The following is a 144,179-nucleotide window of genomic DNA, read 5'->3' on the forward strand; positions in this document are numbered from 1 at the left end:
CTTACAACACTACTACTATCTGACTGCTAGTGTATGCTACGGCTACCCCGCAGACTTACAACACTCTACTACTATTTGACTGCTAGTGAATGCTACGACTACCCCTGCAGACTTACAACACTACTACTATCTGACTGCTGCTAGAAAAATGTTGCGGCTTTCCTCCCGCTATACCATGCTCTGCATGCTGTCTCTGCTACTGACTACTAACACAGAAGCATCTCTTGCTAACCGTTCTCAAGATCCTCATCCCGACTCACTAGAGTCCTACAGGCGGTCCTCCAACCTGGATTCCCAACCAGCTACTAACCATCTCGATTACATGAACTAACTGTTGGGAAGTTCCTCAAACTCCCAATCCTGAACTCCTCAATCCATCCATCGTTGTGCTACTATCTTTTCTTCTCAGTGGCCGCATACTCATTCTGGGTCTGCGTGATCTTATCCTTGTATACTCGGAGGGTTCTCCCCCATTTGGATCCGGCTAACTCCTTACTGATCACTGGTCGAAAGGATTCCCCAACCTTCCTTCCATTAATAGGGCGATCTGCCGTCCACCAATGTTTACCTCTGTTGGCACTCCAACTAACTTTTACCAGATCCGAACCATTCTTGCTAACTAACCGAGCACCCTTTAATCCTTAACGACACTTGTTTTAATGACTGCATCCCGAAAGCCTGCATTTAGGGTGAACATCTCTAACCCACTTCCTTACAGACCGCTAGCTACTCCACTAGAAGCTCTGGATTGTCACTACTGAGAGTATAACTGATCATTACCCGACTAACACCTTCCGCAAGTAGTGAGGCACTACTGAATCTTACACATACATGCTACAGTTACTGTATCCGAAGTAACTTGCTCTAGAGGGGACGACCTCCAGCTATCATTCTAACATCCAAGGTATGCAAATGGCATATAACTTAACCATAGGCAGGTAATATAATACCCCAAAACATATGCTTATTGATATCAATGCAGCAACATAACAATAATATCATGAATAATAATTGACAGGAAGGTTAAAGATACATACCCCCATCACTCAGTGCTGCTCGAATCCTTGTTGAAATCAAACGGAATACTCGGCTCCGAGCCGTGGGCGCCCTTGCCCAACCCTGATGTCCGCTGGTGGTTCTCGAAGTCCGAGGGGCAGGAGCTGGCACTTGCTGTTGGATAAGGTGTCTAAGTCCATAACTATTTCTGGTATGTACTTGACCCGACTCGACATGGTCCATTTGGGTTGCATGGCACCATGCAATTGGATAGACTAAATGAGAGAAATAACACATATGGTTTATTAATATGTTATAAGCTCTAATATATTAATAATATTATTTAATTAGTTTAGTCAAGAATTAATTTAGAATTAATTAAGTGATCAAAAGATAACTAATTAAATATACGGGTTGATTATGTAAATCATCCATAACTTATATAGTGGGCTAAGAGGCTCCATGGATAATCAAGTTGGGTTAAACCCATTGGATGCTCCATGGAGGCTCCCATGGGTCATGGAAATGAAGAGTCATGACACATTAGGGTTTACATGGTGTAACCCTAGATGTGTCAACACTATATAAAGCTCATGTGTTCTCCCAAAATCGGCTACACTAGTGAAACAAGAGGGCTTGGCCGATTTTAGTGTGTTATACTTTCTCTTCAAGTTTACTCCATAACATTTCGTGTTGTGTGAAGAATTTGAGGCATCACACTTGGGGTGCTAGGCTCACAAGGTTTCAAGGAACATAAGCAACAACAAGGTAAGTTATTCTATCTATTATTTAAGTTAAAATTGTTCCCCATGTATGCTAGATAGGATCATAGCCTTGGAAATCAACTTTGCATGATAATTAGACAAACATAGATCCAAGGTTATTAGGGTTGCATGTACACTTAGGAAGTGTTAGAATGCTCAAAACCCATCAGTGGTATCAGAGACTAGGCTTGTTTGTTTGTTATTTGTGCTAAAAAGTTGAAAGAAGTCGAAAAACTTGTTGTCTGCCCGATGAACTCGCCGAGTCCATGGGGGGACTCGCCGAGTTCATGCGTATCTTCAACCTACTCGCCGAGTAGGTTCGTGCACTCGGCAAGTATGAGCCACATAATGCAGATTTTTGACTGTTGTCACTGGAAATGGACTAGAAACATTACCCTAAAATGTTTTGGTGTCATAAAACTTGTTTTAGATGGTGTAATGTTTGTTCTAATCCATTTACAATGGCTAATATCAATTTTTCATGATTATATGTGTTCATATGGTCTTGAAACTTTGATATGGATATTCATGTTCTTGATCTTATGAATTTAGATGATCATAGGAATTACTTGTAACCTACTTGGTAGTTTAATTCTTGATCATAATGTGTTTTAATGGAGTTCATAACTTGTCCTCAAGTTATGGAAATCCAAGAGTCACACTTGAATTAAAACCATTAAAAGAACACAAGAGTTAGAAAAATGAAGTCTTCATTTTTAATACTCTAATTAACTCATAAGTTACAAGAAATGAAAAGTTTTGAAAGTTTACAAAACTTGCCCTCAAGTTTTGGAACAAGTAAAGTCTTGATTAAAACTTTAGTTCCAACCCTTAGATTTTTAAAAGTTAAAATTCTACCCATATACTTATAGTATTATGATTTAATATATATATATATATATATATATATATATATATATATATATATATATATATATATGTATAAGATCAAAGTCATCTTACCGCTAGTACGCCTTATTCACGAAGCCGGTCTATAAGGTGGGTATAAGGTTGTTGCCTATAAAATAACAACTTAATGGGTGTCCACTCTCACCCACCGCTTGCTTGACCGGTGGAGGGTCGTTAGCCGAACGGGTAAGACAAGGACTTATAAATTCTCATTAAAAGTATAATGATTATTATAAAGTAACTAAATGTTTTATAAATTCCCAATCTTAGTTACTTTAGGAAAAATGTGAATAAGGTGCTAATCCATGAAATTACACTTTGCACCTTGCTTAAGTCGTTGGTGGAGCGTGTGTGGTTTACCGGCACACTAGCTTGGACTTAACAAGGAAGGCAAAGGGTGACTTAAGGTTTTTCATGAGGTCGGAAGGAGCGCGTGTGGTTTACCGGCACAACGATTAAGTGAAAAACATTAAGGGTACCAAGTAATTTACATGGTTACTTCATACCTTGTTTTGTGATCCTCGGTATCCCAGTCACAAAACATGAAGGGCACACTCGAGATTGAAACATGACATTGAAAAGTTCAATGAATCTCAAAGAATCTAGGAATTTCTAAAAGCCAAATAAAACCTAATAATTTATATTTCCTTTTCATGGTGGAAATTGGTGAATTGTCATTCACCTACCTTTCAAATATGTTATAACTTGGATTACGGCATCCCTCTTCTAGGTTATAATATATTGTGATTGGATCCTAGCCTTAATATTACATTTGGGTGTTTTATTAGGGACTATCCCTATATCTAAACTAAACCTTTTCCTTCTATTTCAGATGTCTTCCAACAATGCTGCTCCTGGCTCAAACCCTACAGGCTCCTTCTCTCTCATGAATCTTTGTGGGAGAGTCATCTTTGATGGATCCAATTTTACTGATTGGATCAGAAACATCAGGATGGTCACTCGTTACGAGAACAAGGAATGTGTTCTTGACAAGGAGCTCAAGGTGCCTGAGCCAACTGCTACTCCTAAGGAGATTTGCTGAATATGAGGCACATAAAAGAGATGCTACCAAAGTGGCATGCATCATGATGGCCACCATGACAGCCGAACTCCAAAAGTCCTATGAGGACTACTATCCTTTTGAGATGCACCGGGATTTGATGGACCGCTACCATCAGAGTGCTCGTCAAGAGCGATATGAAATCATCTCCTCTATGATCACAAACCGAATGAAATATGGCAAACCCATCACAAGCCACATGCAGAAAATGCAAAGGTATGTGGATCGATTGATGAAGTTGAATGTGAACTTCCCTGAGGAGTTAGCAATAGATATTATGTTGCACTCCTTACCTTCGTGTTATGATCAATTCCGCATGACATACCACATGAATAAGGAGGAAGTTACACTTAGGAAACTTCAGGGACTCCTAAAGACCGCAGAATCAGGTCTTAAAGGTAAGTCGGTTGTGACCACTCCTGCTACTACTCCAAACTCAGCACCTATCCTGGCAATCAGGAAAGGTAGAGGGAAGAAGAGAAAGAACCCTTTGAAGGGTACCAAGGGTAAGACTCTTGATGGCTCCTCTTCTAGCGGAACCAAGAAAGGTTTCGTTACACCTTCTTCTGATCCCAAAGAGGCTGAATGCTTCTACTGCCACGAAAAGGCGCACTGGAAGCATAACTGTCCAAAATACCAACGAGATTTGAAGGATGGGAAAGTTAAACCCAACCATGCAGGTATTTACACTATCTCATCTAATAATTCACTCTATTCGAACTCTTGGGTCCTTGATACCGGTTGTGGTATTCATATTTGTTCTGAAATGCAGGGACTAAGAAGAAGTGAGAATGTGGAGCATGGAAAGATAAACTTGATCATGGCGAATAGGAAAGTTTCACCTGTCACCAAGATTGGAGTTTATACTTTGTTGCTTAGTAGTGGATTTACTTTAGATTTGAATAAATGTTGTTATTCGCCAGAAATGGCAAGAAATGTTATTTCCTTTCATGCTTTGTATAAACAAGGATTTACCTTTTCTTTTGATAATGAAACTGGTGGAATAAATGCTTTCTATAATAATGTGTTTTATTTTAAAGCATTACCTTGTGATGGTGTGTATGAAGCTGTGTCTGTTGTAGATAACTTAGGAAATAATTTAATGTGTATTGATTCTACTAATGATAATAACTTGGATAAAGCATCATTATGGCATTGTCGTCTTGGACATATAAGCAAGAAACACATATGCCAACTCCAAAAAGATGGAGTCTTGGAGTCGTTTGACCTAAAGTCGGATGATAGTTGCGAATCATGCTTACTTGGAAAAATGACAAAGTCACCCTTCACTGGTTCATGTGAGAGGGGTGAAGGTTTGTTGGATCTTGTACACACGGATGTGTGTAGACCCTTCAAACATGCCACAGGGGATGAAAATCGTTATTATGTGACTTTCACGGATGATTACAGTAGATATGGATATGTCTACTTAATCAAGCATAAATCAGAGACTTTTGAAAGGTTTAAAGACTTTAAACAGGAAGTCGAGAATCAATTGGGTAGGAACATTAAGATGCTTTGATCCGATCGTGGTGGTGAGTATCTTAGTACTGAGTTCCTCGATTATCTAAGGGAATGTGGGATTGTCTCACAATAGACACCTCCCAGGACACCACAGTTGAATGGTGTAGCTGAGAGGTGTAATCGAACCTTGTTGGACATGGTTCGTTCCATGACGAGTCGAGCTACGCTACCAATCTCATTTTGGGGGTATGCCTTAGAGACTGCCACTCATATCCTTAATCTGGTCCCTACAAAGAAGGTTGCCAAAACACCTCACGAGATGTGGAATGGAAAAGTGCCTAGTCTAGCCCACATCAAGATTTGGGGTTGTGAAGCTTTCGTGAGACACGAGACTCATGACAAGCTCGAACCTCGAAGCGAGAAGTGTATTTTCATCAGTTACCCACAAAAATCCTTTGGTTACCTCTTCTACAGACCTAGTGAGAATGTGGTCTTTATTGCAAGGAGGGCTGTCTTTCGAGAGAGAGAGTTTATAAGCCAAGGAGACAGTGGGAGGCCAATTGACCTTGAAGAAATTCAAGAGTCAATTGGTGAAGGAACCTCAAACCCTAGCAGTCAACTTGAGGAGGAACCTCCTGTTGATCCAATTATACCTCCAGTTGTACCTCTGAGGCGTTCCACAAGGGTTAGGAATGTACCTGAGCATTACTATGGTTTCCATATTACTACGGAAGGTGAGACACTTATTAGTGATGAGACACTAGTAGGTCTAGATGAACCTAACAGCTATACGGAAGACATGGCAGGCCTTGGGTCTGCTAAATGGAAAGAGGCAATGGAAAGCGAGATACAATCCATGTATGACAATCAAGTTTGGAACTTGGTTGACAATGTCCAGGTCATAAGACAGTTGGGTGCAAATGGATCTTCAAGAAGAAGACCGGCATGGATGGTAATGTACACACTTATAAGGCTCGACTGGTAGCAAAGGGCTTCTCTCAAACTCTTGGAGTGGATTATGATGAAACCATTTCTCCATTAGCCAAGATTAAGTCTATTAGGGTATTGTTAGCCATAACTTCATTTCATGACTATGAAATATGGCAAATGGATGTCAAAACCGCTTTCCTTAATGGAAAGTTGGCTGAGGATGTTTACATGAATCAGCCAGAGGGTTTTGTCAGCACAGAGTACCCTAATAGAGTGTGTAAGCTTGAGAAATCCATCTATGGATTAAAGCAAGCACCTCGCAGATGGAATCTTTTCTTTGATGAGAAAGTCAAGTAATTTGGCTTTTCTAGAAGTGAAGATGAATCTTGTGTATATGTCAAAGCTAGTGGGAGTATAGTTAGCTTTTTGGTACTGTATGTGGATGACATACTACTCATAGGAAATGACATCCCAACTCTGCAGGAAGTTAAGTCCTGGCTTGGGAAGTGTTTTGCTATGAAGGACCTAGGAGAAGCTGCCTATATTCTAGGGATAAGGATCTTGAGAAACCGGAGTAAAAGACTAATTGGACTTAGTCAGAGTACATACTTGGACAAGGTGTTGAAGAGATTCAACATGAAAGATTCCAAGAAAAGAGAGTTAACCATCCAGAGTAACACTAAACTGAGTAAGACTCAGAGCCCGAGTACTGAGGATGAGATAGCAGAAATGAGTCGGATACCATATGCTTCGGAAGTAGGCTCGATCATGTATGCTATGACATGTACTCGTCCTGATGTAGCCTTTGCTTTAAGCATGGTTAGCAGGTATCAGGGGAATCCTAGTAAGGCTCACTGGACAGCGGTAAAGAACATTCTCAAGTACCTGCGAAGGACTAAGGGCTGGGTTCTTACCCTCGGTGGGAGTGATGACTTGAGAGTTGTAGGGTATAGTGATGCTAGCTTCTAGACAGATAGGGATAATTTCCGCTCTCAGTCGGGCTGGGTCTTTACCTTAAACGGAGGAGCAATCTCTTGGAAAAGTTCCAAGCAGGAGACAGTGGCTGATTCAACTTGCGAATCAGAGTATATAGCGGTAATCGAAGCGGCAAAAGAGGCTATGTGGCTAAAGAACTTCATTGGAGACCTTGGAGTTGTACCAGCTATATCGGAGCCTACAGAGATTTTCTGTGATAGTGAAAGTGCAGTTGCCTTAGCAAAGGAACCAAGGGATCATGGGAGATCCAGACACATTGACATAAAATATCATTTCATCAGACATCGTATTGAAGAAGGACTCCTCGTGGCAAAGAAAGTATCATCGGATGAGAACCCGGCAGATCCCCTCACGAAGGGACTGGGTAGGGTTAAGCATCTCCAGCATGCTAGGAGCATAGGGCTGAAGGATGATATTTGTTTTAGTAGTTAGATAATATTGAAATTTGTAAAATGTAATTGACATTTGATGATGAATAAAAGTTGTATTTATTTATGAGTAAAGTGTTACTATCTTTTGTCAATCGTTTACTATTATTTCTTTTGCATGTTTTGACTTCCAGAATATTTATGTTGTTTCACATATTATTCAAAATTATCCACAGTCAGTCATATGTTGGAAGTAGATATGAAGTAAGACTATCATGAGTTGGTTGTAGAGGTCTAAGATGTTGGACATGGCCTCATCACTCATGAGTGCTCATAAGTTCTGAGTATTGGATTCAACCCACACTCGCTAGTATCACTTCATGGAATTTATCTCGAGTGATCGTGAGACGGTAATATCATATAAGTCTTCAAACCTAGAGATATGACTTGTTAACTATGAGTTAGTTATGCATTGAACGTGCGAAACCGCATTGGTAACTCGATGTTATAAAACGTGCGCTTGTGTGTAATTTTAACAAGTAGTAGAACAAGCATATGAGTCGAAGTTTATCTGTTCCTTCTTGGATTAGAAGCTGATATTTGGGCCCCTCGATGATTTTGTTTTGACCTATGTACCGGGCCCGGTCAGAACTAAGTTGATGTGTTCAATTAAGTTCTTTGTCAAACAAATCGGAAATTGGGAAACAAACTGCTGAACAATAAGCAAGACTATGTTCCATGTGTTTGTCCGGCTGATATCTAGAACAAAGGATTATATGATCCCTTATCTGAAATGGCGTACCATCATCTTCTCAGTTCCGAGAATCCTTCTAAAGAGCTACGATTGCCGATCGGTTCCTGAAGTCATACTTGCAGTTATAATTATTAGACTTATCCAAGTGGGAGACTGTTAGATAAGGTGTCTAAGTCCATAACTATTTCTGGTATGTACTTGACCCGACCCGGCATGGTCCATTTGGGTTGCATGGCACCATGCAATTGGATAGACTAAATGAGAGAAATAACACATATGGTTTATTAATATGTTATAAGCTCTAATATATTAATAATATTATTTAATTAGTTTGGTCAAGAATTAATTTAGAATTAATTAAGTGATCAAAAGATAACTAATTAAATATATGGGTTGATTATGTAAATCATCCATAACTTATATAGTGGGCTAAGAGGCTCCATAGATAATCAAGTTGGGTTAAACCCATTGGATGCTCCATGGAGGCTCCATGGGAGTTACAAACCCATGGGTCATGGAAATGAAGAGTCATGACACATTAGGGTTTACATGGTGTAACCCTAGATGTGTCAACACTATATAAAGCTCATGTGTTCTCCCAAAATCGGCTACACTAGTGAAACAAGAGGGCTTGGCCGATTTTAGTGTGTTATACTTTCTCTTCAAGTTTACTCCATAGCATTTGGTGTTGTGTGAAGCATTTGAGGCATCACACTTGGGGTGCTAGGCTCACAAGGTTTCAAGGAACATAAGCAACCATAAGGTAAGTTATTCTATCTATTATTTAAGTTAAAATTGTTCCCCATGTATGCTAGATAGGATCATAGCCTTGGAAATCAACTTTGCATGATAATTAGACAAACATAGATCCAAGGTTATTAGGGTTTCATGTACACTTAGGAAGTGTTAGAATGCTCAAAACCCATCACTTGCACTGTTGCATACAAACTCGTATAGTGGGCCTTCTTGTGGCCCCTCTGACTGCGATGGAAACATATCAGGTCAAGTCCCTGGGCGATGGTAACAATACAATATCTGCTAAAATGGCCAATCCGGCCGCACTTGAAACATCCAACATCGCCACCACTTCTACGCCTGCACGCCCCTCGTGCTTCCTACCACACTTCCCGCATCGACTGCGACTCTGGTAATCCCTGGATCTCGAATCCGACCCCTTGGGCCTCTTGCCCGAACCTGTGTCTACCTGAGTCTCATCCGTTTTCCTCTTCCTTTCCGAATCCCTGCCCGTCTCTCGCTCATGCGTTACCTCGTCGACCCCATCCATCGTCTGAACAACCGTTGTCCGATCCTGGAGCTTCACGGTCAACCTATCAGTGACCCTCACGACAATGTCGGGCAGCTCCTCGCGAATGGCTCACGAAACCTCCCTGACTATCCAATCATGCAGAGGTCCTTCCTTGAGACAGGGTGCCCCACTCACACCTATCCCCTGATGGTAAGAGTTAAAAATGGGAACTGCCTCCCTGATGGATCCCTGAACTCCATAAGCATCGGGCTCTAGACGAGACCCAAACTGTCCTGAAACTATCCCGACCCTAAAGGCCTCCAGATGACTGTCCATAAGCTCCACGATGGCCTCTCTAACCGAGCTGAAAATCACTGGAGTCTGATCAATGATGTTGCGCATAATCTTTGCGGAAATGAAATCCCTCATCTAATCATCAAACTGTCCGGCTCTAGAGCCTGAGCCAAATCCCTCCCCGACACTTGAATTGCCAACTGATATCTCGCGCAACGTCACCATGCTGAAAACATAACACATTACTGATCAATACACACCGCTGCTGAGGGACTTCTCACACCCTCCACTAGTTCCCTGGTTTTGCCTCGGCCCCTCTTGAATCGAGTACGGATCCTCTGCTTTCAGTAGTACGGGCCCATACTACCTTCCACATCTATCCGTACTTTCCTCAAGAGTTACCTCAACTCCACCAAGTTCCTTTTACCTACTGCTAATCTTTGCTACTCTCATCCTAGGCTTGCCCTAGGGAACCTCTGACTCCACCCAAACAGTCCTCAGTTGCTGAAGGCCTCCTCGTAATGCCAATTAGCCACCACCTGAATACCATCACATGTGACGAGGCTCAGATAATCCTTCGAGTAAAAGAATCGTCCCTACAACGGTTAGACTCAGACGAGAGCTGCGTAATAGGGCCAAATCCAACACTCTGAGATTATTCAACCCTGATCACATGTGATGTGACGTATTCTCCTAATGGCTAACTCCCATCACTCAGAGTCCCACTAAGCACAGAGCAAGAAACATTCGGATAAAGGAAACATACTCTTGCAGACTATTCTCATAATCAAGAAACTGTACTAGCATACAATGTTGAACTCATACTATCAGGCATAACCTAAACAAACTATCCTACTACTGTCTACTCACTACTAGCATGCAATTCTCATAAGGCTGAAACACATAAGCAGGCACATAAGGCATCCTCCTAGATCCTTAGTCCTATACTAGCATGCTGTTCTACTAAAACTAAAACTTAACTGAAACTGGAACTAAAACTGAACCTGAAACTGATAATCATAAACTTGTATGGGTAATTTGGGAGTACTTACTTGAGCTCGGCTGATTGCATGCACCACACCCTTTTTCTCTTTTCATGTTATTTTCTTTCTAAATATTCTTTTCGCTTTTTCTAAAACTCTTTTCTTTTCTCAAACTCCTTTTTACCAAAAATTCCATTCGAAAATGTTTTTCTTTTGAAAACCTTTTACTGTTTCCTTAGTTTGAGTCCAGACACTCTCAAGTATGCCCGAATCCCTCAAACGAAGGCTCTGATACCAACTTGAAACGACCCAAAAATCACGACTAAAAATTTATTTTAAAACATTACTAAAACCACATTTATAAAAACCGTATCATAAGTCATAACATAATTTTTAGTATTAATTCAAAAAATAATCTCATTATCAGAGTGAAACATTCCCAGGCTAACTGACTATGGTGTGTGCACTGCAACCTCTCTGAGCTCCTCTTTTGAAAACTGAGTACCTGAAACCAAAAACTGAAAACCGTAAGCACAAAGCTTAGTGAGCTCCCCCAAACAACCACATACCATACAATAACATATAAAGCACATACTGGGCCTTGCCCACTGCATCGGACCGAGGTCCGGACTAACTGGGTCCTTGCCCCCTGCATCGGACCGAAGTCCAAAAACTGACCGGGACCTTGTCCCCTGCATCGGACCGAAGTCCGGACTAACTGAACAAAGAAAAACATAAACATATCAACTAGCATGAAAACCCATATACTGCATACTGCATCGGGCCGTAGCCCGGAACACATATCACATAAATCATGTTCGAGCCGCGAAGGCATCAAACATAATAACTACTGCATTGGACCGAAGTCCATAAACTAACTGCTAGCTAAACGGGCCGACATTGTGGCCTTAGACCCGTTCCTACTGGAAGGAAACTCACCTCGGAATGCTGACCGCTGAAAACTCGAGTGAAAGATCCCCGACTGCTGTCCCGGATGCTCTCCGGCTATCATGACAAGTCAAACAGTAAATCAAAAGGAGAATCTTTTGATGGGTAAAATGACTATTTTACCCATACTATGGTGTGGGTCATAACCAAGGCCCAAAACCTTAATTCTTCTAAGTCCATCAATGGCCCATTAAAGGCCCACTAATGGCCCAATTATACTAAATTGGGCCTACTTCACATATGGCCCTTCCTGAGCCCCAAACTGCCCTTGGCCCATAATCTGACTTTTGCTAGTCCACTAAGGCCCAAGGACCTATAGTCCAAACCACAGCCCACACCGAGGCCCAAATGCTCAAAACCCAACTCTGCTTAGTACGCTGGGCGTACTCCCTTGTACGCTAAGCGTACTGGCCTGCTAGCGAGTACGCGGGGCGTACCTTCACTTATGCTCGGCGTAACCATCCTGTTAAGGCACTTTTCCATTAAGTGCTTAATACCCCACTCCAGAGGCTACTAACTTAGATCCAGGTCCTTACTGATGTCTTAGTCCATAAAGTCACTATCTTGGTGACTTGCAATCCACCAAATACACTCAAACTCAAAAAGGTGACCATACACTTCTAAAACCAAGGCTAGATCTCATGCATGAGCTCATTGGGACCATAAAGATCGGAACTTTACTGCTTATGGGACTCATATGGCTCTAAGGGAGGCAACCCTGGTCTTAGAAACGAGCTTAAGTCATAAAGTCCCAATCTTGGGACCAAAAAGGTCCATAAACTTGTACTAAGGAGATCTAAGAGGTTAATCATCAAGCTCAAGACTTTTTGCCTTGTAGAGGTCCGAAACGAAGCACTTATCCCAGATCTACAAGCTCTAGCTTCAAAGGTTCCTCCTTGCCAACCTTCTTCTCTTTGCTTCCAAGCTTTAATCCACCAAAATGGGTTCTCCAAGGTCAAGATCTCATAAAATGAAGGTAGGGACGTTCTAGGGTTTCTTCTGAGGTTGGGGAGGCTAATATGGGGGCTAGGGTTGGAACCATATTGTCCTTTATATAGTGCTTAACCCAAAATTAGGGTTTTGAGACTCTGAGCGTACGTTGGGCGTACTTCTCGTACGCCGGGCGTACGCTTGCCCGGACCCGCGATCACTTGCTCTTCTACGTTGGGCGTACACCAGCCTTATGATGCGCGTACCCAGCTAAACACACGTGCACTACATGCGTGCAAAGGGGCTGCCTTGCCAATTTTTCCATTAAGGGCAACTATTGTCAATATCTTCAAAATATTGTAGCTTCTTTATTCTTGATCCGTTTCCGGTGAACTTTATGTCCACGGAAAGGTGACGAGAAACCCTACGTTTCTAACAAAACAACCTGGCCCGAAAACTTCTCGAATAATAACTCCAAATTTAATAAAGGACTAAAACGCCCCTGGCCTTGGCCTCTGAAATTATATAAACGAATATTTTAGAACAGGGCGTTACAACTGAAAAGAAAATATTGCAGTTAGTTCTTGGGGATATATTGTTTCAATTTGCAAACAAGTTTCATCCATTGTCTGTATTCATGAAATATGATTATGTTTATATTTTCTTCATATTCAGGTAACTCTGGGCAGTTTGCAGCATATATCTTTTTTATTATATATTTTGGATTCTTTTCTAAATTTCCCTTTAATATACTATCTTTATGTTAAACGCTTGATAGTTAATTATTTGATTATTGCGTCATCTGTTAGATGTGGCCACCACCTGAGAATGAAGAGAACCCGACAACCCATTCAGGAATGATAAACAAAACGGAAAAAAGAAAGGTTCTACAAAACCAAACGGTCAGTAAAAAATGATTTATGCAGGTTTTGTTATTTAATTTTAATATTTGGTTGTAGGTTAGATACAAAGCAACAGATTATTAGTAGATTGTTGACTGTCACCATTACAAAATTGTGAACACGCAATCAGAAGTTTTTTCCAAAAAAAAAAGTTACATCAAATTAATCAGGTTAATTTTATTAATATAAAAAGTGTATAGGTAATATGGTCCTAAGAATGTAAAAATCGTTTTTTTAACATTAAAACAATATTCAGGGGAATATACTCCTAAAACTATAAAAATTGATTTTTATTTATATAAAAATACTAAAATTTTGCCATTTTTCTGACCTTTGTTGATATTGATACATTCAAATTTGTTAGTTGGGTTTTGCATATCATAATTTCATACGAAGGTCACTCCCTTATTTCATTAAGATGGAAACCAGAAGGAATTCAAATTTTGAAGTTGAAATCCGCATACACCAGATTGATGTATGGTGATTTTTTGTTGTACTATTATGCAATTTTTTGAAATTGTTGTCATTTATGTTTTTTTTAGGTACTGATCATTTCTAATGTTATTTTAAAACACGCCGTCTCAACATTTTGTAAGCATGAAATACTTTTTGAAATAACTAAAAGTTTTCCTAACTATAGCATTGTACTTCAAAAAGTATAATGCTATAACAGAAAACCGACACCTTCTGTCCCGCGCAATGCGCGGGTAACTATCTAGTTATATATAACATTTTTATTTAGTGTTATATATATATATATATATATATATATATATATATATATATATATATAGAGAGAGAGAGAGAGAGAGAGAGAGAGAGGTAGGTTCAATTGAGAAAATAAAAAAGGTTGAGAATAAGGGAATCATTCTCAGCCAATCATTTATCTAACATGTTCAAATTAAAAAAAATACGCGTGTCCATTTTCATTAAGGGTATCTTTGTAAATTAGCAACTTTTTTACATAGAACTTACCTGTTCGTGTTATCAGGTTCCAATTTGATGATATCTTTATATCGTTTGAATCGGATATGAGGAATTCATTATCAAGATTATTTTCTTTATATAACTCGTTAGCAATTATACGTTTTCATTCCATTAATCGTGAAGTTTTGCATCTGTGTTTCAGTTTTCTACTTCTTTTTCAACTTCCGATTTGATCAGGTATGTATATCGTTTGAATCGAATAGATCGGAGTTATTTATATAACTCGTTAGCAATTATACGTTTCCATTCAATTAATCGTTGAGTTTCGCATATGTGTTTCAGTTTTCTACTTCGTTTTGAGTTTCCGATTTGATTAGGTATGTATATCGTTTGAATCGGATAGAACGGAGTTCATTATCAAGATTATTGCTTTTTATAATTTATTTGAAATTACGCTTATTATATTCCTTTTGGAGTTGTTTCATCGGAGTTCATTATCAAGATTATCAAGTTTCGAATATGTATTGGAGTTATTTCATCGGATTTTTGTTAAGTAGCTTGAGATATTTATTTCATCAGTTATATCGTTGTAGTTTTTACGTTCTGTACTGAGAGAGATTGCTTAATTACACCATATGATCATATATGATTTAAGTTTCTTTCAGATATTTTGTACGTTGAGGTGAGATATATTTGAAATTAACCAGGTTTTCATCTTTACGACTTTTTTTGTGAGATATATTCGATATATTCGATATTAAGATTGTTTTTGTTTATTTATATAGATCATTTGGTGTATTATGTCGAATTCTAGTGTTATTGATGGTGATTTGTATTCTTCTATGAGTGAGAGTGAAGAAGAAGATGTTGAGAACTCATTTTTTGAAGGTATCAGTTATTGAATTATTTTGTTGTGTTTAATTTTGTTGATTATCATTTATTTACATATGAATATGTTAATATGAATAAACTGTTGTCTTATTCATATATGAATAAACGTGTGATAATTGTAATTCCGAATTTATTATTTTTTTCGTTTTATTCATATATGAATAAGTTATGTTTTATTTACATATGAATATGTTAAAATGAATAAATTGTTGTCTTACTCATATATGAATAAACGTGTATTAATTGTAATTTCGAATTTATTATTTTTTTCGTTTTATTCATATATGAATAAGTTATGTTTTATTTTATATATTTTGAATCCTCATGAATTTTATGTATTCATATATGAATGTTTTTTGTTTTATTTATATGAGTTTTATGTATTCATATATATTATTGTTTTATTCATGCATTATTATTTTAGGTGGTGAATCTTCAAGTTCAGTACATGATGCACAATATTTTGATGATATAATTGGAGAACATGTCTATAAGCCAGATGTACCTGTTCAACTTATTCCTTTTAAGGGTTTAATCTTCAAATCACTAAAGTTGGCTATCAAAATGTATTCTGAGTATGCTGAAATTGGTGGTTTTGATGTTAGACTGAGCACACAGTCAAGGTTTGATAACAAGATTATAAAGAAGAAACATGTTATATGTAATCGTGGTGGTAAACAGAAAAAGAAATCTTGTGACACATTAGGTACAAGTGGTGTTAGGAGGAAACGAAATTCAAATTCAAGAGCTATTGGTTATCAAGCAAAGATTATATTTGAATCTGTGTATGGAACTCCAGATTATAAAGTTTTTCAGTTTGATGAACTTCACAACCATCCACTTGAGAAGAGAAGCGATTTAAAAAAGGCGAGACAAATGTCATATTCAGAAAAAGAGTTTATTGTGCGTGCTTCCACATCAAAAATAGGTCCAACTATGGCTCATAAGTTGAGGGCAAGTCTGAGAGGTGGGTATGAGTTTGTAAAACCCAAAGTAGTTGACTATAAAAATTTAAGGAGAGATATCAACAGGGTTATTGGTTATAAAGATGCCCAAATGATAGTAAACACAATGAATGACCGTCGAGCTCACTACCCAAATTACACATTTGAGTTTAATTGTCAAGATGATGTTTTGGACTGTATGTTTTGGGCTGATGAAATTGAGAAGGCATATTATGTTGAATTTGGTGATGTTGTCTCGTTTGATGCGACTTTCCGAACAAACAAGTAAGCTATTTTATCTACTTTTGTTTATAGCTTATTCATATATGAATATTTTTATATTCACTTATTAATACATCAAAAATTGACTCTAATGAACATTTTTTTTGTGTGCTAGGTATCGAATGGTTTTTGTTCCGTTTACTGCTATTGACCATCATAAAAAAATCGGTTACTGTTGTATCTGGGTTGCTAAGCAATGAAAGCATTGAGTCTTACTCTTGGTTGCTTAAAGCATTTCTTAAAACTCATAGGAAAGAACCAACACTTGTTTTAACTGATCAACATGCTGCAATAAAACAAGCTGTTGAGAATGTGTTTCGTAATTCAAAGCACCGATTATGTATGTGGCATATAATGAAAAAGTTGAAAAAAAAGGTATTATTTTAATATATTTCAAATATATTACTTATTAGTATATTCATTTATGAATATTGATTGTTATTTTACTTATTATATTTATTCATTTATGAATATTTTTGTTTTAATACAAATATCAGATGATTTATTTACAAACACAGACTTTAGAAAAAGGTTTTCGAAGCTTGTTTGGGACATTAATATGAAACCTGATGTTTTTGAGGTGAAGTGGGGTTTGCTTATGAAGGAATTCAATCTTGAAGACACAAGATGGTTTAAAGACATGTTTACAATACGTGATTCATGGATACGTGGATATTTTAGTGATATTCCAATGTGTGGTTTGATGAAGACTACATCGAGGTCAGAGAGTATGAATTCATTCTTTAATACATATTCAGAAAGTGGGAACTTACTTTTGAATTTCATGATGAATTACGACACTGCCATTCAAAAGCAAAGGAATACTCAACGAGAGCTTGATAGGGCATCAAAGAAAGCATCATATAAAATGCAAACACCTCAAGAAATAGAACTGCAAGCATCAAAGGTTTATACAAGTACATTATTTTTTGAGGTGCAAAAAGAAATATATAAAGCATGTTTTTTCTGTACGTAGTCATATGTTGGTATTGAAGATGGTTGGGAAGTTTACATTGTGCAGCACAACAATAATAAAAGTGATTTTAAAAATGAATTTAAGGTAATTTTACTTCTTTTTTATGAAAAATGTAATAATATTCATATATGAATATGATAATATTCATATATGAATATCAATATTCATATATGAATATTATATGAATATATATGAGTGTTGATATGAGTATTCTTATATGAATGTAAATGTGTAAATTTTGTTTTTGTATCAGGTTGAAATAAAAGCTGAAGAGAAAGAAATAAATTGCAGTTGTGAACATTTTAAGTGTATGGGTGTTTTATGCAGACATGCTTTTACAATAATGATGAGATGTGGTGTTAAAGAAATTCCTGAAAGGTACATTTTGAAGAGATGGAGAAAGGATGTGATATTAAGAAATTATCGTTTTAGTTCTGTTCAATCCGATTCAGGTGATTGTGAGAATGTAAAGCTAGTCAATGATTCATATTATAGTTTTGAATCATGTTTGGATCTTGTAAGAGATGACAAAAGAGATTGACTTTGTTTGCTGAGAAACAACAAATGTTGTTGAAGGAATTTGAGAGTGATTATATTTCTCCTGGATTGAAAAGTAAGACAGATGGTGAAGTCGTATGCAAGCTTTTGGGTGTTACTATTCCTATTCCAGAAGAGATTAATATTCATGTTCCTGAAGTTCAAAGCAATAAAGGTTCTGGAATCAAGAAAAGAATTCCAAGTGCAGGTGAAGTAGCATATGAAAATTCTAAAAAAGAACATAGAATGTGTTCAGGATGTGGAAAGCGAGTTCCACACAATTTACGTACTTGTCCAGAAAGAGTTGGAGCTGCTAAATCAGCAAAAGACAGTTAGGGATTTTTTTTATTCATTTATGAATATATGCAGATAAAAACAATAAACAATAATATTCATGTATGAATAATACACATTTATATTGATATGGTAAATTGATATGTTGATATTTGTTTTTTAAATTACTATAAAATAAGTTATATTGATATTGTAAATTATTTACAAATGAATATAAATATGTGAAGTTTGTTATACTAATAAATAAGTAATATTCATATCTGAACTTTTTTATGTTAATATCTGAACTTTGTTATACTAACATATTACTTTGAACTTATTCATAAATGAATATATCATATTCGTATTCATTTATGAATAAATAAAAATTAATTTTGAAAATATTTGAATATAAAAAAATGACATAAATAAGCAAAGTTGTTTCTACTAATAAGTTAGTTATATTCATATATGAAATTTGTTATATTCATATATGAACTTTGTTATACTGACATATTACTCCTAATTTAATCATAAATGAAGATATCATATTCGTATTCATTTATGAATAAACATAAATAAACTTTGAAAATATTTAAATATAAAAAACTGACAGAAATAAGCGAAGTTGTTTCTATTACATAATCATTCAACACAAGATAATAAAAGTTGTTCATAATCATTTCACAAAATATTAAAACGATGTTCAACAATATTTAACAAACCATTTAAAACTTGTTTCGCAGAATCATCTTACATGTACTTCAAATCCATTCATCTTCAACACAAACTGTTCTATAGCATCACACTTCAACATTCTTTCATCTTCACAAGCAATCATTAATATTCTTTTAACATTTTTTGAATTGTTTGCATAGCCTTGTATGCATGATAAATACGCACTTTGAATTCAACTTTTTGATATTTTTCAGCAAGATCCAACACCTTAGCCTTCAACATGTTAATTTCAGAAGTTAGCATTATGTGTGCATAGCTTTGCTTGAGCTTCTCTAAAGTAGTTTGCTGAACTGCACTTTCTTTATGAAGACCTGGTTTCCACTTTGAGAGTGGGTGTCCCATATAAGTCTCCATATGTCTCATTGCAAAGACCCCACAATCAACTTTGTTTTTAACTGTTCTCCATGACATTTCAAGTCGTTGGGGTTTGATACTTTCTTTTGAGATTGCATTTGCTCTTGGATGGTTTATTTCTTTAAAGTATCTCACAAACAAAATTTTCTAATCATTAAATAAAAAAAAAGTTAGATATGTAATAAATTGGTTCTTTTATGTTGTTGTGAATTGGGTACATACCAAAGGTTTCATTATTACTCCGTATTTCCCTTCATAATCCCCCTCAACTGCACTATTGTCTAGAATTTCAATTGACAGTTTCTTTAAGTTGAAGACAATCACAAAAATGTGAGCACTTCTAACAATTGGAAAGAATACCTGTTTTTATGTATATAATGGTAAGTATTTTGTTGATAAAAAATATATAAAAAAACAACTTTAATTAACATACCATGTCAATATCTTTTATGTTCAAGATTTTTTTGTACCCATTGGTACTGTCATGAAAGTTCTCCTTGAATTTTTCATACTTTCTTTCATCAGACAATGTTGAAGTTAGATAAGCAGTCTGTAACCAATATAATCATATGTGAATTTCGGTTGAATATATATATATATATATATATATATATATATATATATATATATATATATATATATATAATTATGTTAAAGAATACATCATATTTGTATAATCATATGTGAATTTAAGTTGTAAAAAAATATAATATTCATAAATGAATACATCATATTGGTGTATTCATTTATGAATAAGGAAGGAATTAAGGTTAGAACATAAACTTATAGAAACTCCAACTTTCAAGAAGAGTCTGTATGGTGAATTTCCAAAATCCCTTTCCAGTTCTTGGTGGTTAAGTAAATCATACCAAGTGTCTAAAACTTCTCCAAAAATCTCTGTGTTTGCATATAGACTTTCCATAACTGCTCTTTCTGCTATCTGACCATATTTTGTCTGGACAACCACATCTCTGCAAATATATAATCAAAATGTCCTAGATTATTATCTATATAATAATCATATATGAATGTATATAAAATAAAGTTACTTACGATGTATTGCCTTGTAAGTTGAACAACCATTCACAGACAATACTCTCCTGATGTGTCAGTTTGGGTTTTGTGTCTGTTATTCTGCATTTGAAAGGTGATTTGAAAGCATCAACAAGCTTCTTCTCTCTTGGTTGATCCAGATCATGCTTTGATGGTCCTACTTCAGAAGGAATTGATACAGAGATTGGATTTGGATTAAGAACATTTTTCTTTGCTAATCTGATAACAACCTTCTGATGGTCGCCTTTGATTTGTTTCTTTGTAAGTGCTTTTTTTGGTGAAGATTCATTAGATTTTTTACTTGAAGTTTGATCTGAATCTTGACTAAGACCTAGACTAAAGTTTGGATGAGTATCTGCATGCCAGGAGATTTATCATATAAATAGTTGTAAGTTAATTATAATATTTGAGTTTATATTTTGAAATGTTTATCCAAATTGTTACCTCCTTTATTTCCTTTTGTCTTGTCAGCTTTTTCTCCTTTCTTGTTTTGATTTTCTGACTTTTTCTTTCTTGAAAGATAAAGAACTGTGATTAAGTAATTCATATGCGAATAAGTAATGTATTCATTTATGAATAAGTAATACATATCATTATTTATGAATAAGTAATACTATATTTTTTATTTATTCATATATTGTGTTATTCATTTATGAATAATAAAACTTACTATATTCATTTATTAGTGAATCAACTATTTACCTCTATCTTCTGCATTTCCTTTTTCAATTTATGTTTGTTTTTCTTCACCTCCATCTTTCGTGTTCTTAGCTTCCGTTCCTCCTTCATTTCTATCTTCAGAGTTTTCCTTTCCTGAAACATATACATCATATATGAATATTTTTTATTTTTATTCATTTATATAGTATATTATTCATTTATGAATAAACAATGTTATTAAAAAAATCAATATAAATATTGTAATATATTTTAAATCATTCATTTACCTGTATCATCTCCCTTTGTTTTTTCAACTTTTGTTCCTTGTTCATGTACACCTTCTGATTTTTCCTTTTCTGCAAGAGTATTAGTTTTACCTGTACTCATTGGTGACCCTGGTCAAAATTTAACAAACAAAATTGTTATTGTGTATTGATATTTTTATATATTTTTTTAAAATAAAATTAAGACAAAATTTACCTATATCAATATTATCGAAAATAGTTTTCATTTCAGGGTGATTCCAGATTTCATCTTCTTGACTATTTAAACTTGAAACTCCAATTCCAAGGACATTGTCCACAATGTTGTCAACAACTTTATCCAACAAATTTTGATTTTCAATTTGTTGAATAGTCTCTTCATGATTATTTGTTTCCTCAGCATGATCATCTTTTTCTTCTTCATCATTCTGATTTTCATTCCTCTTTGCATCTTTCTCTTTTACTCTAATTTCACCTTCTTTTTGATTCTTATCTGCATCATTCTTTATTCCTTCATTATCTGCTTCATTTGAATCAAGCAAATAATCTACTTCTGGTTGACTTGCACCAGTATCACTGTCTTCTTCACCATTTCCCTCTTTATCTTCATTTTCTATTTGATCATTTGTTTTTTTGACCCATTATTGGTGTCAAATTGATTCCTTCAACTCCAATTTCATTAATTGGAAAATTAAAAAGTGTTGTGCTTTCAGTTTTTTCTTCAACAATCATATTTTTCATCTTTTCTTTGAAAATTCTAAAACTTTCCTTTTCAGGGAACTTTGTCATTGCATCATTAAGCTTTGAATTTAGCTTTTCCTTCATCCTCTCAAAACTATTAATCATTTTTTATATTTTTGATTCATATGCCTATGTAACAAAAAGAAGTATATGATTAGAATTTAATATAATAATTTAATGTAATCATATATTATTAACATGTTAAAACTAATTACCTCAACAGAATGATCTTCATCTTTATCAGAATCACTGTCTTCGAGATCTGTATCTCCTTCATATTGTTCATTAACAAATTCTTCGTTTAATTCTCCAACTCCAAATCTACCTTTTTCTTGTTTAAATGTCTCTCGATATCTAATCTTCTCTGAACTCCAATAACAAATTGTTGGACGTTTGCGTGTTACTGTTAAAGCTTCTGAGTAGATGTTATCAGCATAGAACAACTGCACATAAATGATAACTAATTGATATTCATATATGAACAAGTAATATTATTTTTTACTTATTCATAAATGAATAAGTAATGTAAAGCATTACCTGTGAACAAATATATTTTTCTTATTTAGATTATGAATAATCAATATTATTAAAAATTGAGTATAAACATTATAATAACTTACCACTAAGAAAGCTGAAGGTCCAACAAAGAAGCTGTTATCTGAGTATGGTATGTATGAGTTTTTTGTTATGACAAGACAGTCCAAAACATAGCTGCACTAGTCTATGTTGCTGATATCTATTTTTCTTGAAATATAACTCAAGGGAAACAGGTTGCATCTTCCCACTGATGTTGACTCGCAAAAAGTGTTGACAAAAAGAACTAAGAAGTTCAATTTGAAATTGAAATCAGCTTGTGTGGTAGAAACAATAACATTTTTGATTGCACTCAGTCGGATGATTGAATCTTTTTTAAATTGTTGCTTCCATTTATCATCCTTAGGCCATTGATCCAGTTGTGTAAGTTTGGTTCCACCAATTGGTATGCCCAACATGTCATGAACAGACTCTGTTGTTACTTTCAATTCCTTTCCTTCAATATCTATCACCATTCTCTCAGAATCAAATTTTTGAAGAACATAAAATCCCAGCTTCAGTGGTATATCCGTGATTTTCATTTTTAACAAAGCTCCAAAACCCATAGATCTTACAGATTCTTTTTGTTCTTTGCTCATCCCAAGGATTATAGATAGTAATGCCTCTGGTGAACATCAGTTTTTCATTGAGTAAAATTCTTTTACCATTGGTTTTTTTGTCTTTTTTGATTGGTGACTCCTTTTTTTTGCCTTCTTCGATGGATGACTATTTTCAAAATCAGAGTCTGAATCTTGTAGTTGTTGTTTTTCAGGAGTTTTCCTTTTTGATGGACTTTTCCTGCTTTGATGCTTCATTTTCTTTGGTACTTTTGTTTCTTTTTTATCTGGGAAATGAAAACATATAATATTTGAATAAGTTACTGATATATGAATATGATATATGCTCGTTGATTTATTAATATTTATTTATTTCAAAAATATAACTAATATATACAATTTTATTATATATGAATATATTAGATATGATAGGAATTTTGTACCTTTCGCATTTTTCCTCTTCTGCATTGATCTTGTTTCTCTCATTGTTGGTGAATCTTTATCAGAAATGTTAGTGTTCTTACCTTCATTCAATAGTAAGTAGAAGATAAATGAGTTTGATATTTACGAATGAATATTCGAATAAAAGATATGTATTCATATTTTTTTATTCACATATGAATATGTTTTGTTATATTCATATGTAAATAGAACATATGTAAGTGATTCTTTTTGTATTCACATTTGAATAATGTATGTATGGCAGCAAGCTATGTTCTATTCATATGTGAATATAACATACATATTCACGAATGAATATTTGAATAAAACATATGTATTCATATTTTTTTTATTCATGTATGAATATGTTTTGTTATATTCATATGTGAATAGAACATATGTGTAACACCTAAAGTTTTAAAGGCCAAGAAAGGAAAGAAAACCCTAACTTTAGGGGGGGACTCGGCGAGTCCAAGCGGGATCCGGGTCGAGGAGTAAGTGACCGACTCGGCGAGTCGGCCAAGGAGACTCGGCGAGTCAGGTCTGTTCTAGGAAAACCCTAAATTCGGGACTTTGGGCGCTATTTAAGCTCCTTATTCTCTCCATTAGGGTTCCTTAGAGCCTCCCTCATACATAAAACGAACCCTAAGCCTCCATTGTTGTGCATTCAGGCTTCAAAGCCATTTTTTGGGTGATTTGAAGGAAGAAGAAAGAGGGGAATCAGTGAAGCTTCAAGGATTGGCTTCAGATCTGGAGTTTGTGGAGCCTTTCTGAGGTATTGAAGGTATTAAGTCATTTCCTTCCTTTAGATATTCTATGGTTGTGAGATTTGGGGCTTTTAAGCCATGATTAGTAGTCCATTTGAGTTAGAAGTCGGATCTGGAGTTGCTACTTCAGATCTAAGCCGATTTTGGTCTTGGGAAGCATAAAGTTTCAGCCCTTGAGTTGATTGTGGAGCCTCCTTGCCTTAAACCCTAGTTTATGGTGTATTTTGCCTAGATCTCCTTCTCTACACGTAAAGTTTGCAACTTTACGTGAGGAATGGGCTTGGGAAGGGTAGATCTACAGTTTGAAGTCCATGCATGACTCAAAAGTCCTCTGCATGTATAGAGATCTGAATGGACTCGGCGAGTCCTTTGAGTGGACTCGGCGAGTAACATGAAGATGAGGAGGAACTCGACGAGTGGGATGAACAACTCGTCGAGTCAGATGAAGTTGGGGGAACTCGGCGAGTTGGATGAACAACTCGGCGAGTCTGTTGAAGGTTGTCTTGGACTCGGCAAGTCTGTTCTTGGACTCGGTGAGTTAGGTCGTGAAACCCCAAACCCTTCGAGTTGAGACTCGAATCAGTGAGTCGAATGGAGACTCGGTGAGTTGGACAGGTCAGGACTCGGAAATCGGTAAACTCGGCGAGTCATGGACTGACTCGGCGAGTCGAGTCGCGAATAGAAGGACTCTGAACATATGAACTCGGCGAGTCAATAGGGTGACTCGGCGAGTAGGGTTGACCTGGCAGGTTGACTTTGATCAGGACTTTGACTTTGACCAGAGTTGACTCGGTTGTCTTCTGGGGGTCAGTTAGACTCAGTGTTGCATTGATATTGGTAGCTCGGGGAGCGAGTGGAGCAGGAGTTCAGAGAGTGTCGGGCAGCAGCTAGGGGGTTCATCAGCCAGTTCAGCCAATGCAGGTGAGTTTCCCTTTGTATGAATGGGTCTACGGCCACAATGCCGGCCCATGTAGTTATGAGTAGAAGACCCGGGGGTTAGCCCTAGGCACAGTATGCTAGTATGATATTTGGGACGAGGTCCAATGACAGAGGGAGGGTGCCCAAGGAATGGTTTATGTGATAGTTTATACTTGTTGTCTGTGTGATACTTGTATGTGCCTGGTAGGGAGGTGAGTGTGGGCGAGGTCTCGTATCTCACCAATAGCAGAGTGTGGATGGTGTTCCACATCTCAGTAGCAGCAGATCAGGGGCGAGGCCCAAGTTAGGGAAGGAGTGAGGGTGGGCTGGGATCGTACCTCACTATCAGTAGGAGTATGGACGGGGTTCCATGACTCATCAGCAGCAGGACAAGGGCGGGGCCCAGAGATAGGCGAGGCCTTAGGACAAGACTCGTTAGTATGTGTTTAGCTTATGTGATGAGATGTGATATGTTTATGTGCTATTATATGTTAGTGGGCGAGGCCCTGTGACAGGCGACGCCTAAGTGAAACAGATCTGTATCTGAGCGGGGCTCGAAGCCAGGCGGGCCTAGAGCGGCGGGGCCGTTGTAGCGGGCGAGGCCCAAGATAGAGGGTGTGGCCCAGTATGTGCCGTATGTAGTTATGCATGGTATGTGGAAGATGAGGAACTCACTAAGCTTCGTGCTTACAGTTTTCAGTTTTGGTTTCAGGTACTTCCGGTAGCGGAGGTAAGAGCTCGGGGTGATCGCATGGCACACACCATAGATTAGACAGCCTGGGAATGTTTACTCTGATAACGAACATGTATTTTGGAAACTAATACTCTGCTTATGTTTTGAAATGATGAAATTGCTTTAAGTAATGTTTTATTAAAAGAAATTTTTAGTCTTAAATTTTGGGACGTTACAATATGTAAGTCATTCTTGTTGTATTCACATTTGAATAATGTATGTACGACAACAAGCTATGTTCTATTCATATGTGAATATAACATACATATTCACGAATTAATATTTGAATAAAACATATGTATTCATATTTTTTTATTCACATATGAATATGTTTTGTTATATTCATATGTGAATAGAACATATGTAAGTAATTCTTGTTGTATTCACATATGAATAATGTATGTATGGCAGCAAGTTATGTTCTATGTGAATATAACATACATATTTACGAATGAATATTTGAATAAAACATATGTATTCATATTTTCTTTATTCACATATGAATATGTTTTGTTATATTCATATGTGAATAGAACATATGTAAGTGATTCTTGTTGTATTCACATTTGAATAATGTATGTATGGCAGCAAGTTATGTTCTATGTGAATATAACATACATATTCATGAATGAATATTTGAATAAAACATATGTATTCATATTTTCTGTATTCACATATGAATATGTTTTGTTATATTCATATGTGAATAGAACATACGTAAGTAATTCTTGTTGTATTCACATATTAATAATGTATGTATGTATATTTGAGGCTAGAAAACAATCAAAAACACCAAACTTTGGGTGTTCATGGCCCAATAACTTCTTGGACCGTGAACTCCAAATTCAAGGGCCAAAAAGGTGCCCTAATTACTCCTAAGGCCTTGGACTTTAACCCCCATTTGATCCAAACTAATTTGTGGACTTTAAAATATCAAAGACACCTTCAAAAGGGAGTTTACGGCCCTATTATTGTGCTTGGGCCGTGAACATAAATCAAGGGCACAAAAGTGTGCCTAGGACCTTCATTAGCTTAAAACAATTACCTAGAACATATCCTATGTGAGTATGGGACTTGAAAGCACAAAAATACCCATCCCTTGAGAGTTTACGGTTGTAAACTCCAAAAGAAATGGTCTTTGGGCCGAAAACTCCTAAAAGGAGTGTATTAAGACCCAAAACTACCCAACGGATTAAACCACCAAGTAAGACTTATTCTAGAAATCAAATAACACTTCAAAACACCAAGTACCACCAAGTTGGGAGTTCACGGCCGTAAACTCAAGGGTTTACGACCGTAACCTCCTTGTGTGGAGTTTATTGAGTGGTAAACACATATATCAGGCCCTTTGGAACTTTAAACCCCTTTAGCTTTGTCCCACAACAACTTAGATGCAACCATTAGGACTTATAACACTTATACAAAGTGTTTACATGTTCTAGAGTGTCCCACCAAATTTTATTAGTTATTATTTGGCTAATTAGTTATATATATGCTCATTATATGATAACTAGGCTCGTACGGGTGAACAAGTCTCCGTTTGCCACCTAGTACAGTATCCGGCACTTCAATCCAATCCACTCACCACAAGTGAGTTCATACCCCTTTAATTAACCTTTGAAATACTTTTAAATGTTTTAAATTCTTTTATGGGGGGGGAATACAAGTTAAATACTTATAGTTATTACATCAATCACATGTGATTAATAACTATAAAACCAATGATTTTATCACTGTTCAAACTGTTTATCAAACTGCTTTACTTCAAAATGTTTTACAAACTCTTTTCTTAACAAATACTTTTATTTAAACTTTGTTATACTTCTTATAAATTGCATGCCCATATATGTATAGATATATAAGAAATGTTTAAAGGGCTTAGGAAGGCCATCCGCCCTATTTCCTTTTTCTCAATTTGGATGTGGTCTGGTGGGATGTCGGTTAGCCGTCCGAGGGTCGTTTCAATATTAATTATATATCATATGTACATATATAAACATAAAAGTACTCCTTTATTCATGCGTATCAGTACATCATTAGTAAGTTACCATCGGGGTAACACGGAATCACGCTTATACTATTGCTAGATCAATGAGTCAGTTCATTCATGACTCAATACTTATTACTATGAGAACATATACATTACATTACTAAATACAACTATACTAGAAAGAGAACATATACAACTATACTAGGAAGAGAACATATACAACGATACTAGAACAAGTAACATTACATTACATTACATGAATACGTTAACAATTGTGATCCACTGTATCGGAGCATGCCTTAAATGTCATGGCTCGAGTTGTAGCCAGAGTCTCTTAAAGGGAGAGGGTGAGTTTGTGTATAGATCTATACTGGATTGACTATCCTACACCATGCTGCTAGCTACAGCCGGACCTGCAGGTCTGCGGGTGCCAAACGTCATTCCATTTTACGACCATTCATTTGTTATTGTTTATCCAGTCGATAGTATGGTACAATTAATCACATGATACCTTAATATAAATCCAGTTTAAGGTAGTTAGTACAGCAGTAGTTCCTATAATACAACACTACAGTACTACAATAATTTACCCATTTCATATATTTAGTGATTATTTCACTTAAACATTAAGGTACAAACTATATTTCGTTAATGATAGTTATACTTGGGAAATTACACACTTTTACAACAAACGAACATACAAAACAGTTAAGCCTTGGTAGAAGGCTACTTTAATAGAAAATATAGGTTTTTCTGAGAGATTCAAACTTTTACAAACATTTACATACATTTTACAAACTCACACTTGCGACATGTTCAAACGTTTTGATAACAAACATTGACACTAAAATACTTATGAACTCACCAGCTTAATGCTGATAAACTCTTTCAAAATAACTTGTATTCTCAGGTCATCAGTAGACAGGTACCGAGGCCAGTTTTTGAGAAGATGGAGCGCATCCAAGACTCATCTTATTATTTTGATTTACATTATATTTTTGGTGTCTGTAACTGTACAGAACACACTTGTATTAAAATTATATATTTAATGCAATGGATGATGTTGTTTGCTTGTTTACTTTTACTGTGTTGTGATACTCTACATGACGTCCTCCGCCCCAGAACGTTTCCTCCGTTCTCGGTTTTGGGGTGTGACAGATTGGTATCAGAGCATTGTTTATAGTGAATTAAGTATATCAACCCATAAAAGATATACTAAACTATAAACCCATTTGGGATTAAAACACTCTGACCAAGAGTCTATACTTAAAATACTAAAATATTTAATTAAGTATACTAGTCTGCATTCATACAAAAATCAGTGTCACAATGACAAGAACAAAAGTATTGCGATTGTTAAACATGACAGGTGAGCTCGGGGATGTATGGTCAGTCCTGGGAATGGCATAGCCTGATCAACTATGTTGGTCCAAGGAGTGATTAGCATATGCCCTAGAATGGTTGTGATATGTTAACAAGTCTAAAAACTTACCAACAATACCACAAGAAGATCAATAGAACCTAAACTTAAAATACTATAGGTGTATTTTGTACTACTAGCTACATATATACTATATTCTTGTACCCCTCTTCTCGCGTAGATTTAAATGGCTGGATTCCATCACGGCGACCCGTACTTTCCAAATGAAGGCAATGCAGGGTGGATCGAAGAAGAGCCCGAAGATGAGCATCCAATCCCTTTGGATGATCACCTCGCAGAAGGCTTTTCTGATGGATCCAACTCCGAGCCTGAAGTCAACAACCTACCGCTAGTAGGTCAAGCCCCGAACAACAACCCCCGACCAGCTTTTCCAGGTCCTACACCCTTGTGGGAAACCAACTTGAATCGCTGGAGTGACGAACAGGGTCAACCATTACCATACTTTGGGGACCGAAGCTTTTACAACGTCAATGAAGGTGGTTCTGCTGACCGAGCTCTGCCTGTCATTATCCGCAGAATAGGTCGTAATGTTGAACAGGGTCGAGCAGCCATCGACCGGGTCATGGAGATTGATGCCAACTCTGGTGTCAACACAGTCCGCATCCGCCATCTTGAAGAAGACATGGAACGGACCCGAAGAACCAATGAAACCCTACAGCAGCAGCTGGCTGCCTCCCGAGCTGAAGTCTTGGAACTTCGAGCCCGTCAGAGAGCTCAGGAGCGACACCTTCAGGAGGTGTTTCGTCAAGTAGCAGACCTCAGGGTTCGCCCGAGGATTTCCCATCGCCGTTAGAAGATGTCTAGTACATCTCTTTCTTTTGGTTAAGGAATAGCCTTTAACATCTGTGCTCTAAGTAGCACTTGTCTGTAAAATATTCCTATTTCAGTACTCTAATTAGGAATCTAAGGACTGTCAAACTTGTCCATATGGTATGATGTAAGACCTACTGTTAGGTCGATTTTCCCTGAACTTATTACATCGGTAATACCAGTATTATTGACGTCTATCTAATCTATGGGAAAAATCTGTACACTTGTGTTTTCCTACTAATATTCTTTGTTGTGATCTCAAACACTCATTCAATTGTTGGGCTATGGTTAGTTAGTCCATGTGTCACTCTCACCCTACTTACAAATTGATTCTTACCACTTTGCTTATCTTTATAAACTTATAGTTGAAAGATGCCTCCTCGCAAATCTACCCGGAATAACCCTGCACCTCCATCGCCTCCTTCGCCTCCGGTCATCGATACTGCAGCCCTGAATGCTGCCGTAGCTGCAGCAGTGGCAACTGCCATGGCTCAGTATCACTCCTCCGATGCCAGCAGAGGTGGAACCCCTGTTGAATCAACTCCGGTTGAAACCCCTGTGCGCTCGAGAGAGTGCTCCTACAAGGATTTCACCAACTGTAAGCCGAAGTCCTTTCATGGGACCGACAGAGTCATTGCCCTCTCGCAATGGTTCGAGAAGACTGAATCGGTCTTCAAAATCTGTTCATGCCCTGCTGCGAGAAAAGTCAAATATCCGGTCAACTTAACGAACTGCTCAGCAAGGGCTTCATAAGACCAAGCTTTTCACCTTGGGGAGCACCAGTCTTGTTTGTTAAGAAGAAAGACAGATCATTCCGTATGTGTATCGACTACAAAGAACTCAACAAATTGACGGTCAAAAATCGTTACCCTCTGCCTCGCATAGACGATCTATTTGACCAACTGCAAGGGGCGAACTACTTCTCCAAAATTGATCTAAGATCCAGATATCACCAGTTACGAGTGCTAGAGGAGGATGTCCCGAAGACAGCCTTCCGAACTCGTTACGGACACTACGAGTTCGTGGTGATGCCATTTGGATTGACCAATGCGCCCGTAGTTTTCATGGATTTGATGAATAGAGTATGCCGACCTTACTTAGATCAGTTCGTCATCGTTTTTATTGACGAATTCCTGATCTACTCCCGAAGTAAGGAAGAGCATGGGGATCACCTGCGACAAGTTCTAGGAACTTTACGAACGGAAAAACTCTATGCGAAGTTCTCGAAATGTGAATTTTGGATCCGAAGAGTCGAATTCTTAGGACACGTGGTAAGCGAAGAGGGAATCCACGTGGACCCATCCAAAATTAAAGCCATTGAGAACTGGTCAGCACTGAAGACGCCCACAGAAATTCGTCAATTTCTAGGTCTCGCTGGCTACTACCGCAGGTTCATATAGAACTTCTCCCGAATAGCGAAACCTCTGACAACCCTGACCTAGAAAGGTGTGGCCTTTGACTAGGAAGAGAAACAGGAAAGAGCGTTCCAAACACTCAAGCGAGCCTTGTGCACCGCACCAATACTATCCCTTCCCGAAGTGATAGAAGAATTCGTAGTCTATTGCGATGCATCGAATCAAGGGCTCGGATGTGTTCTGATGCAGCGAGGTAAGGTCATCGCCTACGCCTCGAGACAGCTGAAAACGCACGAAGTTAATTACACGACCCACGATCTTGAACTAGGAGCAGTTGTGTTTGCCCTAAAGATCTGGAGACATTACTTGTACAGAACGAAAAAGCACTATCTTTACCGACCACAAGATTTTACAACACATATTCGACCAGAAAGAGCTGAACATGATGCAACGACGGTGGGTCGAGCTACTCAGTGACCACGAATGCGAAATTCGTTATCACCCGGGTAAAGCCAACGTAGTAGCAGACGCCCTAAGTCGGAAGGAATATTCTGGTCAAAGAGACAAGTCGTTGACAATGACTATCCATTCCCTCTTGTCTACGCAAATTCGGGCTGCCCAGCTTGAAGCTATGAAACCTGAAAACGTGGCGAGTGAATCCCTAAGAGGAATTGATAAGAATTTAGAAGCCAAGGTTGGCGGAGCTCTATACTTCATGGACCGGATTTAGACCCCGAAACACGGTGGTTTCCGAGAATTGGTCATGATCGAGGCGCACAACACTCGGTATTCCGTCCACCCAGGTTCGGATAAGATGTATCTGGATCTTAAAAAGCTATACTGGTGGCCTAATATGAAAGCAGAAATTGCTACCTTCGTAAGTAAATGCCTTACTTGCGCAAAGGTCAAGATGTATCTGGATCTTAAAAAGCTATACTGGTGGCCTAATATGAAAGCAGAAATTGCTACCTTTTGTTCGAGTGTTTAGATTCTGGATGTTATTATACTTTGGTAAAATATGGTTATATTTTAAAGTATAATTCTTGGTCAGAGTGTTTTATCCCTTTGTGTTTATAGGTTGTATATCTTTTATGAATTGATATACTTAGCTCACTATAAACAATGCTCTGATACCAATCTGTCACACCCCAAAACCGGAACGGCGGAAACGTTCTGGGGTGGATGACGTCATGTCAAGTATCACTACACATGAATTATAGTAATCAAGTACAACAAAACATTTCATTAATAGTAATAATTTTACATGGTTACATTACAACAATTCAAAGTAATACAAGTAATAGAATAAATACAGCGTGGTACTAAGTTATCTTCATCAACAGCTCCGGGGGTGTACCTGTCTAATGCTAACCTGAGAATACAAGTTATTTGAAAAGCGAGTATCAGCATTTTTACAAATGCTGGTGAGTTCATAAGCATTTAGTGACGTTTCAATCAAATAACTTTAATAAGTAGTAGTTTAAGTGTTTTCTGTGTATTAGAGTTCTTTCCAGAAAATCCTATATTTTCTTTAAAAAAAGCAGCCTTCTACCAAGACTGGTCAGTGTTATGTGGTAAAAAGTAGTTTTCCCTTAATTGCTATCATTATCAAAATACTGAATTTGATTATTAAGGAAGCAAGAGACATCAGGGAAATACATATGCCTCAGCAGTGAGGACTGCTGACTAAGGCAAAGGAATCATAGACTCCAGGAGAGTATCGAACTAACGACACGCCTGGTTCAGTCTAACATGTAGAGACTCAGACCCCAGAAGGTACCAAATGAAAGGTACAGCTGGTAAGGTCTAAAACAGTGAAAAACAGACCCCAGACAGTATCAAATGAAAGATACGTCTTGTAAGGTCAAAACAGAGAAAACAGACCCCAGATAGTATCATATGAAAGATACGTCTTGTAAGGTCAAAACAGAGAAAACAGACCCCAAACAGTATCAAATGAAAGATACGTCTTGCAAGGTCAAAACAGTGTGACTCTGAAAATGAATTACCAGCATACAGTGTAAATTGCCGGTGAAATACCGTTACCTTAAAACCAATGAATTATAAGGTAACCCGAGATACTCGTAACCATACTGACTAGAGTACCAGACGCCCTACAAGCGTCTAAAATATGAGATTTTTCACCCGTTGGCTTGGTAGGCCGGGACTGTAGCTAGCAGTCTGGGTGCGGGGTTGTCAATACCGTATAGATCTATACACACAATGTCCGCTCTCCCTACAGGAGATTCTGGTTACCAACTAGACGACGGAGAAGGCCGTGTCTTGAAGATGCATCCCAAATAGTGGGTAGATACTTCCAAATAGTGGGTAGTGTGTAAGTGTTGAACTAGAGGTAGAGACTTCCAAATAGTGGGTAGTGTGTTTCTAATGTAAGTGTAGACTAGAGGTAGAGACTCTTAACTGAACTGACTAGAGAATTTCCTGTATGGCTATGCTCGTATACATAATATATAACTAATGAATCAAACGACCTTCGGACGGCCATCCAATCCCACCAGACCACATCTCAACGAAGAAAAGGAAATAGGGCGGACAAGCCTTCCTAAGTCCTTCAATCATTACTTATATGCATCTAGACAAGCACAAACATACATCTACTACGCTTAAGTGTGTAACAAATGGATTCTTATCGTGAAGTATAAGTGTGCCAAAAGTAAGTGTATCACAAAGTAGAAGCGATAACAAGTGAAGTAGGAGCGGTCGCAAGTGAAGTAGGAGTGTCGAACAAGTATAAGCATATCACGAAGTAGAGACAACAATAAGTGAAGTAAGAGCGTCTATCAGGTATAAGCGACTACAAGTGTAAGTGAAATAGAGACAATAACAGGTATAAGCGCTTCAAGAAGTGAAGGCATTACTAAGTAGGAGTATAAAATAAGTATAAGCGAAGCAGCAGTAACTAACAAGTAAATGTATTCTACGTGAAAGAGAAATTTGATGAAAACCTTGGAAAACCTTTATATTTAGGAAAATCGCATTTTGTATTCTTTGGTAAAATAAGTGTGAAAACCTTTAGAAATCTTTGGAACCTTTATAAATCGTTTTGAAATGATTTTGAATAAAACAGTATAAGTAAGAGTTTGAAACAGTTTGAAAACCTTTTTGAAAGTCATTATAGTGTCCTACTCGGTAAAACAGTGTACAGTGTGGTAAAATCTTGTGCATGCGGGTTATCAATCACATGTGATTGATATGATAACTGGCATGTTTAACTTGTATTCCCCCCTATAAAACATGTAAAAACATTTAAAAGGTTCATTCAGGGGTATGAACTCACCTGGTGTAAGTAGGTCCGACGAAGGTGCCGTTTGGGCGTTCGGTGTCACGTAAGTACTCGAACACACACAATGACCTATTTAACATATGATAACATATGTTCACATACAATTAGTATATTTAATACTAATTAAACAAATATACGCACTCAAAGGAGCGGAAAACACTTTGGTTAAGTGTTTGGGGTGTCCCGGGTAGCGTCTAAAGGTGTGTATGGCTTAGGAATGGAGTTTACTCTCCGAGAGTAAACTCCCAACACCATGTTTACGGCCTAGGGACTACTCACCATGATTTTACGGCCATAAACTCATGATGATGGGTTGTAGGGTGTTTTAAGGCTTCAATCTTGATAGTGGGATTTTTCTAGGTCCAATCCCAAAAGGCATGAGTGAGTTTAAGGTCTTTAAGGGCATCATAATGGAGTTTACGAACCAGGGACAACTCCTAAGGGAGTTTACGGCCGTAAACTCTTATTCTTTGAGTTTTGTGAAGTTTCAAGACCCTAATACCTTGCTAGTAATTTATAATGAAGTGTGAGGCCATTTGGGGGGATTAAAACTATCATTTGGGCATGTTTAGGGGTGTTTACGGCCTTGACACATGTATGGGCCGTAAACTCCTTTTGTCCCTCCATTTTGATGTGATTAAATGGTTTAAACCCGAAATGATAAGCCCCTAATTTATGTATGAAGTTCAAGGGTGTTTTGGGGGTGTTTTTGGGGCTTTTTAATCATTTTAAGAGGTGTTTACGGCCTTGGCATATGACTGGGCCGTAAACTCTCTTTTACCCCCTAAAATCTTGTGATTTAATGTTTAAACACTCCTAGGCAAATCCCTTAATTTATTTCCAAGCCTTTAGGGACATTTTTGGTTCTTTTTGGCCTCAAATAAGGTGTTTACGGCCTAAGGAGGAGCTTAGGCCGTAAACTCCTTTTCAACAGCTTCTAAGTCCGATTTCTAAGCTATAAACATGAATCAATATGTTTAGAACAAGCTAGGGTAAGCGGACTTACGATTTGGAAGCGTTTGGTTGCGGATTCGGGGTGAAAATGAGTCTAGAGAGAGAGAGAGGGTGGAAAAGCTCCAAATGGAGTTTACTCCCCCTTATATATGGGTGGGAGTTGGAGCTCAGTGGAATTCTACCCAATACTGCCGTTAAACGGGGCTTTTGGTCGCGCCCGATTTAGTGGTCGTAATAATAAAAACTAACTTTTTCCAAATAAATGGAAACGTGTGTTATGTGTTTTTATTTTCTTTTATCACGGCTTAACGACATAAATAAATGAAACAAAAGGAATGTTTATTAAATTGACGACCTCTAATTAACAGAACTTTTATAAACTGGAATATTCCGTTAACGATAACGGGGAAATGTAACGGGACAACTTGGGTTGTCACATCAAGGTCGAATACCAGAAGCCTTCCTGTCTATTGCAACAACCAGAGATCCCAGAATGGAAGTGGGAGCGGATCACTATGGATTTCATAACCAAGTTGCCCAAGAAAACGGGTGGACTTGATACCATATGGGTCATCGTCGATAGATTGACCAAGTCTGCACACTTCCTACCAATCAAAGAAACTGACAAGATGGAGAAGCTTACGAGGACATACATTAGGGAGATTGTACGACTACATGGTGTACCTATATCCATTATCTCCAATAGAGATAGTAGGTTCACCTCCAGATTCTGGCAATCGCTACAACACTCCCTAGGAACAAGGCTGGACATGAGCACAACCTACCATCCACAGACCGACGGACAAAGTGAGAGAACAATCCAGACCTTAGAAGATATGTTGCGTGCTTGTGTAATCGACTTTGGAAAAGCTTGGGATACCCATTTACCCCTCGTCGAATTTTCCTACAACAACAGTTATCACACGAGCATAAAGGCAGCACCGTTTGAGGCCGTCTATGGCCGAAAGTGCAGATCCCCTCTGTGCTGGGCTGAGGTGGGTGATACCCAGTTAGCTAAGGGACGAGTTCCCAAAAGCACTCTCACGGGTCCGAAGATCATTCGGGAAACGACAGAGAAGATCTTTCAAATTCGTGAACGATTGAAAGCCTCTAGAGACCGACAGAAGAGCTACGTTGACAAGCGAAGGAAACCTTTGGAATTCCAGGTGGGAGACCGAGTCCTTCTCAAAGTCTCACCCTGGAAGGGCTTAATACGCTTCGGTAAACGTGGAAAGCTTAATCCGAGACATATAGGACCCTTCGAGATCCTCGCAAGGATCGGCCCCGTGGTTTACAAACTCAACCTACCCGACGAACTTCGTAACGTACATTCTACATTCCACGTGTCTAACTTGAAAAAGTGTCTGTCCGACGAGACTCTTGTAATCCCACTCGACGAAATCGAGATCAACGAGAGCCTCAACTTCGTGGAAGAACCAGTAGAGATCATGGACCATGAGGTCAAGCAAACGAAGCAAAGTCGTATCCCGATCGTGAAGGTTCGCTGGAACGCCAAGCGAGGACCGGAATTCACTTGGGAACGCGAGGATCAGATGAAACTGAAATACCCTCATCTTTTCGCTTAGTTATTTGTAACTTCTTAATTGCTTAAATTCAAATTTCGGGACGAAATTCCTTCTAACGGGGGGATGACGTGACAACCCGAAATTCTCATTCTGTACAAACAATATCACTTTAATAGAAGTTATAACAGTCATAGTCAATTTTCAGACTTTTCGTATAAGTTTGAGTATTTCAGGGTTTACATTTAAGGAGATATCAGGAGAGTGGATGCACTAGAGTTTTGTGCAACACTGTTATTCCAATGCTCTGTTACATTAGAAATCATTTCGAGAATAAAAATATTTTCTGCCAAAAATATCTCAGGACTATAAATAGAATTCTGAACCAAATTCATTCATTATTCGCATTTCCAACTAGAGAAAAGCCATTTTCTCTCTCTCTCTCACGGATCTTCGGGTTTTTATCCCAAATCGTGAGTACACTTCTCTAGTTGTTTTATAATGCTTATTATATGCTTAATAACATAGATTACATAACAAATCTGTGAGATTCGGGAGTTTACCGCCCAAGAACGTTCTTGGAGAGTAAACTCCAAAATGAGGCTTAAATGCTACCTAGTCCCATTTCCTTGTTAAGTAACTATCTTAGGCTTATATGTAAGTATATTTGAGGCTAGAAAACAATCAAAAACACCAATCTTTGGGTGTTCACGTCCCAAGAACTTCTTGGACCGTGAACTCCAAATTCAAGGGCCAAAAAGGTGCCCTAATTACTCCTAAGGCCTTGGACTTTAACCCCCATTTGATCCAAACTAATTTGTGGACTTTAAAACATCAAAGACACCTTCAAAAGGGAGTTTATGGCCCTATTATTGTGCTTGGGCCGTGAACATAAATCAAGGGCACAAAAGTGTGCCTAGGACCTTCATTAGCTTAAAACTCCTAGAACATATCCTATGTGAGTATGGGACTTGAAAGCACAAAAATACCCATCCCTTGAGAGTTTACGGTTGTAAACTCCAAAAGAAATGGTCTTTGGGCCGAAAACTCCTAAAAGGAGTGTATTAAGACCCTAAACTACCCAAAGGATTAAACCACCAAGTAAGACTTATTCTAGAAATCAAATAACACTTCAAAACACCAAGTACCACCAAGTTGGGAGTTCACGGCCGTAAACTCAAGGGTTTACGACCGTAAACTCCTTGTGTGGAGTTTATTGAGTGGTAAACACATATATAAGGCCCTTTGGAACTTTAAACCCCTTTAGCTTTGTCCCACAACAACTTAAATGCAAGCATTAGGACTTATAACACTTATACAAAGTGTTTACATGTTCTAGAGTGTCCCACCAAATTTTATTAGTTATTATTTGGCTAATTAGTTATATATATGCTCATTATATGATAACTAGGCTCGTGCGGGTGAACAAGTCTCCGTTTGCCACCTAGTACAGTATCCGACACTTCAATCCAATCCACTCACCACAAGTGAGTTCATACCCCTTTAATTAACCTTTGAAATACTTTTAAATGTTTTAAATGCTTTTATGGGGGGGGAATACAAGTTAAATACTTATAGTTATTACATCAATCACATGTGATTAATAACTATAAAACCAATGATTTTATCACTGTTCAAACTGTTTATCAAACTGCTTTACTTCAAAATGTTTTACAAACTCTTTTCTTACCAAATACTTTTATTTAAACTTTGTTATACTTCTTATAAGTTGCATGCCCATATATGTATAGATATATAAGAAATGTTTAAAGGGCTTAGGAAGGCCATCCGCCCTATTTCCTTTTTCTCGATTTGGATGTGGTCTGGTGGGATGTCGGTTAGCCGTCCGAGGGTCATTTCAATATTAATTATATATCATATGTACATATATAGACATAAAAGTACTCCTTTATTCATGCGTATCAGTACATCATTAGTAAGTTACCATCGGGGTAACACAGAATCACGCTTATACTATTGCTAGATCAATGAGTCAGTTCATTCATGAGTGAATACTTATTACTATGAGAACATATACATTACATTACTAAGAGTACATATGCAACTATACTAGAAAGAGAACATATACAACTATACTAGAAAGAGAATATATACAACTATACTAGGAAGAGAACATATACAACGATACTAGAACAAGTAACATTACATTACATTACATGAATACGTTAACAATTGTGATCCACTGTATCAGATCATGCCTTAAATGTCATGGCCCGAGTTGTAGCCAGAGTCTCTTGAAGGGAGAGCATGAGTTTGTGTATAGATCTATATTGGATTGACTATCCTACACCTTGCTGCTAGCTACAGCCGGACCTGCAGGTCTGCGGGTGCCAAACGTCATTCCGTTTTACGACCATTCATTTGTCGTTGTTAGTATGGTACAATTAATCACATGATACCTTAATATAAATCCGGTTTAAGGTAGTTAGTACAGCAGTAGTTCCTATAATACAACACTACAGTACTACAATAATTTACCCATTTCATATATTTAGTGATTATTTCACTTAAACATTAAGGTACAAACTATATTTCGTTAATGATAGTTACACTTGGGAAATTACACACTTTTACAACAAACGAACATACAAAACAGTTAAGCCTTGGTAGAAGGCTACTTTAATAGAAAATATAGGTTTTTCTGAGAGATTCAAACTTTTACAAACACTTACAAACATTTACATACATTTTACAAACTCACACTTGCGACATGTTCAAACGTTTTGATAACAAACATTGACACTAAAATACTTATGAACTCACCAGCTTAATGCTGATAAACTCTTTCAAAATAACTTGTATTCTCAGGTCATCAGTAGACAGGTACCGAGGCCAGTTTTTGAGAAGATGGAGCGCATCCAAGACTCATCTTATTATTTTGATTTACATTATATTTTTGGTGTCTGTAACTGTACAGAACACGCTTGTATTAAAATTATATATTTAATGCAATGGATGATGTTGTTTGCTTGTTTACTTTTACTGTGTTGTAATACTCTACATGACATCCTCCGCCCCAGAACGTTTCCGCCGTTCTCGGTTTTGGGGTGTGACATATGGTGTATCGATGTGGGAAATGGTGCTTTTCTGTAGAGATTTGACGTGATATCAAATTACTCAAGTGCCCTGACGGTCTAATGTTTTTTAATTATTTACAAATTTGCCACCGCTCATTAATGTATTTGGATTATTTACAAGTTTGCCACCGTGCGTTTTTTAAGCTCATTAAATGATTGGCTGAGAATGGTTCCCCATTCTCAACCTTTTTTTATCAATTGAACCCTCCTATATATATATATATATATATATATATATATATATATATATATATATATATATATATATATATTAAGGAAATGAAAGTTAGGAATAGTACCGGGGTACTGTTCCTCAGGTTACTCTTCTCTATACCATGGTTGGCACTTCCTAATCCTTTCACCGCCTCTCTTATCACCGTTGTTATTCAATTACGTTTATTTTTTCTTCCAGATCCTTCGACTGTCTTTCCTTTTATCTACCCACCGCTTCTTCATCTCAATCCTTCCACCCTCTGTGAGGGCGTCTGTTTAGAACCGATTGAGCACCGCATCACAGTACCTGACCTGACCAGGGTACTGTTCCTCAGGTTACTCTTCTCTATACCATGGTTGCTACTTCCTAATCCTTTCACCGCCTCTCTTATCACCGTTGTTATTCAATTACGTTTTCTTTTTCTTCCAGATCCTTCGACCGTCTTTCCTTTTATCTGCCCACCGCTTCTTCATCTCAATCCTTCAACCCTCTGTGAGGGCGTCTGTTTAGAACTGATTGAGCACCGCATCACAGTACCTGACCTGACCAGGGTACTGTTCCTCAGGTTACTCTTCTCTATACCATGGTTGCTACTTCCTAATCATTTCACCGCCTCTCTTATCACCGTTGTTATTCAATTACGTTTTCTTTTTCTTCCAGATCCTTCGACTGTCTTTCCTTTTATCTGCCCACCGCTTCTTCATCTCAATCCTTCCACCCTCTGTGAGGGCGTCTGTTTAGAACCGATTGAGCACCGCATCACAGTACCATAAGGTGGGTTGCTACTGTGCTACATCTAATGAGAGTACTTTTCATTATACCATGACAAAGTCAACCTCAAGCCTTGACTCTTCCCTTTGTTTCATGATTTCAAGATTTGGACTTGAATAAAGCCTCTTTTTTTGCTTAAAGTAAGTCTAATTTTGTTGTAAATGCTCTTTTATTTATTAATTTTTCTATTTTCAATATGTTTATTACTAAATAAATGCAACATTTTTCTGCATCACAACGCCTGTAGTACGTTGGACAACCTGAGTAATTTAAATGTTAAAAAATATACTTAACTTCAACATTACTTAAATATGTTTTTTTTTATTCTATGTTTTATCTATTTTGAGGATCATAAATACCCATATACATGAGAGTTTATAGTGCAATGTTGTAAAATAGAAATACGTTGGTATGTTTACATTAACTTTTTTTAATAATGAATTATACTTAATATCGGGATAAAGAAGATTATAGTCCATAATGATTTTAAATGAGGTTTTGGCACAAATTGTGTCACAATCACATATTCATTAAATTATACGAATAATAGACCTATATGTTATAAGGGTAAAATAGTCGTTTAATTATTAAGACAATTGATTCAGACTAAAATATAAAAAAGCTTGAATAATTATGTCACATTTTAAAGTTGTTTCCTCATTCTACTTACTAAGATGACAATTGATTATTTTTGTCATTTTTTTTGCTACAGAGATAAAATCCTATTGTTGAATGTCGCAAGAAATAAGTTAAGCCGCAAGGGTGTTAGTGTAATGGTTGATGCTGATGAGTATGTGATTTAATTGAGGTCAGGGGTATAATTGAAAATTCATACATAAAGTTCCAGCCAAAACCATTACTTGTATTGGTAGGAGGGTTCTTTGTTAAGGAATAGTTTTCCAAGTTATTTCAACTTTATGTACAAATTAGGCCCAGGTTTGACTATTTAATGCCAATTGTCTCATTCTTAACTTTGACAATAACCATTTTCTTTATTTGAAAAGACCAATAATCCGATTAAACAATTGTTGATCCAAATTTGGTAAAAAGATTCTAGATCCCTGTTTGTTTATTTATTTATTCGGGCATCTGTCATGATTTATGCTCACCCCTTGGGCATCTTTCCGGGTCAGGAAATTTGGCGAGAGTTTTAGAGCCCATGTATGCACTGTATCCTGTATCCTGGTGAATTAGATTTGGATATTAGGACAACATCCACCAAATGGCAATATACTTTCTTATCTTTCAGTATTATAGCAACATTCATGATTTCTTTCCTTTTTAGGATTGATAAATAAATAGAAGTTCATTGTTATTTCTTGCATTTAGCATTTATCATCTTATTTATAAAAAACAACCAATGAGTTATCTGACATGCATACACATACAGAAAAAAAAAATCAACAAATGTTTTCATATACTAACAAGACTGAAAAAATGACCATTGAAGTTATCTGGACCAGGGGCTGATTCAGGTAGTTTTCTTATTAATTTTCTATTGTTTGTAATATATCTCTGATTTTTTACGAAATAATTTTTCGGGATTTTGATTATTTCAGTGGATGTATTTGATCCCTAACCAGGTTGTTCAACAGAACATGAAGTTGGTGCAATCCCCCGATGGCAGAATGTGGTTGTATGGAGAGGTTCATGGCAAAATTTTGAAGTCCGTTTATTGGGTTCGGACGATAATAATATCTTAATTCATCGCGTTGAAGGCTATAAAAATTAGGGCTTATACTTTTGTTTTTTACTCTACTTCTGATGCATAGGCCTGTACCATTTGAAAACTTCTAACATGAAGTACAACACAAATTTGAATTTTTTTTCTCCGATCTCTATCTTTAGTCGTTGATTTCACCATATCTGCAAGCAATTAAGTATAAGAAATGAAATACCAACGTACTTTACTTAATTACCAACGTGCCCTTCTAACTCACGCAACGCGTGGGAAACCCATCTAGTTTTTATTAAAATTATCATTTATAATAATTAGTTTAGTTAATATCTCATTATTTATCGATGATTTCAACTTATAACAAAATTAATCATATATATCTAGACCTAGCAAAACATGACACGACACGAAAACTCGACACGAAACCGACACGAAATTACCGCGTTAGGATCAGAAATTTTGACACGTTTATGTAAACGGGTTGACACGACACGACAAGATAATTAAACATGTAAGGTTAGGGTTAAGACTTTCAACTCGAAGATGACTCGACCCCTTTAATTATATATTATTTATTACAAATTTCATACTTTTATAAATATATTATATGTTATGAAATTGTAGTGGACCAAACTCAATAATTAGAAATAATATTCAAATTTTCAAAGTTACTTAATTTTTGTCATCATCACCATCTATCTCTTTTACTCCACAACTTTAACTCTTTTCATTTTTTCTTCTAAACTTACTATAAATTTTGTTATTCTATCTCATAACTCCAACTTTTCACTTCTTACTTTTTGCCTCCAGAAATCATACTTTCAAACCATTAAAACATTTCAACTTGACATGATACAACATATTTATAAGGTCTAAATCTTAACCCGAAACCTGACACGAAACCGATACGAAAATAAACAGGTTAACACGACACGACACGATAATTAAACGGGTCGGGTTAGGGTCAAACCCTTTCAACCCATTTAATGTCTTGACACGACACGAATCCGACACAACACGACACGTTTGCCAGGTCTATATATATCGTTGTAGATTAACTATGAAAAAAATGATGAGGTTATAAAAATTGAAGCAAGACTAGCTATGGAAAAATAATGACAAATGTAAACTACTTTCATCGTTAAAAAATACATATTAAGAATAAAATTATATTGTTTATTTTCAGCGACGAATCAAGTAATGCAAAGGATATGACACTACTTTGATGATGGTGTACAATACCCAAAACCTAACCAAATAAAACAAATCGCATACTCCATATGAATATGATAAGTCAATTCAATTGCAATGTATTTGTCCTTTTTTGCTATTTTTAAAAATTGTGCTTCTTTTTTTTCAAAATATATATATATATATATATATATATATATATATATATATATATATATATATATATATATATATATATATATATATATATATATATATATATATATATATATATATATATATATATATATTCTAGTTTTGTTGGAAATCAAACTAGTGTAATATCCTACCAATATATCACAATAAAACCAGTATTCAGAAAATACTAAATACATTCATTGCATAGGACAAGTGGTGGAAGCAAATCAATTAAAGGAAAGGAATTGTAATTTGTGTTATTATATTATATGAATAGTATAAGTGACCATCATTCCAAATTGATATATTTTACATTTATTGTTATTTATTGTTAAAACTACTATATTAAATTCCGACATTTAAAGTGATTTTGTAACGATAACATATTAAAAGGTTGTGATTCAATATTTCAATGTGACAAAATATAATTAAACCCCAAAAAATTCCAAAAAATCATTAACAATTCTCTTTTTAGGTATATTGATTTTGATTCTAATTCAAAACAAACCCACCCTGCCACCTAGGCACCCATGACACCCTCTAGAATAATTGAAAAACACGTCACCTTTTTTTGTTTGAGTAAGATTATATTATAATTTTCTTGCCTATTAAGAAAACTGTAATTAATTATTGGAAGACAATTTTTTTTTTTTTTGCTTTTTATTATAAAAATATCTAATTAGTTTTTAAAGTCACTACTTTATTTTATGGTAAATTAATAACATTATTTCAAATTATTCCCATAGTTTATACTTTATAGCAATAATTTTAACGGTATGAATATAAAAAAAAGAGTAAATTACACGAAAGATTCTTATAATTTGGGGTAATTTGCACGTTTGGTCCCTAACTTATTTTTTTAACTCGGAAGGTCCTTACTGTTTGTTTTTGTTACGTGTTTGGTCGTTGTCCTACCTAAAAATACTATTATTAAAATAGAGAAAAATTGTGTGGTAGGTTAGATAAGGTGAGGGGGCAGGGTTGAGGGTCTGTTTATTTAAATAAATTAAAAAATCATGGGAAAAATAGTATTTTTAGGTAAGATAGGGACCAAATGCGTAACAAAAACAAACAGTAGGGACCTTCCGAGTTAAAAAAATAAGTTAGGGACCAAGCACGCAAATTATGCTAAACCATAGGGACCATTCGTGTAATTTATTCTAAAAAAAAGTAATTGACGGAATTATAGATTTTAAAACAGTTAAAATAAGATTTGTTATAATTTCAAAAATAATTTAAAAACAATAAATTTGAAAATTTCCAGCTCATCATCTGACAGTTCCCCACACTTTTTCCATGTACACTCCATTTCTGCCGAATGGCGAGTTTTTATTGGGAGTATTTGCTGGCACCATCACATCTTTTTCTATTTCTAACTTTTTCCGTTTTTAAATTCCTTATTTCTAGTAAAAAATAGTTTCTTTACTTAAATGTCATCTAACAATTAATATATACGTATATATATAATATTAGTAACATTCACAAAATTATATTGTCTTTATGGACAATATAAATCATAAATTATATAAATAAATAAATCTAAATTGGTTTGAATCAATGTTTATATATGAAAATATATATCTATATTTGGATTTAAGTATATAAATCATAAATTATATAAATTAATCAAATTAAATTGGTTTGAATCAATGTTTATATATGAAAATATATATATTTATATTTGGGTTTAAGGATATAAATCATAAATTATATAAATTAATAAAATTAAATTGGTTTGAATCAATGTTTATATATATATATATATATATATATATATATATATATATATATATATAAACATATATATATATATATATATATATATATATATATATATGTTTATATAAATTAGTAAAATTAATTTGGTTTGAATCAATGTTTATATATGAGAATATATATTTATATTTGGGTTTTAGTATATGTACTATGAAAATTATATAAATTAACTTTCATTTTATGATAACTTTCAAGTAAAGTAATGCAATGTTTTGATTTTCATCTACTTCAAATAATATATTTAATATCATTTTATATAAAATAAAAACTTATTTTTTTTACCATATTCTTGAAGTATGCTGTATAAAATAGACTAAAAATATATTTTCTTTCTCAAGATTAATATAAAAAATGTGATATTCGGAGGATGTTGGATGTGGCTTTCAACAAGTTTTGTTTATTATTACAATTTCAAGTAACAAGCACTCAAACTTTTATATTAAAATATAATGCTTTTCATTTTAATTATTTTAAAACAAAATAAATAGTTATATTCAGTTCAAAGCATCTACAACAGAATTGATTACTTTTAGGAAAACAAAAATTAATATATGATCATTTCTTTTTACAAAAAAACAAGACATTTTCAATTTTTCATTAATAATATATTGACATTTTCGTCAAGAACAAACATACTAAATAGCCATTGACTTATAAAATATAAATGATATTCTAATACTATTTGATAAAAAAAAATATTAAATAATAGTATATAGATATATAAGACATTATTACAGTCGACATACTTTTTATAAAAAATATATATATTTTTTAATTATTTTTTATATTAAAATTTTGTTGAACGCGTAAATAGATAATTAATTAGATAGCTACAATTTGAAACATTAGAATCCTATTAAAACACTATATCTTCTTCTATGAGAGTTTTATCGAACTCTTTGTATATAAATTTACTCTTTACGCCATTGAAGGGTTTCATGATTCATGAGAGAGTGGGGGACATGATATCATCGAGGAGAGGACAAAAACAGCTTGTTTTTTGACCCATCAGCAGTAAATCCACCGCCCTTTCTTTAAATTTTAGGAATTACCCAATTCATAATTCGAGTGGAAAAATCAAAAACCCAAAGATTCTTGAAAATCATAGAGTGAGACAAACGGCAACAGGGGTTAAGTAAACGATAAAAAAGCAAGTTTCTTATAGGGAAGAACACAGGGTCGCCATTGGAAGACTGCAAATCCGACGAAGTTTTAATAATTTATATTGAAATTCTGATTTGATGTGGTGAATTGAATATTGAAGAAAGTCAGGAGGAAGATCGGCTGAACTTTAGGCTTTTTTATCAGTTTGATTTGATGATCTCAAGAATTTCATCGTCTTCAACTTTTCGTTGATCGTTTCGAAGAAGTTCGCAATTTCAAGAACAGAGATTTACCAGGTGCTGTCAATTGTCAAATTCCTGTGTGTCTCTCTTTAATTTAATTTAAGATCTTAGTGATTGCCGGCTGCCCCATGTGCCTAATGATGTCCGCTTCTTTTTATGTTATAATATACTTTTTAGATCCCTGTACCCAGGTTCAATTATTGACTTTTGCTCTGTTTTCTACGTTTCGATTTTCAAATTCAAAGATTTGGGTTTATGATCTTTGTAATTTGAATTCAATTTCATATATGCGTATTCGATCTTTCTCGCCCAAACTTATAATCACAAAACAAAGAAGAATGTTATTGATTGGGACACCCCTCCGTCATCTTTCCTGAGCCAGATGTTTCTTGCACGCAAAGTGTTTGTTCATATGCCAACGCGATTCTTTGTGCCTGTCTTCATCTATTGATTTTTAGTATCCATTCGAGAATTACTTGCAACCAAATTGTAAACAGATATAAATTATATTTCAATGTTGTTGCTTTTGATTTGTCTTTGCTCATAGTTCATACTTCATACACCCATTGTTCACTTTAGGTGATTCTTTTTTTAACAAAAGTGTTTATTTGATTGCAGGTTTCTTGTTCTTGAGTTGTAAATAGTGAATCAGATTGATGTACAATGCAGAGGTCACGTAAAGCTCTTCTTTCAAGAAGAGCTTTGGGAAAATCTACTTTTGGGAAAAATAACTTTTATAAGGTTTCATTGTCTCTTGCTGTCTTTCTTTGGGGGCTTTTGTTCCTGTTAAATTTATGGATTGGCCATGGTGATGGTTATAGAGGTCAGTCACATTCATATTTCCTCAAACCATGTTTTTGTAAGGGTAAATCCGTCAATACAAGAAATTACATTTATGTTTTACATTGATTCATTCATTATAGCATCACACTCTCTTTTTTCATTTTAACTTTGAAACATCTGACATTTATAGCAATATCACAATCATAATTCATAACTAGTTTTTTTCATTAAATAAATTTATGACATTATGTTGTGTATCTTATTTTACAGATAATCCTGAAGATCTTCCAAATGATTTAACAACATGGGATGAATTCAATCAAGAATCCAATAACTCATCTTATTGTCCACTATCATCAAACGAATGTCAATCCACAGGAATCGATTCAGAAACCCTAATCGAAAGCGATCAAAAGGAGGAAAGTATAAGTCAAGATCCTGAATTTGACCAAAAAGAATCAAACCCTTTACCAAAAAACCCTTCTAAACCTGAAAAAACAAGATCAGTCCCTTTAGGACTCGATGAATTCAAGAACAAAGCTTTCAACACAAAAACTCGCCCTTCAAACGGAAATTCAGTAAGCATAATCCACAGATTAGAACCAGGTGGAGCAGATTACAACTATGCATCTGCTTCAAAAGGTGCAAAAGTTTTATCAAGTAATAAAGAAGCAAAAGGGGCTTCAGGAATTTTAACAATAGATAAAGATAAGTACCTTAGAAACCCATGTTCAAGTGAAGAAAAATTTGTAGTTCTTGAACTTTCTGAAGAAACCCTAGTTGACACAATCAAGATTGCTAATTTTGAACACCATTCATCGAATCTTAAAGAGTTTGAGATTCTTGGGAGTTTGGTTTACCCTACTGAAACATGGGTAAAGCTTGGAAATTTCACAGCTGGAAATGTGAAACATGAACAAAGATTCTTTCTTAAAGAGCCAAAATGGGTGAGATATATAAAGTTGAATCTTTTAAGTCATTATGGAACTGGGTTTTATTGTACTTTGAGTTTTGTTCAAGTTTATGGGGTTGATGCTGTTGAAATGATGCTTGAGGATTTGGTTAATGTTCAAGATAATAAAAAGTTTGTGAATAAAGAAGTTGAAAGTGAGGATAATGATAAGGATAATGATTTGTTTGATGGAAATAGAATGGAAGATGAGGAGTTTTTGGAGGAGGGTAAAAATGGAATTCGGGCAGTTAAGACAGTTGATGTGCCTGACCCTCTTGCGGAAGTAAGGCAACAACAAGCGGGCAGGCTGCCCGGGGATAGTGTGATCAAGATTTTGATGCAAAAAGTTCGGCTTTTGGACATAAATTTATCGGTTTTGGAGAGATATCTTGATGAATTGAACAATAAATATGGACATATTTTTAAAGAAATTGATGAGGAAATTGGAGAGAGAGATGTGATTATGGAGGGAATAAGAACTGATTTGAAGAGTTTTCATGAGAGCAAGGAGGCCTTGGTAAGTACTATTTTTATGCAAAGGGTATTTTAGTCAATTTTCTTATTGTCAACCATTTTATTTATTTCTTGACAAATAATCAAAGCTAAAACTACAATTCTACACGTTCTCTTAGGGGCTGTTTTTAACATGCTGTTTGGTTGAAACCTTTGAATTGTTGTGCTGAATTATAAAAAATGACCATTTTACCCTTGTGTATTATTTTTTGTTGTATTCAATGTTTCTGTTTATAAAATAATGAACTAACTTCTTGAATAATTATAAAAATGACCATTTTACCCTTACGTGTTATTTTTTGTAAAAATTGCTTTGTATAGAAATAAATGAAAAGTTGATTGCTATTTCTTGTGTTTTAACTTAAACCCTTTTTACTATTTACTGCAGAGTAAGCAGGTTGATGATTTAGTTTCATGGAAAACACTCGTATCTCTTCAGCTGGATGACATCACAAAGACCAATGCTTTCCTCAGGTTAAATTTTTTTCCTTGATAAGAAGGGCATTTACGTCTTTTTACACAAACAAAATATCAATAGCTTGTCCACGTCCCACCTTATCCCATCTTTTTATCTGCAATAAAAAATTACAGTTTTTGTCCTATTGACATCGGTCTGGTTTCAGTCCAATACAAATTATATTGTACTGTTATGTCATGTCATGTCCTGTGTAAAAATGAATCTAATGAGTATGTGTGTGTGTGTGGGATTTTGGATGTAGGGCTGAGGTGGCAAAGGTGAGGGAGAATCAAGTACATATGGAGAATAAAGGGATTGTTATATTTCTTGTTGCCTTAACATTTGGAATATTAGCAATTTCCAGATTATTTCTGGATAAAATTTTGTTTGCTTTTTATAGTAAAAATAGGTCAGAAGAGAGTAGTAGTAAGATGGCGGATCGTTCTTGGATTTACATGCTTACAAGTTGTACGATTATCATCGTTATACTCTCCTTATAATCATTTTCTTATGCTTGTTTTTGTTTATCATCTCTATATATCTATAAAGTTCAATGGAAAATATATATATAACCTTTTTCAATCATTTTGAATTTTGTTTTGGTGTTATTATTTGAACTTGTAGTGCATTCATATTCATATGTGGTAATATAATAATGTCTCTTTGGTAAAGAAGGAAATCTAATTGGTAGACAACTTTGGGTGGAAGATTGTGTTGGCATAATTGTTTTGTTGTAAACACAAAGTTTGATGGAACTTATTATTATTATTATTATAAAGACAAAGTTGGATTTATAGGACATTAGCATTTACTTATATTTTCTATATTAAGGTATTAAATTTATGGAACTATCTAATATTTACTTATAATACCATACTATTTCATATACTACAACGCAATATAATCATAAATTCTTTCTCTCTTTTAAAAGCATTACTCGTTCACCAAACATAAAAAAATGGATCAAAATCCAAACACACCCATTTCACCCAAATTTAGAATCACCAATACCCAACACAACATCTTGCCAATACCCAAATTTAGAATCACCAATGGGATGGTTCATGAACATGCTACTTCTAACAAGTCACATATTCCATAACCACCCATTTTCCAACAACTATTCCAACAAAATTACTTCAAACCATTGGCGAATATATTTAATCCAAATGTAGGTCATTTAACCCACCTAATTTTAAAATGTTTATTACAAATTATATATAAAAATCATTTGTGACATGACCTACCATGTTTAAAAAAGATAGTATAAACAAAGAATTAAAAGCCCATGTTTTATATTTTATTATCCCAAAGTTGAATTCATTCGGTCCAATGCATTTAAAATCAGATAATAAAGAGAATTAAAAAAATCGTCGTATTCATCCCGACCACACCACTGGTTCACTGATGTTTCCTTTGACGGCGCCAAACCATCGACAAGCAGCAACCTTCCCCTTTGGTCTCCGCCACCGCCACCGACAATAACAACGCTAGATCCGACCACTGACAACGGTCTTCAACTTCTTCGTATCAGGTTTTTAAACTGTAATTGATTAATTTCTTTAATTTGGATTATGGTTGATGCTTTGATACATTGTTTGAAATAGAAATTAATGGTTTGTAATTGAGTAATTTATGTAATTTGATTGTGTTTGATAATTTGATAATTGATACAGTGGATTTTTTTCTATACTTTATAATTGATACTTTGACATAATTGGATATTCAGATGTTTTTACGATTGATACAGTTCATTATTTATTTGGAATTCATTTTATTTATTTGTTTCTTTACTTTGATACTTTGTAACAAAATAGAAACAATAATGTCTTTGATTTTGAATGGCCAGTTGTCGTTTGCTTCGGAACTTAGAATAAAAAATGTTTTGTTCAAGTTTTTTAAAAAGATAAATAAAACTACAGTAGAAAAAGATAATTAGCAACATAATACATGTCACACCCCCAAACCAGACGGTGGAAATATCCGAGGGCTCGTGTGACTTAAATTGAATATCATTACAATGAATATACATGAATCATAACATAAACATCACCATGCATCAATATATTACAACTGACATTGTTCACATCAAGTACATTGTTTTAACGTTACAAATCCATACATAAACTGTTTGATAGTTTTTAAAAGCAAAACACACTAACATACTTGGTACTTATTCCTCAGCTTACCTGAGAATACAAGTTATTTTAAAAACGGGTCAACATATAGAATGTTAGTGAGTTCATAAGCATGTTTGATATGAAATGTTTTGTGTAATTTGAACGAAACCAACCCAGAAAATCCGATATTTTCTGAAAAGACCATTGTTTATAAAAAGGTGTGAAGATCCGTAAATATATGCATGATGATTTCAAAACATGTATAATTGAAAAACTTAGTATTAAACGTACAAGTGAAAATGTTGAACTTCCCCGAAAAACCCGATGTTTTCCAAAATAAAAATATCATATAACGGTTTGAATGATTACTCATTACGTGAATGATTTTGAATTACCTTGTTTACTTGGTTTACATTGGAATTATTTATGTGAGTCGTTATAACCATGCATGATAATGATTAATTCGTCTGTCTTGGCACTCTGGTGAACGCCGGAATTGATCTTAAGATTTTGTCACCCTAGACTGGCTGAGTCTAACTGTAGCGAACAGCCGAGGTGTGGGGGAGTCACCCCCGTATAGATCTATACACAAACTCTCGCTCTCCCTCCAGAAGACTTTGATTATAACTACAGACTACGACCGGCACACGTTGGTGTCACTTGTTATTACTCACTAAATCCCAATTGACTTTGATTACTATTGATTATCGACCTGTATTTGTTTACTTTGGTTACGCGTAAGCCTAACAAACGAAGATAAGAGGAAATACAAAGCCCTACTACCTTCGTGAGTTATTTTAGGTTGTTGGGTATACGAAGGACATGTTGGCCCATTATTACTTGGACCTTACTAGCAATGCTAATGGGCCACTAAGGCCCAATAGCACTTAAAAGCCATTGAGGGTCCCTTAAATATGCAATTGGGTCATAGAAGGCCCAATAACATTTATAATTACCCATTGGGTCCAAAATCATGTTAATGGGTCACAAAGGCCCAATAAACATGTATGGAACTTTCAAGCCCAAAGAATTTAATATGGTTGTGGGTATAGTACAGTCGTCGGAATGTTTAATTGAACAATCGTTAAATTTTTATCGATACGAGTCCGATATTCGGAATTTATGTATATTCATCTTGCCATTTGTCATAAGTTGTGGTTTGGTATTTTTGACCCAATTATCTTACATAATAAAATAATTGACTCAAAATATTGGTTTGACCATTTCAGCCCTTATATATAAAAAAAGACATTTTAGGCCCTAAAACCATTTTCTTATCATTTTTAACCCATAGACTTTGTTTATGTGGTGGTTTTAGCTCAAAATTTACTTTTATCAGTTTCAGCCCTTCCAGAAAAGTATTTTACGGCTAAAGTCCAAACTTTTTGCAACTTTTACAATTTTGGCCCAAAATCCAAAAACTTTACATTTTTTATCCTTTTTGGTAAAGAAAAGCATTTTAACCCCTGAATTGATTTTGTTTACCCTTTTATCCCCTATTTTGATAAATTTTTCATTTTAGCCCTTTGAAAATCAGATTTTTCGCAACCTTGGGCTTAATGGGCCGAAAAGCCCAAAAATTGGCCCATTGAGCTATTATTTACATTTCAAGTCCTTTGAAGAGCATAATTGTCACAAAAACATTTTTTTAAACTGTTTTGACTCTTTTTCCCCTCAAGAAAACCGTGAATAGCAACCTTTCCACCAACTTTTGTTTATTTGACAATTTAAGCCCCAAAAATTTGTTTTATGTTACAATGTGTCTATTTTAAATCTTAGAGGATATTTTTCTTGACTTGTTTAGTGTGGTATAACTTAGATCAAGTTTGTTTTACTTCTTATGCCATATATCTTGGGATTTCTACTCTTTTTGTTGCATATTTACCACATAACACATACAATCACACATACATGCATAAAATCATACATAACACACACATACACATAGATCTACACATTTTACTTGTAATCTCCCCCATAAAACTAGTAAAAACCGAAAAAAAGAGGGGTATTAACTCACCTTGAGTTTGTGGTTTCGGTTTTTATGAAGAATAAAAGAAGTTTGATGCTATTCTCAGCCTAGCAAGCTTCTTGGAGGATTTTTTTACTTAGATGTGTTCTAAGAGGCAAGATCACGAATTTTGTATGAGATAAGGGGGATTGTTGATGAAATGAAGAAGATATGTTAGGAATCAAAGCAATAACTTACCAAGGATGCGAACTACTTGATGAAAATCCTTAGATTTCTAGCCAAATTTCGAGATCTTCAAAGAAGAAGAGGATGATCTTGAGAGTGGTTTAGAGAGAATTTGTGAGGTGTGTGTGTGTGTGTTTGGTGTCTTCGGCCGAAGGAAAAGAGAGAAGGGGAAGAGAGAGGGTGAGATGACTAGTCTAGATACATGTTGGTCCATGCATGGGTGCATGGTGTGTAATAAGGAGGTGGCACCTCCTAAAGTCAACCCTTCTCTTATTTCTTTTTTTTGTTTTCTTTTTGGGCCGAGAAAAGGGAAGAAAGAAGAGAGTTTTGGGCCTTTGGTGCTTAATCCCATCTTATGGGCCCATTTTTGATGATTTTTGGCCCATTGGGCTCCTATGATGAATTACGGCCCAATTTGACAAAAATAATGGGTTTCATAGCCCATTAAAGCTAATTAGGTTAGTTATGGCCCAATATGGTCTATTAGGGTATTTTATTTCATTCTAGGCCCAATATGGCCCAAAATGTTAAAATAAATGGAAATGAGTCCAATTAGAGCCCATTTAAGAGTTCTAAGCCCAAAATAGTCAAATTGGAAGCTTATTGGCCTATTAGGCCTAATAAGGAAATCCTAGTCCATAATGGACTTAAACCGGGATTTCTAGGGTTTCCAATTCTTTGTTGACTATTTGAAGTGCTTGCATAGAGTGTTTGATGGACAATTTGTTGTTATTGAATAAGCATCATACATGCTTTCACATTTTTGGTTCACAAAGGTTGTCATTGTTGTTGTTACAAGCATCAAATTCCTAGTTGTGACAATACATAATCATATGAAAGTTGATTTAAGTTCACTACCTGTTGATCCGGAAAATTGGTGATCAATTTTTGAGTGATAGTTTGGTGTCATATATTAAAGAATGGGTTTTAGAAAGTATTAGTAATGATATAATTGTGAAAATATATCATGATATAAAACCTCGTCAGATACAATTATAAGAACTTTAAAACTTTTTTCCTTATACGATCCGATCAGACCCAGAATCGTAACTAGTAGTTTTTTTTCTATCATTTTCAATTAAATAGTGAACCACATAGTTTACGTTCTAGACTCGTCACTGTTGGAAATTTCTGAATTATCCTATATACGATGAGGTATAATAGGAGTTATCAAGTTTTGTGGGTTGACAAATTAGATACTGATAAAGATTGATGCTAGGATCCTAAATAGATGCAAGTTTGTTATGTCTTGTATTCTATATATATATATATATATATATATATATATATATATATATATATATATATATATATATATACATGCTAAGTTATCGAGCTGTGATATCAAACATGAACCAATTGAGTTTTTTGTGCTTTAGTTTTTCTCAATAATAACCATTGTGTGTTTGGTTAGATCTTGTTTTTGCTTTGATTTGGTATCAGAGCCTGGTTGAAAAGAAGACATGGTGGAGGGAGATACGCCATTGTCTTCTGGTCCAGGGGGAAGCGACAAAGGAATGTCTTTCTCGTTTCAAGTACGAATGTTGAATGTAAAGAATTATACTGTGTGGGCAATTTCGCATGAAAGTGATATTAAATGTTCATCAGGTGTGGGATGTCATAGATCCGAGAGCGAATGATCCAAAGAAGGATAATGTTGATATTGAGATTGATCCAAAGAAGAAAAATGTCGCTATTGCTGTGATCTTCCAGGCAATACCTGAAGATCTTATTTTACAAGTTGGAATGATGGATACGGCAAAAGAAATTTGGTACGCCATAAAAACCCGTAACCTGGGTGCAGACAGGGTGAGGGAGGCTAGATTGCAAACCCTAATTACCGAGTTTGACAATCTTAAGATGAAGGAGTCGGCTACAATTGATGAATATGCAAGCCAACTGTCAGGTATAGTGTCTAAATCATCTTCTCTTGGGGAAACGGTTAATGACAAGAAGATGGTTAAAAATTTTCTAACAAGCTTACCAAGAAGATTCATCCACATAGTTGCTTCTATAGAGCAAATCTTAGACCTTCGGTCAGTTGGGTTTGAAGATGTCGTTGGAAGGTTGAAGGCATACGAAGAGAGGACCTGTGATGACTCTGATCAAGGAAAACTCCTACTCAACAATGAGTCCGGTCGCGGGAAGAGTAAAAGCGGTGGACGGAGTCGTGGAAGTAGGAATAATAACGGGAAAACTCACCAACAAAACCTGTCATTGAATTCAGATGGTGGTGAAATTGAAAAAGTAAAAGGTAAAGCGAAAGATCACTCAAAAGTCCAATGTTATCGGTGTGATAAATTCGGACACTTCGCTAATCGTTACTCGAAACGTAAGGTCAAACGATGGGTTTTATACAAACAATTCTATGTGTGCATGCAACCCTAGATTTGGATCTATGTTTTCTCTATTAGATACACAACTTTATGAACACAAGAAGAACCCTAGCATGCTAGGTATTTTGAAATCTATGTAGTATAAGGGATTACATACCTCTTGTTGTTATATTGTAATAACAACACAAATCTTCAATCTCTTTGTCTTGGAAAGCAAGTACCACAAGTGTAGTACCTCTAATGGCTCACAAACACCACAAGAAAATGGAGAGGCAAGAGAGAGAGAGAGAGAGAGGCAGGGGCAAAAATCGGCTTTAGGTCTTCTAGGGATCAAGTGGTCGATTTTCTAAGGCCTAAGGGGTCTTTATATAGGGTATAGATTAGGGTTTCAGTCCTTATCCTTATCTGGTTACTTGCCCACTAAGCAGCCCATAAGATAAGCCTTGAATCCTTATCATGGACGAATTCTAAGGCCTTATCACCTCGAATTCGTCCACCCCTTCCTTAGGGCAACCAATGCCCTAATTTACAACTATCACATAATTACAATTCAACCCCTCTAGTTTAATTAATTACATTTGATCACATAATTAATTCTTAATTAGTTATTGACCAATATTAATTAAAAAAATATGATTTCTTTTTTAATATATTATTCTTATAATATATTAATAAATCATAATAACCTCTTTTTCTATTATTTCTCCAGTCAAGTTGCTTTGGTGAAGGCAACCCAAAAGGACCATGCATAACCGGGTCAAGTACTCACCAAAAAATGGTTACGGGCTTAGACACTAATCCAAAAGTCTCCCACTTGGATAAGTCTAGTAACCACAAATGTAAGTATAACTCGATTAGCAATCGTAGCTCTCAAAGACGCTGTCGAACTCTGATCATATCAGCAACCTGCCCTTTAGATAAGGGATCGTACAGTCCTCTGTTTTAGATATCGTGCGGACAATCTCATGGAACATAGTCATACTTATTGTCCAGCAGTTTGTATCTCGATCTTGGATTCATTTGACATATAACTTAATTGAACACATCAATTCAGTCCTGACCGGGCACGACACATAAGTCAAATCAAATCATCGAGGGGCCCTGATATCGCTTTTACCCTCTTAGGATAAAAGAAACAGATAAACTTCAACTTATATGCATTTACTACTCATTAATCAAATTATACACAACAATGCGTTTTATGACATCAATTTACTGATGCGGTTTCGCATTATCAATGTACAATCAATTAGCAACCAATAAACCATATATCTTGGTTTTAAGACCATATGATATTATCGTCTTACGATCACTCGTGATAAATTCTATGAAGTGATTCCAGCAAGCGCGGGTTTATTCCAATGCTCAAAACTCATCCATAAGCACTCATGAACGTTGTAACAAACCTTTGTTATGTCTAATACCTTTCAGACAATCTACACACCAATTCATGACAGTCTTCATTCATACCTACTTCCAACATATGAACGACGGTGGACCGTTTGAATAATTCGATTATTCTCAATTAACTCAATTATTCAGGAAGTCAAAACATGCAAAGCAAAATAATAGTTAACCAATCAACATAAGAAAGTAACTGTACTAATAAATAATACTCCTTTATTTAATCATCAAATGTCAATTACAATTATTTATTACACGTTTCTAAACTATCTAATCCAAACTAACATCGTCATTCGGCCCAATGCTCCTAGCGTGCTGCAAGTGCTTAACCCTACTCAGTCCCTTCGTAAGCGGATCTGCTGGGTTATCCTCTGACGATGTCCTATTAACTACGAGGAGTCCTTCTTCTACCCGGTGTCTAATAAAGTGATATTTTCTGTCGATATGTCGAGATCCACCATGATCCCTCGGTTCCTTGGTCAAGGCAACTGCTCCTTCATTATCACATAAAATTTTCATAGGCTCCTTTATGGAAGGTACAACTGCAAGGTCTCCAATGAAATTCTTCAACCATATTGTCTCCTTTGACGGTTCGCTCGTTGAAATGTACTCTGACTCGCACGTTGAATCAGCTACGGTTTCTTGCTTGGAACTTTTCCAAGTCACTACTCCTCCATTAAGGGTAAAGAACCAACCCGGCTGTGAACGGTAGTTGTCCCTATCGGTCTGGAAACTAGCGTCACTATACCCTCACACCTTTAAGTCATCACTCCCTCTGAGGACTAAAAACCATTCCTTGGTCCTCCGAAGGTACTTAAGGATATTCTTGACTGCGGTCCAATGTGCTCTGCCAGGGTTCCCTTGATATCTACTGACCATGCTCAAAGAGAAGGCCACATCAGGGCGAGTACAAGTCATAATATACATGATTGAGCCAACTGTGGAAGCGTAAGGTACTCGGCTCATATCTGCTATCTCGGCTTCGGTACTCGGACTTTCAGTCTTACTCAACTTGGCATTACTTTGGATCGGTAATTCTCCCTTCTTCGAGTTTTCCATACTAAAACGTTTTAGCACCTTGTCCAAGTAAGTATTCTGACTAAGTCCTATTAGTCTCTTACTTTGGTCTCTCACTATCCTTATTCCCAAAATATAGGAAGCCTCTCTGAGGTCCTTCATAGCGAAGCACTTCCCGAGCTAGGACTTAACTTCCTGCAGTGTAGGTGAAGTTGATGAGCAAGATCCGATTGTATTCATGGTAGAAACTGTTGGATTAGTGTCTAAGTCCATAACTATTTTGGTATGTACTTGACCCGATGGTGCATGGTCCTTTTGGGTTGCCTTCACCAAAGCAACTTGATTGGAGAAATAAATAAAGAGAGAGGTTATTATGATTTATTAATATGTTATAAGAATAATATATTAAAGGAGAAATCATATTTGTTTAATTAATATTGGTCAATAATTAATTAAGAATTAATTTTGTGATCAAATGTAATTAATTAAACTAGAGGGGCTGAATTGTAATTATGTGATAGTTGCAAAATAGGGCAATGGTTATCCTTGTTAAAGGATGGACGAATTCAAGGATAAGAATATCCTTAAAATCGTCCAATGTCCAAGAGATAGGGATTTTCAAGGCTTATCTTATGGTTGCTTGATGGGCAAGTAACTAGATAAAGATAAGGACTGAAACCCTAATCCCAACCCTATATAAAGACCCGTAAGGCCTTAGGATTTCGTGCACTTGATCCCTAGAGCATCTAAGGACGAATTTCTACCTCTCTCCTCTCTCTTTATACCTTCTCCACTTGCTTATGGTGTTTGTAAGCCATTAGAGGAGTGACACTTGTGACTCTAAGCCTTCCAAAGTCAATTCAAGGAGGAATTGTGATTGTTATTGCTACATAACAATCAAGGTAATATCATAAACCTAATTATATGTTAATATCGAATTCCATATGCTAGAATTAGGGTTTATAGTCTTGGATAACAAGCATGTACAATAGAGAAACCTAGATCCAAGCATTAGGGTTTGTATGAGCACATAGGATGTCTTATGACTAAAACCCATCAGTGGTATCAGAGCCTAGACTGGTTTCTATTGTATTGATGCTTGATATGTATGAAAAATTCAATTGTATGAACTTGACATATTAGGGTTTATTGCCAATAAACCCTAGGAGGCTAGGTTTTTTTTTTCAAGATTAGGGTTTGCAAACCCTAATTTGCAAGAGTTTGAATAAGATCTTCAAATCCTTTCCTTAAACCCTTAAATTTCGAAATCTAGGGTTTGTTTTAATCCCTTGATTTTCGAAATTAGCCTCTTACACAAGATAAGATCCTAAATTTTAGGGATTTGGATTATCCCATATCTTGTAATTATCCTCTAATTGTTAAATATGGTAATTATAGATTTTGCATTATCGTATCCTTATTTTCGAAATCTATAGAAATATTTAAGGGATTAGGATATCTTAAATGTATAAATGGTAATTATCCTCATGATTTAGATAATCCCTTATGATTTAATAATTAAATTAATAGTCTAATTCAAGATAATTATTAAATCAAGAGTTTTAATATTTAATTTTTTTAATTTAAATGTCATAAATTCGAATTTTTTTTAAGAAAGATTAAAACTAAATTGTTTTGAAAAGTTTCAAAACTTGGCCTCAAGTTTTGGAATTTAAATTTTGATTAATTGTTTAATTTTGATGTATATTTAAATTCTAAACCCTAATGTTTTGAAATGTTTCAAAACTTGCCCTCAAGTTTTGGAATTTAAGTTTAATTAGGAATGTTAAATTCTAAAACCTTATTATAGTTTTGAAAAAGTTCAAATCACACCCTTATGGTTTTATTAATTAATTAAGGTGTATAATTAAAATAGGTTTAATAAATCCATAAAGTTTTTGGTTTAAAATTTAATTGAATTAAAAGTATAATTGTTAAATTTGACCACCTAATATTTTGAAAGTATAAAATACACCCTATACTATATATAACATTAAAAGTCTAACATGATATATATGTATGAATAAAAGTCAGTCTTACTGTTAGTAGGCCTCATTCACGAAGCTGGTCTATAAGGGGTGTTTAAGGAAATTGCCTATAAAATGGCGATTGAATGGGTATCCACTCTTACCCACCGCACTCTTGACTAGTGGAGGGTCGTTAGCCGAACGGGTAGGATGGGACAAAACCTTCCATTATAAGTATAATGAATTACTAAAGTAACTAAATGTTTTCATAAAATTCCCAATCTTAGTTACTTAGGCAAAAGTGAATTGATGCAATTCCATGAAATTACACTTTGTGCCCTTGCGAAGACGTTAGTGGAGCGTGTGTGGTTTACCGGCATACTAAATGGTTCTAAGCAAAGGTAGCAAAGGGTGACTCAATGTTTGTCATAGTTCGGTGGAGCGTGTGTGGTTTACCGGCACATCGAATAGGTGACTGTAACATGTGAGGGCACCATGTAAGTTTGCATGGTTATTCACACCCGCTTTGTGATCCTCGACATCCCAGTCACAAACAAGAGGGGCATATCGAGATTTAAACATGCCATTGAAAGTTCAATGAATCTCAAAGGATCTAGGAGTTTTCATAGATTTAAAACTTAAATTCTTTTTCGTTTTTCGTGGTGGAAATTAGTGAATCGTCATTCACTTACCTTCAAATATTCTGCAATTAGGGTTACGGCATCTCTCTCCTGAGTTGTAGAATATTGTGTTGGGTCCTAGCCTTAGTATCTCATTTGGGTGATTTGCTAAGGACTCATTCAATCAACTAACTTGAATTCGTTTTCTCCCGTATTGTAGATGTCAAAGTTTGACAACTATGGTCTTCTCAAATCCCGTGGAACAAGCATTCCACATGAAGATGATATTCTACGATTCGATCGAGGAACAAGAGATATTACTTCACTTCCTCCTCCTCCTCCAATCATTCTCCCTAGCCCACAAGTTCAAAGGCTTGAAAAGTTCAAGATCACTCAAGCCCTTTTGGCAAGTAAACATAAAGAAGGAAAGTCGGTGTGTGCACACGTCCTAGGGATGAAGTCACACATTGATAGGTTAAGAGTGTTGGGATCCGTTGTCTGTGAGGAAATGGCTGTTGATTGGGTTCTTCAGTCACTTCCTAACTCGTATAGTGAGTTCGTAAGAGAGTACTATATGATGAACCACGACGTGACCCTTATAGATCTCACATATATGCTTATTGTTGCTGAATCAGCAATGGTTTGGCGCAATAGAAAAGCAGAGTTGATTGGTGAATTTGCCTTCAAGACCTCTATGGATATAGATAATGGCAACGAAAGACATGATATGATCGAAAAGTTTGATCATAAGAGAAAGGCAATGTCTGAAGCAGTTCCATGTCATGTTCCAAAAGAGTCAATTTGCTTTTATTGCCAAGAGAAAGGGCATTGGAGACAAAGCTGCCCCATTTACCTAAGAGATCTAAGAGATGGGAGAGTCAAAACGTATGGCTCTAATATAGATAAAATCCATTAACTAACTCTTTTAAGCTTCTATTCTAGATTCTTAATACATAATGTGATAAGATTACAATTGATGTTTTGTAGGATCGAAGAAAAGAAAGGAAGCTTAAGGGAAGAAGTGAGCAGAATCTAACCGTGAAGGAATGGATTTCGATCGCATTTCTCGAAGATTAGATTCTTGAGCTACTACTTAGAGTTAGAATTAGATTGCTAAGAAAGATGTATTAGCATAGTTTTTCAATGAATTGCATTGTAAGGACAAATTTTTCTGCAATAAAATAAATTTTGATTTTATAATATTTTTTTTATCCTTGCAATGGAGTATATGAAAAATTGATGTTTGAATATTAGCAATAATGGATTTGGTTCTTATTATGTTATTTATGGAAAGTCGAGAATTTACCAAATAGGGAGAGTTTCTCATCGCCCAAAGTTTCAATTGGACAGAAATTTGGAATCACGTAACTTGGTTGCACAATGAATGAGAAATCTCATATTTGATAATTAGACAAATTCATTGACAAAGTGTCAAGTGAAGGACTAGGAGATCGAGCACACAAAGTTGCGTGTTGATCAAGTCCACCATAAGAGTAACAAAGATATTCGTCATGATTTACTAAAGGTTTAGTAAATGTGATTATACTTACAAGATTAAGTGTAATTTTAGATTGATTGAAAAAAGGTTTAAATCAATAGTAGAACGAATAAGAAGAATCAAGTAGGCAGAAAGATAAAAGTTTCTCCATTCTAAAAAGAAGGGAGAGTACCTTTTATGCTTTATGATGGGTCTTAATGATTAAGAACCATATCTCAATTGATCCTCTAAGTAAATCTTAGCACAATCGTATGTTTAAGAAGAGGAATCAAGGATTGAAGAAATGGTTAAATCAAGAAGTCTATCATACTTCGTTCCAATGACAAGTCTTAAAGTTAAGATTGTGACAATGAGTGAAAAGTATTAAAGGTTTATAACATTCGTCAAATGTGGAAAGTTGTGATGTCTTGGATAAGACAAAGACCAACTATAACCAATTTATGAAGAGTCTTGATAAAAGCTACACTAACTCTTGAATATTTGTTTGTCAAGAAATGTTTATTGACAAAAGGATCCTATATGTCAAGGAGTCAATGGGAGTCTTAATGGTCTTGAAAAGTTTCAAGAACAAATCAAATAGACCTTATCAATCATCACTAGCACACGAGTTGAGGTTTACGACCTATCGTGTTGACATCATTTTGTTTCTATGCCGTTCCAATTGAGTTAATTATGCATATGAGTTCTATGAGTTCTCATTTGAATGCATAAAAGGCAAGGACCTTGATCAATGGAAAGTACATTGATAAGAAAAGGTGAGCTGCTTAACTACTTGGAAGACATGGTGGGCAGCTGTGCTACCATAAAGGCAAGAAATCGAGATCAAGAAAGTTCGATCCATATGAGTTTGAATTTGTCGTAAACTTTGGTTTTAACAAATTCACATGGATAGGAACAAATACACCGTTTAAATCTAAGTGTCATAAGATTTCCTCCTTCATGAAAATGATTGTGAGGAAATGCTTTCACTAAGAAAGATTTAAGAAGATAGTGATTGTAAAATTGCATTCTCGAATTCGATTATGGTTACGGTATCCCTTTCCATAATTTGAATTGTGAGGTTTGACAATTAGTCTTAAGTGTTTAGACACACATACGAACTATTGAAGGAAAAGGTGTATAAGTTCAAGAAGCCTTGATAAAAGATTATCAAAGCACTAAGTATGAGAAACATGAACTTAAGATATTCAATAAGCATTGTTTTTCTAAAAGTTAAGATGTTTATGAATACATGTTGAAGCTAGTGGGAGCATAAGTGTTATGTTTTATAATAATCATCATGATAGTGGGAGCATAAATGTTATGATTATATGATTATTAAGGCACGTATTGCAAGTTGGCAATATTAATTATAGAAAACAAGAGTCATTCTGTACAAAGTCGTAAGGACGGAATAGTTGTTTTGCTATAATTAAGGGAGAGAGAATATTATGCTTCATTTCAAATCTAAAGGATTAGGTTGAGAAATGTTAATAAATTTAGTCAAGGGTACATAGTGTGTTCTTAAAATTTCGATTATGATGGCATTCCTCTTCACAATTCGAATTTTGAGAACATAGCAAATAAAACATTATGCGTCGTGTCCCATACGCTTCGGGTATAGGATCGACTGCAAATGCTTTAATGATTGACCATTCTAAATTTTTTCAAATGTCTAGCGCATTTAGAGGGAAAAGGGACTAGAATTGGTTTTGACTAAAATAATTAAACAACTATCAAAGGACAACCCAAAGTTCGACGAGGATTGGTCGCTTGTGAGTAGTTGGAAGTATAATATTGGAAAATATGGAAATCTTTCCATATTTGATGGACCATATCGGCTCTATTATGAATAGAAAAGATTCTATTAAGAATGAGTTGTCATATGGAACATATGGAAGTGTCTCCATATTGGGAATTGAATATTGAGAAATCTATGACTAGATTAGAAACTTCTATGCAAAAGGATGTTCAAAGGAATGTACTTTGAGTGAGAGATATCACGTCTATGGAATTGTCTTGTAACAATCTCCGATAGAGGACTTTGTAATATAATTGGCAATAGTCTTTGTGACTTTTGTGCAGTGACATTACGAAAGGACAATTGCATAAAATGTTAGAATCTAGCATATTCTATAAGTAGCAAGAATTTGATATTATTTCACTTATGAAAAAGGATTTGGAGTTGTGAAATGAAAATGATTGGAAATGTGCTCAATTTGGTCTATTTCACAAAGTAAGAACCATAGGTAAACATTGTGTGCATGCTAGGAGCATGGGACAAGTGTAATAATTCAAGTAAGAAGTTGATTACCCGAAACGACAAATAATGAGTAATCAATATGGTGATAAATAAAAGGTATTTTATTTATACTCAAAGGGTTGAGGCCATATGGGATTAGTATTATTCTTGTGTTTCACTTTGCATGTTTTGACTTCCTGAATAATTTAATTGGTTAAGAACAGTCAAATTATTCGAACGGGCCACAGTCGTTCATATGTTGGAAGTAGGTATGAATGAAGACTGTCGTGAATTGGTGTGTGGATTGTCTAAAGAGCATTAGACATAAGCAAATATTTGCTGCAACGTTCATGAGTGCTTATGAATATGAATTTGAGCATTGGATTAAACCCACGCTCACTTGGATCGCTCTATGAATTATATCACGAGTGATTGGTGAGACGATAACATCTTATATTCTTGAAACCGAGATGTGTGAGTTGTATCTTGCGAATCGGTTGCACATTGATTATATGTAAACGCATTAGTAACTTGGTGTTATAAAACATATTGTTGTGTGTGATTCGGTGCGTGAGTGCAAGCGAGCATTGTATCAAAGTTTATCTGTTCCTTTTATCCAAAGTAGGATAAAAGCGATATCTTTGGGCCCCCTCGATGATTTAGTGATGACAAACGTAAATGCTCGGCCGGGCTAGGGCTAATTTGATTTGTTCAATTAGTTAGTCGTCATAAATCGGGAATCGAGATATAGTACAAAGAGAATGATTTGAAATCATATCTCATATGATATCTAGAATGGAGGAATATATGATCCCTTATCTTAAGGACACGCGTATCTGATAGGATCAGAGTTGACAGCGGCTTTGGAAAGCTACGATTGCAGATAAGGATCCGAAGTCATACGCATAATAGTTATTAGACTTATCCAAGTGGGAGACTGTTGGATTAGTGTCTAAGTCCATAACTATTTTGGTATGTACTTGACCCGATGGTGCATGGTCCTTTTGGGTTGCCTTCACCAAAGCAACTTGATTGGAGAAATAAATAAAGAGAGAGGTTATTATGATTTATTAATATGTTATAAGAATAATATATTAAAGGAGAAATCATATTTGTTTAATTAATATTGGTCAATAATTAATTAAGAATTAATTTTGTGATCAAATGTAATTAATTAAACTAGAGGGGCTGAATTGTAATTATGTGATAGTTGCAAAATAGGGCAATGGTTATCCTTGTTAAAGGATGGACGAATTCAAGGATAAGGATATCCTTAAAATCGTCCAAGGTCCAAGAGATATGGATTTTCAAGGCTTATCTTATGGTTGCTTGATGGGCAAGTAACTAGATAAAGATAAGGACTGAAACCCTAATCCCAACCCTATATAAAGACCCCTAAGGCCTTAGGATTTCGTGCACTTGATCCCTAGAGCATCTAAGGACGAATTTCTACCTCTCTCCTCTCTCTTTATACCTTCTCCACTTGCTTATGGTGTTTGTACTCCATTAGAGGAGTGACACTTGTGACTCTAAGCCTTCCAAAGTCAATTCAAGGAGGAATTGGGATTGTTATTGCTACATAACAATCAAGATAATATCATAAACCTAATTATATGTTAATATCAAATTCCATATGCTAGAATTAGGGTTTATAGTCTTGGATAACAAGCATGTACAATAGAGAAACCTAGATCCAAGCATTAGGGTTTGTATGAGCACATAGGATGTCTTATGACTAAAACCCATCAGAAACCATGTTCGAAACTGTGCTATTAAACGAGACTGAAGTAATTCCATCAAGATACTCACAAATGGGTGACAATGACGTTTGGTACCTTGATAATGGAGCAAGCAATCACATGAGTGGTAATCGCTCTTACTTAAGTTATAAAAATACTCGAATAGGAGGTAGGGTTTGGTTTGGTGATAACTCACATGTTGAGATTTGCGGAAAAGGTTCTGTATTGTTCGAAAGTCGTGAAGGTAGGCAAAAGCTTTTAACTGATGTGTACTTTATTCCCGATTTAAAGACAAACATTATCATCCTAGGGCAGGCAACAGAGTGTGGTTGTGGAGTTAGCATGAAGGGTGAATACTTATTCTTGTATGATAATACAAACACATCACTGTTCAAGGTGAAGAGGTCATTTAATCATTTGTATAAGACTCAGATTGCTATTGGGAAACCTATATGCTTGCATAGGAGGTTGAATGACGTTGAGTGGCTTTGGCATGCAAGGCTTGGCCACGTAAACTTTGGAACGCTAACATCGATGGAAAAAAGAAGATGGTAAATGGTCTACCTAAAGTCAGTGGGTCAAACAAGGTATGTGAATCTTGCTTAGTAGGAAAACACCCTTGGAGTTCTTTTTCGAAGAATTCGCAGTTTCGGGCAAAAGAACGTTAGAGCTAATTCATAGTGACTTGTGTGGGCCTATAACACCTCCCACAATGGGTGGAAATACATATATTTTCGTAATAATATATGAATTCTCGAGGTTTATGTGGAGTTATTTATTAAAAGAAAAAATTGATGCATTGTCTTTCTTTAAAACTTTTGTGCTTAAAGTTGAGAAGGAAACGGGTAATTCAGTAAAAACGCTAAGAACAGATCGTGGTGGTGAATTTACGTCTCAAGATTTTAATAGTCTATGTGATAGCCATGGTATGATGAGGCACCTTACAACACCATATACACTGCAGCAGAATGGGGTAGTTGAGAGAAGAAATCGCACCCTTATTGAGATGACACGAAGTTTGATGAAGGAAACACAGGTACCGAATTATTGTTAGGGTGAAGCTGTGAGACATGCATCATATATTATCAAAAGGATTACCATCAAGGCCTTGTCTGATACAACACCCTACGAAAGATATTTTGGACGAAAACCCAACATTGAACACCTTCGGGTTTTTGGTTGTATAGCATATGCTAAAGTATTGGGTCCAAACTTAACAAAAATTGGATGATAGATCAAAGAAATTAGTCTAATTTGGGTCGGAGTCGGGGTCCAAGGCGTATAGACTATTTGATCCATCTACCAGAAAAATAACTGTACCTCAAGACGTCGTCTTTGATGAGAAGGCCACTTGGGCTTGGAATAGTGGGCTTGAAGACGAGCTAAGGTCTGGAATGTTTTGGGTCCAATAGGAAACGATCGTAGACACTGGAGTAGGGCCTGTTATGGGTAATTTAAACCCAAATGAGAATCGACATGAAGAGGATGCTAATCATGGAGATCCTGATAACATTGTTCACGAGCCATAAGTTGACGATGAGTTCAATAACGAGCCGCAAGTTGACGATGAGGTTAATAACGAAAAACTAAGGTGTTCGTCAAGGCATATTCAACGACCAAGAAGGTTTGATGACTATGTTGTCAACCTATTTATTGAAGATCATTTTCTTTTCTTATCAATGAACGAAGACGAACCAACTAGCTTCTTGGAAGCGGTGAAAAATCCTAGGTGGGTAAAAGAATTGGAGGAGGAAATTGACTCCATTATGAAGAATAAGACATGGAGGCTCGTTAAAAGGCCGTTGGTTGTGATTTTGATAGGTCTAAAATGGGTATTTAAAATTAAAATCAAACGTGATGCTAGTGGGGCAATAAGCAAGTATAAGCTAGGTTTGTCGCAAAAGGATACTTGCAACAAATGGGATTTGATTTTGATGAAGTTTTTGCGCCGGTGGATCGCATTGAAACGGTGAGGATCATGTTAGCTCTAGCAGCATCAAAAGGATGGGAGATTCACCATCTTGATGTAAAATCGGCATTCCTTCATGGTGAGCTTCAAGAAGATGTCTACGTTGAACAACGTGAGGGATTTGTTAAAGCCGGGTGTGAAAGAATGGTTTACAAGTTAGATAAAGCATTATATGGGTTAAGACAGGCTCCCCGAACATGGAATATTAAGTTAGATGGTATTCTAAAAAGTATGAAATTTAAACATTGCGTGCAAGAACAGGTTGTGTATCGACATAGGATCGGTAATGATTTGATTGTCGTAGGTGTTTATGTGGATGACTTGATTGTAAGGGGTTCAAGTGTAGATATCATTAAGCGGTTTAAAGCTGTAACGTCAACCAAGTTCAAGATGTCATACCTTGGTATACTTAGGTATTACTTGGGTATTGAAGTATACCAAAGCATGAGGGGTGTAATTGTTACTCAAGAAGCGTATGCAAAGAAAGTTCTAAAAGATGCAGGGATGAGTAATTGCAATCCTACATTGATTCATATGGATTGTAATAAGAAATTCTCAAAAGCACAAGATGAAAAAGAGGTTGATGCTACCGATTATAGAAGTTTGATGAGAAGACTGAGATATATATTACAAACTAGAACCGATCTTGCATTCTTGCATTCTTTGTTGGAATTGTTAGTCGTTACATGAAAACACCGAAAGTATCACATATGGCAGCGGTTAAACAAATACTACGGTATGTGATGGGAACTATTGGGTATGGTATTTTCTATCCACATGGGAATCATGGAAAGTTAATGGGATATAGTGACAACAGTCATAATGCGGGTGAAGATGATGGAAGAAGCACTACGGGGCATGTGTTCTATCTTGGAAAGGCACCCATTACTTGGTGTTCACAGAAATAGGATACGATGGCATTGTCTTCATGTGAAGCCGAGTATATGGCTACTTCAGCAGCAAGTTGTCAAGCTGTTTGGTTAAAAGATTTGATAGAAGAAGCGTTTGAGACAAGTGAGAAGGATGTGGCTCTTAAGATTGACAATATGTCAGCTATTGCGTTAATTAAGAACCCAGTATTTCAAAAACGGAGCAAACATATCAAATATAGATATCACTATATTCGTTAGAGGGTAGAAGAAAAGGAGATCCGGGTTGAGCATGTGTGTGGTAATGAACAAAAAGCTGACATTTTAACAAAGGCACTGTCGAGGGGTAAATTTGAAGAAATGAGGAGGCTACTGGGAGTTGGAGATCTTACTATGCAGATTCAGAAATTACGGAGGTGATTGTTGGAAATTTCTGAATTATCCTATATACGATGAGGTATAATAGGAGTTATCTAGTTTTGTGGGTTGACAAATTAGATATTAATAAGGATTGATGCTAGGATCATAAATAGATGCAAGTTTGTTATGTCTTGTATTATATATATATATATATATATATATATATATATATATATATATATATATATATATACTAATAAAAGAATAGGTTTAATCTCATATTGACAAGTGTCATGCAATTAGAACTCCCCATTAATGTTATATATCATTTATCATGTCACTTGTCAACCTATTAATTATTCATTTTAAATATCAAGTTTTAAATTTATCACTCTAATTTTATTAAATTTATTAAATTAATAACTGATTCTTCATTTTAAATTTCAAAATTTAAAATTTATCCCTTTATTTATATTAAATTAATAACATTAGATTAAAAAATAAAATAAAATTAATATAAATTATAAAATGATATAACTCCACGTATTTATTTAAATCAACGATTATAATTTTATATAAATAAAAAAATATCCCTTAAGTAATAATTTATTTAAAATAATTCATTAATAATTTTGATTTTTTAATACGAAAGTTTAATTAATTTTATAACCGTGGTTATCACGGGTTATAAACTAATATATATATATATATATATATATATATATATATATATATATATATATATATATATATATATATATACATGCTAAGTTATCGAGCTATGATATCAAGCGTGAACCATTTGAGTTTTTGTGCTTTAGTTTTTCTCAATAATAACCATTATGTGATTGGTTAGATCTTGTTTTTGCTTTGAGTCACTGCTTCCAACAACAAAGCCGTTACCAAACATCAAACCAATTCCAACAACCTCAAATCCAACCTTCCCAACAACCACCTTTCCACCCCAATCTCCCCACAACAATGATTTTGAAAAGGTGTCGAAATTTAACCAAAATCATCAAGAATGGAAAACCAAAGAAAAGGGAAAAAAGGCTTCACAAATATTGGGACAAAGATGATGCAGCGACACTTGCAAAAGCTTGGATTTCAATTATTCAATATTTTTAGATGAGATGATGGGCAACGCCTAAACCATGACTATATTTTAGAACTGCGTTCTAGCAAACTTCCACTCACGAATGAGAAATTGTGAATACCAAACTTCCATTTTAGTAATGTAATTTTGATATGGTTTAATGAAAATTTTATTTTGTTTTAGAAAATGTTGTATTTTTATTAAAGTTATGTAATTAAAAAAATAGAAAAACTAAACATATATAGATGATGTAGATAAAAGATATACTAAGAATGTAGTGAAGCAAATGTTTTATACAATTTTATATAATATTACATTGTTGATAAACATAAACCCACATAAGATTGTTGGAAAATATAATGGTTTGAAAATTTATCCAACTTGGATGAAATTCTTATTATTAAATATAAAATATTATAATTATAAATTTAAACAATTATTATTATTTATTACATTCGGCTTCATGTATAGATATTTGGGGAAATGACATAATAACTTTAGTTCTATAAAAATATAAAGATTTACGATTTTGTGGATTTTAGGTTCATTAAAGTAGGATGTTTGCAATTTTTTTTTCAATTTTATCTTTTTGCGTATTTATGTTTCATTAAAGCCCTAACGTTTTTCAGATTTGTTCGGCTTACCATTTTTTTTAGTTCATTAAAGTTGTTAAGTTTTGCATAAATGTTCGGTTTTGTCGGATAAACCTAAAATAAAGATAAATTTGAAAAAAAAAAATGCAAACATCTGGTTTAATAAACCTAAAATAAGTAAAAATAATAATTTCACATATTTGATCAAACTTAAAGTTTTTTTTTTATGTCATTTGCTCTAGATATTTGGTTCCAAGTTCCAATCCAAATTTACCAAAGGGAATTTGACTTATTAAGGTAACTAAGTATTTCGTATGTTCACATACGGGTAATATTGTTTTTTTGTACTCATTTACCAAACTAACTTGTTTCAGTCGTTCGCAAATAACCAACATTACCGGCTAACGTAGGTTTTTTTGTACTCATCACCTACGTGGCATTGTATGTATTTGTAATGGTTTGCATTATAAGAAGGGTGAGATGCGACTGCTTGTTAAATAAAACCCTAGATCGATCAATGACGTCTTCTTCCTCATCTTTTTCTTCCAAACGACAAGACGAATTGCAGCTAGATCATCCATGTGATTGCAACATGCCATCTTGTGTGAAGACATCAAGAACCCCCAGAAATCCTAGAAAGAAATTCAAAGTTTGTCAAAACTCACTGGTAAATCAATTTTTTTTTTTATTTTTTTTACTTCTTCTTCATCCTTCAGTTTTACATGTTTTATAAATTTCTTGAAGAACGGAAAAAGTCCAAGCTGTAAATTTTGGCAATGGTTGGATGACGATGAAGGAAGGAAAGATGGAAGAAGGCATTACATGATGAAACCAGAAGAAAACTGCAATCTTACCTTGAAAATTTGTACATTGGAGAATGAAATCAACATATGCAGGATGAAGATCGAACAAGAGAAGAACAACAATAAACAAGAACTGAACAAAGTCAATTGGAAATTGTTTACTCATAGACTTGCATTGATTGTGTTGTTTCTCTTGTATGTCAAAATTTTGTTTTAAATTATGTAATTTATGATGTAGTATGAGTAAATTATGTATCCTTTTTGATGTTTTGAATGAAAAAGGTTGCATTGGATGATTGGAATGGAATTGTACAAAAATTGTAATGGAATTGTGATTAATTTGGAATTATAAAAGATGGTAATAAGTTATAAACATTACAAATGGCTAAATTATGTATCCTTTATGATGTTTTGAATGAAAAATGTTATATTGGATGATTTGAATGTATTGAATCGTTGGAATGGAGTTGAACAAAAATTGTAATGGAATTGTGATTACACTTGGTATTATAAAAGATGGTAATAAACAAATGATATTAGAATATAGATGGTAAAAGATTCCAGGGAACATTGATTTCAAAAGATGTATAAACAGTTATACATAAAACAGTTAAACATTCATTATAGCCAAAAGATGTTCAAACAGTTAAACACTAAACATGTGACAGCTAGCAAACTTGGGTCGAGTAAAGCCTAAATTGTAACCGGGTACAAATAAATTCACTATGTAACTTTGATGTAATAGTATTTATTGAAAACTAGGAGGACACCATTGTATGATTTAAGATAACATACATTTGAAAATCCATGTTGAAATAGACCTTGAAGAGTTAATGCAAATCAAAAAAGAATCAAATGGTTATAACATAACAACATGTATTTGTGCCATGATCTTAATCTCTCGAATTCTAAGGCCACTATCTTGTGATTCTATTAATCAAAACCGAAAACACATCCATGGAAAACACTACAAGACCGAAAATCTTTAGTTTGTGGCCCATTAAGGCCAAAAACCTTTCAATATAAGACTGAAAACACTTGTTGTAACACTATAGGACCGAAATCATCAATAGGAGTGAGTACCAAGGGATTTCAGTCATGCTTAGGCCGAAATCACATCCTCTATGGCCGAAAACCCTCCTCCTAGACATAGGATCTCGGTTTGGGGTGGAAACCTAAGGGTTTAACTTTAGGACATGACACACCATCTTTACATCTCTTTACCCTCCAAACATCCATACTATACATGTAACGTCCCAAAATTCAAGACTAAAAATTTCTTTTAATAAAACATTACTTTAGAGTAAAGTCATCATTCCAAAACATAATCAGAGTATTAGTTTCCAAAACACATGTTCGTTATCAGAGTAAACATTCCCAGGCTGTCTAATCTATGGTGTGTGCCATGCGATCACCCCGAGCTCTTCCATCCGCTACCGGAAGCACATGAAACCAAAACTGAAAACCGTAAGCACGAAGCTTAGTGAGTTCCCCACCCTACCACATACCATGCATAACCACAAAATGCACATACTGGGCCACGCCCGCTATCCTGGGTCGCGCCCCCTACTTCGGGCCTCGCCCGCTACAACGGCCCCGCGCGCTCCAGGCCCCGCCTGGCTTCGAGCCCCGCTCGGATACAGATCTGTTTCACTTAGGCCTCGCCTGTCACAGGGCCTCGCCCGCCAACAAATAATAACACATAAACATATCACAACACATAAGCTAAACACATACGAACTGATCCTGTCCTAAGGCCTCGCCTATCCTGGGCCTCGCCCCTGCCCTGCTACTGATGAGTCATGGAACCCCATCCATGCTCCTACTGATTGTGAGATACAGGCCCAACCCACACTCACTCTTTTCCTAACTCAGGCCTCGCCCCTAATCTGCTGCTAATGAGATGTGAAACACCATCCACACTTTGCTATTGGTGAGTTACGGGACCTCGCCCACACTCACCTCCCTACCAGGCACATACAAGCATCACACAGACAACAAGTATAAACTATCACATAAACCATTCCTTGGGCACCCGCCCGCTACCACTGGACCTCGTCCTGAATATCATACTAGCAGACTGTGCCTAGGGCTAACCCCCGGGTCTTCTACTCATAACTACATGGGCCGGCATTGTGGCCTTAGACCCATTCACACAAAGGGAAACTCACCTGCACTGGCTGAATCTTGCTGATGATCCCACTAGACGCTGCCCGACAACTCTCTGAACTCCTGCTCCACTCGCTCCCCGAGCTACCAATATCAATGCAGCACTGAGTCTAACTGACCCCCGAAAGACAACCAAGTCAACTCTGGTCAAAGTCAAAGTCCTGATCAAAGTCAACCTTCCAGGTTAACCCTACTCGCCGAGTCACCCTACTGACTCGCCGAGTTCATATGTTCCGAGTCCTTCCATTCGCGACTCGACTTGCCGAGTCAGTCCATGACTCGCCGAGTCTACCGATTTCCGAGTCCTGACCTGTCCAACTCACCGAGTCTCCACTAGACTCACTGATTCGAGTCTCAACTTGAAGGGTTTGGGGTTTCGCAACCTGACTCGCCGAGTCCAAGAACAGACTCGCCGAGTCCAAGACATCCTTCAACAGACCCGTCGAGTTCTTCCAAATCGTCGAGTTCCTGCCCAACTTCATCTGACTCGACGAGCTGTTCATCCCACTCGTCGAGTTCCTCCAAATCTTCATGCTACTCGTCGAGTCCATTCATATCTCCATACATGCAGAGGAATTTTGAGTCATGCATGGACTCCAAACTGTAGATCTACCCTTCCCAAGCCTATTCCCCACGTAAAGTTGCAAACTTTACGTGTAAAGAAGGAGATCTAGGCAAAATACACCATAAACTAGGGTTTAAGGCAAAGAGGCTCCATAATCAACTCAAGGGCAGATACTTTATGCTTCTCAAGACCATAATATGCTTAGATCCGAAGTAGCAACTTCAGATCTGGCTTCTAACTGAAAAGGGGTATCTAATCATGGCTAAAAAGTCCCTAAAACTCACAACCAAAATAGATCTAAAGGAGGGAAACGACTTAATACATTTAATAACTCAGAGGGTTGCCCTAATCTCCAGATCCAAGGCCAATCCTTGAAGCTTCAATGATTCCCCCTTCTTCTTCTTCCTTCAAATCACTCAAAAATGGCTTGGAAGCTTGAATGGGCAACAATGAGGCTTAGGGTTCGATGTTCTGGGTGAAAGAGGCAGTAAAGGAACCCTAGGGGAGAGAATGAGATGTTTAAATAGGCTACAAGTCCCGGATTTAGGGTTTTCCTTGCACAGACCAGACTCGCCGAGTCTCTTTGGCCAACTCGCCGAGTCGGTCACTTATTCCTCGACCCGGATCCCGCTCGGACTCGCCGAGTTCCTCCTTAGACTCGCCGAGTCGCCCCTTAAAATTAGGGTTTTCTTTCCTTTCTTGGCCTTCCAAACTTTGGCTGTTACAATACACGCAAAAACACATCAAACCTCCATGCATGACATCCAAATGACCACCAAATAACAATGAAGCCAACTCTCCTCCCTCCATATATACTCTTGGCCGAGAGTGGGTTTATCCCACTATTGCCATCTTTTTTCTAATACAACTCCCTCTTCTCTCTAAGAACAAGATCATCTTCTCCAAGAATCATCATCTCAAGGCCTATCCTAGGGAATTTGGTAAGCAAATTCGTGTATCTCTAGTGTTTCTAAGCATTTTTGAGTTAATTTCACCATCTTTACACACATTATATTGTGTAAACCCTTAGGATAATCACACTTCCAAGAAGTTTGTCAACTTCCCACAAGAAGCTAGGCTCGAAAATATTCATCTTCTTCCTTCAAATCATTCACAAAATCAACTCAATGTGAGCTTCATACCCTAATTTTTCGAGTTTTTCAGCCTTTTAGGGGGGATACAAGTCAAAATATGTTTGTCTTATGGATATTTGCATGCTTCACTCTTATTATTTGAATATGGTATAATAGCTGTATAAAATGTAGATATCACCACTCTTTTTACAAATTTTGTATAATATGAAGTTTGGTATGCAAAGATAATGAAAACATAACTCATTTTGTAATAACAAACATCAACAGGAAAAATATGAGTTATACAAACTACAAGTTTTTGGTAATTTTTATTAAAAATAACTTTTCTAGTAAAAATTGTTATATTTTAATCATTACTGTTTTGGTGGGTTAAAACCCAATGATATTATGTTTTAATAACATATATTAACCCTAGACAAGAATTCGACTTTATATTTATATAAAAGTTTGTATAAATAGTCCACACAAAAACATACAAGGTAAACTATAATTGGTATAGTTTGGGAGTCAAAACCACATTTTCATAATTTTTCAATGGTATAATTATTTCATTTAACAAGAGAAATGGAGTTGTAGTTCATGTAAATCTGTTAATGCTCTAGTGAGACATTCTCTTCACCGTACCTATCTAGCATACACTTTAAGTCCTGCATTATAACCAGAGTCTCCTGGAGGGAGAGCGAGATAGTTATGTATAGATCTATACGTGATTGACAACCCTAAACCTAAGTTGTTCGCTACAGTTAGACCAACAAGTCTAGGGTGACAAATATCTACCGATTCCGACGCCTGAAGAACGTCGTTCGGGCATAAGATTCACATTAAGCATGGTTATAATAACTCACATAGGGATTAACTATACTATTTGGTTTACGAGAAGCTTACACCTCATCAGTTTTATAAAAGAATAAAACTACATACTATCTTACAATACAACATTTCTTACATTTTTGGTCTTAGGGTTTAAGATTACAGTTCATACATAAGAAAATATTGGATTTTTTTAGAAACATACACTATCATTTTACAAGGAAAAGAAACAAAAGTCATACATACATTTTTAGTCTTGGATGTAAGGCTTACATCCCATTTTTATAGAAAATATCGGATTTTCTGGAAGTATACAAAACCATTTTAAACAAAACAATTACAAACACTTTTCATACAAAAATGCTTATGAACTCACCAACATTATTGTTGACGTTTTTCAAAATCGCTTGTATTCTTAGGGAACCAGTAAACAAGTATTCAAATCCTTTTGAGAGCAGGAGTTGTTGCATCATGGGTTTTTGCTTTTCAGTCATTTGATGTGTAATTTTGAACAAACACAATGTGTGAACCATGTAAACTTGTATTCTCAATGTATGCTGTTTGGGTTGTTATGTTTCATTTATATTCAACTGTTATGATACTATACAATGACGTCATCCGTCCTCGGACGTTTCCGCCGTCCTGGTTCGGGGGTGTGACAACACACTTAAACATGCATTTAATAAGCTATTCAAACTAGATTTCAAAAGATGTGCCAAAAGATTCCAAAGTTAAAAGATGCCAGTCAAAGATGCCAAAACATTAACAACAATCCAAGAAGCCAAAAACTATTCCAACTCATACTGATTGTCAACACTGCTTCCCTGTTTCCCCTCCCACTTCTTTCTTATCTTAAGTTTTGTAATTTTTCTGAAGGTTTCCTTGCCCTCTTCCCCACTACAACTTGAAAAGCTGGTACTTTCTGCATAATCTCTTCCACTTGATCTTGAACTACAATTTGGTTATCATCTTCAACTTCAACTTGCACTTCAGCTTGAACTTTAATAGCATTTTCAGCTTGAGCTTGAGCTTGTTCCTGAATAACATCATCTGCTTGATATTCAAATTCAACATCATCTTCAGGTTGAGCTTGAGCTTGTTCTTGAATAACACCATCTTCAAATTCAACATCAAAAGACTCCACTTCACTATCAGGTTCCATTTCAACTTCACTGTCACTTTCTATATCAACTTCATGTGACAAGGCAACCTTCACTTTACCAGTTTTGCAATACTTGAAAAGTTAAGTTATGCCAAATATGTTAAATTATCCAAGATATATATATATATATATATATATATATATATATATATATATATATATATATATATATATGTATATCAAACATACCGGCATTCTTGGGTTTCTTTTTCTTTGAACTTAGATTTGATGATTCTTCAATTGGTTTTTGAGGACATGTGGTTCTATTATGCCCACTTTCCCTGCATATGTTGCATTTCATCACACTACCTCTTTTTTGTGACTGAATGCTTGTCACTACCATTAAGTGGGTTAATGTACATATCTAATTTACTCTCAAGACTATAAATAGTTTCCACAAACTCCCAATAATCAACATCACTGTTGATACTTCTAATACCCTCACACAAGCTTTCTTTGCTAATACAGTAGTAGACATTATCACATTCTCCTTTGGTTAATTTCATAAGCCACAAAAGAAACTCTTTATACGTAAATCCCCCTAAATCCACATCACATACACTTGTTTTACTGGGTCTAAGTACACCAACGGGTTTGGCGAAAGCACTCTATTATAATGAAAATCTACAGCTACATACATACATGTAGATGAGGATGCCATGTTAACAGTCGACTTCAACTCATACCTTCAATTCCAAACCTTAGTCGTCGATTTGCTGTATCGATTGATTTATCACAAAAGAAGGTAATCAGGGTGTGTTTTTGGAGGTTGTCCCAAGTTGACGATGTCGAACCCTAATTAAATGAGAAAGATGTGTAATGGCCACGTAAAATTCCACATAATGCGTTTTAACTGAGCTAAATCAATGCAACCGACTAAAAGAGGTAATAGCCGGTAATGTTGGTTATTTGTGAACGACTGAAAGAATTAGTTGGGTAAATGAGTAAAAAAAATAATATTACCAATATGTAAATATACAAAAATGATCCTATACCTTAATAAGTCAAATTAAAACTTTTACCAAAAACACATTTGAATTCTAAAAGCAAAAGACTTTGTGGTTTCGGGGCTCGAACCCGGATATTAAACGACCTAAAATTGGCCCGACTTCCACAAACTTCCGGAAGGAGGCTCGAGGATTCACTTTCAAGTTTCAGCTACTGCAGCATCCCGTCTGAACATCTTGCAACCTTTCTTCATCGGGTTTTAAATCCCCAAAATCTTGCGTCCCACCTTTTCAAGCATCATCAGGTTAGATTTTTGTCAAACCCACTACTTTTAAGTTTCTTTGTCTCTATCAACGTATATCTGTATATTTGCTCCATTCGTGTGTTTTTGTGGAGTTTTTCTTTGGCTGCTGTATAGTTTATGCTTGCTAAACCTCCAAATTTAGTCATTTTCATGTGAAGATCCTCGCAATTAGTTATACAAACCTAGAAACTCCTTTATTTTAAAGTTTTGGATGTGCGATTAACCCTAACATTTACTCCTTATGCAAAATTACAACGGGTGAGTCGCTGAATTTGAATTTTTTTTGTCTGATAATGTTATGGCGAGAAAATGTTCTAGGGTTCTTAATTGGTTAGCTATATTTGATGAACATGCTGATTGATTGGTGTTAGGATATGAATAAACGTTCATAAATTCAGGGTTTACTTTGCCAAAAACATCACATTTTATCAAAAATTTGGGGCTCTGAACATCAATCTATGGCAATTGCACTGAAAAAGCCATGTAATTGTAAAACACACTGTTTTTTTTTTCTTTTCTTTCCATTTACTTCTCATCTCCAATCCATTCAATCTCATCACAACGATTACTTGAGCAATCAATCAAATCCATCATTGAATCCAAAAATTACCAACAAATTGTTGACCTTCTCAATGATTCAAACAGTTGAGATTGTTAATTTTCTTGAGGAAATGAATCTAGAAATTGGGTTTGAGCGCTATGAGTTGGTTGTTGAGATGTGTTTTGAATCAAATTTGTTCGTTTTATCATGGAAAGTTGCTATAAGAATGATAAATAAAGGGTTTATAAATTATAAAAGTGAGACAAAAGCTAAGTGGAGCTTACTTATCTTCTTAAAAACAGGTTCACAGAACTGAACCCAATTTTCTGATAAAATGTGATGAATTGCTTTTATTTGTACAATTCAATAATGCTAATGTTTATAAAAAAAAAATTCTAAAATCAATCAAGTTATTTTTTATTTATTATAGTTCTATTTTACATACATTCATGGTATTTAATGTCAAATTGCAGAGAATATCAAGGTAATTTGTTCTCACTACCAATATGGGCAACACACTTTATTTTTTACCTTGATCATGTCTGTGCAAAAGACGTAAATGCCCTTCTTATCTGATCAAAACTTAGCCTTAGAAAGCTTAGGGACTCCCTCCTCATCTCATCTTTGTACAAAAGACTTAAATGCCCTCCCCATCCTGGTCAAAAAATAGCCTTAGAAAGCTTAGGGACTCACTCCTCATCTCATCTTTGTACAAAAGGTGAAAAGACTTAAATGCCCTCCTTCTCATCATCATTGAAAACACCTCTAGAAAGGTTACAGACTTGCTCTTGATCTCTCATCTATGAAAAAGACATAGAAAGCTTAGGGACTCACTCTCGATCTTTCGTCTGTGTAAAAAGACGTAAATGCCCTTTTCAAATTTAACGATTTCAACTTCAAACACACTGTTTATTGCAGGCAGAAGTAGTTGTAATGGCAAAGCATCATCCGGATTTGATCATGTGCAGGAAGCAGCCTGGAATTGCCATCGGGCGGCTTTGTGAAAAATGCGATGGCAAATGCGTAATTTGTGACTCGTATGTGCGTCCATGTACACTTGTACGTGTATGTGATGAATGCAACTATGGATCCTTCCAGGGTAGATGTGTCATTTGTGGAGGTGTTGGTATCTCTGATGCTTATTATTGCAAAGAATGCACGCAACAAGAAAAAGATCGGGATGGCTGCCCGAAGATTGTCAATTTGGGCAGTGCTAAAACTGACCTGTTCTATGAACGTAAAAAATACGGATTTAAAAAACGATGATTGTGATTGAAGAATGAAGAATGAATAATGAAGAATGAAGAAGATGTTGATGAGTCGTGAAATGTTTTGGTGATTTTAAACTTGGTTAGAATATGTGTATTTTGATGGTGATGTGTTCTCTAATTGATTACCTACTATGTTATATTTTTAACTCGTCTGGTTGTATTGTGTTTGATGTGTATTGGATTGACACCGAGAGAGAAAGAGAAGTCTGGTTATCCACAATGCAACAAGTTGGATTGTGTTTGGTGGGCTTTAGACTGATATTGGAATTGATGGATCGATGCTTGTACTTTGTTTGACATGCATTCTTTAACGTTAGGTTCAATACACATGTGGGACAGAACATTGGTACTGCATTTTGGCATGTATTAGGGGGGTGTTTGGGGTTATTTTTAGAATGACTTTTTGTGAGGAAAATGAGGAGTTTCAAAAAGTCACAAAAACCTGACTTTTTGTGACTTTACATGTAAAAGCTAACACAAAAGTCCTTTTGCTAATCTAAATATATTTTAAAGAACTCTTTTTACAAAAAGTTCTTCTCCAAAAGGACTTTTGATGTTCAAAAGTAATCCCAAACACTCTTTAGGTTTAGATTGAGACAAAAAATGCAATGTTTTATACCACCCAAAAAGATGCTACAATAGTCAAAACACCCATTTTTTGTTTGTGTGTGTGATTTTAGTAATAGGTCGGTTTTGTGAATTTTTATTTAAAACGGATAAAATAAAAAAGCTTAGCTAAAAAAGAAATGGATCAAATGGCTTTGAAGCCAAGTGAATTTATTTTCTTCAACATATATGCTTTACAAAAGTAAAACCGAAAACATAATTAAGATTTAATTGTACTTTGTCAATAGTGTACTTGTTCATTGTTTGATGACATTTTGGAAAAGGTAAAGACGGTTTATTGCATGAAGATATGGTAATTAGTGATTGGTGAGTATGTCAACTCCTACACTATGAATAATAAATACCGATCAAAGGTTTTGTGTATCGTATGTACATCTTGAGATTGACCCATTGGATTATTTTTATCAATTTGAATGTTATTCTTGGTTGTTTAGACTTGTTAGGCTATCCGATATCATTATTGGTGAAAAAGTAGTGAAGAGCAAGCCACATTATCATCTAATCATTCCACAAACATTTCACTAGGTTAGTGGAAATGATGTTCACTAGTGAACATATTGTCAACAAGAGAGAGAAAGATGTGAAAGAAAAGAGATAGAGAAAATGATTTACGTAAGCTTCGATGAAGCTAGCCACTCCACAACACAATTACCTGACTTGGGGCGGTGTTCACCGGTGAGGATGCATGCCACATAGGTTTTGACGCATAAAAACTTCCCCATACCCCTTAGTCTTAGCAATTAGATTGTGCATGTTTTATGTAAACGAGTCAGATTTATACTATACAAAAAAGCTAGTGTTGTTATTTGAACTTCATCAACTAGCGAAATCTTGTATGTAATAATGTAAGAAACTTAACAGGGGCATAAGAGCAAGAATTAGGTGCCTATATAACTATATTGAGATATATTTTTGGCACATGATTCATATTTTGTATGTATGGGCTCCCTCACTCTTTTACCCGTCATGATGCCTAAACACAAATCCGTCACAACAATCACAAATGATAAGTTCATAAGTTACATAAATTGATTGACACAATCAATCCATATCAAGAATGGAGGAAAACTAAAGAAATTTGGACCGAAGGGCAGACAAGAACAAATATCACAAATTTAACGATACAATAACAACAAATATCACGAATCCTATTAGACAACACAACAATAGTGGAAATCCTACTAGACAATACAATAACAATAAACATCAGGAGTCCTATTAAAGAATTAACCATAAATTTGAAAACACAATAACCAAGAAACCTACAATAATAGGGTAGGACTTAGAGGGAGGTAGTGTCGAAGGTATCACCTCCATAATGGTAGAATGAATGTGTCACGTAGAAAACATCCATGGTCGATTCAACCGATTTAAGGCCCTCAGCAAAATAAAAAAAAATAAGGCCCTTAATAGTAATTTATTTAAGTAAAAAATGATTAATTGCTTAGATTTCTAAAGAATCGGTTGTAAGCTCTTCGTCTTCTCCACAATTTTGGCTCAAATCTTTTTTCTGCCGTTGCCTTCGATTACTTAATATCAAACATTTTTTTTTCTCTTATAATAATATAAGTAGATACATAAAAAAATGGGTCATAAAAATTTGGAAGCCCGATGTCATCGCCCATGCTTTCCATCCATTGAGTTTGTTTATAATAATATTTGTCATATCATTTATCATGTTTTTAATTTATATTAAGTTGTAAAATATTATAAATTATGCTTATAATCTCTAGTTTGTTTTACTAAGTGATCCACACATATTGGACTTATAAAAGGAAGGAGTGAGAGAGAGATTTTTTGCTTCCAAGTGGTTCCCTCTAATTTCTAAACAAACACTTCTTTATAAAAGAAACTTAAAAAGAAAAATCATAATCGGAACTGTTGAAAATATTACGCAAGTGTCGTTTTTATGCATTATAGTGTCTTTGAATAGTTGCTACGTAAAGTTGACAAGTAAGAATTTGTGGTGGTGGAGGTCTTTGTTATTAATGCTTGAAGTAACACTGATAATAGATGTTGTCGTCTATAACTTAAAATAAAATCTTATAACAGTAGTAGTGATAGTATTATCTATTCTTGATGACTGAAAGTTGCCGTTCTTATCTTTTGAAAAGAAATACAACCCTGAAGACATCCAAAAAATGTAAAAAAGTAAAAAATGAAACAAGACGAAAGTAAGTCAAAACGAGCACACAAATACATAGATAAATTTGACAATCGCAATAGTAATTATAATATAATAATGTAATGCAACTTAATAACTCTAACATAAAACAAAATTAAATGAAATAAAAACTTAAGGAAAAAAAAAACAAGATGAATATTGGTTTTTTATACGGTATGAAATCGACTAAAATCAAGTAAAAATGTAAAATGCAAAAGATAGCGGGTAAGTCCCGAATTTGTGGTTTAAAAGCAACAGCCAACGAGAGCAACCACCACCACCACCGTGGGAATGGCGACGAACCTAAAGCTCTTCTTATCCTCGAAACCACCACCACAGGGCAACCACCACCACTGCGGCAGAACCCCTAGCATCAGCCACCACCACCACCACCACCTTCTATTTCCCGCCTCTAACAGAACATTTTACAGTCTACAGTCTTTTCCCTCTTCCAGAAATAATTTCAACAGTTACAGTAGAAGTCGCCGGAGTAGGTATCGCGTGTGTAGTAAGGCCGCAGACGTCCAGTCCAAAGATGCTTCTGCCTCAGAAGCGACATTTGTCGCCGGCCGAGATCGTCTTTTGAAGGTATGGTCAATCCTTTCAAAATTATGCACATTCTCACAGGTATTCGCTTTGATAAGACATGAGGGGAATTTTTAGCACTTCTATTGACCTCTTTGGATAGAAGTATTGAACTGGTTCGCATGTGGAACATAACCTTCTAACTAGGTGCGATTTTAAACCAGTTATTTTGATTGAATTGCAGGTTCCCACAGAAAACATCAGGAATTTCTCCATCATTGCACATATTGATCATGGAAAATCGACATTAGCTGATAAATTGCTGCAAGTGACGGGTACAGTGCAATCACGTGATATGAAGGAACAGTTTCTGGATAACATGGATCTTGAGAGAGAAAGGGGTATCACTATCAAATTACAGGTGCATTTTTTTAAATCCATTAGCACATTTTTCATTGAAAGGAAGTGAAAAGGCATAAGGTTTTATAATGTTCATCTCATTTTTTTGCTCTAGGACATTCACTTACATGTTGTGTCATTGTGATACAACTGTTTTTAAATTATCAACAAATGGTGTACTTCAAAACCATGTAGACATACAATTGTATCATCATACTCACAAACCAATACAAAATAATAAACAACTTGAGTATGATCTAGGTAAAATTAATAAAATATTAGATAGAAGGGTAACATCTTATAAGGCTTCTATTTGTTTCTAGCTAAGTCTTCATTTTCCCCTTATCACTAAGTCCCACAACTAGAATCCCCAAATTTGTAAACCCTAACAGAAAATCACTAGATGAAAGTATGATTAGGGCTCATACCTTGATTATGTGATGTTAATCTAACCAAAATGTGTTAGATTCCTTCTCATAATTGATCTTGATATCTTCAAGACTCCAAAATCACATCTTAAACTGATGAACTACCAAAAATTCTGTCTTTTAGTACTTTCAGTTAAATCCAATTACCACATAAGTAGAATGTTGTAACACTCAAAAATCAAACCTTTATGAGTTTATAAGTTACAAATTCCCATGTTATTGCAAGTTGTTAGACTTTTATATCATTTGGTGTAAAGGCATTAAGATATATGTTGATTTAATTGAAAGAACCATGTAATAGCTAATAATTAATACAAGTAAAACATGGTAATAAATAATACATGTTTCTCTTCTTTTTCATTTCTGTATTTTCTTTTAAATGGATTTTCCTAAATTACCCTTTCAGGCTGCTAGAATGCGTTTCACACATGAAAGCAAACCTTATTGCCTTAATCTTATTGATACTCCAGGCCATGTTGATTTCTCCTATGAGGTATGACATATAATTTAATAAACTATAATTTTATTATTTTTCATATTAAAAAACTTAAGAACAAATACATATTGTTGGTTGACATTCTTTTTCCTGATTTCAGGTTTCTAGATCTCTTGCTGCATGTGAGGGTGCTCTCCTTGTTGTAGATGCCTCACAGGTATGTATTTCACATTTTCCACATTTGAAATTTAAAAAAAAATTTGAATTACTTTTGTTTTTATGTAAAGAAATATTTTTTTATTGTTATATTCTGTGATTAATCTTATATAATAGGGAGTGGAAGCTCAGACATTGGCTAATGTTTATTTGGCATTGGAAAACAACCTTGAAGTCATTCCTGTAAGTTGATAGTAAATAATAAGAATATAAAATTAAATAAAATGTTATAAAATAAAAACCACTATTAAATTATTTGACTCTTGTTTCAGGTGTTGAATAAAATAGATCTTCCAGGTGCTGAACCAAGCCGTGTTGTTCAGGAGATTGAAGAGGTTAGTTAAGTTGATGTGATTTTGGTCGAGGGTATTTTCGTCATTTTCTATTTTTTATGTTCCAATTAACATGTGTTAAACATGGTTTTTTCTAATTCATCTTATTTTTTTAGGTTATTGGCTTGGATTGCAGCAATGCTATATACTGCTCAGCAAAGGTTCATTAGTTGATGTTCATATACATTTGTAGATTGAATAATGTCTGAATTAGACCAAATGACCATTTTACCCTTACATTTTAAGATGGTAATAATTAATTAATGTATATTACAGGAGGGAATAGGTATAAATGAAATACTGACTGCAATTGTTCAAAGGATTCCTCCACCACTTGATTCTGCTAAAAAACCTTTGAGAGCTCTTATATTTGATAGGTATTAAATATTAATTAAATCCTTTAATCATTTTGTTTCTCTTCACTTTTTTTTGTTATTAATAATACCAAAATTTCACTCTATGAATAATTGTGAGTAAGTTTTCATAATTCATATCCATGAATTTTATTTTTTGCAGTTACTATGATGCGTATAGGGGCGTTATTGTCTATTTTCGTGTTATTGATGGAACTGTAAAGAAAGGTGACAGGATTTATTTTATGGCTAGTGGAAAGGTTAAAACTAAAACCACTCTTCTCTTGTTTTTTAAGCTTCTTGTAATAATACTGAGATTAATTAAACTTGGTTTAATATATTTTTTTTAAGAAAACAACTGACATGATGCAGGATTATTTTGCTGATGAAATTGGAGTTTTATCCCCTAATCAGTTGCAAGTTGATGAACTATATGCTGGTGAGGTAATAATACCACTCCCATGTTTCTTACAATTCCAATATCTACATATAGGGGTATTTTGGTCATTTAACAAAAAAAATATATATTTTTAAAGATAGGGATAGATTTTTACTGCTATTCAATAATAAACAACCCGCTCTCCATGTTTCTTACAATTCAAATATCTACTCTACTCATGGGGGGTATTTTGGTCTTTTTTTCACATTTGAAGGTGGGATACATATCAGCTTCAATAAGATCGGTAGCAGATGCAAGAGTAGGTGACACCATAACTCACTACACAAGAAAAGCAGATCAATCTTTACCTGGATACAAAGAAGCCACTCCAATGGTGTTTTGTGGCTTGTTTCCAATCGATGCAGACCAGTATATATTATTATTATTATTATTATTATGATTATTATATTTTAATCCACAATGCCAAGTCACTTTTTAAAAAAAAATATATTAATCAACATATCATTGTTTCTTTCTTTTTAGATTCCCAGATTTACGTGATGCATTGGAGAAACTACAGCTTAATGATGCTGCATTAAAGGTATGTAAAAAATATGACTAAATTACACGAATGGTCCCTATGGTTTAGGGTAATTTGTGCCTTTGGTCCCTGACATATTTTTTTAACTCGGAAGGTCCCTATTGTTTGTTTTTATTGCGCGCTTGGTCCCTGTCTTACCGAAAAAGACTATTTTGCCATTGATTTTTTAATTTATTTAAATAAACATACTCCCAACTCCACTTCCACCTCACCTTACCTTACCCCACCTTATGTAAATAAATTAAAAAATCAAGGGTAAAATAGTCTTTTTAGGTAAGACAGGGACCTAGCGCGCAACAAAAACAAATTGTAGGGACCTTCCGATTTAAAAAAATAAGGTAGGGACCAAACGCGCAAATTACCCTAAACCATAGGGACCGTTCGTGTAATTTACTCAAAAAAGATTCATCATTTGTGGTATTTGTAAATTGTGTTTTTTATTTTTATTTTTGTTTTTATGTTTTCAGTTTGAGCCAGAGACATCGAGTGCAATGGGATTTGGATTTAGATGTGGGTTTTTGGGTCTTCTTCATATGGAAATTGTTCAGGTATATTATATTATATAGGTGATAGGTATTTTTATCATTTTACATTGACAAATATTGCAAAATTGGTCCCTGTGGTATCAAAAAAGTGCATTTTGAGACTTTGAGTACATTTTTTTTCATTCGCATAGTCTTCGGGACCAAATCTGCATGGAAATTTCAATTTTGGATTGACCATGTGAATGAAAAAAAAAATGTACTCAAAAGTCTCAAAATACACTTTTTTGGATACCACAGGGACCAATTTTGCAATTTACTCTGTTAAATTTTGTCTTGACAAAGTTTCATGATTGGTCCTTGTAGTTTACATAAAGTTGCACGTTTAGTCCCTGTGGTTTCAGTTTTTGCGTGGTTGGTCCTTGGCGCATGTAAATTGACTTTTGTACCCTTTTTTAATTGATTCCAGACTTTATTCTATAGACAAAATTGCAAAAATGGTCCCTGTGGTATGCAAAATTTTGGGGTTTTAGTCCAAACCACGACTTTTTTGGATTGGTGGTCCTTTTGAGCTAGTTTCTTTGTGTTTTTGGTCCCTCAGTAAACTGAAAAGACTATTATGCCCTTCTGATATATTTTTTTATGCTTTTTCTATTTAATTTAAATGAAAAATAAAATAATTACCTAATTTGGGGCCCACTTCTCTCTCTCTCTCTCTCTCTCTCTCTCTCTCTCTCTCATCCAACGTTATCCTTCTACACTCTTCCTCTTGAAGACTTGCTGCTCATAAAACGAAGAAGGGAACAAGAACCTCTAAGGGCAGCCACCCACGACTACCCACCGTCGCTAATGCTGTGGAGTTCCGGTCATCACCGCCACCACCAAGCTGCTGTTGTCAGGGAACTCCAACCATCACTAGTCACCGAATTCGATCACCACCAATCCCCGTAGAGGGTAAGCCGTAAACAAAGCAACAGAAGCCGCCAGAAGTCCACCACTCGCCTACATCATCACTCAGTGCCACCACATCTCCGTTACGGTGAAGCTCCGCCGTCGTCAGCTGCTGCTTCCTCTTGACCCCTCGTCGAACTCACCGGAGCAGCAAGAAAACGAAGCAGTCGGAGCTACCGTCGACCGCCATTACATCCCACTGCCACTGCAGTCCGCCACCATCGCCTTGCTGCCATTGGTAAGTCTGTTCAAGTTTCTTTTGGGTTTAAATTCGTCCCACCGGATACCTGCATCTGGATTCGTGGGCGGTGACAGGTGGTGGTGGGGACTGCCCACCACAGCAACGGCGGCGAGTAGTGGTTGCACAATAGCTTCGTTGCTTCCGTCTTCCCAATACAAGGGTGATCGAAGAGGTAAAAAGGAGCAAGGATTGGGGTTTGTTTGGGGTTTCTCAAATCAACAGAAAAGAAAAAGCGATGGGGTGAGGCTGGAATGGTTCTATGGTGGGCGGAGATGTAGCGGTTCACGGTGGAGTTTGGTGGTTGAATGGAGGCTAGCAGGTGGTGCGGTGGCTATCTCCAGATTGTCGGAGGTAGCAGCCCCTTCTTGTTCGTTGAAATCGGGAACGAAAGAAAGAAATGGGTATACGACCCGGAGAGAGAGAGAGAGAGAGAGAGAGAGAGAGAGAGAGAGAGAGAGAGAGAGAGAGAGAGAGAGAGAGAGAGTTTTATTTTTTTAATTGGTTAAATAAATAAATAAGTATTTAGATTTTTAAAAAAATGAAAAATAAATAACCTAAGGGTATTACAGTCATTTCACTATTTAGAGGGACCAAAAACGCAAAGAAACTAGGTCAAAAGGACCAACTATCCAAAAAAGTCGTGGTTTGGTCTAAAACCCCAAAATTTTGCATACCACAGGGACCATTTTTGCAGTTTTGTCTATTCTATATTATTCTAACTATTTTTGATTTTAATAAAAAAAAAAGTAAATAGATAGACCCCACCACCTCTCTCTCTCTCTCTCTCTCTCTCTCTCTACAAAAGTCATTTTACAATCAACCACACAAGAAATTGAAACCACAAGAACCATCCACATAACAAAAAAAAATAGGGACTGAATGCGCCACTTTTGTAATCCACAAGGGCCAATTGTGAAATTTTATCTTTTGTCTTTATTGCACAGGAAAGACTTGAACGGGAATACAATTTGTCTCTAATAACTACTGCTCCAAGTGTCGTATACCGAGTCCACTGTTCCAATGATGAAACTGTAAATATAAAATATTTTCTATTTTTCTTTTTTTAATTTTGAAATGTTTGATTTCATATTTTCATCTGCTTTTTTATTTTTTTATTTTTTTTAGGTTGAATGTTCAAATCCATCAGCACTTCCTGAACCTGGTAAAAGGAGGTCAATTGAAGAGCCAATTGTAAAGGTTTGTCACTATTTTATTTTATGATATTCTCTATTTTTACATATTATGTTTTTTCATTTTTATTTTATATATATATATATATATATATATATATATATATATATATATATTTTTTTTTTTTTTTTTCTGCAGATTGAGATGCTAACACCAAAGGACTATATTGGTGCACTTATGGAACTTTCTCAAGAACGAAGAGGAGATTTTAAAGAAATGAAATTTATTACTGAAACTAGAGCTTCACTCACTTATCAGATGCCACTTGCTGAGGTTTATTATTATTATTTTTAATATTTATATTTTCTAAAAATATCTTTCTTTATGAGTTTTATATTTATAGATCAAAACTCAATGTGCCATTTTTTTTTATTTTTTTTTACAGATGGTAGGCGATTTCTTTGATCAGCTAAAGTCAAGGAGCAAGGGTTATGCTAGTATGGAATATTCTTTTATTGGGTAAACATATATTTCATTTTTCTAAATTTATAATTATTTTAAATTGATGGAGTTTTAAATAATCTGATTAAAACTATGACTTCAGATACAAGGAAAGCGATTTGATAAAGCTTGATGTGTTGATAAATGGTGAAGGTGTGGAGCCCTTGTCCACAATCGTACACAGAGACAAGGTTATTTTGGTCATTTTTCCTTCTTTAATAGAAAATGAAAGGGATAGCTTGTTTTTTAATTTTACACGTGGTTCTCGACTTCTCGTTTGTGCAAAAGACGTAAATGCCCTCCTTGTCCTCATAATTAAAAATAGATCTAGAAAAACTAAAAGAGCTTATACCTAGACAAAGGTTATTTTGGTCATTTTTCCTTCTTTAATAGAAAATGAAAGGGATAGCTTGTTTTTTACACATGTGGCTCTTGTCAGTGTAAAAGACGTAAACGCCCTCCTCATCCTCATAATCGAAAATACCCCTAGAAAAACTAAAAAACTTATACCTACACAAGGTTATTTTGGTCATTTTTCCTTCTTCAATAGAAGATGAAAGGGATACCTTGTTTTTTTATTATACTTGTGAGTTGTGACTCTTATAAGTGCAAAAGACGTAAACACCCTCGTCCTCATAATCATAAACATCCCTAGAAAAACTAAAAGAACTTATACAGTTATACCTAAACAAGGTTATTTTGGTCATTTTATTTTTTTGTGTTTTTCATTGACAGGTTATAATGACATGAACTTAATTCTTTATATTTATAGGCATATTCTGTGGGAAGAGCTTTGACTCAAAAGCTAAAAGAACTTATACCTAGACAAATGTTTAAAGTGCCTATCCAAGTAAGCCTCATCTATTCTATTCTACCTTGAATAATAAAATTAAACTTAAAATCTTAAATTAATGATTTGCAATTTAATTTAATTTATTTATTTGTATTATTTTATTCTTACTTATATGTAGTGAACTTGATGACAGGCATGCATAGGCACTAAGGTGATTGCTAGTGAAAGTTTATCAGCAATTAGGAAAGATGTTTTGGCCAAATGCTATGGTAATTAAAAATATAATACCAAATTTAATTTTTGTATTTTTTTTGTATAATAAATTATAATTAGTAATGTTCATTTTTTAATTTCATTGTAGGTGGTGACATCTCTAGGAAGAAAAAATTGCTAAAGAAACAGGTAAATTATTTGTATTTTTTTTTCTCTTTAAAATATTATTTATTTATTTACTTACTCTAATTAGGCTGCGGGAAAGAAAAGAATGAAGGCAATTGGAAAAGTTGATGTGCCTCAAGAAGCATTTATGGCAGTTTTGAAACTTGAAAAAGAGGTGCTATAAGTTAAATATAGTCACATACTCTACATATACACTACAACACATGTACATTGTATGTATCTATATTACTTACTACCAATGTAGCAAAAAGAAAAAAAAAAAGAAAAAAAAAAAAGAACTTCTACAATCAAGAAATCATGTATGTGCCTTGGTGTTGTCATTTGACATTTAATGATTAGAAAATATATATACCAAGTCCCATTTTTTGTTTATGAACCGAAGGAATATGTTTTTACTTTTATTACTTCAATTCTTCGCTTATTTAGAAATCATTTTCATGCATCGGCTTTTAGAATGAAACATGTGTATGCATATATGCATATATAAGGAGATTAGAATCCATAAGTGAGATCTTCGGTGGTGGGGGTTGGATTAAATTAACTCATATAGACGAAATTTTTAACAAAAAAAAAACCTAATTATTTTTAGGTTTTTCAAAAATAACCACTATCTCTAGAACAACGTATTCTAGAGTCAAGTCCGGATTTCATAATGGAATTTTGGAGTTTCCATTTAAGTATTTATTTGTTAGAAACTAAATGTTGTAAATGCAATTTCACACAAACGCCCACCTAAATAGTTATAATTATGTGAACTGCCAAACTCATACATAAAATTTTATCCTTAGCTACCACTTTATTATTACACAACACCCATGTAACTAGTTATGAATTATGATTTCTCACATACCACTTAAAATCATTAGATTTCTTACTTACCTCCATATTCACAATCTATTTAAATCAGTTTAGATCCTGCTATAATGCTATAATTCACACCGAAAGCTATTAAGCCATTCTTTGAAGATGTATTTTGTTCGGTCAAAATTCATTCACAAGATTAGCCATCCTTCAATCTCCAAGAGTGAGCTAAGGTCGTAAGGTATCTGTAAGGGAGATGTAGAAGGCAAAACAAAATACAAAAAACTGAAAACGGAATCTAAGGAACTCGGGCAACAAATGCATGGTAAGCTACTATCCATTGAAGACAAGAAACAATGGATCGTAGACACGAAGAAATAAATATAAGTCGATGAGCGTTAGATCAAGAAAGCTGCTAGTAACCGTGAGATTGTAGATGATGAGTTTTGGAAATTTTGTGAGAAAATGGATGTAATAAAAGCACGAGTTGATAAAGAAAGAGAAAGTGAAATTCTCATATGACTACCAGAAATTTCAACTCATAATAAAGATCTATGATATTATGTTTTCATGACTGTATGGTCATTTCTATTTTCATAAAATCTGTTTTATTTAGGACTTATTTAATAATATATTGTGGTTTGTTTAACAAATATAACTGTATGATTATAAGTAAAAACTCACTCATGTTTACCACATCGTCAAAAAAGATATAGTAAAAACAAATATCCATAAATATAACAAATATAGTACCCTATGCTATACGTGCAATCCACCTCTTATATGCATCCGCCTAGGTAGCAATGCAATCCTTAATGCTCACTAATTGACCAGTGGTCAACCTCTCTACGAACCAATATACAAAAACTCCAAAGTCCACTATCTTGCAGGATTGTTGTGGTACATCCGTGACCTTCACAAGTTTAAGTGTGAAACTCTCAAGAAGGATTGCATCGTAATGTTAACGATATGTTATGTTTGTACCCCATATAGCCACTAAGATTTTGTGGATACAAGGTCATATAATTATAAATTAAGATGCGATTTCTGAAAAGTAATTGCTACACTAGGAATTATCATATATAGTGAGTGTGAACGATCATAAATCCAAAACCCCTAAAAATGGGCGGGCATGCGTTATATTTATGGGGGTGTATAGTTGCACAAATTGTTTTACATAACATATTATTTGAATATATTTCATTATAAGTGTCAAATACGTGTGCAATGTAAACCATAAAAACACATGTATATTGTATCACATTTAGACTTACGATGTCAACAGGACCAAACGGGAGCGGAAATAGCTGCCCTCGCCCCTGCTCCCGAAATCAGTTGTTACCCCCGCCCCCGGATCCCCCGTTTACATAGCCCCCAGTCCCGCCCCCGATTACCTCCATCACCCCTGGTCCCGCCCCCGTTCCCCTGGTTTATACGCTTAAATTCGATTTTTTTGCTAAAAAACTGCCTTGTTTTTGGCTAAAAAACTATTTTTAATAACTTTAAAGACTTAAAACCTAATCTTTTAGAAACTAAAAAATAAAAAATCCAACATTATGAATCCAACATTACAAATTTTAATACTTACATGTCCAAAAATACGTGATCAATTTGCTACATCTTCAACATCCATTAATTGGAAATGGGAAAGTGAAACCTACACTAAACTTAAAATTAGAAAATCTATTATATATATATATATATATATATATATATATATATATATATATATATATATATATATATATATATATATATATATATATATATATATAAGTGTACAACCGGGGCCCCCGCAGGAGTACGGGACGGAAATACCAACTCCCGACCCCGGTCCCGAAAATAAACGGGGTTTAAATCCGCCCCCGCCCCCGCTCCTTTTTTTTTTTTTTTTTAAATTTAGTCTCGTATGATATTGGGGTCCCGCAGGAGCGGGGTCCCACGAGGATTTTTGACATCCCTAGCCAAGCTAGGTAAAGGCTTTCATCAACAACTATGTGTGAGCAAAACCAAAACCAAAAAACCGAAACTAAACCCAAACCTTCGGTTTTGGGCTGACAGTTTTTAAAACCAAAAAATTCGGTTTGGGTTTAGTTTGGACTTTTGTAACCAGTCCACAATATCGAAACTGACCCAATATGTAAAATTGAACCATAAATCGATCCAAGGAGCCGACCCATATATATATATATATATATATATATATATATATATATATATATATATATATATATATATATATATATATATATATATATAATTTATTTAATACATTTAAGGTATTATTAATAATTATTGTATTATTTAGTTAGGAATAAAAGCATAAGTTAATGCTTAAGCATGAGCTAGTACATTTAGTATATCATTAATAATTATTATATACTGGTATAATATTAATAACTAGGTCTAAGACCCATGTATTACATGGGTTAATTAAAATAAATAAATATAAATGTCTAAATATTTAAGAATTTTAAACTTATAAGAAAATAAAAAAGAATTAATTATTAAAGCTGATTTTTATTTATCTTCTAAATTTAAATAAATAAACAAAATAAACTAATAAGCTTTAATTTGAGAATTTTGAAATAAGAAAGTAAGTTTATTAATAAAATTGATATTCATTTATTACTACATTTACTATAATTATTATATAAAGTATTATGTGAAATTTATTAAAAGAGAAAATCCCATAAAATGACATATAAAAAAGAAATTAGTTCAAAATAACCACAAAATGACATTTGAAAAATTAAATGAGAACGTGACATATGACTAAAAAATATTCATTTATTAGAGTAGATTATTATATACTAAATTACTGTGTTGAAACTGAAAAAGTTAAAATTTTATGTGTTGAAACCGAAAAACCGACATAAAAAAAATGAAAACATAACTAATTTAAAAACTAAAGCCAATGGGTTCCAATAGCCAAAAACCGATCTTGTCAATGACCCATTCCCAATGTGTAGGGTTATTGGGGCTCGTCTTAAGCATTAAACTTTTTTTTGTCATACATCGCCTCTTGATTGAAGCCTTCAAAATTTAAACTTGAGTCATTTGAGGGAGTTGTTACCAACTCTTATCCGATGAGCCATAAAGTAGTTAATTGAATAATTAATATCAATGTTTACATACCCACAACCGTAAACTTTATGCAAAAATTGTGAAAAATGATAAATTCAACGGTATCTTAAATGAACCCCTATATGTGTGTGAGTGTAGTGTGTGTTGACTTTCACACACATGTCCCATCATGTGATATTTTTTTTAGTAACAACCTAAAATTATTATATTAAATTGTTAAAAAGTTATATTTCATAGATTAAAAAATAACAAAATATCTTATACTTCATATCTTATATGAACAAAAAAAGGTGTGCAAGTGTGTAACGGCAGTTTAGCGAATAAAAATCTGACAAAAGCCAATGATCAAAGCTCAAAATTGAAAAGGGTAGTTTATGGTAATTTTCAGTTAAATTGAGGACCATAATGGAATTTCACTAAAATCTAAGGAAACTTTTCCAATTTGGAAAGTATCAAACTAATCAACTAGACAACTATCAAACACCCCGACGCTAAAGTTCAATTTCAGAAATTTGTCCAAAAAAAATTTAGGGTAAAGAACGAAAAAAAAAACGATCTTTTAACGGACTAATGCCTCGGAGTATATCGAGGTCTCCGTCGTCTTATCGGCGGAGATACTCGCCGTCCCCATCCAGCCGCCGCCGCCGGAGAGACCGGAGCCGCTCGCCTTACACTACTTCTCACAGTAGGTCAGCTCACATTCTTCTGATTTAACTTCTTTTTATATGGTGTATTTCCCCGATTTAACTGATCTCGATGCATATAAGAGTAAAATCTATGTTCAAAATGAAGCGTAGAGTGGAATTACAAACTCGTATATGGAACAATTAGGTGATAAACTACTCAAATTCAGGTCAAATTTATGTATTGAGAAGTGGTTAGGGCGAAATTTCTTGCATTTGTGAAATAAAAATGTTAGCTGTGTGAAGTGTGAACTACAATGCTAGGTCTAACATATTTATTGGCTCCTTTTGAGCTTAAAATTCACAGAACATTTGAATAACCTAATTTTAAAGATTAAATAACTGATCTTGCGCTATTTAAACAGATTGTTAGGTTTTTATTTGGAGATGAAGTTCATTAACACTTCAATAACATAAAAGAATTAAATTTAGTCTTTCACTATCTATACCTTCTAAGTAACTACATGTAGAGGATTATGTAGTAACTTAAAGAAAGAAAAGAACAAAAGTAAAATGTTAGGTTTAAAGATGCAATAAACTTATAAACACACAATAAATTTTCTTCCTTGACCCCACAAAGGTCAAAAGGGCAGATCAGACTCCACAACTCAACAAAAATAGTGTTAAAGAAGCATGCAATCTTCTTCCTTCATCTTGAAACACACAAAGAAGACTTATTAAACAAAGATTATTACTAATTTAAAGCTTAGTTCCTTCTTGTTTTTGCAATTTAACTATATTTTGGTATTAATCATGATTTTTTTTTTACTACATTAATTAGGAGAAGAAGTCGATCTCCAATTTCTAGACATAAAAAAAGTCGATCTCCAACACCTAGGCGACATAAGAGGCGAAAAAGCAGGACTTCTTCACTGAGTCCTGTGGAATCTCCAACTCAAAGTATCACATCAAATGCCCTTTCTAAATCAAGAAAGGAAGAAGAAGAAAAGAAAAGGTACATAAAACTCTTTTTCTTTTAAAGTGGAAGAAATGGTAAAATGTGTTTTGATTGATTTGTTAGTTATAGCATCATAATTTCATTTCTTCATATTACAACATTAGTAGTAAATAGTCAGGCAGAATGCAACTTTGTGTCTTAATTTTGAGGGGAGAAACTGTAAAATCACCACCACTATTGTTAGTAACAATTGATTTACAATTTTTTGTACCAAAATTGATATGTATAATTGCATATATGTTGTTAAAGGCTTGAACAGGAGATGGAGCTGAAAATTCTAGAAGAAGAAACAGCAAGGAGAATGGAAGAAGCAATTAGGGCAAAAGTTGAAGAAAAATTAATGTCAAATGAAGTTAAATTAGAAATAGAAAAAAGAGTAGAAGAAGGGAGGAAGAAGCTTTTTGATGATATTGAAGCTCAACTTGAAAGAGAAAAACAAACAGCTCTTAATGAAGCTAGACAAAAAGAGGTCATAAAATGTCTTCCTTTTTTCTTTTTGACTTAATGGACTTAATTTATATAACACTTAGGGTCTGTTTGATATGCCTCTTACTGTTTGATACCATACTTAGAAGCCTCAGACATGGCTCCTCTGATATGCTTCTTACTCGGTCAGATTAACAGTCAGATCTGACTCAATCAATAGCTATCATTATTGAGATTTTTTTTATGTTAAATTAGGAGCAAGCTCGAAGAGAAAGAGAAGAGCTTGATAAAATGTTGGAAGAGAATCGAAGGAGAGTAGAAGAGGCTCAAAGAAGAGAAGCTCTTGAGCTTCAACGAAAAGAGGAGGAAAGATTTAGGGAACTTGAACTTATTCAAAGACAAAAGGAAGAGGCTTTGAGAAGAAAGAAGCTTGAAGATGAAGAGGAGCTTATTAAGCTATCAAGTAAAGTCAAACCTAGATAAAACAAGTCAAACCTCATCTCTATGTGAAATTGTTCTATAAATTCCCCTTAGACTATGGAATATGTTGTTCTTTTTTCTTGTTTTGAGTAGATTAGGAAAGAGGTTAATTATGTGGTTTTGAAACAACATATCAAAGGAACAATTGGTGGTTTAAACTAATTATCAAAATGATGGTATTTATGCAAAAATGGTTATTCTTCCAGCAAAGTGGGAGCATTATGTGAGATGTAAATCAGGTGAAATAATGTGGCTGATATAAAAACCCAATCAGAGTCTAATTTATAGTGGAACTCCTTTGATCTAGCTTTTAATATTTGAACTAGTGGTGGTAAAAACTTACACAACACACTACTTTGGTACAAAATAAATGAGTTCAGATAAAATACTTCAACCTGTTTAATTAAAATAATTTTAACTCGAAAATGACTTATTTATTTATATTTATGATTTTTTATAACTCTTTCAATAAATTGAACATGCCCGCTTCCTAAGACTCAAAAAAAATTTTTTACATGTTTTTTTTTTCTCTTCAATACTCCACAGTCTCACTCGGCCACTCACTTTATCTCATGACCTCGTCACTCTGCCTCTCCAATTGCTGCTATTTTCGATTTGCCCTCTAAACTGATTATAAATTTCGCCTTCCTGCTTCCTAATTCGTATTCTTTTCATTTTTTCCTTTTCACCTCCTTAATTCCTAATTTTTCAACAAACAAAATGTTTTTAACTTGATATGACACAACACATTTATGAGGTCAAAACCCAACACAAAAATAAATGTATCATGTTAGGGTCAAACTCTTTTGATCTATTTAATGTTTCAATTCTATACGAACCCAATACAACACGATATATTTGTTAGGGAAAATGATTCTTGAGGATAACTAACTGTTGCGTTTGTTTTCATTTGGTCACTTTCCTTTTTTTTGTACTCAATATACCATTGAACTTGTTGTTTGTGTTCACCATAACCCTTTTAACCGGCTATCACATGTCAAAAACCGGTTAAAAGGGTTATGGTGAACACAAACAACAAGTTCGATGGTATATTGAGTACAAAAAAAAACGAAAGGGACCAAATGAAAACAGACTCAACAGTTGGTTACTCTCCTGAGTCATTTTCTCCAAAAAGTTAAATGAAATTAAAGTTGTAAAATTATAAAAGACTGCAACCTTCTTTGGCTATAACGTACATGAAGAGCGTTTCGGAGGGATAACTTCGTTAACACATGGTCTATGCTATGCTTACCGTGGTTAGTTATCAACACCTCTCTGCAAAAGGATATGACTATGTATGAGAGATATATTTTATCAGTATAAACGTTTACCTCAAGATATATTATGGTGATGTGCTTGCAAAAGTTGTATGATATAGTACATATTGATGTTGTATCTTATCCCATGAATTCGATCTTAAAGTTAAGTAAACTCAAAAATCACAACACTTGTGATTCCATTTGTTTGTAGACTTGTCTAGAATCCATGATACGATAAATCATTTGATTGGAAATGTAAATGTAGTCATGAAATGCACCTGTTTAGTCAAGATTCCCCTAATAAATATTCAAGTGCATTACAAAGTTGTACATCTATGAATAATGTTTTTTCGTGGGTTATGTTTTGAAGAGAAGAAAATGAATCTCATAAAGTCATTAGTATGAACAGAAGATAACGTAGGATTTGCTGTAAATGCGTAAAGGAAAAATGACTATTGAGGGTAACTAACTGTTGCGTTTGTTCTCCTTTTGTCCATTTTTTTTTTTTTGTACTCTATATATCATCGAACTTGTTGTTTGTGTTCACCATAACCCTTTTGACCGGCTTTTGAGGTCAAAAGCCGGTCAAAAGGGTTATGGTGAACACAAACAACAAGTTCGATGGTATATTGAGTACAAAAAAAATAAAATGGACCAAATAAGAATAAACGCAACAGTTAGTTACCCTCAAGAGTCGTTTTCCCTATTTGTTAAGTCTACATTAAACCCTTAACTATATCTCCAAAGTATACCACCTAGAACCAACCATATCAATGCATGTATGTGTGATATGAGTGTCAAAATCACTTTATTTTTACTTTTGACTTGGCCAATCAAATACCTATGATGTCTTTTAGGATGCCTCATATGAAAGGTAATGCTTATTGTGCTAGTGCTAGTGTTGCCCCCTATTAATTGGCTTAGGTTGTCACTCTACTTCGCTTTATTATGGTCCTAAAATTCAAAGATTTTGTCCTTTTTGCGACACCCATTTTCTATTTAGTAATCATTTAGATCCTTTAAAGATTTTCATCTTGATTTTACTTATACTACGTGGCACATGCACTTTTAGAAGATATTTTATTGTCATTTTTTAATAAAAGACGTAGATTTTTAGATATAGGTTGTAATTTGTATTCAAATTGTTCTAACCCTCCAGACCTCTCATATAAAAAACTTTCGTTTTTATTTTAATAGTTCGGTTCTTATAATCATATTTAATACATTAATTATTTACAAAAAACAAAATACATTTTTTGTGTTCTTAGTCGTTTATTGAAAAGCTATTAAAGTTTCCCATTACATTAGACCCGACAATTCGTGTCTGCGTGTCGTGTATTCGTGTCAGACACAAATTTACACGACACGAATTTGTTAAACACGAACACGACACGAATTATAAAACGTGTTTGGGGTATCAAACACGAACACGACACGTAAAAAATTCGTGTGACACGTGACACGACAACACGAATAGACACATAGACACGTTTTTAATGACTTTTTTTTTCAGCTAGGGGTATAAACTAATTATTGACATTTACGAAATTGATCCCTAATATATTATAAATATAAAATTTAACCCTAAAGTATATATGTGTATATACGTGTTTGTACGTGTCACCTGTCAACACGAATTTGTATCGTGTCTTATACGTGTCTAAACAGGTTAATTCGTGTTTGACACGTATAAGACATGAAACACGAATTTAAAATACGTGTCAGACACGAATAAACACGAAACACGAATTTCAAAAACACGTATACAGAAAACTCGTATCATGTTCGTGTCGTGTATCAAATTGTCAGGTCTACATTACATGAAGGCGTGTATCAAATTGTCAGGTCTACATTACATGAAGGCATTAACATCAGCATCAAAAAATTTCATTGCTAAATTTTTAGGGATTTATTTTTGTTATATATATATATATATATATATATATATATATATATATATATATATATATATATATATATATATATATATATATATATATATATATATGAGAAATTAAATATTCTTTTAAATTTTATTTCTACTCGTTCTTCTACCATATCAAATGTTGACACGTATCACATTTAATTATATATTTAATGAAATTAATAATCATTTAATCCACTTGTTAGCATTTGATATGATAGAACACGACACGAATTATATATATATATATATATATATATATATATATATATATATATATATATATATATATATATAGTTTCCAAAAATACAAAACTAAACCAAATGTAAACAGACAAAATGCCGAACCGTATTTAACAACCAAAGTTCTTTTCAAAACAAAACAACGGAAAAAAGTGAAAAAAAAGTAACCGAAAAGCCATACAGTTTTAAGAAAACAACAAACAGTTTTGGTTTCCAGAAAAGGAAATGAAAAAACAGTAAAAAAAAATAATAATGCAAAAGCTGAAAAACAAAAACAAAAAAACAAATAATCTAAGTAAATAGATAATAATATTAATAATAAATACCTATTTTTCGAAAATGAAATCAAAAGTTTAATGGTTGTATATGAAAAATCTCTTTTCTCTCTCTTTTTTTCTTTCTTTTGTTTTAAATGACACGTAGTACTAATGATTTGTTAATGGGCTACAGCAAGTTATCACTCATCACGACTCTTTTAAATTATTTTTGAAAAGAAAATGGTTTTAATAGAAAATATGAATGGTTTTCTTTGGTAAGTTGGCTTTCTTGGTCATTAATATGTTTCATGATTTACTACATGTGCATTGAAATTTCATTTTTTGACGTTTATCTTCTAACATTGATTTTGTATTGATGGTAAAAAAAGTCAATAAACTTGTGTTTCACAATCAAAACGGTGATAAAGTTTTGGAAACTAAAAAAAAGCCTAATTTTTAATACTCCCAAGAAACAATTATATTGTTTTTTATGTGTTAAAACCAATTAATTTTAATGTTTGTTGTTATGTTTTGTTAACGGTAGGTGAACCGACCGCAGTCTTTTGAGTCCAACCTATTACACATAAATAGTTAAATACTAAGAAAAAGTGAAACACTATTTTTTGTTTCTATTAAAACCCTTATATTAATGTCTACCAAATGAAATGCCTTGCATGGATTCTTATCGATCGATGAAGTCCACATCTTTGTGTATTTACCAATTGCACATGTATAACCCTGATGTATAAATTATGGTATTATAGAATTAACCATTAAAGGTCCTTTAAGTTACACTGGTTTAATAAAATGGATTAAACCATTTTTCTGATAAGTTTTTAGTTTAGTCTACTACATGTTCTATCTGAAAAATATGTTTTTGTACTAGAAAACGGTTTATTGAATTTGTATGTTATGACCTGACCTATACCTGGTACCCCTTTTGATTACTTAGTGTATACAATATATATATATATATATATATATATATATATATATATATATATATATATATATATATATATATATATATATATATATATAAGATCGAATAGATAGTAGACTGGGTGTATCTGCTCTAATCCCACAACCAAACAAGGAACATGAAATGAAGCGAAAAGCACACATCCTACTATTTGTCGGACCCGATTTATATATATCCCTGATGTATAAACTAAGGAATCATAAAGTTAGCATTATAACCCCCCCCCCTCTTCTAAGTGAATGTACTAAGACTCGACTTTACTGTTTGTCTTTTGTAATAATGAAAGTATACAGTAGTATTTTAAAGCGACTACTGAAGTACTGAAAACCTCAAAACCAATTTGTTAATTAAGTTTAATATGTGATGTGGTTGTAACCATATTGATATGACACGTGATAACATGACGACCTACTGGCGCCAAAACTGATGTGATATTTGTCACCCTAGGCATGTCTGCCTAACTGTAGCTAGCAGTTCAGGTGCGGGGTGTCAATCCCGTATAGATCTATACACAAAATCATGCTCTCCCTCCAGGAGACTCTGGTTATAAAACGCGTCCTAACAAGTATATTGCCAAGTCGTGAAGTAGTCTCACATAAATGTTATCTTGTTCTTGTTTTAGTATGTTTATTCAGTTTCTTGTTATAGTATGTACTGAACCCCTAAACTATACCTATTATAGTTTACTATTATGATTACTTGAACTGATACTGACTTTGAATAAAAGACTCATTTATCTACTGAGTTATGATTGTACTTTAAAAACGGAGTTTTGTAAACTATAAAGTAACATAACTTTAAAAGAGTTTTTGAAATGTTCCGATCACTTATAAAATACATAAGAAATCCTTTTAAAGATGTTTATAACAAAACATTTACACAATTATCATTGTGTCCAACTTGTATTCCCACCTTAAAAGCATTTAAAACAATTTAAAAGATTGATTATAGGGGTATGAACTCACCTTATGTGGGTGATTCAATTGCAGATGCGTGTAAGGATGAGAAGTTACACAAATGAAATCCTGAGACACAACCGAGTCCTAAATGACATATATTGACATATATAGGCATGAATTTATAGTTTTAGCAACTAATCATGCAAGGAAACACCCTTAGGGACGTTGACTAAGTGTTAGAATCACATGTGATTCATCAAAGGGGAGTGTACGGCCACAACTTGGTGTTTACGGCCATGGGTTTATGGCCATGGAGTGTATGACCGTAAACTCATGGTAAAACATGCATAAGAGGGTCTTTGAACAATGGTAAATCTAGTGGGTCGATTGCTCATCAAGAATATGAACTAGATTCTCACTTTGGAGGCCCTTATGGGGTGTTTTGAGGTGTGTACGGCCATGCAAGGGTGTCCATACACTCCTTTTGTTCCAGCTAAATGGTGGATTATAAGGTGTTTAACAACAGGTTCTATCGTGTACTAAGCATAGGGGAAGGATACGATTTGGAGGCTTGAAGGAGATTTCACGGCCACCAAGAACAAGTGTGTGTTCTTGGTGTTCTTGGTGAAAGATGAAGATCTTGGAGATCTAACCAAAAAGATGATTTTCATGGATGAAATCAAAGGATGATTCATGATTAAGAAGTATAACAACTCAAAGATGGACGAAACGCTTACGTTTTTGAAGATCTAGGATGAAGAACTCGATGATACTTGAGAGAGAATCGATTTTCCAGACTTGGAAGTGCGAGAAGTGGTGGGAAATGAAGGAATATCATGTATATGGGAGGAGTTTACGGCCAGTCAAGAGTTTGTGGCCGTAAACTCCTTGTGATGGAGTTTCTGGCTTAATTGCAAACCAATGAACTTAGTCATAACCCTACACCCAATCCTTAAGTGTACTTGGCTTAGAAATCATTATAATGACCCTTAAAAAGGCTAGAAGGCAATGAAATTAAGTCTGACTTTTGGTTGATTGGCTTGAGTTTACGTGGTAGAAAATTTTGGGTTGTCACAACTTTGGAGTTCTTGGATTCGATGAAGGCAGCACAATGTATTGAGCTATTGGGTCTGGGGCGAACTCGGAGAGTTTTTTGGTCAACTCGGCATGTTGGCTTGGTTTTCCCTGTTTCAAAGTTGATGGAGAAACACGGTGTGTTGCAGGGTCAACACGACATGTTGAGTCAACATGGATTGTTGATCTTGACTTTTTGACTTTTGTCTTTGACCAAGTTTGTCCTAAGGGGTACTTGAGGTAAGTTGAATTGCAACTAAGGAAATTATGGGCTTTGGTTAAGGCTCATATGGGGTTGGGCCCAATTTGGAAAATTGGGCCATTAGTTGGCCTTTGTGGATCTTTTGGTACTGGGCCTTTTGGTTATTGGAATTGGGCCTTAATTTTGGTTTATGCTGGGTCAGGGGTAAAATGGTTATTTTACTCCAGGTATGGATGGTGGGCCTTAGAATGGAACCCAATTGCTAATTGGGTGTTATTTTGATCTGATATATCGAATGTGTCGTTAGGGCAACAGCTAGGGATTCTTGTAGTGAGCTTCAGCATTTGAGGTGGGTCTCCTCACTGTTCTATGGGTCGAAAGCACCAATGCCGACCCATTTGGTTATGTTTTGTAGGAAGACTCGGCCATAACCCTTGGTATTTTGTATGAAAGACCAGGAGGTGGCTCCTGGCATCCTGTATGCAAGATCAGAGTCTGAGCTCTTGCAATTGTTAGTTAAGTAGATTTAGATTGTATGCTAGTTGTCTTTGTGATGCTTGCATGGAAGATTAGGAGGTGGCTCCTGGCACTTGTCTGTAAGACCCTTGGTTTTGGCCCCCGGCCTGGCAAGGAAGACCACGAGGCAGCTCATGGCATAATGGCAAGACTATAAATGACACATAGCACCTTTATTGATCGTGATATATGTATGATAAGTATGGATCGATGATATGAATGTTATTTATGGCTCGATTGATATGTGTGATATGTAATATTTGGGGAACTCACTAATTTTTGTGCTTACGGTTTGTAGTTTAAGGTTTCAAGTACTTCCAATTCGTAAGGGAAGGGCACGGCTTGATCACAACGCATACACCCATGTTTTCCGCAAGATGTGATTTTGCGAATTAACTCTGATAATTGTTTTACTTAGAAATGCTTTTAAATGTATGGGTCAATTTACATCTGTGTTTTGATTATAATAAAAAGGAAAATTTTACGCTATGAATTCCGGGATGTTACAATACTTTTCTTGTGAACTCTTTGCCTGCATTAGTGCTATTTGACTCGGGTGCAAGTCAGTCATTTGTATCCTCGACTTTTAGTAGTAGTTTTGGCATTCCTCTTGATGCATTGGAGCATCCTATGGGGATTTCTGTTGCCGGCCAGTACAAAGTCCCTTTTTCGAGTGTCTTCTGCGATTATAGTTTGGAGATTTTTGGGGTGTCATACCCGATCGACCCGGTTTCGATTCCCATGGGGGATGTCAGCGTTATTGTCGGGATGGATTGGTTGAGCCGGTTCGGGGCTCATATTGATTATGAGAGACAACTCATGTTGGTTCGTACCCCAAGTAGGGGAGAGCTGACCATACATGGTGAGGGTACTAGGGTTGGTTCAACATTTTTCTCATCAGCAAGATCCCGGAGGTTTATCCAGCATGGATGCTCAGGTTACCCGGCGTATGTGGTAGTTGCTCGTGTGGAGCTGAGTCATTCAGTGTCAGTTGTCCCGATAGTTCGTGTAACATCCCAAATTTCGAGTCCAAAATTTTCAATTTTAATATAACGATTTAAGAAACATTTGTTCTAAAACATTACTGTGTCATATCACTTTATAAAAACCATAATCTCATGTCTGAAAAACATATCACAAAAGTAGTAACAATGTCAGAGTACAATCCCAAGAATTCTCATAAGGCGGAATCACATGTGTGTATGATGTGCAGCTACCGCGCCGACTCCTTCCCCTTCGTTGAAGAGGTACCTGAAACTGTGACAACCCAAAATTTCTATTATGTACAACATTTCAAATCAATAGAAGTCAGAACAATTTCTGCTAACTTTCAAGCCTTTTGGTTTAAGTTTGAGTCTTTTTAAGTTAGTACTTCGGGAGATTTCAGGAGAGGGGATGCCTGAGGGTTTATTGTGCAACAATAACATTCCAAAACCCCAAGAATTTGGAGTTTACGGCCGTAAACCCTTTGGGAGGGGGGTATATTGTTGGATTAGTGTCTAAGTCCATAACTATTTTGGTATGTATTTGACCCGATGGTGCATGGTCCTTTTGGGTTGCCTTCACCAAAGCAACTTGATAGGATGAATTATGGAGAGAAAGGATTAAATATGATTTATTAATATATTATGAGTATAATATATTAAAGGAGAAATCATATTGTTTAATTAATATTAGTCAATAATTAATTGGTAATTAGTTTTGTGACTAAAAGAGATTAATTAAACTTAAGGGACTGGAATTGTAATTATAAGATAATTGCAATTTGGGCTATGCATTGTCTTAAATTAAGGAGTGGACGAATTCTATGGGGAAACTCATAAGGAAATCGTCCAAGGCCTTAATTAAAGGAGTCCATGGGTTGCTTAGGGCTTAAGCATCCAAATTAGGGTTTCCTTGTTAGATAACCCTAATAGCCTCACTATATATAGATCCCTTTTGGACCAAAAACGTGGCTAAGCATCCTTCTAGGGTTTCACACGTTTTAGGGCAGCCTCCATACTCTCTCCTCTTCATCCTCTTGCTCTTGGTGTTTGTGAACCATTAGAGGAGTGACATTTGTGACTCTAAGCTTTCTAAAGTCATTACAAGGAGATTTGGGATTGTTATTGCTACATAACAATCAAGGTAATATGTTAAACCCATTCTTATGTTAATATGATTACTTGTATGCTAGAATTAGGGTTTATAGTCTTGTATAACTTGCATGTTCAATAGAGAAACCTAGATCCAAGCATTAGGGTTTGTATGAGCACATAGGATGTTCTTATGACCAAAACCCATCAGTGGTATCAGAGCCTTGATTGGTTTCTATTGTATTGAAGCCTTGTGTGTTTATTCAAGTTGCAAAATCGATTTTTGGGCTCCCTGGCTGATGAACTCGACGAGTACCACAGTGTACTCGGCGAGTAGGCCTCAACTCGGCGAGTACAGTGTGGTACTCGGCGAGTTCAAGCGTCAGATGGAGCTATTTTCGGGATTTCTTGCTGTTTATCTTTGAAATACTTGAATTTATCATATTAGATCAATATAAATCCGATTTTATGATATATATGACTATATTGTTGATCTAATTGAAGATATTTATCAATTAATAAAATATTTGTTTCCTTATGTGATAATTGACTAAGTATTTTGATTAAATTGGTAAATTGTTTTGCAAGAAATCATTAAATAAATCAAATATGGATAATTATGTGATTAAATGTTAATTTAGGTTATTTGTTATTTGAACCTTGTGTTATGAAATGTTTCATATTTCCCCCCTTAGGTTTTATAGTTTAAATTTGAACCCAAAAATTTTGTTGTTTTGAAATTTAAATAGTTGAAACCCTAATGTTTTGAAAAGGTTTCAAAACTTGCCCTCAAGTTTTGGAATTTAAATTTTGATTAATAGTTTAATTTTGATGTATATTTTAATTCTAAACCCTAATGTTTTGAAATGTTTCAAAACTTGCCCTCAAGTTTTGGAAATTAAAAGTTGATTAAAAGTTTAATTAGGAATGATAAATTCTAAAACCCTAATATTGTTTTGAAAAAGTTCAAATCACACCCTTATGGTTTTATTAATTAATTAAGGTGTATAATTAAAAGAGGTTTAATAAATCCATAAAAGTTTTGGTTTACAATTTAATTGAATTAAAGGTATAATTATTAAATTTGACCACCTAGTATTTTAAAAGTGTAAAATATTCCCTATACTATATATAACATTAAAAGTCTAACATTATATATATGTATGAGTAGAAGTCAGTCTTACCATTAGTAGGCCTCATTCACGAAGCTGGACTATAAGGAGTGTTTAAGGAAATTGCCTATAAAATGGCGATTGAATGGGTATCCACTCTTACCCACCGCACTCTTGACTAGTGGAGGGTCGTTAGCCGAACGGGTAGGATAGGACGAAACCTTCCATTGTAAGTATAATGAATTACTAAAGTAACTAAATGTTTTTCAAATTCCCAATATTAGTTACTTAGGCAAAGTGAATTGATGCAATTCCATGAAATTACACTTTGTACCCTTGCGAAGACATTAGTGGAGCGTGTGTGGTTTACCGGCACACTAAATGGTTCTAAGCAAAGGTAGGAAATGGTGACTCAATGTTTTTCATAGTTCGGTGGAGCGTGTGTGGCACATCGAATAGGTGACTGTAACATGTGGGGGCACCATGTAGTTGGCATGGTTATTCACACCCGCTTTGTGATCCTCGGCATCCCAGTCACAAACAAGAGGGGCATATCGAGATTTAAACATGCCATTGAAATGATTCAATGAATCTCATAGGATCTAGGAGTTTTCATAGATTTAAAACTTAAATTTTGTTTTTGTTTTTCATGGTGGAAATTAGTGAATCGTCATTCACTTACCTTCAAATGTTCTGCAATTTGGGTTATGACATCCCTCTCCCGAGTTGTAGAATATTGTGTTGGGTCTTAGCCTTAGTATCTCATTTGGGTGATTTACTAAGGACTCAATCAATAAACTAACTTGAATTCGTTTTCTCCCGTTTTGTAGATGTCAAAGTTTGACAACTATGGTCTTCCCAAATCCCATGGAACAAGCTTTCCACATGAAGATGATATTCCACGATTCGATCGAGGAACAAGAAATCATGCTTCACTTCCTCCACCTCCTCCAATTATTCTCCCTAACCCACAAGACCAAAGGCTTGAAAAGTTCAAGATCACTCAAGCCCTTTTGGCAAGTAAACAAAAGAAGGAAAGCCGGTGTGTGCACACGTCCTAGGGATGAAGTCACACATTGATAGGTTAAGAATGTTGGGATCCGTTGTCTGTAAGGAAATGGTTGTTGATTGGGTTCTTCAGTCACTTCCTAACTAATATAGTGAGTTCGTAAGAGAGTACTATATGATGAACCGCGACGTGACCCTTATAGATCTCACCTATATGCTTATTGTTGCTAAATCAGCAATGGTTTGGCGTAATAGAAAAGCAGAGTTGATTGGTGAATCTGCCTTCAAGACCTCTATGGATATAGACAATGGCAACGAAAGACATGCTATGATCGAAAAGTTTGATCATAAGAGAAAGGCAATGTCTGAAGTAGTTCCATGTCATGTTCCAAAAGAGTCAATTTGCTTTTATTGCAAAGAGAAAGGGCATTGGAGACGAAGTTGCCCCATTTACCTAAGAGATCTAAGAGATGGGAGAGTCGAAACGTATGGCTCTAATATAGGTAAAATCCATTAACTAACTCTTTTAAGCTTCTATTCTAGATTCTTAATACATAATGTGATAAGATTACAATTGATGTTTTGTAGGATCGAAGAAAAGAAAGGAAGCTTAAGGGAAGAAGTGAGCAGAATCTAACCATGAAGAAATGGATTTCGATCGCATTACTTGACGATTAGATTCTTGAGCTACTACTTAGAGTTAGAATAAGATTGCTAAGAAATATGTATTAGTATAGTTTTTCAATGAATTGCATTGTAAGGACAAATTTTTCCGCAATAAAATAAATTTTTATTTTATTTATTTATCCTTGCAATGGCGTGTATGAAAAAATTAATGATTGAATGTTTCTAATATGAGCAATAATGGATTTGATTCTTAATTATGTTATTTGTGGAAATGTCGGAAATTTACCGAATAGGGAAAGTTTATCATCGCCCAAGTTTCAATTGGACAGAAACTTGGAATCATGTAAGTTGGTTGCACGATGAATGAGAAATTTCATATTTGGAAATTAGACTAATTCATTGACAAAGTGTCAAGTGAAGGACTAGGAGATCGAGCACACAAAGTTGCATGTTGATCAAGTCCACCATAAGAGTAACAATGATATTCGTCATGATTTACTAAAGGTTTAGTAAATATGATTATACTTACAAGATTAAGTGTAATTATGAATTGATTGAAAAAGTTTAAATCAATAGCAGAACAAATAAGAAGAATCAAGTAGGCAGAAAGATAAAAGTTTCTCCATTCTAAGGAGAAGGGAGAGTACCTTTTATGCTTTATGATAGGTCTTAATGATTAAGAACCATATTTCAATTGATCCTCTAAGTGAGTCTTAGTACAATTGTATGTTTAAGAAGAAGAATCAAGGATTGGAGAAATGGTTAAATCAAAAGGTCAATCATACTTCGTTCCAAAATAAGTCTTAGAGTTAAGATTGCGACATTGAGTGATAAGTATTAAGAAGGTTTATAGCATTCATCAAATATGGAAAAGTTGTGATGTCTTGGATAAGACAAAGACCAACTAGGACCAATTTATGAAGTGTTTTGATAAAAGCTACACTAACTCTTGAATATTTGTTTGTTAAGAAATGGTTATTGACAAGAGAATCTTATATGTCAAGGAGTCAGTGGGAGTCTTAATGGTCTTGAAAGGTTTCAAGAACAAATCAAAATAGACCTTATCGATCATCACTAGCACACGAGTTGAGGTTTACAACCTATTGTGTTGACATTATTTTGTTTCTGTGCCAATCCAATCGAGTTAATTATGCATGTGAGTCCTATGAGTTCTCATTTGAATGCATAAAAGGCAAGGAACTTGATCAACGGAAAGTACATTGATAAGAAAAGGTGAGCTGCTTAACTACTTGGAAGACATGGTGGGCAGCTGTGCTACCATAAGGCAAGAAATCGAGATTAAGAAAGTTCGATCCATATGAGTTTGAATTTGTCGTAAACTTTGGTTTTGACAAATTCACATGGATAGGAACACATACACCATTAAAATATAAGTGTCATAAGATTCCCTCCTTCATGAAAATAACTGTGAGGAAATGCTTTCACTAAGAGAGATTTTAAAAGGATAGTGAATGTGAAAATTGGATTCTCGAATTCGATTATGGTTACGGTATCCCTTTCCATGATTTGAATTGTGAGGTTTGGCAATTGTTTAGACACACATATGAACTATCTAAGGCAAAGGTGTATAAGTTCAAGAAGCCTTGATAAAAGATTATCAAAGCACTAAGTATTAGAAACATGAACTTAAGAAATTCAATAAGCATTGTTTTTCTGAAAGTTAAGATGTTTATGAATACATGTCGAAGCTAGTGGGAGCATAAATGTTATGTTTTATAATAATCATCATGATAGTGGGAGCATAAATGTTATGATTGTATGATTATTAAGGCACGTATTGCAAGTTGGCAATATTAATTATAGAAAAACAAGAGTTATACCCTGCAAATTCGTAAGGGTTGTAAAGTTGTTTTGCTATAATTAAGGGAGAGAATATTATGCTTCATTTCAAATTTAAAGGCTTAGGTTGAGAAATGTTAATATTTTTAGTCAAGGAAACATAGTGTGTTCTCAATTTTTGATTATGATTACGGCATTCCTCTTCACAATTCAAATTTTGAGAACATAGCAAAAGATTGATAAAGTATCAAATATTTATGTAAGACATTATGCATTGTGTCCCATACGCTTTGGGTATAGGATCGATTGCAAATGCTATAATATTTGACCATTCTAAAATTTTCCAAATGTCTAGCGCATTTAGAGGGAAAAAGGACAAGAATTGGTTTTAACTAAAATAATTAAACAACTATCAAAGGTCAATCCAAAGTTCGCCGAGGATTGGTCGCTTGTGAGTAGTTGGAAGTATAGTATTGAAAGATATGGAAATGTTTCCATATTGGATGGACCATATCGACATTATTATGAATAGATAAGATTCTATTAAGAATGAGTTGTCATATGGAAATTATGGAAACGTGTCCATATTGGGAATTGAATATTGAAAACCTATGAATATATTAGAAACTTTTATGCAAAAGGATGTTCAAAGGAATGTTCTTTGAGTGAGAGACATCATATCTAAGGAATTGTATTGTAACAATCTCCGATAGAGGACTTTGTAATATCATTGGCAATAGTCTTTGTGACTTTGGTGCAGTGATATCACGAAAGGATCATTGCATAAAATGTTAGAATCTAGCATATTCTATAAGTAGCAAGAATTTGATATTCTTTCACTTATGAAAAATGATTTGGAGTTGTGAAATGAGAAAGATTGGAAATGTGTTCAATTTGATCTATTTCACAAAGTAAGAACCATAGGTAAACATTGTATGCATGCTAGGAGCATAGGACAAGTGTAATAATTCAAGTAAGAAGTTGATTAACCGAAACAACAAATAATGAGTAATCGATATGGTGATAAATAAAAGGTGTTTTATTTATGCTCAAAGGGTTGAGGCCATATGGGATTAGTATTATTCTTGTGTTTCACTTTGCATGTTTTGACTTCCTGAATAATTTAATTGGTTAAGAACAGTCAAATTATTCGAACGGGCCACAGTCATTGATATGTTGGAAGTAGGTATGAATGAAGACTGTCGTGAATTGGTGTGTGGATTGTCTAAAGAGCATTAGACATAAGCAAATGTTTGCTGCAACATTCATGAGTGCTTATGAATATGAATTTGAGCATTGGATTAAACCCACGCTCACTTGGATCGCTCTATGAATTGTATCACGAGTGATTGGTGAGACGATAACATCTTATATTCTTGAAACCGAGATGTGTGAGTTGTATCTTGCGAATCGGTTGCACATTGATTATATGTAAACGCACTAGTAACTTGGTGTTATAAAACATATTGTTGTGTGTGATTCAGTGCGTGAGTGCAAGCGAGCATTGTATCAAAGTTTATCCGTTCCTTTTATCCAAAGTAGGATAAAAGCGATATCTTTGGGCCCCCTCGATGATTTAGTGATGACAAACGTAAATGCTCGGCCGGGCTAGGGCTAATTTGATTTGTTCAATTAGTCAGTCGTCATAAATCAAGAATCGAGAAATAGTACAAAGAGAATGATTGGAAATCGTATCTCATACGATATCTAGAACGGAGGAATATATGATCCCTTATCTAAGGACATGCGTATCTGATAAGATCAGAGTTGACAGCGGCTTTGGAAAGCTACGATTGCAGATCAGGATCTGAAGTCATACGCATAATAGTTATTAGACTTATCCAAGTGGGAGACTGTTGGATTAGTGTCTAATTCCATAACTATTTTGGTATGTACTTGACCCGATGGTGCATGGTCCTTTTGGGTTGCCTTCACTAAAGCAATTTGATAGGATGAATTATGGAGAGAAAGGATTAAATATGATTTATTAATATATTATGAGAATAATATATTAAAGGAGAAATCATATTGTTTAATTAATATTAGTCAATAATTAATTGGTAATTAGTTTTGTGACTAAAAATGATTAATTAAACTTAAGGGACTAGAATTGTAATTATAAGATAATTACAACTTGGGCTATGGATTGTCTTTAATTAAGGAGTGGACGAATTCTATGGGTTAACTCATAAGGAAATCGTCCAAGGCCTTAATTAAAGGAGTCCATGGGTTGCTTAGGGCTTAAGCATCCAAATTAGGGTTTCCTTGTTAGATAACCCTAATAGCCTCACTATATATAGATCCCTTTTGGACCAAAAACGTGGCTAAGCATCCTTCTAGGGTTTCACACGTTTTAGGGCAGCCTCCATACTCTCTCCTCTTCATCCTCTTGCTCTTGGTGTTTGTGAACCATTAGAGGAGTGACATTTGTGACTTTAAGTTTTCTAAAGTCATTACAAGGAGATTTGGGTTTGTTATTGCTACATAACAATCAAGGTAATATCTTAAACCCATTCTTATGTTAATATGATTACTTGTATGCTAGAATTAGGGTTTATAGTCTTGTATAACTTGCATGTTCAATAGAGAAACCTAGATCCAAGCATTAGGGTTTGTATGAGCACATAGGATATTCTTATGACCAAAACCCATCATATATAAGTGACACTTAGTCATTTTTACCACTTTTTCCACCTTTCAAGAACAAAGCTCAATTTTCTCTCAAGTATCTTCGACTTTTCCTTCTAGATCTTTAACTTGTAAGCGTTTCTAGCCTTAATAAGTTGATATACTACTTAATCTAGTGATCTAACACACTTCCATCCATGAAATCATTCCAAAAGGTTAGATCTTCAAGTTTCACCAAGAACACCAAGAACACACACTACTGTTCTTGGACTTTTAGCACCTTTTCAAGCCTCTATCTTGTAAGTACTTCTATCCTAGAGTATCTTAAGGCTTGTTACACTTCCATAAATCAAGAAAACACCCAAGAAACCAAGGATCAAAGGTGTTTACGGTTCAAGATGTTCTTGAACCATAAACCCTATAAAGGGTGCCAAAGTGTGCCCTAGTCCCTCCTAAGCCTTGGAAACTTGCATAGATCCATTCCTTGATGAGTTAAGGGCTTGAAAACATCAAAAGACCATAAACCATAGGGGTTTACGACCGTAAACCCAAAGGGAGATGGTCCAAGGACCGTAAACTCCATTTAGGAGTGAAATGGTGCCCTAATCCCTTCCATAGGCTTATACTTCAAGTGGAAATGCTTCTGAGGACTTGTGGAGCTTCAAAACAGCTCATGGTCAAGGCACTACTAGAAAACAGGCCTTTAAGGACATGCAATTTATGACACGCACGAATGTGTGATACGCAAAAGTGGGTCTTGTAAAAAAACGTCATCTCTAATAAAATTTAAAGGATTTAGATTATGCATTTTTGCGTGATGTAAAATTAGGTGTCGTTTTATAATTTTTTTAGGTAAAGGCGCGCCTCCTTTAGTATCTATGGGCGGGATATGGAAATCCTAAAAATTAGAAATGCGCGCTCCTTTTTCTCCCCCATTTTTGTTTCCCTCTTTTCCCTAAGCCCTAAGAATGATACTCTACGCCGCCCCCCTCAAACATCATCGGTGACTCCACCTCTTTTCCATCTCCTCCGCATTCACGACCATCTCTATATATGAATCTCCATAAAACCCTTAAATTCTATATAAATGGAAAATGAAGTAGTCATCGATTCTTCCTCCATCGAAGTCGAAATCAGTTGTTTGGATCTTCCTTTTGGCGCAGAATATCTCAGAATCAATTGTTGAGATCTTCCTCACCCTCTGGTTTCGATCTCTTCTATTTGTGGCATATAAATTTTAGTACTCCCTCTTCCCCACCATCTCCTAAATCTCTCGCACACTATCTCAAGATATCAATCGGTTCTTTTGCATTGTGCTTTAAAAACCCTTCTCACATACTCCCTCTTACGTACTATGCCCTAAAAACTTCTAACATGCTTCATGAAGAAATCTATCGGTATCACTCTAATAACCATGGTCGTCACCCCTACCACCACTATTTACGCGGATGGTCTAGCGAGTCCAGGCACGGAGTCATCAGAGCAGGCAACTAAGCTTGATGCCTTCAAATGTTCTTGAATAGGATAGGTTCGTCCCCTTCTTTCCTCCTTTTTTCAATTTCAATTCTATCCATATCGATCGTGAAGTTTTTATTGAATTTTAAAACAAAAGGAAAAACGACGATACTGAAGATACTTGGAGGGAAGCATATGGTGGAGCCTGATATGATTAGGGTTCTTGGTAGATCGGCGTTCCATGACACCTCTTTGACTTCTTTGGGTGACCTAGCTTAACTTGGTGGAGAGGTAATTTACTTGTGCTTTTCTTCAATTGGGATTTTCACAGTATTTTGGGTCAAAACAATCAAATCTAGAAAAGCTTGATTGATCTAGACAAATGTCAAATTACTTATGTATCATTACCTTGAATAAGCACAAATTCTATGAATTTCCATCTGTTATAGTTGTTGCTTAATAATGGTGTTTTTTTCTAAAAATAGTTGTTACAGAAGGATTAAAGCCAAGTTTTGTTCCACAAGTAGCTGGGAAGCAATGCATTGTGAATTTTGAAGATTGTTGGACAAATTTACCCCTGCTTCTGGATTCCCCTGCTGCGAGTCCCAAATTTAAGGAAAACCCGTTTAAGGGATTTACTTATGTCAGGCCTGCAGATCCTTTCCTACACAGGACTGAATGATTCTAAAACTTTGTACCAAGTTTTTTAAATGTAATTTTGAGTATCTAAATTATATGGATTATTTTTTATTGTTAAGTTGTTGCATTTATGACAATTTTAATTTAGTGATATGCTTGAAAGAAGTGTCTACTAATGAAGCTGTTGAACAAGCTGCTCATTTGAGATCTCAAATGTATATTTTATGGGGGACTTTGCTTTATGAGAGATCTGTTGGTGAATTCAAAATGGATTTGTCAGCATGGGAAAAATCTTTAGCTGCTGCTGTTGAAACATTTGAGCTTGCGGTTTCATCACCAACAGATCTTGCAGTAATTATAAAGAATCATTGCTCAAATGGAACAGCTTCTGCAGTTAATTTAGACAAGTTTCAAGTAAATTACAAAAAATTCCTTGTGCTTTTATGATTTTTACTATATTTAGTCCAAAGTTGAATGTTTTGTATGAGTGTTTTTCAGGTCTTGGTTTTAAAATTGATGAAATAGTTCAAGCATGGAATGAGATGTATGAGGTTAAAAGATGGCTGACTGGTGTTCCCTCTTTTCGACTTGAACCACTCTTTAGGCATCGCGTCTCAAAATTGCATTCTCTCATGGAAGTGGAACATCGTTGAATTGGGATTTCCATTTTTACCCTTGGTGTGATTTAGTCATGTATGGTTAGCTTTATTTTTCATGTGCCAAAAATACCCTTGTCTTAACTATTCATTAAGGTTTTCTTTTATTAATTATTTCTTCCATTTTGTAGGGTAATTTTGACCCCAGAATTAGATGATGATTATTAGTATTTGAAAAAAAATGATAACTAGTTAAAACTTGATGAACATTACAAGTAGGAAAAATAACTAGATTGAATTCTTGTTTTAATCGGCTTCATACTTGAATCTAGTTGATAGTTATCAATTTTCCTAATTTGTGATCACCATCCAATTTATTGTATTACAATGAATAACTATTGTTGGAAGCTCTTTCTTCTTTTAAGGGAGTCATTTAGGAGATTGCTAGTGCAGTTCCATTGTGGGGCAGGGTACTCTATTGCAAAGGTGATGCAATTTATCACCGAGCACTGAAATAACGGGTGATGCAGATGAGGTAATCCTTTTGACAACCTTCAAAATCCGATTTTGCTGCTCAACTTCTTGGATTCATGGCAACTTTGTTAGTTGGTGCTCCTGATCAAGCCCATTGGATATTGAAATTAGCTAAGTTTGATTTCAACATTGTTGCCAGACATTTGGTTGCATCTGTACCTGAGATTTATTCCCCCAAGCATCCCTACATATATGATCCCCTTCATTATTTAACTATAAGTAGTTTGTATATATTTATTTTAGGGTGATTATTGAAGCTTTTGTTGTTGCTATTATCCACCTTTATCGAATCCTTTTTCAGTAGGGTTGTTAGAGTGCTAGCCAAAAGTTGAACTCTAATGGTTGCATCAGTTCATCCATACCACTCACTACAGGTGAGTTCATACCCCTTAATCAATCTTTTAAATGATTTTAAATGCTTTAATCGGGGGGGGGGGGATGCAAGTATAAAACAATATGTTATAGTATCAATTACATGTGATTTATAACTGTGTTTTCAACTGACTGATTCACATACTTCAAAATGTGATACACGTAAGGGTTTTCAGTCCTGATGTACTTTGTTATCAAATGAATTACTTTTGAAATGTTTTATAAAATGACATCAATTCATTGTTATTTATTGTTCAAAACTCTTAAATGTTTTACAAAATCTCTTTCAACTTATTGATCAAAACCATATCTATACACTTATGTTCATGTATATATGTATTGATATGAAAGCTTTCATCCTTCATTCAGTTCCCACACTCTTGAGTAGCAGGGGTGTATAAGCCTTCTTGGACGTCTATTACATTCCAGTAAACTATTATAGGGATAGTTTAGGGGATACAAAACACTATTCCTATTACAAGGAATTACACCAGAGTCAGCTCATTCATGAGTCTATACTAAATGCTATATGAAGGGATACACTTACATGGATACACTTACAGGGTTATACTGACATGGATACTGTTACATATATACTATATGATGAGATACTATTACATATTATATGAGTAGATACTATTGTATACGCTCGGGACTAACCATTCTACGCCCAAGACTGTTAGCTACAGTAGGGAAAATGCATATCGACGGATGTCTACGGTTAATACATTTTCGGCGAGTTTCCACGTCGTGTTTATCCTAGTACCAAAGGATAATACTTCAATGAATATATTTTCCCTATTACTGTTATTTTGTGACACATTCACATAAACTATGAGGTAGACTATATATTTATATTAATAGTCATACATGGGAAAAACTTTCTTTTGCACATAAATGCAAACTTCAAAACAGTCAGGTCTTGGTAGAAGACTACTTTTATACCAGTAGGAAATATGAGATTTTCTAGGGTTTTCACACTTATATCAAATTTTTCATCAACAATTGCATGTTTTTCATAACAACTTTCCAAATCAATGACACTAAAATACTTATGAATTCACCAGCTTTATGCTGATCTACTGCTTTCAAAATAACTTGTATTCTTAGGTCACCAGTAGACAGGTACGATGACCAGGTTTTGAGAAGACGGAGCATAGTCAAGACTCGTCTTTTATTTTGATTACATATTTTGGTGTCTTATTACTATGAAAGAACACATGTGTATTAAAACTTTACTTTTAATGCAATGGATGATGTTGTTGCTAGTTTACTACTTTACACTGTTATGATACTATACATGACGTCCTCCACCCCTGAACGTTTCCTCCGTTCTTGGTTTTGGGGTGTGACAGAAACAAAACTGAAAATTGTAAGCACAAAGCTTAGTGAGTTCCGCCATATTACCACATACCATATAATCACATAACATGCATATACTGTCACGCATATCTGGGTGCCCGACCTACCCCTTTGGTCCTCTTGACTGGATGTTGCATAGCATATCTGGGTGCTGGCCTCCCCTTTGGTCCTCTTGACTGGATACTGCCTAACATATCCGGGTGTTGGCCTCCCCTTCGATCCTCTCGACCGAATACTGCCTAGGATATTTGGGTGTTGGCCTCCCCTTCGGTCCTCTCGACCGAATACTAGGGACTATTTCACCCCTCTACTACTACCACATAACATTTATCACGTAATCATATTCTATCTACATGACTAGGTGTTACTACCCCCTTCGACCCTATCGACCGGAATCTGGGGAACTATCTCCCCTACTGCTACTAGCATATAACTTCATACCATACTAGCACATAACATATGGTAGTAGCAAACCTAGATGAAGATCACAAAGACAATCATCTAAAATACGACTCCTACTGGTGGGCCGACATTGGTGCCTTAGACCCACTTCTACTGGGAGGTAACTTACCTCGTAAGGCTGACTGTTGAAAAGATGATCGACAGATGTCTGACTGCTGCACCGGTGATCCTCCGGCTATAAATCTATAAAACATTGAATCAGACATTGATAACCGTTCTTACGGTAAAATGACTATTTTACCCTTGACCAAGTCAAAGTCAACTTCCAGTTGACCCGACTCGCCGAGTTGGGCCGCTAACTCGTCGAGTCCCAATCTTTTCATCTAGTCTTCTTTACGCCTCAACTCGTCGAGTTTGACGATGACTCGACAAGTTCTCCTTCTGTAACGCCCGGGTTTCAGGGCTAAGCATTTTAGACAATGTAATAGTCTAGGTCAATTATTGTAACTCTTTTTGACGTAATAAAGATGAAATATTTGAGTATTATGTGAATTATGTGTATTTATGTGCTTATTACTTATTTATAAATTTATAATAAATAAAGGATAAAAATGAGCGTCAAAATTAAAGTGTGAGATAAGTTTATATCTTTACATAAAGTTTTAGTTGTCGAAACAAGGATTCTGGGGTTATAAAGAACGCCGAAATCCGAGTTATAACGAAGAAGTTATGACCCGTCGAAGTTTTGCGACGGAACCGACACGACACCGGGAAGCGTAAAAAATGAATTTATGATAAAAGAATTTTTAGCCTTAGTGATATAAACCAAATTTTTAGAGTATGTTAAACCGAGAAAATCCAAAAAAAGAACGCCCAAATCTGACTTCGTATGAGGAAGTTATGATTTTTCAAAGTTTCGACTTAGCAATGTACAACCTGAAACTCGAATTTTAGTCTGAGCGGTTTTTGGCTTATGCGACCTAAATGAGAGTTGAAGATCTCATTAATAGGAACTCAACGGTAAAAAGACAGATGAAAACGGAGTTCGTATGAAGGAGTTACGAATTCTTCGCGGTCATTTAGCAGTCTAGTCTCCTTCTACTATTAAATTTAAGATCGGTCAAGAATTAGTCGACGGAGTCTAAATGAAAGTTCTGGACCTTGATTTTACCTACGTGTGGATATAAATAACATATAAAACGGAGCTCGTATATGAGAGTTATGATTTTTCTAAGTCGGGAGGCTGATACGCGATATTGGGTGACATGGCACCACCAAAATTGGACACGTGGCACCACAAGAAGGCTGCCACGTGCACCAACTTGGCGAGTTTTTGGTCAAAACTTGGCGAGTCCATTAGAAATTTCACTATAAATAGAGGTGTCGGGTCTTGCCATTTCTTCACACCTCTCAAACCTTCTTTCTCTCTCTACACACACTCTCTCTAAGCTCCCTAAGCCCCCTTAAAGTCTAGGTAAACCCCCTAGCATCCGAAGGAAGCCCCGAGGCTCCCGGAGTCCCGAGAAAATAGCATTTCGGCTCAGAAACGCTGCTCCAGCGAAGCCCGGTTTTGAGAAAAACCCGTTGTATGTGTGCATATTATCCGAATACTTATTGTCTATGCTGGATGAACGTTTTTATATATGCTTTCAATGATTTAAACTGTATATGTATTTTATATCTACAAAAATGTTGGGTTAAAACATGGGTAGATGTAATGGGTGATGTGTTATAAAATGATGAGAGACCTCGATGTTGATGTTGTTGATTCTGTCATCTAGCGGAGTATGGATGACGACCACAAACTCTTCTACACAGTCCAGTGGAACACTAGCAGGCTCGCAACCTGTAGGTGTTTGTGAATGATGTGTTCACCAGTGTATTCTATCCCCCACCTGGTTGCCTTAAGGACATTTATTGCTGAGGAATCCCCTTAGCAATAGTGTCTATCCCGATGATGATCCTTAGGATAGGTCCCTTATGATAGGTATTTAGGGACGTAATGTGAGGATAACAGGAACGAGTAATCAGGTTATTGTTGGTTGATAAAATTAATAAACTTATTTATTGTGGGTTGAAAACCCTATGTGCTCACCAGGCTCCCAAGCCTGACCCACTCAATTTCATGTATTGTAGGTAGTGGCGCTCGAGCATAGATGTGATGTTTTGGATGAGGGATTACGAATATAGACCTTTAGATATGAAATAATGTAGTAAGGCTTATATTGTACTGTTTATACTTTTGATCTGTATTGAACTTGACATCCCGAGTCTTTTAATGAAATACATTTCTATGGAAATGCTTTGATAAATCTTTATCATATTTTGTCTTGGGGACAAATTCCGCAACTCTTTTATTTAAAATATTAAGTATAAACAAAACCGGTCTTTTCTGGCCATGATTTTGGGGATGTCACATTTTCTAAAATAACTCTAAATGAACCTTCATCTGACTCACCGAGTTGTATGAACAACTTGTCGAGTTCATCTCCCTCATATGAACACGTCCAGTCTATGACTCGCTGAGTTGTATGAACAACTCGTCGAGTCTATCTTCGAAGATTAGGAGATTTCCTTGAACTCGCCGAGCCTGATCATACACTTGTCGAGTTCCAGGGTTCTCAGGGCCCTTTTCGCGTCTAAACATCTACGGGACTCCCCTCCCTAACAACTGGTCCATTCGCATAATGGATTTGGTGGTCATTACGCCTCGACTCGTCGAGTCCCAAGAACAACTCGGCGAGTCCGTCCTTGACCAATATCATATAGTCGATTTAAATTGGTCTTAATACATCAAAATCATAGATCTGGCCTCCTAATGTCCATTTTATACGTAAAGTTCCAAACTTGGTGCACATGCACGGGGTTTTTGGCTCAAAAATCCATAGAAGGTGCTCTACAATGTGCATGGGGCTCTCATGGCCATAAAGTTGGCACCTTTATGCCATGAGACCCCTCCAATGAATCAGATCTCAAGGTAGAACTCCATGAATCACCTTACAACCCTGGAAATGGCTTAGAAGGCCCTAAATGCACCCAAAATCTAAGCCCTAAAGATGAACAACCAAAAGAAAGACCAAAACAGGGGGCATTTACCTTGATTGAGCTGAAAATGGAATAAGATCTCTGGATCTACAAGCCCCAACTTGAATTCCCAAGCTTCCTCCTTCCTTCCAAGATTCACAACCACCCAAAAGCACCAAAAATGGCCTTAGATCACTCAAAGCGGCTAGGGTTTCGATAAGAGATGTTCTGGGAGCATAAGGGACAATGGAGGCTGCAATAAGATGTTTAAATAGGGTGCAAACCCTCAGATTTAGGGTTTCGCTAAAACAACACCTACTTGCCGAGTCAGTCTCCCGACTCGTCGAGTAGGTCACTTAAAATGCCTGCGGATCGCGACTCTACTCGACGAGTTGGGCCATCAACTCGTCGAGTCACCGAAGAAATACAAAAATGCTTAGATTAAATGTGTACCGGGAATCAGGTGTTACAAATATCCCCCAGTTATTTTAGACTTCATCCTCGAAGTTTGCTACTCGATCCTGAAAAAGCTCGGGGTAATGTTCCCTCATCTCGTCCTCTGGCTCCCAAGTCCATTCTGAGCCTTCGCAGTGCTGCCACTGCACCTTTACCAGCTCCACCTTCTTGTTCCTCAAACCCTTTAACTTCCTGTTAAGGATTGCCATTGGCTGCTCGATGTAGTTAAGGCTGTCATCAACCTGAATATCCTCTAAAGGCACCACTGCCGAATCGTTCACCAAACATTTCCTCAACTGGGGTACGTGAAAGGTGCTATGAATCTGAATGAGATCGGCTGGCAGATCCAGCCTATATGCTACCTTGCCCACCCGGGCCATAACCCTGAAAGGTCCAATGTACCTGGGGCCCAACTTTCCCCGCTTCGTGAATCGGATGACGCCTTTCCAAGGCGACACCTTCAGGAGAACCATATCCCCGACCTGGAACTCCAGGTCTGAACGACACTTGTCGGCATAGCTTTTCTGCCGACTCTGTGCAGTCTGGAGCCTGCTCCGGACCTGTTGAATCCTTTCAGTCGTCTTGAGCACCACTTTGGTGCTCCCCATGACTCTCTGTCCAACCTCTCCCCAACAAATAGGGGTCCCACACTTCCTCCCATACAACATCTCGAAGGGAGTACGGTCGATACTCGCATGATAACTATTATTATAGGAGAACTCAACCAATGTAAGGTAAGTATCGTAACTACCTACGAAGTCTAAAACACACACCCACAACATATCCTCTAATGTCTGGATGGTCCGCTCGCTCTGACCGTCCTTCTGTGGGTGAAACGCGGTGCTAAAATGCAGTCGAGTACCCAGCTCATCCTGGAACTTCTTCCAAAACCTGGAAGTAAATCGTACATTTCTGTCTGAAATCACCGAAACTGGCACCCCGTACTGCGCCACCACCTCCCGGATGTAGATGTCGGCCAACTTTTTGGCCAAATACTCTCCTGAATTGGAATAAAATGGGCGCTCTTGATCACCCGATCAACAATGACCCAAATCGAATCCACCCCTCGCGTGGTCCTGGAAAGCTTCGTAATGAAGTCCATGGTAATATCCTCCCACTTCCACAGCGGGATATCCAACGGCTCGACCTTGCTGTGAGGTCTCTAGTGCTCAGCCTTGACCTTCCTACAGGTCATTCACTTTTCCACAAACCAAGCTATGTCCCTCTTTATACATGACCACCAATATTCGAGACGAAGATCCTTGTGCATCTTCTTCGCCCCTGGATGGATAGAGAACCGGGATTTGTGCGCCTCCTCCATCAATGTATGACACACGCCTCCATGATAGGGGACCCACATCCTACGGTGGAGGGTCAACAACCCTCGGCTATCATAGTGAAAAGAGGAAACCTGACCCACAATACGCTCACTCTTTCGATGTTCCTCCTTCATAGCGTCCTGTTGGGCCTCTTGGATCTGCTCTAGCAGTGGAGTCACCATGGTGATCCGCATGCAGATATCCCTGATCTGCGCTGCCTTGCGGCTAAGCGCATCGGCCTACATTGGCCTTCCCCGGGTGGTAAAGGATCTCACAGTCATAACCCTTCACCACATCCAACCACCGACGCTACCTCATGTTCAGATTCGGCTGGTCCATGAGATACCCCAGGCTCTTGTGGTATGTATAAATGGTACAATAAACCCCATAGAGGTAAAAACAACCGCCCCCAACTCCAAATCATGCGTCGGGTAGTTCGCCTCGTGAGGCTTTAACTGCCTCGAAGCGTAAGCAATAACATGTCCTCTCTGCATCAAAACTGCACCCAAACCCGAGATGGACACATCGCAGTATACAACAAAATCCTCTATGCCCTCTCCTAGGGCTAAGATTGGCGCCTCGCACAACCTCTGTCTCAGTGTCTCGAATGTTTCCTGCTGCTCAGGCCCCCAACGATAGACTACAACCTTCTTCGTTAGCCGAGTCAAGGGTACGACTATCTTGGAGAATTCCTGGATGAATCTCCGATAGTAGCCGACTAATCCCAGGAAACTCTGAATCTCAGATGGAGACTTCGGAACCTCCCACCTCATCATGGCCTCTACCTTGGCCGGGTCGACCAGAACACCGTTCTGGTTGACAAGATGCCCAAGAAACTGCACCTCGCACAACCAGAACTCACACTCTGAGAACTTGGAATACAAGCTCTCCTTCCGCAGGGTCTCCAAAACCTCTCACAGATGTTCCTCGTGCTCCTCCTGCGTCTTGGAGTAGACCAAGATATCGTCTATAAATACTATCACGGACTGATCCATCATCGGTCTATATACGCGGTTCATGAGATCCATGAACGCGACAGGAGCATTGGTGAGCCCGAAAGGCATCACCACGAACTCATAGTGACCATAACGCATCCGAAAAGCAGTCTTTTTAACATCCTCCTCTCTGACCCTCATCTGATGGTAACCTGAACACAAATCAATCTTGGAGAACCAAGATGCTCCCTGCAATTGGTCAAAGAGGTTATCAATCCTCGGGAGTGGGTAACAGTTCTTCACCGTTACCTTATTCAGCTCTCGGTAATCTATACACATCCGATGCGACCCGTCCTTCTTCTTTACAAACAGAACCGGGGCTCCCCAGGGCGAACTGCTCTGTCTAATGAATTCCTTGTCTAACAGCTCCTGCAGTTGTGTAGACAACTCCTGCATCTCGGGAGGAGCCAACTGATACGGTGCCTTGGCTATCGGAGTCGCACCAGGGACGAGGTCGATCTTGAACTCCACCTACCTCTTCGAAGGTATCCCAGACAAATCCTCGGGGAATACATCCGTAAACTCTCGTACCATGGGCACATCACCCACCGTCGTCTTACCCGCCTCCCGTGTATTCATAACATAGGCTACGAATCTTGTGCAACCCTGCTAAAGGTAGCGCCTTGCTCTCGCTGTCGAACATAAGGTTGGTCCTTGCTGTGGCCTTTCGCCATGAATCACCAGCTCTCCCCCACCTGGGGTCCTAATCCGAACCAATTGCTGCGCGTAGTCAATCACTGCCCCATTGGGGCTCAGCCAATCCATACCCATAATAACATTGTCCCCCCTCAATGGTATGGGAACCAAATCCATTGGATAACGCTCTTCGAACAACCTCAAAACACAATCCCGGAAGACCTCTGATGCTCGCACAGACCGGTCGTCCGCAATCTCGACCTCTAGAGGGCAATCCAACACGCCCGAAGACTCAGAAAACTTCTTGCTACGCGCAAGAGAAACAAACGATCGGGTAGCGCTTGAATCAAACAACACCTGAACAGGTATACTGTTCACATGGAACGATCCTAAACATGAATATATACATGCATAAATCAATATCAGAACATCATATAAATAAATCAGAGGGAAAGAATCATACCCGTCACCACATCGGGTGCGGTGCGTGCCTCCTCGGTAGTAAACTGGAAGGCCCGACTCCTCACCACTGGAGCCTCTACCTTGCCCTGCTGGCCATCAGTAATCTGTAGGGTTGCTGGAGCTGGCGCCTTCACTGGCGTTGCTGCTGTCAACTGGGGGCAATTGGCCTTCTTATGGCCCTTATGTTTGCAGTGGAAACACAACAACTCGGATGTCTGAATAGTGGGTGCAGGGGCGGTACAATCCCTGCTGAAATGCCCCGTCTTGCCACACGTGTAGCAGCCCGATGATCCCAACCTACACGCCCCCTCGTTTGACTTGCCACATTTCCTACAGCATCCTCGGCCTTGCTGGCCTTTTGGCCCAACGTCTGATCCCTTGGGCTTCTTCCCCGAAGCCCCAGTTATCTGTCCCTCCTCGACCTTCCTTTTCCGGATGTGCTCCAGGTCAATCTCCCTCTCCCTCGCCTTGGCAATCATGGAATCCAGGGTAGGGCAAGCTGAAAAACTGACATGCTCCCAAATGTCAGCTCGTAGCATGTCATGGTAGTGGGTCCTCCTCATGTCCTCATCTCTCGCATACTGGGGCACCGACAACGCCCTCTCTCGGAACTTGGCGGTGATCTACGCCACAGTCTTTGTAGTCTGTCTCATATCCAAAAACTCCCTGGCCAGCTGCTGAAGCTCTACAGCTGGCGTGAACTCACTCCTGAACCGAGTCACAAAGTCCGGCTATGTCATAGCCTCAATGGCTGAGGCTCCCAGAGAGTCACCAACCGACTCCCACCAATCCCTGGTTCGGTCTCTCAAGCATCCTGCTGCATATCGCACCTTCGACCTCTCGGGGTAGAAGCTCGCACAGACCGAACAGGTATACTGTTCACATGGAACGATCCTAAACATGAATATATACATGCATAAATCAATATCAGAACATCATATAAATAAATTAGAGGGAAAGAATCATACCCGTCACCACATCGGGTGCGGTGCGTGCCTCCTCGGTAGTAAACTGGAAGGCCCGACTCCTCACCACTGGAGCCTCTACCTTGCCCTGCTGGCCATCAGTAATCTGTAGGGTTGCTGGAGCTGGCGCCTTCACTGGCGTTGCTGCTGTCAACTGGGGGCAATTGGCCTTCTTATGGCCCTTATGTTTGCAGTGGAAACACAACAACTCGGATGTCTGAATAGTGGGTGCAGGGGCGGTACAATCCCTGCTGAAATGCCCCGTCTTGCCACACGTGTAGCAGCCCGATGATCCCAACCTACACGCCCCCTCGTTTGACTTGCCACATTTCCTACAGCATCCTCGGCCTTGCTGGCCTTTTGGCCCAACGTCTGATCCCTTGGGCTTCTTCCCCGAAGCCCCAGTTATCTGTCCCTCCTCGACCTTCCTTTTCCGGATGTGCTCCAGGTCAATCTCCCTCTCCCTCGCCTTGGCAATCATGGAATCCAGGGTAGGGCAAGCTGAAAAACTGACATGCTCCCAAATGTCAGGTCGTAGCATGTCATGGTAGTGGGTCCTCCTCATGTCCTCATCTCTCGCATACTGGGGCACCGACAACGCCCTCTCTCGGAACTTGGCGGTGATCTACGCCACAGTCTCTGTAGTCTGTCTCATATCCAAAAACTCCCTGGCCAGCTGCTGAAGCTCTACAGCTGGCGTGAACTCACTCCTGAACCGAGTCACAAAGTCCGGCCATGTCATAGCCTCAATGGCTGAGGCTCCCAGAGAGTCACCAACCGACTCCCACCAATCCCTGGTTCGGTCTCTCAAGCATCCTGCTGCATATCGCACCTTCGACCTCTCGGGGTAGAAGCTAGTCAACTGTGCAGACTCAATGTATGTAATCCATCGTCTGGCAGCAATGGGGTCCTTCGCCCCATGGAAATCCGGCGCACCACTGCCCTTGAAGTCCTTAAAGGACAGTGTGCGTGATCCTGACTGGCTGGTCCCCATGTCACTCCTGAACGCCCTGAGGCGATCCTCCATCAACTCGATAATCCTTTCCTTGATCGACCCAAAGATGATCGGGGTCGCATCAAGGATGCCTCTAGTGATCTCGGACGCGATGAACTCGTGTAGCCTCTCATCCACTGGTTCGGAACCTAAAAACGAACCCGATCCCTCTCTTGAACTGTCAACTATTGGCCTCGGACGTAGCACCACCATTCTGCAATACATAATGACAACTGTCAGTGATATTGATACATCTAGAGGGATCACATCTATCACAAGTTTCCTGGTGTTGTCTCACCCTTCGTCTACTCAAGTATAGATCCTTTGATTTCGGTAGTACGGGCCCATACTACCTTCCACATCTATCTGTACTTTCCTCAAGAACTTCCTTGACTCCACCAAGTCCCTTCTATTACTGTTGATCTCTGATACTATCATCCTAGGCTTGCCCTAGGGTACCTCTAACTCCACCCAAACCAATCCTCAGCTGATGAAGGCCTCTTTGCAATGCCAATTAGCCACCATATGGATACAGTCACATGCCACGAGGCTCGGATAATCCTTCAAGTAAGGGACTCATCCCTACAATGGTTAGGACTCAAACAAGAGCTACGCAATAGGGTCAAATCCAACACTCTGAGATTATTCGACCCTGATTACATGTGACCTAATGTAACTACCTAATAGCTAACTCGCATCACTCCAAGTCCCACGTAGCACAAAGCAAGCAACATTCAGACAAAAGGAAACAAACTCAAGCAATTGTATCCACATAACAGGAATCTGTAATAGCATGCGATATAAACTCATGTAATCAGGCATAACCTAAGCAGGCTATCCTATCACTGTCTAATTAACACTATCATGCAACTCAAAAGCACATATAATAGGCACAGGCATCCTTTCTAGATCCTTAGTCCTAGTCTAGCATGTTGTTCTACTGAAACTGATAATCATAACATAAACTTGTATGGGTACTTTGGGGAAAACTTACATGAGCTCGGCCGGTCGCGCACATCACACACCTTGTTCTCTCTTAAAACTTTTTAACTTAATTTTTAGAAAACTATTTTCTTTGTAAAAATCTTTTAATCCCTTGGTTCGAGTCCAGAAATCCCCGAGGTTGTGCCTGAATCCCTCAAACCAGGGCTCTGATACCAACTTGTAACATCCCAAATTTCGAGTCCAAAAATTTCAATTTTAATATAACGATTTAAGAAACATTTGTTCTAAAACATTACTGTGTCATATCACTTTATAAAAACCATAATCTCATGTCTGAAAAACATATCACAAAAGTAGTAAAAATGTCAGAGTACAATCCCAAGAATTCTCATAAGGCGGAATCTCATGTGTGTATGATGTGCAGCTATCGTGCCGGCTCCTTCCCCTTTGCTGAAGAGGTATCTGAAACAAAACTGAAAACTGTAAGCACAAATCTTAGTAAGTTCCCCCATCTTACCACATACCATATAATCACACAACATTCATATACTGTCAGGCATATCTGGGTTCCCAACCTACCCCTTCGGTCCTCTTAACCGGATGCTGCCTAGCATATCTGGGTGCTGGCCTCCCCTTTGGTCCTCTCGACCGGATACTATGTTGGGTTTTTGAGCAATCTAACACTTCCTAAGTGTGCATGCAACCCTAATAAACCTTGGATCTATGTTTGTCTAATACATGCAAAATAATAATTTTTCCAAGGTTCATAACCTATCTAACATGGCATGGGGTACTTTTAAACATAAAAGAATTAGATGAGATTACATACCTTTTGATGATGAGTTTGATTCCTAAGGAGTTTGAGGGCCAAGCACCAATAGTGTGAATGCCTCAAATGGAATCACAAATCACCACAAACTCTTAGAAAACTTTAGAGAGAGTGTATACACACATAGAAAATCGGCCACACACACAAAACCACACTAGTGGCTATTTCATGCAACATAAGCATGCTTATATAGTGTGCATGGTTAGGGTGAAACCCTAATAACCCATGACCTTTCCTTTTCCAAGGATCCATGGGTTAAAAGCTCCATGGATCATCCATGGACTTCCATATAAGCCTAGCCCATTAACAAATGAGTGTTAGCCCACACCATATAAAACAATAGCCCACAATTTAATTAGTCTTCCTTTTAATCTCTAAATTAATTCATAATTAATTTAAGACTAAGACTAATTAAATAACTTCATATTAATATATTATAACTTACAATATATTAATAAACATATGTGTATAACTCTCATAAAATTATCCATAAATAGTTCGGGTGAAGTGCAACCCAAATGGACCATGCCGGGTCGGGTCAAGTATGTACCAAATAAGTTATGGACTTAGACACCTTATCCAACATACTAGAGGTGGCAATCGTGTCGTGTCATGTCGGGTTCGTGTCGTGTCGAAACACTAAACGGGTTGAAAGTGCTTGGCCCTAACCCGACCCATTTAATTAACGTGTTATGTCGTGTCAACCCGTTTATTTTCGTGTCGAGTTCGTGTCGGGTTTCGGGTTAGGGTTGTACCTTGAAATATGTCATGTCATGTGAGGTTAAAAGATTGAGCATGCTGAAAGAGTATGAGCTGGGTAGGTGGAAAGTAAAAACTAATAGTTTGGAGGTAGAATAGATGAAGTCATAGCAAGTTCAGATGACAAAATTAAAGGAGTGGGAGTTGGGGAGGCGGATGACAAGGTCATGAGGATGTGAGAGTGGTGAAAGAGACTGGGTGGTTTGGGAGAGAATGGAAAAACTTAAATGAAGTCTTGATCTAAACGGCTAAGTAATTTCAGCATTACAAAACAGTTCAATTCGAACGTTTTCTTTTACTTATGGTTTTGGTTTTGTATCTTTCTAGATTATTTAAATAATTCAAAAAACTTGCATATAAATAAATGGGTCATTTTCGAGTCATATTCGAGTTGAAATTCTCAACCCTAACCTTACCCATTCGTGTCGTGTTGTGTCAACTCGTTTATTTAAACGGGTTGAAATATCTTACCCAACCCCGTTTATTTCGTGTCGGGTTCGTGTAGGGTTTCGTGTCGTGTCAATTTTTGCCACCTCTACCGGATACTGCCTAGCATATCTGGGTGTTGGCCTCCCCTTCGGTCCTCTCGACCGGATACTGGGGACTATTTCACCCCTCTACTACTACCACATAACATGTATCACATAATCATATTCTATCTACATGACTGGGTGTTACTACCCCCTTCGGCCCTATCGACCGAAATCTTGGGAACTATCTCCCCTATTGCTACTAGCACATAGCATCATACCATACTAGCAGATAACATATTAGGTAGTAGCAAAACTAGATGAATATCACAAAGACAATCATCTAACATACGACTCCTACTGGTGGGCCGACATTGGTGCCTTAGACCCACTTCTATTGGGATGTAACTTACCTCGTAAGGTTGACTGTTGAAAAGATGATCGGCAGATGTCTGACTGCTGCACCGGTGATCCTCCAGCTATAAATCCATAAAACACTGAATCAGACATTGATAACCATTTGTAGGGTAAAATGATCATTTTACCCTTAACCAAGTCAAAGTCAAAGTCAAAGTCAATTTCTAGTTGACCCGACTCGCCGAGTTGGGCCGCCAACTCGTCGAGTCCCTATCTTTTCATCTGGTCTTCTTTACACCTCAACTTTTCGAGTTTGGCGATGACTCGACGAGTTCTCCTTCTAAAATAACTCTGAATGAACCTTCATCCGACTCACCGAGTTGTATGAACAACTTGTCGAGTTCATCTCCCTCATATGAACACGTCCAGTCTATGACTCGCCGAGTTGTATGAACAAATAGTCGAGTCTATCTTCGAAGATTGGGAGATTGCCTTGGACTCGCCAAGTCTGATCATACACTCATCGAGTCCCAGGGTTCTCAGGGCCCTTTTTGCGTCTAAACATCTACGAGACTCCCCTCCCTAACAACTGGTCCATTCGCAAAATAGATTCGGTGGTCGTTACGCCTCGACTCGTCGAGTCCCAAGAAAAACTCGGCGAATCCGTCCTTGACCAATACCATACAGTCGATTTAAATGGGTCTTAACACATCAAAATCATAGATCTGGCCTCCTAATGTTCATTTTATACATAAAGTTCCAAACTTGGTGCACATGCATGGGGTTTTTGGCTCAAAAATCCATAGAAGTTGCTCTACAATGTGCATGGGGCTCTCATGGCCATAAAGTTGGCACCTTTATGCCTTGAGACCCCTCCAATGACTCATCTCTGAAGGTAAAACTCCATGAATCACCATAAAACCCCGAAAATGGCTTAGAAGGCCCTAAATGCACCCAAAATCTAAGCCCTAAAGATGAACAACCAAAAGAAAGACCAAAAACAGGGGGCATTTACCTTGATTGAGCTGAAAATGGAATAATATCTCTGTATCTACATGCCCCAACTCGAATTCCTAAGCTTCCTGCTTCCTTCCAAGCTTCACAACCACCCAAAAGCACCACAAATGGCCTTAGATCACTCAAAGCGTCTAGGGTTTCGATAAGAGATGTTCTGGGAGCATAAGGGACAATGGAGGCTGCAATAAGATGTTTAAATAGGGTGCAAACCCTCAGATTTAGGGTTTCCCTCAAACAGCACCTACTCGCCGAGTTAGTCTCCTGACTCGTCGAGTAGGTCACTTAAAATGCCTACGGATCGCGACCCTACTCGACGAGTTGGGTCATCAACTCGTCTAGTCACCGAAGAAATACAGAAATGCTTAGATTAAATGCGTACCGGGAATCAGGTGTTACAGTTCGGGCTTTCCCGGATGTATTCCCGGAGGATTTGCCTGGTATATCACCGGAGAGGAAGGTGGTGTTTAGGATCGATCTAATCCCCGATGCAGCCCCAATTTCATCGATGATATCTTACCAGAACTCGAGTGTAACATAATCTAATACACAATTTCTTCAAATACGAATAAAACATATGAAGAGAGTTGATAAAAAAAAGGTTATATTTATATTAAAATATAACATTCATGTTATCTAGATTAAAATATCAATAATCTTGATATATTCTATTTTTTCGATAAACTGAAGTTTCGAAAATTAGTGGTTAAGATTAATTTTTTGCATTCTCATTTGAACACACACACACACACACACACACATATATATATATATATATATATGTGTGTGTGTGTGTGTGTTCAAATGAGAATGCAAAAAATTAATCTTAACCACTAATTTTCGAAACTTCAGTTTATATATATATATATATATATATATATATATATATATATATATATATATATATATATATATATATATATATACATACATTCACACAGGGGTAGTTCTGTTAGGTGTCCCATAGTGGCATCGACAACGCCTAACTTTCGTGTACACAGTGTAATTTTTTTTTTATTTTGTTTAGTATCATGCGACTACTATTTTTTTCGTACCACACATAGTATGAAATCCTGCGTCTGACCTTGTGTATGTGTGTGTGTGTATATATATATATATATATATATATATATATATATATATATATATAGGGCTAAGTTATTTTGTTTCTTACATCTATTGTGCGCTAGAATGCACCAATAGGAATTCAGAAAATTAAATAATTATTTAATTAAATAAATATAGATATTAAATGATTTCCATAATTATATGTATATTAAATGATATCTATAATTAAATTTTTTTTTATGGAAACTAATTAAATCCGTCATTAATGACAGCAATAACATTCTTTCAGAATGAATTCGCATCTAGGTTTTTATATATGAGTTCGTATTTTGTTTCAGGACTTACTTACTTAAAATAAAATAAAGTTGCATAGAATATGAAGAACGAGAGTGTATTCTACTAGAATACATTCTCATTCTGCTGAAATACACTCTTATTCTTCTAGATATGAATTCATTCTGAAAGAATATTATTGTTGATATTAATGATGAATTTAATTAGTTTCCATAAAAATGATTTATAAGTATGAATAGCATTTAATATACGTATAATTAATATTAAATTCCTATTGGTGCATTTTAGCACACAATAGATGTGAAAAACATTTGAACCTACCTCTCTCTCTCTCTCTCTCTCTCTCTATATATATATATATATATATATATATATATATATATATATATATATATATATATATATATATATATATATATATATGAGCTAGGTTAAAATATGGATGACATCTATTATTTCTATGAGAATGACTAAGAGAATAGATTGTTTGCTAATGTGAGTACGTTCAAACTCACATAATTATTGTTATTATCATGCATTCTTAATAATTCTTATTCATTATTGTTTTTAATTGATTCTCATTTTTACTCGATTTTACCATTTCTGTAAAAAAAATTCTTCTTTTTATTGTGTAGTTTTTATTGTGTTTTTTAATTTTACCATTTTTAGATCTTTCACTAGTTTCGTTGTTTCCCAAAATTCAAATTTGAAAAAACTTTTTGGTTTAGTTTTTTTATGATTTTACCCCCAAATGCGTTTATATATATATATATATATATATATATATATATATATATATATATATATATATATATATATATATATATATATATATATATATATATATATAAAGTTTTTCCTCAAGTATCCTATTTTGGTTTCTCCCTAGCACCTACCGACGAGGATGTTGATTGCATGTATTACTGATTATTCTTAATTAAAAGAAGTTTTGATTATTTTTAACTAGATGTGAGACCCGTATATTATACGGGTTTATTAAAAATAAAATTTTAATATCAATATACAAATATGAAATATTTTATGATATAATAATTTACATAACATAATGTAATCTTCTGAAAATTTACAAAAGAAACTAAATCGTTTGAATTATTTATGAAAATTTGTTACCAAATTAATAGGATGATTTTATATTTTTATAGAACCCATTACAATTTTATGGAATTTTATTTTAAGAAAATAGAAATTCATAAAAAATAACAAGTGGAAAATAAAATTTCTAAAATTCTCACAAAATGATAAGTGTCAAAATGAAAAAGAAGATGACATGTAGCAAAAAAAATCTTCATTTATTAAAGAGAATTAAAAGAATTTTATGGAATTGGAATCCTTATTTGGAGGTTTATGGGATCATATTGATGTTTATTCCTATTTTTACTCATGTATTATGTATTCATAATACATGTATTTAGAAAGAACAAGGTTTTGATCATGAGTGCACAAATTACCCTTTCTCCACCTATTTTTATATTAAATCCAACATAAAGGTTTAATACACATCGATTGAAGGCAAACAGGCAACAAGCTGCGCCGCTAGCCCTTTCTGAATAGCAAAACCAATTTTTTTTTAAAACAACATTTGTGGATCTAGGAGATATGACATTAGAATGCATGACCCGTTGGACTCTATTGAGGAGCTCTACCGTATCTGGTGCGAGAAAACCAAATGTATCGAATGCAAAATATACAAACACATGTTGATATACAAACACATGTTGATTTTCTATACATGCATTCTCGTGCTTTACAACTTTGCACGCAACAGCTTTCAAAACGGTATGTCCAGCTGTGAAACCCCCGCTCCCCAAACCAACGAGAGGAGAGAATGAAAAGAAATGAAAGAGAGCCAAATAATTAATTGTGTTTTTGAGTTAGAGTGAAATTCATCGAATGTAAGAATGTATTTCAACTTTTTCTACACTTCCCCTCACATCCCACCCAAAAAGTAGGTGAATGAAAAAGACACATATTTTGCTTCCTCCTTCCATTTCATCCGATCTTAAAAAAAAACTCATGAATATATTTTCCTTGTGATTTACTTATATTTTCCTTGTGATTTACTTCCAAACCTTTTCATTCCACTTCTTAAATTAACTAGAGAACATAAAAGTTTTTTTAACAAATATCCATAAAAGCATATGCACCAAACATTTATCTATTTTCTTTACCATTTGGAAAATATTTTATTTTCATAAAACGAGAAAGTACAACATATGAAAGTTGCATGGATGCATGTTCTCGTTTCCCATACCCGAAATCAACTCCGGCATCATGGGACACCAAAAGTCCTCTCTAATCCTTCTAATTCCATTGTCACCAATTCCATTCACTTATTTTCCATTGTGGGACAATCTTGTCTCTTAACTCAAACCAATGATTGCCACCATCATCGCATTAACACTTCCTCTCATACATACGTCCGTGACACTGATTTGGACATTACCTCGATTCTAAACAAACAACATAGACACTTATATGTGCAACAACACATTATTTATAGAAATAGATACAAATCTATGAAAATGTACGTTATTAATATAAATAGATACAAATGTACGAAAAAAAAACATTGTTATCCATCCTCTCCATATCAAGAATAGTACCCGGGGAATAAAAAATCATTTTCCTACATGTATTTTTCTATATCCGAATCGAACAAAAGTGAAATTTATTGTTTAGAGAACTCGAATCATCATTTGTTAATTGACCAAGAAGTCATCAATCGTTGCGAGTGTTTTTAATTGTCGAGTAAGAGAAGCGATCGTCTTCTGGCACTCGGCAAATTTATTTCCAGCCATTGCTAACTCTTTGTCCTACAAATATCACATTAGCGAATTCAATTTGTGCTAAAATAAACTAGAAAAAAAAAAGTAATGACACACAAATCCATTGCTAAAACGTTGTGATGGATTTAGAAATGCTAAAAAAATTGTGGAATCTTGGGCCCACAAGGACTTCCTAAGGGGTCATCCATCATGGTACTGTTAGCTCCTCTCGCACGCTTAATTGCAGATTTCCAATGGGATTAACTATTTTTATGGATTTAAAATACCTTTTTAAAGGAGAGGTATTCATACTCATATTGGGAATGTTTTATTCTCCTTTGAGTTGATATAGGATTAGTTTTTTAATCATATATCGTCAGCAATGGATGAAAGCAACGAATTTCATCCGTTGCTAATACTTTTAGTAATATCATAATTTGAAATAGAACTTTGTAAGTAATCTCACCTGTTTTGCTCTTCGAAATCGGAGCTCTTCAGGGCGATTTACCGATTTTCTACCATGAAGTTCGTGTTGCAGTCTTGTTACCTTGTTTTCAAGTTGCCGACATTTGGCTTCGGATTTTCCCCATAAATCCCGTTCCTTTTCATGATTGATAAGCAAGCTTTCTAGCTCGGATTCTAATGCTTTACATCGTGATTCGGCTTCTTCTTTCTTTATGTAGATAGCTTCAAGTCTTGATTCAGCCATTTCTAGCCGACTTTCAGTCTCGGCTAACTTGGATTCAGCTTCGTCGAGTTGGTATCTTGATAACTTAAGCTCATTTTGATGCTTAGCCAGCTTAGATTCGGCTTCTTCAATCCGTTTTCTTGATGCATTAAGCTCGTTTTCAACCTCAGCCAACTTGAACTCACCCTTTTTAAGCTCGTTTTCATTTACAACCAGCTTGGTTTCGGACTCTTCAAGCCGGTATCTTGATGTCTTAAGCTCATTTTCGAGCTCAGCCAACTTGGATTCAGCTCGTTCGAGCCGTTTTCTTGATGGCTTAAGCTCGTTTTCACGATCTTCCAACTCTGTTTCAGCTTCTTTAAGTCGATATATTGATGCCCTAAGCTCTTTTTCACACTCATCCAACTTGAATTCAGTCTCTTTAAGCCGATTTCTTGATACCTTAAGCTCGTTTTCACGATCATGCAACTTAGATTCAGCCTCTTCAAACCGTTGTCTTGATGCCTTAAGCTCGTTTTCATACTCAGCCAACTTAGATTCAGCTTCTTTGAGCCGTTTTCTTGATGGCTTAAGCTCGTTTTCAAGCTTACCCAACTTGGACTCGGATTCTTCAAGCCGGTTTCTGGATGCATTAAGCTCGTTTTCAAGCCTAACTGACTTAGATTCAGCCTCTTCAAGCCGTTCTCTTGATGTCTTAAGCTCGTTTTCGAGCTCACTCAAATTAGATTCAGCTTCTTCAAGCCGTTTTCTTGATGCATTAAGCTCATCTTCACGCTCTTTTTTTAACCTCTCTCCAACTTCATTACTTTCAGGCAATCCCACAAGTCTTTCCATTTCAAGAAAGTCATCCATAAGATCAATCTCCACAAACGATTCCATTTGGTTTCTTTCATTTATAGATGAATTTTTTCGATCTTTTGTTTGATGATCATTACCTTTTTCAAGAGAAAATTTTAGCTTACGACATTCAGCTTCCAACTTAGCTACCTTTTTTACACTATCAAGAAGTTGCCTACTAGCTTGTTCAGCAGCTTGGTTGCTTAATTCCATTTCAATGAGTCGTATTTCAAGCTCTTCTGCCATTGATGAAAGCTCAAGCTTTAAATCCGAGTTTTCTTTCTCCGACATTTCAAGCTTATGAAGAAGGTCGATGTCAATAGAGGTTGAAGAACTTTCGGTTTCCGAGTTTTTCTTTTCCAGAGCTTCATGGGCAATTTGGTCTTTTTCTTCTCGTGTTTGTCGAAGTTGTCTCAAACATTCTTTCAAGGCACCATCGAGTTGAAGAATTCGATCCTCAAGAGTCGAGTTTCTGACATTTAGAATCTCAACTTGTTGCCTTAATGAAGACGCCTCACTTTCAGCTTTCTCCCATCCTTAACAAAAAAAAATCCAACAAAATTATTGTTTGATTAGAATTTACATCACTTTTCTCAAATTCAATTCAATACATGGATTAGCCAACCATATAAGTTGCAATTTTGACTTCTAAGGTCAAACAAACTAAACTTTAACTTCAAGTTCAAGATCGAGTTTAGCATTTCAAGAGAAAATTTGATATACTTCTTACAGCGTATGAAATCTTAAATTAAATTTTGCCCTTTTTATGTTAAATTTAAGAAAATTTGATATTAGATTTGTATTTTAAAAGCAGATTGTTTGACCTTTAAAGTCAAATGGTGTATATACCTGAAACAGCCTCTTCTGCTACTTTGACATGTTGTTTTACCAATTCTTCTTTGGCATTAATATTCGCAAGAGCTTCCTCTAATTTCTCTGAAAGTGTCTTCACGTCATTGTTATGTTCACTCTGTCGTGGGTCTGATTTTGATCCAATTTCGAGCGATTGCAAATTCTGATTCAAGTATATCTTGCCAAAATAGGGGCAAATAAGTAATTTTAGCTTGCAAGTTTTGACAATTTAGAGCACATTGCAAGTAATACAATCCATTTCGATTCCTATAAGACAAGGTTTTCTTGAAATTTGATTACTTGAAGCTTGAAATTAGCCAAGGGATAAAGAAATCATCAAACTATTTTTAAAGTTCACATTGCGTATGAAATCAGGAACTTTTGCTGTTTTGCATATCAATTTGTTACTAAATTTTGTCGTTTTTGCATATATTTATGTTTTTTTTCGAAAATTTCAAGTGGGTTCATGTCGATTTTTAAGATAAAATGTGAGATGATATAACATTGTCAAGGGGAAGAAATGAATTATAAGATCAGAGATGAAGATGGATGTTGACATGTTGTACCATTGGCTATTATGGTTGTACATGTTACTTACAGGTTTACAAAACAATTTAAAGAGTGAAATGTTGAACAAACCTGATCATCGGAAAATCTCTCAGAATGAGAAGAAATGGATCCTACAGAGCTTTCAGTTTCTCCGGGACTTCTTTCCGACGACTTCTTCCGCCAAAGCCAACTCCGGCGGTCCATCTTCTCCGGCAAAAGCTTGGAAATTGAAACACTCGCACTCGCACTCACCCTCAAACTTCATCTACAGTCTCACCAAATTTGATCATTCAAAACCGAAGTTTCTCACTTGATGATGAAAACCCAATTTGCAATATTGAATTACGAACAAAACCCACAATTCAAATGATCGTAGAAATGGATTTCGACTGAGAAAAATGCGAACTTTTGTTGTGTATGCAAATTAAAGAAAGAACAGAGAGGGTTTTGACTTCACATAAATTCTTTTAATAAAAGAGAACCCACAATCATATATTGAAAAAAAAAACACAAAACCCAGAATTAAAAGGTGTTAAAATCGAATTTAAAGCAAGAAAAATGTTTTTTTTTTTTTTTTTTTTTGACTCTCAATCTTCGCTTCCAAGTTCCAATTTACTCACTATTTGCAAACACGACACCTCTCTTTCTCTCTCTAGAAATACTAAAAAATGTCAAATCAATCAATCAATCCTCAAAATCCCAAGAAAGGAATGTATTGATTATAGCAGAAGGGTGATCTTATGTAGAAAAAAAAAAATATCATTTTTCTGGTGATTTTGTGGGTGGAAGTTTACTTAAAAACCACAACTTTGAAAAACAAGGCTCTTGTAGGATGTGATTGTGCGCCTTATAAGATGTAGTAGGATATGATTGGAGTGTTTCTGCTAAAAATTGACAAAGAACAAGAAGAAGAAGAACAACAAAGACCACCCCCATGACTTTTTTGCTTTTTCATTTTTGTTTTCTTTTGGATTTGAGTCTTATTCTCTTGAATCATAACTTGCATGATGATTTTGTTTCAATAATTAATGCCAAGTCATATTTGTTTTCTTTTACTTTTATATATAATTGTAATTTTCACTCATTAAATTTACCATTATATCTTTTTGAATACCAAAATGGGGTTTTGAAAGCAATGGGACAACGTTGATAGATTATCAATCTCCAAAAAGTTATTAGGGATAAAAATGTAATTTACAAACTTTTGTTTGGAAAGGCTAGTTGGATCCCAACAATATAAAAAATGAAATGAAAATATATGTTATATCAAAACAATTTTTTTTTTGTGTAGCATGTAAGTTTTGAGGTTGAGAATGTACCAATAACTATATATAGGTAAATAGTTGTATTTATGAAAATATTATAAAAATGTTTTTTTAGTAGTGGCAGACCTTAGTGGGCCTACTACCCCTCAAAATTTTTGGCCCAATGAAAAGTTTTCATGAAAATTTTTGGTAAATTATAATTTTCGTGGTGTGTTACCCTTAAAATTAAAATTACGTATGATACCTTGACATTTTATTCATATATTTTTAAAGAATTTATTTATTAAAGTATACTTGTTTACTATTATAATCATCTTATCTAACCCAAATAAAAGATAAAATATCTAGGAAAAAAATAAATAAATAACAATATCATTCCCTTGTTTTTTGATAAAGGCGGGTCATGCATCGTGCATGAGGTGTATTGTTTAAAATTTGTAAAATATCTAGTTAATAGAATATCAATATGATACGTCGTTCGTGTCTTATAAAATTAATTCCACATACCATTTCAATAAAAAGTCGACCACTGAATTTTTATTAGATATATAAAAGATGTTTAAGGGAAAAAAAAATACAGGAGCCACTTAATGTCCTTACTCCTTCGTTGTTTGTAACCATGACAATAAACATATTTATAACTTTAAATCAGAATACTTTTCTTAGAAATAGAAATGCTACAGCTTTTAGGGATAGAAAGTCACTTTTCAAAATTTCAACTTACTATATATTTAATACAATATGTATTTAATAATAATAGAAGTATATTAGTTAAGTTATTAGTTACATGCTTATTGATAATTTGTAAGTCTATACTAATAAATAAAAATTATTTTTGCTATATGTTATATTTTCATGATTTCATCACATGTCATTTTGTGATTATTTTTAATAAATACATTTCACATGACATTTTTTTTCTTTGTTTATTGTTTATGTAATAAATGTCTTTCAAAATTTTAATAATTGACTCACTTTCCTTATAAATTCAGTAATTGACTTATTTTCATTAAAAATTCAAAATTTCTAAATTCAAAAAAGTTTGTAGAAATTTGTGATTCATGACAATTCTTTAAAA

At 35.7% G+C, this 144,179-nt stretch overlaps 7 protein-coding genes across 9 annotated transcripts; 6 read left to right on the plus strand and 1 right to left on the minus strand.

Moving 5' to 3' along the window:
- The first annotated feature begins 15,271 nt into the window (after positions 1-15,271).
- Positions 15,272-18,437, plus strand: LOC128127598 (protein FAR1-RELATED SEQUENCE 1-like). The gene is made up of 7 exons (XM_052766236.1): positions 15,272-15,359; positions 15,787-16,591; positions 16,704-16,765; positions 17,086-17,495; positions 17,565-17,648; positions 17,818-18,030; positions 18,141-18,437. Exons 1-7 carry the CDS (start codon positions 15,272-15,274, stop codon positions 18,435-18,437), a joined length of 1,959 nt encoding a protein of 652 aa, XP_052622196.1.
- A 28,896-nt stretch (positions 18,438-47,333) lies between these two features.
- On the plus strand, positions 47,334-51,090 carry LOC111909809 (SUN domain-containing protein 4). 2 transcript variants are annotated; one of them, XM_023905582.3, is made up of 5 exons: positions 47,334-47,854; positions 48,419-48,623; positions 48,854-50,052; positions 50,437-50,522; positions 50,768-51,090. In XM_023905582.3, the coding sequence occupies exons 2-5, from the start codon at positions 48,464-48,466 to the stop codon at positions 51,003-51,005; spliced, it is 1,683 nt and encodes a 560-aa protein (XP_023761350.1). In that variant the 5' UTR covers positions 47,334-47,854; positions 48,419-48,463; the 3' UTR covers positions 51,006-51,090. The 2 variants fall into 2 exon arrangements, with proteins under 2 accessions (XP_023761350.1, XP_023761351.1); XM_023905583.3 differs by lacking the exon at positions 47,334-47,854 and adding an exon at positions 47,925-48,289.
- A 5,195-nt stretch (positions 51,091-56,285) lies between these two features.
- LOC111909796 (uncharacterized) lies at positions 56,286-69,153 on the plus strand. Its single transcript, XM_052766239.1, has 4 exons — positions 56,286-56,357; positions 56,431-57,076; positions 68,455-68,660; positions 69,037-69,153. The coding sequence occupies exons 1-4, from the start codon at positions 56,286-56,288 to the stop codon at positions 69,151-69,153; spliced, it is 1,041 nt and encodes a 346-aa protein (XP_052622199.1).
- An 11,059-nt stretch (positions 69,154-80,212) lies between these two features.
- LOC111909810 (PHD finger-like domain-containing protein 5A) lies at positions 80,213-82,461 on the plus strand. The gene is made up of 2 exons (XM_023905584.3): positions 80,213-80,366; positions 81,826-82,461. Exon 2 carries the CDS (start codon positions 81,841-81,843, stop codon positions 82,171-82,173), a length of 333 nt encoding a protein of 110 aa, XP_023761352.1. The 5' UTR covers positions 80,213-80,366; positions 81,826-81,840; the 3' UTR covers positions 82,174-82,461.
- Positions 82,462-85,195: 2,734 nt separating this feature from the next.
- On the plus strand, positions 85,196-93,508 carry LOC111909811 (translation factor GUF1 homolog, chloroplastic). 2 transcript variants are annotated; one of them, XM_023905585.2, is made up of 22 exons: positions 85,197-85,557; positions 85,739-85,915; positions 86,728-86,814; positions 86,918-86,974; positions 87,091-87,156; positions 87,246-87,308; positions 87,422-87,466; positions 87,582-87,682; positions 87,822-87,918; positions 88,031-88,102; positions 88,312-88,466; positions 88,581-88,638; positions 89,106-89,186; positions 91,257-91,343; positions 91,438-91,509; positions 91,642-91,776; positions 91,889-91,962; positions 92,048-92,135; positions 92,717-92,794; positions 92,931-93,006; positions 93,099-93,139; positions 93,204-93,508. In XM_023905585.2, the coding sequence occupies exons 1-22, from the start codon at positions 85,261-85,263 to the stop codon at positions 93,297-93,299; spliced, it is 2,103 nt and encodes a 700-aa protein (XP_023761353.1). In that variant the 5' UTR covers positions 85,197-85,260; the 3' UTR covers positions 93,300-93,508. The 2 variants fall into 2 exon arrangements, with proteins under 2 accessions (XP_042758027.1, XP_023761353.1); XM_042902093.2 differs by lacking the exons at positions 92,931-93,006; positions 93,099-93,139; positions 93,204-93,508 and having other exon boundaries at positions 85,196-85,557; positions 92,680-92,774.
- Positions 93,509-97,508: 4,000 nt separating this feature from the next.
- Positions 97,509-99,762, plus strand: LOC111909812 (uncharacterized protein At1g10890). The gene is made up of 4 exons (XM_052771874.1): positions 97,509-97,713; positions 98,489-98,662; positions 98,915-99,134; positions 99,347-99,762. Exons 1-4 carry the CDS (start codon positions 97,595-97,597, stop codon positions 99,572-99,574), a joined length of 741 nt encoding a protein of 246 aa, XP_052627834.1. The 5' UTR covers positions 97,509-97,594; the 3' UTR covers positions 99,575-99,762.
- Positions 99,763-138,660: 38,898 nt separating this feature from the next.
- Positions 138,661-142,839, minus strand: LOC111909813 (filament-like plant protein 3). The gene is made up of 4 exons (XM_023905588.3): positions 141,927-142,839; positions 141,285-141,465; positions 139,377-140,971; positions 138,661-138,958 (listed from the first exon to the last, which is right to left on the minus strand). The coding sequence occupies exons 1-4, from the start codon at positions 142,038-142,040 to the stop codon at positions 138,845-138,847; spliced, it is 2,004 nt and encodes a 667-aa protein (XP_023761356.1). The 5' UTR covers positions 142,041-142,839; the 3' UTR covers positions 138,661-138,844.
- Between the last annotated feature and the right edge of the window lie 1,340 nt (positions 142,840-144,179).

This window comes from Lactuca sativa, chromosome 1, assembly GCF_002870075.4.
Source record: "Lactuca sativa cultivar Salinas chromosome 1, Lsat_Salinas_v11, whole genome shotgun sequence".
In the NCBI taxonomy this organism is placed as follows: domain Eukaryota; kingdom Viridiplantae; phylum Streptophyta; class Magnoliopsida; order Asterales; family Asteraceae; genus Lactuca; species Lactuca sativa.

Excerpts from the sequence above, each read along its gene's own strand:
- LOC111909796 (XM_052766239.1), top strand. The coding sequence starts at position 56,286 with ATGGTGGAGGGAGATACGCCATTGTCTTCTGGTCCAGGGGGAAGCGAC. Across the intron at positions 56,358-56,430 it reads GAATGTCTTTCTCGTTTCAA|GTGTGGGATGTCATAGATCC; the intron begins GTACGAATGTTG and ends AATGTTCATCAG. Across the intron at positions 57,077-68,454 it reads TGAAATTGAAAAAGTAAAAG|TTGAGAAGGAAACGGGTAAT; the intron begins GTAAAGCGAAAG and ends TTGTGCTTAAAG.
- LOC111909811 (XM_023905585.2), top strand. The coding sequence starts at position 85,261 with ATGGCGACGAACCTAAAGCTCTTCTTATCCTCGAAACCACCACCACAG. Across the intron at positions 86,815-86,917 it reads ATGTTGATTTCTCCTATGAG|GTTTCTAGATCTCTTGCTGC; the intron begins GTATGACATATA and ends TCCTGATTTCAG. Across the intron at positions 87,309-87,421 it reads TTGTTCAGGAGATTGAAGAG|GTTATTGGCTTGGATTGCAG; the intron begins GTTAGTTAAGTT and ends TTATTTTTTTAG.
- LOC111909809 (XM_023905582.3), top strand. The coding sequence starts at position 48,464 with ATGCAGAGGTCACGTAAAGCTCTTCTTTCAAGAAGAGCTTTGGGAAAA. Across the intron at positions 50,053-50,436 it reads ATGAGAGCAAGGAGGCCTTG|AGTAAGCAGGTTGATGATTT; the intron begins GTAAGTACTATT and ends TATTTACTGCAG. Across the intron at positions 50,523-50,767 it reads AAGACCAATGCTTTCCTCAG|GGCTGAGGTGGCAAAGGTGA; the intron begins GTTAAATTTTTT and ends TTTTGGATGTAG.
- LOC111909812 (XM_052771874.1), top strand. The coding sequence starts at position 97,595 with ATGCCTCGGAGTATATCGAGGTCTCCGTCGTCTTATCGGCGGAGATAC. Across the intron at positions 98,663-98,914 it reads GAAGAAGAAGAAAAGAAAAG|GCTTGAACAGGAGATGGAGC; the intron begins GTACATAAAACT and ends ATGTTGTTAAAG. Across the intron at positions 99,135-99,346 it reads ATGAAGCTAGACAAAAAGAG|GAGCAAGCTCGAAGAGAAAG; the intron begins GTCATAAAATGT and ends ATGTTAAATTAG.
- LOC111909813 (XM_023905588.3), bottom strand. The coding sequence starts at position 142,040 with ATGGACCGCCGGAGTTGGCTTTGGCGGAAGAAGTCGTCGGAAAGAAGT. Across the intron at positions 140,972-141,284 it reads AGCAGAAGAGGCTGTTTCAG|GATGGGAGAAAGCTGAAAGT; the intron begins GTATATACACCA and ends TTTTTTGTTAAG. Across the intron at positions 138,959-139,376 it reads GATTTCGAAGAGCAAAACAG|GACAAAGAGTTAGCAATGGC; the intron begins GTGAGATTACTT and ends TGATATTTGTAG.
- LOC111909810 (XM_023905584.3), top strand. The coding sequence starts at position 81,841 with ATGGCAAAGCATCATCCGGATTTGATCATGTGCAGGAAGCAGCCTGGA.
- LOC128127598 (XM_052766236.1), top strand. The coding sequence starts at position 15,272 with ATGTCGAATTCTAGTGTTATTGATGGTGATTTGTATTCTTCTATGAGT. Across the intron at positions 17,649-17,817 it reads ATTTTAAAAATGAATTTAAG|GTTGAAATAAAAGCTGAAGA; the intron begins GTAATTTTACTT and ends TTTTTGTATCAG. Across the intron at positions 18,031-18,140 it reads ATTCAGGTGATTGTGAGAAT|GAATTTGAGAGTGATTATAT; the intron begins GTAAAGCTAGTC and ends ATGTTGTTGAAG.